Raw genomic sequence first — 132985 nt, forward strand, 5'->3', positions numbered from 1 at the left:
ACACAAAATGTTTTAAACTAAATGAGGTCACAACTGAAGTACTCAAAAATCTTAAGTCTCCAGAACTTGTATTGGCAAAGTTAAGCTACATTTTCAAAACTTAAAAAACATTCAGAACTCGAAGTTAAATTTTGAAAAATAATTCACATTTCAAAACTCAAGACGATTTTATATACTGACGTTTAAGTCAACCTGAAAGGCGAATCACCCCCCAGCCGGAGTCGCACCCGGGTCCCCTGGGTAAAATGCTGTTTTCATCTCCCAACTCCCCAAAGCTTTCCCACACTTCCAGAAGAGCCCGCCTCCCGCGTTTTTCCATCTCGCCGAGGCGTTCTCTAGGGCACGTCCACTTGCGGACCTACCCGCTCGGCTCCGGCCTCTCCAGCCCCGAGCCCCGCCAGTTCGGCCCTCCCCCCGCCCGAGCCTCAGGTCCCGCCTCCCCGCTTCGAATCCCGCGGCTGACCCGGCCCCCACTTCCGCTCTCTCCACCCAATCTGGTCCTGCCATTCGTCTCCGCCCCGTCGGCCCCACCCCCTCCCGCCGGCCGTCGCACGCGCTGTGCGGCAGACGGCGCGGCGCTTTACGGCTGCCGTGCTTGTCGTCTCCGGCGGCATGGACGCGGAGGAGCTGGAGAGGGAAGCTTCGGAGCCGGAGCCCCTGGAAGGGACAGATCAGAAACCAGAGGCGGCGGAGGGGCAGGAGGAATCCGAAGAGGCGGCTTGTGGCGCCAAGAAGCGGGTGGTGCCGGGTATTGTGTACTTGGGCCACCTCCCGCCCCGCTTTCGGCCTCTGCATGTACGGAACCTTCTCAGCGCGTACGGCGAGGTCGGGCGCGTTTTTTTCCAGCCCGAGGGTAAGAGCGCAGGCCCTGGCTGTGCGGGGAGGGGGGTGGCGCTCGCCGGCGGTGGGCTCGCCTGCGCGGGTCCGAGGCGCTGTGGGGGCGCGGGACTCGCGGCCGGCGCCCGGCTCCTTTGGGGGGGCCGGGATTGGGTGTGGGGAGCTCGGTGAGCGCCGAGTAGTTCTCGGATAGTTACCTTTGGCTTGTAGTGTCTGCTCCGCACACCCCCCGCTCCTGAGCCCAATCTCCCGGCTTGTGAAATGAGCACGCCCTGGATAAAAGCCTCAGAGGCTCCTTCACAGAACTGAACCCATCCCCTTTGTCATCGTGACCCAGGTCTAGAGGCAGTGTATGATCAGCTGACCCCAGCTTTCCTAGAGGCACTAATTGAATTGGGATTCGGGGCGTGTGCATGTGCAGAGCCGATCTGGTGCAGGAGTTGACGGCTGAGGAAAAGACTGAGTTAGACGTAGGGAAAGGGTGTACGGGGCGCGGGTGGACCTTGCAGCCCTCTTCCCCGCAGAGGCCTTGAGGTGGGATCCTGGCCCGCGGGCGAGTGGGGGGTGAAGTTAGTTGGGTGCCACGTCGGCCTCCTAAACCACTGCTATGTCTTTGGCTCAGACGGGTTCGTGAGGCGCAAGAAGAAGGCAGCAGCAGCCTCGGCCGCGGGAGGCAAAAAGCGGTCCAGGTACAGCAAGGACTACACCGAGGGCTGGGTGGAGTTCCGGGACAAGCGAGTAGCCAAGCGCGTGGCGGCCAGTCTTCACAACACGCCCATGGGAGCCCGCAGGCGCAGCCCCTTCCGTTACGACCTGTGGAACCTCAAGGTGAGGGGTAGGCTTGCCCGCCTCGTCTCGTCCTCTGCCTTCCCAGCCCAGGCGCCTCGTTCCCTTTTGTTGGCCCCACTCTCTCATCTCCTCTCCATTCCTGACGTACCCTACCCAGATCTTTTCTTGTTTTCCTGTCCACAGTACTTGCACCGTTTCACGTGGTCCCACCTCAGCGAACATCTTGCCTTTGAGCGTCAGGTGCGCAGGCAGCGCCTGAGGGCCGAGGTTGCCCAGGCCAAGCGTGAGACTGACTTCTATCTTCGAAGCGTGGAACGGGGACAGCGCTTCCTTGCCGCTGAGGGGGACTCTGCTCGCCCGAATGGCAGCTGGAGCTTTGCCCAGCGTCCTACTGAGCAAGAGCTGAGAGCCCGGAAGGCGGCTCGGCCAGGGGGACGTGAACGGGCTCGCCTGGCAAATGCCCAGGACCAGGCTCGCTCCAGCCGAGGACTGCTTGCCAAGATCTTTGGAGCGCCACCACCTTCAGCGAGCGTGGAGGAACCCTAACCAGTCAGGGACTCCTGAAGGGTGGACAGACCCCTTCCATTTCTTGGCCCTGCTTCCTGTCTACCTGATAATGACTGCTGATAAGGATTATATTATCTTTCTAAGACCAGGAGTCTGGCGGGTGCTTAGACATTGATGTCTTGTGTTCCTCTGGTCCCCCTCCAACTCCTCCTGCCTGGCTGAGGCACCTAATTCATACTAGCAAGAGTGTGACTACTGCGAGATGCCAATTTTGTTTGATTTTTGGCTGTCCGCCTCCTCCCCAGTGAGATCCTCTAAAAGTCCCACTTTCTGGACCCAGGAAGAGCCTTTACTTCAAGCTAGAGTGATAATGTCAAGTCCAGGCAGCTCTTCTACCAACTGTAGTTGAAGGGCAGCAGCAACATCGGTTTTGTTTAGCAAAGATTAACAGGGCCAGGGGTTAGTGGGATGGGACTGGGTGGGGAGCCACCTTCCAAATGCATGTAAAGAAAAAAAGTGTGTGTTTATATGCCTTTGTAGTTTATTGGGGGTGGGGGGCATTTTATAAGCTCTAACTTCTATCTTCTCATGTCCTGTTCATTCCCCTTAACTTCATCTCCTGGTCTCAGAGCCACCATTCCTCTCCCACGCCCCCAGTTCAGCTTGGACCCTTTTCTAGCTATCAGATTAATTTCTTAGCCCATTTTGTCAATTATCTAGTTCAGCATTTATTAAGTCACTATATGAGGACATAGGGATAGTAGGTAATGACACATGGCCCTTGGTGTTAAGAGTTACCACTAGAAAGAGACATTTAAGAAATTTATTTCTTAGAGGTATTGCAGGCATCATGGTACATGTATATAAGGGGTAGAGTAGGGGCCATGGGAGGGCATGGTTGACTCTGTCTGGGAAGGGAAGCAGTGCTTAATATGGAGCTGATTCCAGATAACACGCTTCAGAGATGGGGCAGTTTTCACCAGGTTTTCCAGATCAGTCCTGAAAAGTGAACAGAAGTCTGACTGAGCCTGGTGTAGTCCTGTTTTTGGAAACAAAGGTCTGTGGATGTAGTGTTGGGTTCAAACCATCGTAAAAGTAGGCAAAGCCTGGGAGGTAGTCAGGCACAAATGATGCCCCACAGGTGCACTTCTGTGAAGTAGGCCTTAGATGAGGGAGGGTTCATAAGCAACATGCAGAGCAGCCCTGGAGGCCACAAAGAATCTATGTAAGCCCCTAAGAGAAACTGAAAACTGGTGTCAGAGTAAACTAAACTAAATTACAAAATAAATAAAATATATAAATTAAAGCTGGTCGGGCACGGGGCTGGCTCAGTTGGAACATACAACTCTTGATCTTGGGGTTGTGAGCTCGAGCCCCATGCTGGGTGTAGAGATGACTTAAAAAAATGTTAGAAAAGGGACACGGGTGGCTCAGTTGGATAACCTCTGCCTTTGAGCCCCACGTCGGGTTCCTTGCTCAGGGGGAGTCTGCTTCTCTATCTGCCTCTCCCCCTGCTCATGTTCTCTCTCAAAATCTTAAAAAGAACTGGTCAATATCTAGTTCATTAAACTTACAGGAAGTAGTAGAGTGATTATAATAATTTGGGTTTTGCTTGTACTTTTTTTTTTTATTTTTTTAACCCACTGTCCTCAATATAATTACTCATTTGTTCTTTGGGTGAAGTGGACTAATCCACTTCTTTGCTTCTAAAATAAAATCTTAGTCATGTTAAGATTTTATTTGGTAGGTGTGCTTTATTTGGGAGAATAAAGACAACCATACAGTAAAAAATAATGGTTACTTGGTGTAACATTTCCCACAATGCCTATACCTCTCATACCCATCAACAGAGACGTGTGTAATGTTACACCCTCAGTCTTAGGAACTTGTACCCTGGTTTCTGTGAGTTGTGAGTTTGTTTCATGTGGATTGTTTCCTCAGGTCATGGTGTCTTCCAAGTGAGCCAGAAAAATCCAGTGTCAGAATTTGATAACCTATTCATTTAATCAGAATTCTCAGTGCCCATTGCCCCCTTTGCTAGATAAAGAGAATATCAAGATTAAGAAACTTCTTCCCCTTAGATCGCTAACAACTTAAAAAATAAAACACATTAGGGCTTAATTTTTTGAATGAAATAAAGGTATCAGTATATTCAAGGTCAGCATAGTTCTGCACAAAGAGCTCACACCCAGTGCCTGGTGAACTGGGTAAATCAGGTGGAGTGAGAGATGAAAATAAGAATGGGTGGAAGAAAATGAATTACCCAGAACTGTCAGTTTGATTCCCTGGAGCCTAAGCCCTTCGAGGGCAGGAGAACATCTTTTTTACACTTAAATTTTCTCTTTTTTAAATGTGGCCATGAATGACTCTGACATGGGTCAATTTTAGTTGTACAAATATAGTAATCGTATACATTTCCAGAAGTGAACTCGCAGAGTAATTTTGGTAGATAATGTCAAAATGCCTTTTATGAATAAAGTGTAAGCGACCATTTTTGTGATTTATAAGCGAGGAAACATGATTTAGAAAAATACCAGTCACTGGAAACTAGATATCCCAGACAGAAGCCTCCAGCATTCTTCGTTCGCAGTGTCTTGGGGATGTCCAAGGCCCCCTACCCGAGGATCTGACTCAGGGTATTGAACGCATTTGCTAAGTTTTTAATCACTGAACAAGAGAATGTTACCCCTATCCCAAAGACGATCTGGCTAAGTATGCTAGCTAGATTTTCATTTAATCTGTGAGAATGGTCAGAAACAATATTGTCATATAAAGTTTTGGAAGGAAAAGGCAAGCTCTAAGCGCTGTCCTTAAATGGGAGGGGCCGTCCCTGGGTGGGCTCGAACCACCAACCTTTCGGTTAACAGCCGAACGCGCTAACCGATTGCGCCACAGAGACGGGGGTGAGAACGGCTGTCTTATGAGACCTGATCATTTCATTTTTCCAGTCTACACTGTGCGATACACTTTACGAATGAAGTTTTCGTTGGGTATATATATTGAAGAACTGTCCCCGCACGATTTTTGTTGTTCCTATGCTTGTTTTCAAAACAAGTTTTGATAATATGGATATTATTCTTAGAGAGGAATTTCGGAATGTTGATTGGGTGGGGAGAAGGGCGCCGGACTGCTGTTTACCCGAGTTAGTGTGAATATAATCCAAAAAAGGACATCCGGACAGAATTTATTTTCAGTTCAAAAAGGGAGTTTTTGCTGACCCTTAACAGGCCCTAAAAGGATTCTGTATAGATGAAGACATTAAATGGGAAAGATACCAGGAAGAACAACTAAGAAGGGAAAACCTAGAGGCTCATCAACGCAACCTCAAATTATCGGGTAAAAGTGTCCTTCCTGGGAAATTGGATATTCTCATGTACCAAAGTAGGAGAGCAGAGCTATCTTGCTAATTGCAAAGAGAAAATCAAATCTTTACAAAGAAGAGACTCATGTCTCCACTGAAACTAGGGATCAAATTTAACATCATTAACAACGGGACAAATGAACATTATGTGCTTCCTGATGAAGTCACAGCAAGTACACAGCACATGATATTCTACCTAAAAGGATTAACTTGGATGTAATTAGGTCTGTTAGACAACTTCTAGCCTTGTCGCTACATTTAGCTATTGCTGTGTAACAAGACACTAAAAAATGTCAGTGGTTGTTTGAGTCATGGTTCTTCCAGAGAAGCAGAACATTTATGATACATCTCCTTCTCTCTCATCTCTCTACCTCAGTCCCTCTCTATAGAGATCTCCCCATTTCTGTATTTATCTATCATCTATCTATCTATCTATCTATCTATCTATCTATCTATCTATCATCTAATCACTTACCTATCTAATTGGCTTATGTGTAGAGTGGGCCAGCAAGCTGGAAACGCAGGCAGGATTTCTATGTCACAGTCTTGAGAGAGAATTTCTTCTTCAGGAGGAAAAGGAGTGAAACATTAAGATTTAAAATGTTGGTTGAGTAAAATAAGATCTTGGAGACTTCAAAGTCAAAAAATCCACTTAGGGTCTTCGACATAAACTTGAGTATTTTGGAATAGACGGTACATGGAAAGGTCTGGATGGTAGTGCAAAGTGACATTAATATGTCCCTAGACAGAGATCGCACTAGCTGGGAGCAAGGGTAGAGACAGGTGATCAGAAATATTATGATGTAATGTATTTTTTCTTTGCTAGGAGAATAAGAAGTAGCCAAATAATGTGCTATTTTGTCTTAGATAAAACTTGGCCTTGGAAAGGTTGAGTGACATGCCCAGGGTAACACACTGGTGGGTTTCATAATGAATGAACTCCCAAACCTAAGCTCTGAACCATTAAGCTCTAGTATGTTTCCTACTATATGTCGACAGTGAGGAGTACTTCAAAGGGAGTTTCTGGTCTATAGTAAAGAGGATAGTGTCCTGTAAGTCAACATACTGGCTAGTTTCTAGCCGTACTTCAAACTAACACATCTGGGTAATGGAAAGCTGAAGCACCTAGTCTCTTAGCTTAAAATGTGCTTTAGAAATATCTGATTATTCTGACCCCGCATCAGAGAGAAGTCAATTAAATTCTTGTGATATGTCAGCACTATTAACAGTCAAAAAGAGGCAAAGACATTTCAAAGGGGAAAGGAATTTTTGACCAATGAGATCAGATTTCTATAACTCTCCATCATCATATCCCAGTGTAAACCCTCCTGTTCAGAATCCAGTTGAATCTTGGTAAATTCTATAGCCACATCCTTGAATGTCACTGCTTCCTGAGAAACCAAACAAATCCAGAATCGCCTAACTGAAGGGCTACAGCCCAGGAAGTGAATGGAATGTAGAACAAAACAAAACAAAGCAAAGCAAGATACGGTTATGACAGAATAAAATATTCTGAGTCAAGACAAGCCAAGTCTATTCATTCTTACTTTATATCTAGTACTGTGTTTGAGTCTATGTGAAATACAAAAACAAATAAACAAAGAATACCAGTCCACAAGGGACTGGAAATTTTACATGTGAAATAATTTCAAAACTATATAGCAAATAAAGAAATCGTGAAATTCTTTGGTACAGACAAAAGGTACTGAAGGCATTCCAGGAAGGACACCAGGGTATGCAAAAATAGCAAGGGAAGGAGTTCACTTCACGTTCTCAACTCCGGATGAACAATGCAAGTAGCTGGAGAGTTTCTAAAGCATAGGGATGTCAAGGCCCAACTCGCTGAAATTCTGATTTAAATTGTCGAACAGAGGGCCAAAACATCAGTGTTTGTTTGGTTATTTCTGGAAGTATGCTAGGTAATGCCAATGGCAGGACTTGAGTTGTACTAGATTCACTGGTGAACTCGTTTACCCAAATTAAATCATAGACCACAGTAGCATAGTGAGAAAAACATCAACCACAGACTCAGATACCAACGCTGATTCTTTGTTCTGTCATTTACTGGCTGTGTGAATTCTCTTTGCAACTCTTTTTTTTTTTAACTTTATTTATTTATTGGAGAGAGAGCGAAAGCAATCACAGAAGGAGAGGGATCACAGAGGGAGAGGGAGAAGCAGACTCCCCACTGAGCAGGGAGCCCGACACGGGGCTTGATCCCAGGACCCTGAGATCAGGACCCCAGCCAAAGACAGAAGACAGACGCCTGAGCCACCCAGGGGCCCCTGTAACCCTTATGAACAACTCTTTCTGAATGTTCTGCCCTGGGCCTTTGCTTACTTCTCTGTTTTGACTGATGGTATATGGATGAGAACAAATTCTTTACATCCATCCCGAATCAAATCTGCCTCAGGGGTACAGCTATCTTTCAGTTTCCCTAAACAAACGATCTTGGCACTTTCCAGGAACTTCCTTCCTCCTCTATATATCCACTTCTTTCATCAAGTCAAACTTCTTTCTCGGAACCCCTGTTAGGGGACAGGGAATGGGCTTGTTGACGGTCCTCCGCCCTCTGGCCTCACCCTATGTTTTTATCAGTAGCTTCAGTCTCTTTTCTGGCTTTCTCACGTGATACACTCATTCCTATCATCATAGCGCTGATCACATTTCCCACTCTGCCTGTAACACCCTGATTTGTACACATGATTCAAGACCTATTGCAAATCCCACATGTTATATGAAGCTTTCCCTGCCTTCTGCAGCCTGCAAGACCCTCTCCCTTCTCAAAATTCCTTTAACTCTTACCTTGCCCATTTAACCAGACACTTAAGTGTACATATAAATATGTATGTATAAATGCATGTGGATGTGTGTGTATACACAGAAACGCTAACGGTTCTGTAATGATTGTGCAAGGGGACAAGGGCCTGATCCAGTGCACACTTTCTATTACCAGCAGGGCCAAGAACGGAGCTGTGCTTATGACTAGTCCAGAAGATGGACAGCCGCATGCACGAAAGACAGTTAGATGTAGAGAAGGACAGTGAGGGGAAGACACCAGAAGAGTGGTTAACGTTCCTTTCAGATACTGCTTCTACCACAAAGTATTATATCTAGGTATCTACCAAAAAATAGAGCTCAAGTTCCAGTGCAGGAACTTGACTAGTCATTGGTTAATTGGTTAGTTATTGGTTAGTCCGTAGAGTACCAGAATCAAGGAAGAATACCAGTGTTCAGGAATTGAAATAATAAATAAACCAAGGAACAGATAAATCTACTTATCGCAACTTACCTGGGTCCTGGCTGTCATAACAGTATACATTGCTTCTTCGAAAGTTAGAGCAATTCTGAGACATTAGTGTCCTGCTAAGACAGGGCTAAGGAAGAAGAAAGGCATGAAATAGCCTTGTTCTGATAAAACTTCCAGCCTTCAAGTCAGAAACGCACTCACTTGCTTAATACATATTGATTGAGTGTCTTCACGTGTCCCAGGCTCAGGAGACACCACGACGCATGGGCACTTTTCCAGACTTCACGGAGCCTATGGTCTGGTAGAAAAACTACAAGAGCCGAATAAGTACACAGATGTATACACATCTGTGCTCTGTGATAAATGTTATAAAGAGTAAAAGGTTGGATTAGCACATACCCAGCCTCTAAGAGTAGAAGGCACATCGGAGCTGAGAGTGAAGGAAATGAACTTACAGATAAAAAAGGAGAAGAAAAGAAGTCTGGGCAGAGGGACGGGGGTGTGGAAGGGCCCTGAGGCAGGAGGCGACGTAAAACCTACCAGGACAGGAAGGGTGAGTGTGGCTAACACTGAAAGAGACATCTCTTGCGACAAGGCAAGCCTGGAGAAGCGAGGAACGAACAGATGACGTGCGCCTCGTAGCTAATATTACGAGTTTGTATCTTTACCCAAAGAGCAATGGGAACCGCCAAGGGGTTTTAAACAGTGACAAGGCGCGCGTAGATCTGTATTTTTAAGACATCTATCTGCCTGTAGTATAAAGAGAAGCCTAAAGAGAGGTAAAAATGGGTGTGGGAGACCAGCTAGGAGGTTATTATGATCCAGGCAAGAGATGCCAGGGCTTTAGCCTAGAGTGAGAGTGTCAGAGACAGAAAGAATGAGGCAGATACAAGAAATACTCACGGGGTCAAATCATCAGGTTTTTCTCCATATGCCCAACGGGAAAGATCGATCAAAAGGTAGAGTTTTTAAAAGAATAAAAAGACTGGGAGGAAAATTTACCAAAAAACCCATACGTGATAAATGACTGGTATCCAAAACATACAGATTCTCTTAAAATACAACCGTAAGAAAATCAATTAATTTAAAAACGGGCAAAAGATCTGAATAGACACCTCATCAGAAAAGATCTACAATGGCAAATAAGTACATGACAAGATGCTCCCCAGCCTATGTCATTAGGGAATAACGAGTTAAAATAACAATGAGATATCACGCCAAACCTATTAAAATTCAGAACACTGGGGCGCCTGGGGGGCTCAGTCGTTGAGTGTCTGCCTTCGGCTCAGGTCATGATCCCAGGGTCCTGGGGTCGAGCCCCACATCGGGCTCCCTGCTCCGCGGGAGGCCTGCTTCTCCCTCTCCCACTCCCCCTGCTTGTGTTCCCTCTCTCGCTGCATCTCTCTCTGTCAAAAAAAAAAAATTAAAAAAATTAAAATTAAAAAAATAAAAAAAAAATTCAGAACACTGATAACACCATGCTGGTGAGAATATGGGCCAACAGGGGTTCATGTTCCTTTTTGGTGGGAATGCACAATGGTACAGCCGCTTTGGAAGAATGTTCGACAGTTTCTTACAAAGCTGAACATCGCCTGCCCATGCAATCTAGCAATTGGACTTCTTGATATTTCCCCAGGTAAGTTGCTATATCAACACAAAAACCTGCACACAATGTTTCTTACAGCTTTATTCATATTTGCCAAAACTTGGAAGCCACCAAGATGTCCCTCGACAGGTGAGCGGATGAACGGTGGTACACCTGGACAGTGGAATATTGTTCAGCACTAAAAAGAAAGGAGCTGTCAAGTCGTGAAAAAACATGGAAGAATCTTAAATGCATAAGGCTACATACTGTAGGATTCCAACTATATGCCATTTGCAAAAGGTAGAAATATGGAGACTGTAAAAAGATCAGTGGTTGCTAGAGGTTCAGAGTGGGAGTGAGGGATGAAAAGGTGGGGTGCAGGAGATTTTTAGGGCAAAGTGTTCTGTCTGACACAGTCAGGGCGGACACATATCACCATGCGTCATCAAAACTCAAAGAATGTTGTAATGTAAACTATGGACTTAGGTTAATAATAATGAATTAATATTTGCTTACCAATTGTAATAAATGTACTACTGATACAAGGTGTAAATCACAGGAGGAGTTGTGTGCAGAGGGAGATTCAGTAGGTGAGAACTCTCTGTATTTCTTTTTCTTTTTTTGACCTGTCTGTATTTCTTTTTATTTTTTAAAGATTTTATTTATTTATTTGAGAGAGAGAGCACAAGCAGGTAGAGCCGCAGACAGAGGCAGAGGGAGAAGCAGGGTCCCCACTGAGCAGGGAGCCCGATGCGGGACTCGATCCCAGGACCCTGGGATCATGACCTGAGCTGAAGGCAGACGCTTAACGACTGAGCCACCCAGGTGCCCTTGAACTGTCTGTATTTCTGGTTAATTTTTCTATAAACCTACAAGTGCTCTAAACAGGTCTTTTAATTTAAATCAATCAAATCAATTAATCCTATAAAAAAGGAGAGGGGTTGCTGAGCAGCCTCAAAACAGGATCAAAGAGAAAGTTCATGAGCACCATTGCCTGTCCCTGTACTCAAATTAGGATCCAGGAAACAGAGCTCCCCAAATTCTCCCAAAATGCCTTTTGCTTTGCAAAGTAGAATTCAATCTGACCCTAGTTTTAGTCTACCTTTTCATTCAGTGACACATTCTTAATATTCCCCTACTGCTTTAGAGGGTTATAGAAATCCATCCATTCAGTTCCATAGAAGGACATGATGACCTCAAACAGGCATGTTTCCTGTTTCTTTATTCCCTGCAGAATTCACGTCTGAGTCAATACATTTATTGGACTGTTCAGTTTCCTCAGGGATTTAATGGGAATATGACACCTGCCCAATTTCTAGAGTCCGTGTAAAATGAACACCTAGCAATCAGTGTTTCACCAAATTCTCATGGGTACTGATTTATTTTACAGATTAAGAAAAAAAAGGCAGGTGGGTAGGAAGGATGTCCAAGAGCAAAGGGTCTTTTTGCCTCCAGATTTGGAGCCAATAATGGTGAATATTTCCTCCTCCTTGGTTTTTGACCCAAAGATTTGCCACATCGTAGGGCGAGGAGAGAGCTGGGGTTGATGTAATACGTGAGATTCACATACACATAATGGGAGTGGGGACTGATTTTTTTTTTTTTTTAACTAAGCCATATACAGGATTGGTAAAGTTTGGTGAGTATGGAATTGGCTCAAGGCTGCTGATCCTACCCTACACCTCATCATTTTCCCTCTCCCACAGCTCACGCCTTTCTCCTGAGGTCTTTGGAGGCTGTCTTCTCATGGTCCTTTGTGCAGTATTGCTTCTGCTTTTTTCCCAAAAGGATGGATCCCAAAGTTCTCTAACTCGGGCAGCTCCAGGATCTGTTTCTGCTTGTGCATTTCTGGTTTCTTTCCTGAATCCATATCCATCTGGGGCAAACAGCTAAAGTCTGTCCAGGACCATAGCAATAGCATTAAACTAACCGATGGATGTGGTAACTGTGAGACGTTCTGTTTCAGAATATTCCCGCAAGACGGAAGGTCTGCAGAGTGGTAGGCAGTGGGTGTGGGGGCTGAGCTGATGCTGTAAACTTCGGTAGAATTAGAAGTGAAGAAATCACAGGATGTCAGGGGTAATGTATGTTAGTGACCAACTGATTTAATGCCATTAATTTTACTGAAGAAGATAGGGACCAAAAACGTCTTCCTTTGAGGCTTCTAAGTAGAAGAGCAGATATTACCTACCTGACTTCCTGATTCGATTTCAGTATTCTTTTCACAACCCACCACGTTTTTCACAGAGTTGTCCCCTGAAATCAGGCTATGTGAATATCAGGACTGTTTGCTTTTGTGTTTACCCCAACCTCCCATCATAATGCAACTTTTGTAAGTGCATGAACTGTTCACTGATATTTCTGCAGCATCTAGAATAATGTCTGGCACTCAGTAAATGTTTGTGAAATGGAAGACAAAGTTCTAGAACTGTGATAGGCCACATTCAATCTGGTTAAAGCCTGCACTTCAGGCAGTCCCCTGATAAGATACTTGTAGGCAGGCCAAACCATCGCATGCTCCTTTTTTCAAATGGGTTGTTGAGTCATTTCAGATGGTACTCTACTACCAGATTTTAACGCTCTTTGAAAGAAATAATCGTACTTCATAATAATAAGCGCTTAGCAAATGTCACTTCCTTTCCATCTGTCTTCTCTCTAGGGGAGGCTTCTTTCCCCGTAGCTGTTTAATTTCTCATTAACTTTACTAATACCTTATTTATTTTTAAAGATTTTATTTATTTATTTGAGAGAGCGAGAATGAGAGAGAGAGCACATGAGAGGGGGTAGGGTCAGAGGGTGAAGCAGCCTCCCCGCCGAGCAGGGAGCCCGACGCGGGACTCGATCCCAGTTCACCAGGATCATGACCTGAGCCGAAGGCAGGCGCTTAACCAACGGAGCCACCCAGGCGCCCATTATCTTTACTAATACTTTAATATGTTACTTTAATACTTTAACTCCTAAATACTTTACTCCTAATACTTTAACTCTTAAAGTATCTAGTAGGATAATGGATGACCTATTAAGAAAATTTCCACATAAAAACATCACAAGAGATTATAAGAGAAACTATCCACTTCAAGCTGTAAGTTCAACTGCTTGGAGCAGAGAGGCCGAGAGGCTCTGGCCCTCCGGTGGGAACTCCGACCAGCTAGAATCTCTTGTCTTCCAGGATGGATTTTCCTAACCAGGGGTTCAGTTGGGTGATGCCTCCCTCCTCTGAGTTCTGCCTGGACAAAGTCTGCATCACAATTAAGTTCTTTATTGGTATCTTATTTTAAAAGCATTTCATGTATAAGTTTTATCTCACCAATAAAAGTAAACTGTATAAATCTTGAGCATTGAGGAAAAATAAGAGAGAAAAATATAAGAAGAACTTGAGAGACAGAGCACCAAAGAATCCTCTCAGGAACGTTTACTAACATAAGAGGCCTTTTTTTTTTTTCTGTAAAAGGACAATCTAGGGACGCCTGGCTGGCTCAGCCGGTACAGCGTGCTTGGGATTGTGAGTTTGAGCCCCATGGTGGGTGTAGAGATCACTGAAAATAAAGTGTTAAAAAAATAAGAAAAAATAAAAAAGGAGAATCTAGTTATCAGCTTAATTTTGTAGGCAAAAACATAAGAACTTCACAAGGCCCTAGAAGCTACATGAAGAACTGTTTTTAAAATAATGGATTAAAAGGTGAAAACAACACAAATATCTATCAACAGATGAGTGGATAAACAAAATGTTGTATATTCATACAACAGAATATTATTCATCCTTAGAACAAAATTCTGATACGTGCTGCACAGGGATGAACCTTGAAGACATTATGCTGAGTGAAATAAGCCAGACACAAAAGGACAAATATTGTATGATTCTACTTATATGAGGTACCCACTCTAGGCAAACTCATAGAGACAGAAAGGAAGATAAAGGTTTCCAGGGACTGGGGGAAGCGGGAATGAGAAATTACCGTTTAATGGGTTCAGAGTTTCTGTTTGGGATGATGAAAAAGTTCTGGAAATTTATAGTGGTGATGGTTGTACAACACGGGGAATGTACTTAATGCTATTGGTATACTTACAAATAGTTAAAATGGTAAATTTTGTTATATTTTACCACAATTTAAAAAAATGGATCTTGCATTTTCAATTTCAAAAATATGTTCACTATTAGATATTTGGGAAACAAACCTATAAACCAACAGAGATAATTGCTGTTATCATTTTAATATATATATTCCCAGTGTTTTTCCTATAGATGTCAGTCAGTATATACTAAAATGGAGTCCTACAGTATACATCCTATGACCTGCCCTTCAGTTTTCACAATGTATCATGTAGACCCCTTAGTGTTAGACACGTACATTTTATGTGTAACTATGACAAGCACCCTTGTCTGTGTATTTTGTCACACTGTTGATTGCTTCCTAATGGTAAATTTCTTAAAATGAGTTAAGATCAAATCAAGAGGACTTGAGGGTAAAGGAAAACTAAGGGAGAAATTTCTTGGACACCCAAAGTAGACAAAACTCTAGACTAGACAGAGAGAAGAAAAATGATGAAAAACTAAGAAAAGACATTGGGTTTTTTTTTTTTTTTAAGACATTGGGTTTTTTTTTTTTTTTAAAGATTTTATTTATTTATTTGAGAGAGGGAGAGAATGAGAGATAGAAAGCACAAGAGGGAAGAGCGTCGGAGGGAGAAGCAGACTCCCCGCTGAGCAGGGAGCCCGATGCGGGACTCGATCCCGGGACTCCAGGATCATGACCTGAGCCGAAGGCAGTCGCTTAACCAACTGAGCCACCCAGGCGCCCAAGACATTGGGTTTTAATAAATACCACCATCTACCATGTAAACAATTTCCCATGGTTTATGGTATAGCTAGTTGCCCAACTCCGGTAAAATAGTTGTATTCTTAATGTTCTGTTCAGACCGTTTTTTTTCTGAATTTTAACATTTAAATAATGAAATGATACGAAATACATAAATCAGAAAATGCAAATGTTCTCTATTTGTAACATTCGTAAAAATACTACTACAGAATACAATACAGCATCATTTTTCTTTGCATTTACAAACACACCATTTTTTACAATAATGTACATACTACTTTGTTACTCTTTACACAAATATATTTTGGGCATTTCATCAAATGGATTCACATTAATTTATTTAAATAGTTTATTTAACTTAGGATTTAAATTATTTCCAATTTTTTTTGCTATATCATAAGCTGGCTACAATAAATATCCATATAGAGACACAGATTTTTTAAAAATTTTATTCTATTATGTTATGTTAGTCACCACACAGCAGAGACACAGATTTTTATCAGTATATTTATGGAAACAACATTACTGGGTTAAAGAATATATACATTAAATATGAAAGCTACTGTTCTCCTAGTTTCCAACCATTTCAGGCATAAAGTTCATTACTCCAATAAGATTATATATAAGTACAAAAATATTTCATATTTATACTCATACTAATAATGTATAAGAGTGTCAGTCTCTTCATAGACTGGGCAGTTTATAAACAGCAGAGATTTATTTCTTACAATCTGGAGTCTTGGAAGTCCAAGGTCAGGGTGCCAAAATGGTAAAATTCTGGTGAAGGCATTCTTCCTGGTTCTGTTCCAGATGGCAGTCTTCTTGCTGTGTTCTCACATGGCCGAAGGGGCGAGAAGGATCTCTAGGGTCTCTTATATAAGGACACTAATCCCATTCGTGAGGGTTTCACCCTCATGACCTTAATCACCTCCCAAAGGCCCAACCTCCAAATGCCATCACACTGGGGATTGGGTTTGAAACCAGAAGAATTTTGGGGAGGTGCAAACATTCAACCTACAGCAGAGTGTATTTTTCTTAACTGCCACCAACGTGGCTATTACGGTTTTTTAAGTCTTTGCTAATATGAAACATTACCAAAAGAGTTGGAGAATTCAAAATAATCAAGGTATTTTATATTACTTTGACTATTAATGTGACCCTCTTTTCAAGTGTATATTGGCCAGTTATATTCCCTCGGTGAACTCCCTGTTCACATCTTTTCCCGTTTTCTTTTAGTTGTTGATTTGTAGATGCTCTTTTATAGCATGAGTAGGAACACTTGTCTATGACATATGGTAAGTATACTTCCTTATCTGACTGATGGTGTAATTAGGTAATGTAAGTTTTTAGTTTTTATAACATCAAGCCTGATAACTCTTTCATAATTTCTGACACTGACAAGTCTATGAAGAAAGGCCTTCACAACAAAGGATTATTATTTTTTAAATTACCTTAAACTTTATTTTGGCACAACCATGATCTTATATTTTACATTAAGAAAATATTTAATTTTTCCAATTAAACCTCTCCAGACTGTTTTTAGATTTGGTGTGGTAGGAATTCAGTGCTATTTTCCCCAACCCTTAATGTTCAAAGAACATTTTTAAATAAATTCTATCCTTTCTTTATGATTTAAATACCAATTTGAAGATAAATCACTTCCTATATAAATCGCTGATCTGTTTCTGGACTTGCTAGTCTGTAGCTCTTGGAGGAAAAATAACCCTTGCTTTCTTATAAGTATGGCAGTAAAATTTTCTGAGTAGACAGAGAAGCAAGTTAGGAAACCTATAAGGAGCAGTTCTGGATGCTTGTTTCTTTAGCCACATAGGTCTCTTTCAAGATTTGTTTTTGTTGCTCTGGGATTTTTGCTTCTTTATGTCTTCTCTTTAGTTTCTGTAGAAGCTGGAGTTTCAGACCTAAAGAAGCAAGCTCCCTTCAGCTTTATCTCTAACTGAGACTTACCTGTACCTCCCAGATGGGAGAAAAACAACAGGTCAAAAGAAGGGACCTCCTTCCCCAAGTCAGACACACCCCCACTAGCACCCAGACACACTCCTGGTGTGATCTCTGAAGATCACAGCTACTCAAATAAACTCTAATAGAAATATCACGTTCCATATATGCCTCAGATATAAAATGAAACACATGTGAGAATCCAACCTTGGAGCACAGCAGAGGAGGGACTTGCTCTAGTCCTGATTCCATCATATGAACCTTGGAACTGTCTTTAATAAGGCTTAGTTTCCTTGCCATCTGTGAAATGGCGATAATCATTGTGATCCTGCCTTAAGTCACAGAGTTCCTGAGAGTTAAATGAGACAATATACCATAAAATAGCTGTAGAAGATGTAATTTACTATACAAATACAAGGAATCACTGTAAAATACTCACAATAGGCTTTTAAAGCTTGAGATGGCCTTAAATATTATACAGCAGTACCGTTCCATAGCGATACAATGCAAGCCTCTGAGGCACCTGGCTGGCTCAGTTAGCTGAGTGTCCCACTCTTGATTTCTGTTCAGGTCTTGATCTCACGCTCCTGAGTTCAGGCCCCATGCGCAATTTTAAATTTTTCAGTAGCCACATGAAAAGAAAAATGAGGGGAAATTTGAGTAATATATTTTATTTAACACAATATATCCAAAATATCATTTAACATGCAATTGATATCAATTATTAAGGAGAGACTTTACATTCTTTTTTTTGTACTAAGTCTTCCAAACCCAGTGTCTATCTTACAGGCATATCTCAATTTAGACTAAAATTTTAAGTATTCAACAGCCACGTGTGGCTACCTTAATAGACAGTGCAAATATATGGTTTAAGTGCTTATTTTATAGAGTGGAAAACTGAGGTTCAGAGGTATTAAGGGCTTGTCTTCAAGGTCATCTGATTTTATCATGGTAGGGTTTGGCTTAGAACTCCAATCTTTTAGCCTACCTGTACTTTTTGCACTTAGGGTGGTAGGGATGTAATTTTTTTCTCCCAAGCTTTTATCTGACTAATCTAATACCCTTCCCTGAGCGAATGAATCATCCTTTCTGCACTAATTTAAAACAACACTTTTTTAAATATAGTAAATTCCTATACAAAGTGCAGATCTGTTTTTGGACTTTGCATTTTGTTCTATCTACCATCTCTGGAAGAAAAGGAACTCGATCTCTTGGGTGTACGTACGTAGGGAGAATCTGCCAGTGGTTTTCCATTTAATTTACAACAACGACAAAACACCGCACAACATTTTAAAGTGTATGTGTGAACCTAGAACTCTGGAAAAGCGCACTTCATACATGAGGCTGTCAGTACAGAGCCCGCGGCCAGGGCCAGCTCGGGGGCCTCCATTCACGGGGACACGGGTGCAGACACACACAGGAACCCACGCACACATAACTCAGCCCGACACACAGATTCAGGGAATAGGCGTGGAGGCGGCGGAGTGAGGCGAGCGCCAAAGGAGGAGAAAGAAATCCCAACCGCAAGTCCTGGACTGCGGCGACGACCGGGAACCTCCGCCCCAGCCGCCGCAGAACCAACGGCGGGGGCGGGGCGTAGAGGGCGCACGGCACGCGTGAGGGCGTAGGGCGGGGCTGGAGGGCGTGGGGCGGGGCTGGAGGGCGTGGGGCGGGGCCAGGGCGCAGACCGGGGCTGAGGGGCGCGGGGCGTGGCTGGAGGGCGCGGGGGCGTGACTTGAGAGAGGGGGCGGGGGACGGGGAGCGAGGAAAACAAACGTCCGGAAGAGGGTGAGAAAGCCGACCGTGCTGGGTGGCCGAAGAGGACGCGAGAGGCGGCAGCTGGGCCGCACAGCGCACATCTTCTTACTTTGATCGTTGAGAGTAGAAAACAGAGAAGGCTGACGGTAGCATGATGGGAAATGAACACTTAGAAGTGGAGGCAGTATGGATTTTAAGCCGGTAAATTCTGGAAGGGGAAAAAGAAGAGAAAAACTAGCAAACGACAGGGTATCTATACATATTTGAACACATGAGGAAAAATCTCAGTGAAGGAAATGAACTGAACGTTTTCCAGAAAAGACAAATGTTAGAAGTTTCCGTGAGTTGTTGTAGAATGTGCTTGGCATGTTAAAGGCATCAGGACATGTATTTCTCCGGGAGAAGAAAGGCAGGATAGATAAAAAGATTTGTTTGGGAGTGGTCAGGAGGGCTCTGCCTGCCAGAGATTTTTTTCGGGTAGGTGATCCTGCGGGGGCGCTGAGGGCTGAAGAATGAGAGCTGAGAGTGTGGTTTTAGGACGTCAGTAGAAATGACAAGCAGCGGCTGTTTCCTCCGACTCCCTTATCAGTCCCCTGCCCGGTCAGAAACAACTAGTCTGGTTTAGACCACGAGGCTCTGCTGCCCCTCCGCTGACTGCCCTCACGTCTCCCGAAGCAGCTCCAACTTCCTCCGCCTGTGAGACTGAGGCTCCCCGTTTAGAAGAGGAGCTGGATTCAGTGAGAAAGGTCCACTTAGAATTTCACACAAAAGGCTTCTCCTGGTTTTCAAATATATTAACGCAACGGAGTCAGGCATTAAGGTATAGGAGGGTTGCAGAGATTTTGAAAATGCGCACAAAAGATAACCGACAGGAGCTACTCGCAGAGTCCTCCCTTCTCCGCAAGAGACTCTAAGCGATTCGTTCGTGTTACCGGTCACTACGGATGAGCGGAGCCCCTCCGGCTGTTTGCTCTGCCAGATGGAAGGATTTCCTCTGCAAGGGTTGACTGCCTTCAGCTTCTCTCACCCCTTTCTAAAGTACAGATTTCTGCTTGGGTAAAGTGATGACACAAGCTAATGTTTGGGGGATGAAACAATCAAGCTTCGATTTCATTACAAGCTTTGTTTTCTGTTTTGCTCAAGGAGCAACGTGAAGAACTCTTTCAGGAAACACTAGTGGCGTATGTGTGCTGGGATGCACTTTTGCTTTTCTACTTCCCCGGAGACACCACTTCTCTTCCAATACGTGTAAGGGCTGTGGCTGTTTTCCCCAGAAATGTCTCACCACAGCCCACCTCAACGTGGGGGTGGAGCCTCAGCGTCAGTGGGGGTAGAGAGCATGACGGTTGCAGGCCCCGTCCCAGGCACACCACTCTACACGAAGGTCAGGAGGAAAACAAAACCCAGTTGTGCCATTTTTCCTTCCCCTTTTCATCCACCCGGCGGTCATTCCTCCTCCTCTGATTCTTTTCTCACAATAAAAATAAACCACTTAAAACCCGGAGACCTATTCTGGTTGGCCGAACAAACATGAGCGGAAGTAAACTTGATGATGGGAGGAACACCGGCACCACCATTCTGACCCCACCTCCCGGGCCCCGACTCCAGCAGATAAGGTGGGAAGCGGCAGAACCGCTGCCCTATGTGGCTTCCACTGAGAACTGCAAATTCAAAATTTTTCTTGATTTTGAGGATGAAGGTTACTCAAACAATGAATTTTAACCCCAAATATGGGCAGTTTAGGCTTTTACTCTCTCCTGTGCTATTTAGGCGATGCAGTGGGGAGGCTCCAAAAAGATCCAATATCCACAGCAGAACACACACAATATTCCTTCCAGGTTTCCGTTCACTTCTCTGCATTAGCATCAGAAACTCCTGGAATTCTAGAGACCTTCTAATGGCTATCACCTCTACTAGGCCTAAGTAGGAATATCCATGAATAGCCACTTTATTCTTTCGCTTTGTCTCACTGAGGTGTAACTGACAAGACTGGAAGGCAGAGTGTACAGCATAAACGATTTAGGTGTGTACTGGGAAAGGGTCCTGAACATCTGCTTTATTCTCTCACCAGTGTAGGGGAAATGCTTGTTCTTAGTAGACTGGAGACAAAAAATGGAGCTTTTCAGAATAAATGTTTATTTAAGAATTAAGGGAAAACAAAAACATTAAAGCATAGGAATACATTGACTGAATACAAGTGTCTCGTTTGGTCTGAAATCTTGAAAAAGTTACTCTAACTACTTACCTGAGGTAGATTTAGGTTGGCACTGTCTCAAGAGAACCTCCATCCATCCCAGAAGTTACCTTCTAGTTTTGGTTACAGGCTCCCAAGTGGTCCTCTCCAACCTCAGGTTATGCTCTATGAATAACACCAACACCTTTTTTCCCCACGGTTAAAAGCCCTCACACTCAGACCTGTCTCATACCCCAACTGTTCTCCATTTGAAGGATGGTCCATCCTTAATTTACTTAAAGACTAGAGAGAATTACCAGTAAGATTAGTTGAAAGAAGGGGCAAGTCATTGCCCTGCCAACGATATAAACTGTCCCCTTCTCCAAGTTCTAATGACTAATAAGTAGCCATAAGGACTAACTTTCATCACCACCATGCCATACACCCAATACTATTTTAAGTATTACAACCGTCAAACATATACTAGTGATAGGCATGATCTGCACCAAAGAGAAACAAATACATCTTGCGTGTTTTATCACACTGGGCAACTTTTCATGGTATAAGAGCTATTTATGAAAATTACTAAAACACAACAGATCAAATAAACTTCCAGCATTTGTTTTCTAAAAAAAAAAAAAAAAAAAACCAAGAAAACCCCACCCTAGAACCAGATTCCTTATTATCACTATAAGCTATATCCACTGGGACCCTAAGATTATCAGGCTCATCAACCAGCCATTAGGATCAAAGCTGAGAGCTGCACACAAGGTCGCAGCTGGCCACCTCCCTTAAGTCTGAATGCCAGCACTCTCCGGAGTTCAGGGATTTGTTAAATAAACCAGAGAACCCAGAGTAGCAACAAAATATTTACTCACCAGTCTATAGTCCCAAATGCTGTAGGAATCTTAAGTACTTATATTAAATGTAATATTTTAATCTGAGGGAAGAAAAAAACCCTCAGAATTGTCCATTTATAATCCCTGGATTAATTATAGTATTTCTAGAGAACGTTAGAGATGATCGTGAATTATCCTGTTAAGTTGGAGATAAGTGCTTATCCTTAAATCTCTGATGAATCTGCCAACTACTTTTCCCTTCTAGCATTCAGAATCCTACATTCCAAGCCACACAGGTACCTTATGTTGTGGTGACTGCAATCCTTTCCCTGGGAATAAAAAGTATTCTCTTTCCTTGGCAGAACTGAAATAAATGAAAGGCATATCATTATGGGGCTTGATTTGCTATAAACAGCAGGATAATGGAGTGAAAAGAACACCAGCTTTGGAGTCTGGGATACTCAAAATCACAAAGTTTTAGCTCCTTCATTATTGATTCATCAAATAAGTGTTTTACTCTGTGCCTACTCAGACTTAAACCTTTCTTTTGGTTTCCCTTTAATCATTTTGCAAGGAGCTGAAGAGCATTTTATCAATGAAAGAGGCGAGTTAAAGTCATAAAAATACAGATGCTAGAGACATCATGACATGACTATTATACTGAAATTTGCATTTCAGTTTAAAAGAAGTAAGTCTCTAAAGCTGAAATTTCAAAAACCAGTGATCATCTCCCAAAGATGTTTGAGGGAAAGGAAACTTTTGAGGGGAATGCCTTAACTCATGCTAAGTAAAAAAGCTGAGTATTCTGCCTCTTTATGAGGCTGGCCCTCCAAAGGGAGAACTTTTGGGAGAGTTTTGATCCAGGGGAACTACTCCCTAGCTGCTCCGTTCTTTTCACGATCAGCAAAAGGTTCCCAGGCTACTGTCAACACACTAGTCCCACAGAGGCCAAGTCAACATAATCCTTTCCCCCACAGGGAACACATGCCACGCCTTCTATCACAAGGTTACAGTCCTTTCCTTTATTGGATTTCCAAATTTTAAAAAGCGAAAAGTAAAGCAATCATTAAGTGGTTCAGATAAAAGAAAAGCATCTTTACCTGAGTTACCCATCAGGCCTACTGTGACCTGCTCTAGCTCCTCCCAGAACAAGCTTCCGGGTATCTAAACAACTGTTTACATATTGACTCCATTAAAAGTCATCTCTACCGTATGGGTCAACTATTACCTATTATATGTACACAGTCCACAATTAGATCTCTCACTGGCCAAAATTCTCCAGACAGTACGTTCTTTGGGACCCAATAAGGTAGGAGTTTCTAGCAAGGCTTTTTTCAGACTCAAGGGGGGTTTTCCACTAATGCGAGTTCCCTGGTGTACCATGAGAGCTGATCATTGACAGAAGTTTTTCTCACTCAGAGACTTAGTAAGGTCTTTCCTCAGATTGGGTTTCTTTGGTGCAAACCCAAGAAGGCTCTTCCAACTCATGTTTTTGCCACATTCAAGACAAATATACATATTTTCACCAGTATGGCTTCTCTGAAGAGTAAGAAAGTCATAGTTCTGTTAGAAGCTTTTTACACACTTGCTGGGGTTTCTCCCCATTGTGGGCTTTCTGACGTCCAATGTGACGTGCATACTGTCTGAAGCTCTGTTGACACTGAGGGCATTTAAAAAGTCCTCTGGTGTGAATTCTCTTGGGATGAGGAGGGGTGAGCACTGCTAGAAAGCTCTCTCACACTCACTGCATTTGTAAGGTTCCTACCTGTAGGAATCCCCTTGTGGATGATCAGATATGAGCGTGGACTAAAGGTTTTCCCCAAACTCAGGGCATTTGTAAGGTTTCTCATTGGAGTGACTGATAAAGTGTTCTGTTAGGGTAGCTCTCTGGGCAAACCATTTCTCAACTTCCCACAGCTGCATTCTCTGGTCCCCACTGAAGTCTGAGCTCTGAGGAAAGTCTGAGATTTGCCTAGAGTTCTTTACTGCGTTCTCTGACATGTAAATACATTTTTTTATGGTATTATAACTCCTTGTCGGATCAAGACATTTGCGAGGCTTCTGACGCTTGGGGAGGACTGAGCTCCAGACCTTTCTCGCCCATATTACAGATACACGGTTTCTCACCGATGTGGATTGTCTGATGTTGGAGTAGGGCTGAGCTCTGCTGGAAGCTTTTATCACATACACTGTATTTATAATGCAGCTCCTCGGTCTGCGTTCTCATTTTCTGTTGGGCAACAAAGTCCATGCCCAGGAGGAAGCCGCTCTCACATGTAGACCACTGATGTGGTTTCTCTTCCATATGAATTCTTTGATGCACAATGAGGTCTGAGCTACAGCTGAAAGTTTTCTCATATTCAAGGCATTTAAAAGTGTGAGTGTGAGTTGCCTGATGCCTGATTAGGTTGGCACTCCGAGTAAAACTTCTCATGCATTCCAAGCACTTATACGGCTTCTCACCTGTATGGACTCTCTGGTGTACAATAAGGTCAGATTTCTGGCCAAAGCATTTCTCACAGGCACCACATTTATAGGGCTTCTCCCCAGTATGAACTCTTTTATGAACAATGAAGGCTGAACGGTGTCGGTAACTTTTCTCACACTTATTACATTTGTAGGGCCTTTCACCAGTATGAGTTCTCTGGTGGCTAATAAGATCTGATTTCCCACTAAAAGCTTTTTCACACTCCAGACACTTAAACGGTTTCTCACCTGTGTGAGTTCTTCGGTGCCTTATGAGGTTTGTGCTTCGACTGAAGCATTTATCACACTCACTACACAGATATGGTTTCTCGCCTGTATGGCTTCGCTGGTGGACAAGCAGATCAGAGCTCTGACCGAAATTCTTGCCACAAATATCGCATGTATAGAATTTTTTACCTGCATGTGTCCTCTGGTGTCCCGAAAGGGCCAGGTGGTGCCAAAAGCTCTTCTCACATTTGCTACATTTATAAGGTTTCTCATAATTGTGGATCCTCTGGTGTGAAATAAGATCTGAGCTTTGGACGAAGGTTTTCTCACACATATCACATCTATAAGGTTTCTCCCCAGGATGGGCTCTCTCACACATAATAAGAGCTAAGTTTTCACAGAAGTTTTGCTCACATTCAAGGCACTGGTATATCTGATCATCTATTTGAGTAATCTCATGCACATGAATAAAAATCTTTTTACCCTTCTGAGGGCATACATGATAGATTTTCCTTTTCTGAGTTCTCTGATTGTATCTCTCTTCTGAAGTGTACATTTTCTATGGCTCTCTCCTAGGGAGTTTTCCACTGGTCTTCTTGACCCATCATGTTCTTCATAGTCATTTTCTTGGTAAGGACTTGAAAGATACATCTGTCGTAGGCCTTTCAGTCATGAGCAGCTCGTCTCTACACGTTTCCAGCATCATATAGACTAATTCCTTACTTGGTATTTCCAACCCTGTAAGACAAAGAAGAAGTATTATTTATATTCCTGTAACTAAGAAAAGAATGCTCAAAGTTAAAATTACTGCAGGAAAGACAGAAATTCTCCATCAGAGTCCGTAAGTGCTCTAGTTTTTACAGGGGTTGAAGCCAGTTAGTTTTCCTCTTTTCTAATACAAAACTAGTCAGCAGGAAAAGACCTGGAAAAGTTATTTCTTTTATGAGCCTGGGTGATCTCAAAACCAGGGTTCTTCCCCTTTCCCTGGCTTCAACTGAGTAATCAGGACAGGCCTCGTAGTTAGTACGCTTGCTCAAGAGAAAACAACCCCAAAAGGACTGTGAACATCTATGCAGTCCTCTCCATCGGAAGGTTTGGAAAGAAATGGTAACGATCATTAGAATTCCCAAGGCACTGGGAGAGAGAAGGGTTTCTGTGGCTCCATCATCCCAGCTGTGTGATGTTGGGCAAGGTATTTAACAACTCTTCCCCACCTAGTTTGTTCCTCTGTAAAATGGGACTTATAACTAAAATTATTTCACATTGTGGAACTGAACAGTAAGTTAATCCCCTCTTCATCTCACGGTAATAAGCATTCTGTGTTAGCTCTTATGCTATTATTATGATAAAGATTCTTTGTTATGACCACATGAGCACAAACCCTCCTCAAATAGGAAAATCCTGACTGGGGTGCCTGGGTGGCTCCGCTGGTTAAGCGACTGCCTTCGGCTCAGGTCATGATCCTGGAGTCCCGGGATCGAGTCCCGGGATCGAGTCCCTGGATCGAGTCCCGCATCGGGCTCCCTGCCAGGCAGGGAGTCTGCTTCTCCCTCTGACCCTGCCCCCCTCATATGCTTTCTCTCTCTCAAATAAATAAAATCTTAAAAAAAAAAAAAAAAAAAAAGGAAAAGAAAAGTCCTGACTACAGATGAAAGCTTGGCTTCAAACCTGCTTTAATACCAGGCTTTTCTTTATACAGTGAAGAGATGTGGAAGAGTTTCTCTCCTGTTAGAGGCATGTGCAAGTATTAAAGCACCTGGAGTTGAGCATCTTAAGGAAATAAGTCCTTCTACAAAGGAAGATCACAATGACATAGTTCTCCTTTCTAATGTAACCGAAAACGGCCCTCTGTTCAGGCTGCCAATGCTCCACTCCTCCCGGGTAAGAGATGCAGATCACCTTCAAATGAGTAAGAGATTAAAAAGGAGAGGGAGAGGAGAGAGATACGGAGGTCTTTCAACTGGGGACCTATTTTCCATGAAGCTACACTGGTAGGTGAATTAAAGGTGTCACAGCCAACAGGAATACAGAAAGACAGACTAATGCTATACACTGGGTTGATTCAGGAGAGCAGCACAGGGGGTAGTGAATTGGTCATTTCATTTATCAACCGCTCACAATATAGCAAAGAAGAAACACATGAGAAACAAAAGGGGAAAAACCACCATTTTCTTTGTCCTTCACACTTACTCTTTTCAAGGATCGTTTCCATGTTTGACCCTTGTCATACCTTCAAAGCCCTTCGCAGCATCTAAGGAGTAAAAGCTGATGACTGTGCTTCCTATTTTACTGAGAAAATTTAAGCAAACCAAAAAAACAACACAACACACATACTCAAAAACATAAAAAACCACTTCTCCGTGCTCCCACCCCATCAACCAGCTTCTTGCCAGTGTGGTCATGCACTCCACCTTTCCTTCCATCACTGTGGATGAGGCTGCCTCCGTTCAGTCTAAGGACAACCCTTCCGTCCGTGTACTGGGTCCCATCCCTTTCCTCCACAAGGACATCTCTCCAGCAATTCTAACCTCCCCGTCCTGCACCTGTTCTTTTCTTCTGGATCACACTAATCAGTAAACTGGCTGTTTCTGCTCTCCTAAAACAGAAGCACAACCAACATGAAAATTTTTCTTTACCACCTCACCCTCAAGCTATTATCCCACCTCTCTGTTCCTTGTTACAGGGGCGCCTGGGTGGCTCGGTCGGTTGGGCATCTGCCTTCGGCTCAGGTCATGACCTCAGGGTCCTGGGATCGAACTCCATATCCGGCGCCCGCTCCGCGGGAAGCCTGCTTCTCCCTCTTCCACTCCCCCTGCTTGTGTTCCTGCTCTCACAATCCTTCTCTGTCAAATAAATAAAACCTTAAAAAAAAAAAAATCTCTTCTCTGTTCCTTTTTACAGCAAAATTCCTCAAAAGAAATAAATCTGCTTATTGTCTCCAACTCTTGTCTCCCAAAGTTTCTGGAACATCCTCCAACCTAATATTCGTCCTCATAACTCTGCCAAAACTGCTCCTGTTGGAAACCCACAAGCCCCTAAGCCATCTGCCTCCTGGTTTCCGCCGACTCCTCTCCTGGCTCTCCTACTGAGCACATACCAGTCATCTTGGCCTCGAGGCTGCTCTGCAAACCAGCCAGGTCACCCCCACTTCAGGATCTTTGTACTTGCAGTCTCTCCTGGCTAAAGTGCTATCCCCTCTAGATTTTCAAGGCTCCCTCCCTCATCTTCCTCAAATCTTTGGCCACCTTGCTTTACACTGTCACACACCTGCATCCCAGCTGACCCGCACCTACAACACTCCTGTCCTCTCCTGTTTTATTTTTCTCCACAGAATGTCAGCCCCTAAAGGACCAGGATTTTTGTTTATTTCATTTGCTGCTTCCCTAGTACCTGGCACACAGTAGGTGCTCAAAGCTAGAACGGATGTCCTTATTTGGAATCTATGGACTCCTAAATAACCTATGAAAACTGTGAAATTTGACTTCAAATGTTATTTGGTATGTGTACATTCTTCTAGGGACAGAGTCCACCGTTCACCAACTATGATGTGCGGGCCCAGAGTCTGTGTATTGGTGTGAGAGGAAACAATATGAGAGCAGACTGAACATCACCCTAGTAAACGTGATGGACCAGAACGCAACGCAAAGCAAAGCAGCTATACAAGCAGAATAAGCAACAGTCACCTGAATTCAGAGGAAACAATGAGGTGAGGCGAAAGGATCCAGAAGATGGATGACTTTGTTTCATCAATTTTCTGATTGGTTTTCCAATTTCCATTCAGCAATTTGTAAACTCTCCATGTGTAAGGCACAGAGACAGTTGTTATAATAAAAAAAAAAGTTATTTATAAATATAAAAAGAAATACCAAGGCTCCAGATGTCAACTCAAACATGTTCTCATGTTTAGTTCTAGGGGATGAGAGAAAACTGAATGGGATGGGAGTAGTTTCTTAAGTCAAGGAATAGACTGCCCACAGGAAATGTAATGTTAAAACCACTAAAGAGGGACAGAATGAGAGAAAAGTGGGATGTACGGCCGAAAGAGTAAAGTTCACAGCTCTGGGAAGGGGAAGAAGCAGGTGAGCAAAAAAACACACGTTTATGTTAAATACAGTAACTCTACATCCGTCTGTGCGATGCTGGGCCAGTTATTTAACAACCATAAAGACTGGCGTCTTTGTAAGAAGAGATCAGGACACAGAGATATCAGGGACGCGCATGCAGGGGGAAGGCCATATGAGCACAGAGAAGACGGCCATCTGCAAGCCAAGGGGAGATCTCAGAAGAAACCAGACCGGGCACTTTGATCTTGGACTTCTAGCCTCCAGAACCGTGAGGAAATAAATTCGCTGTTTGGAGCACTCAGTCTGTGGCATTGCGTCATGGCAGTGCCGGCACCTCCTGTCACCCTCCAATCCCCACCCTCCTTACACTCAAAGCCTCAACCCCCAGCCAGTGAACTCCTGTTATAACAAGAGGTTCTTCTCTGCCCCTTCAGTGGCTTCCCCTCCCCCGCTCCTCCCCTTCAGTCCCCACGATGGCCCAAAAGGCCTCACAAGGGCTGCTGTCACCCCGACCACTGCTGTTCCAATCTGCTCTTCCCTGTTCTCTCCACACGGTGCGACCCGCAGTGGCCTCCGGGCTGTCCTCACCCACACCCCCTTTAGGGCCTCTGCCCTTCCTTTCTTGGGTCTCCAGCCTTCTCCCCCCAGGGGTGTGTACAGCTCTCTCTTCAAAGGTCACTTCTCAAGGGCGCCTCTTCCCGACTGTGAACTGCCCCCCACGCCCCAGCGTTCCCTACCCGCTTTTCTGCTTGGCTTTTCCCCACGGCATTTACCACCTTCTGATACATGGTGTAATTGGTTTGTTTATGGTCTGAAACATGGCAGGGATATTTACCTGTCTTGCGTGCTGCTCCTTCTCTAGTACACAGAGCAGTGCCAGGCAGAGTCAGGGCTTACTCAGCATCTGCCGAGCGCATGAGTAAATCCTTACCGTAATTCTACTTGCGTCCCTATGGTGAAGGAAAAGGGCCGAATGCCAGAAGACACAGGAGCTACTCTGATGGGGCACGGTCTAGGAGAGAGAAGGCACGCTTCTAGAGAAACTGTAGCTTACCTAGAAGCTAACTGGAAGGAAAGCGGCGTTTACTTCCTGCTCCCGAGAATCTGATTTCTCAAGGAAGAGAGTGTTCTGTAAAACACAAGGATAAGAAAAGGCTAAGTAGTTATAAATAAGCAGACTTAGCACTGGAGCATTTCACTCGAAGAACCTGAAAATGGGTAAACTAGGTTCCTTAAAAGAGCAGTTGGGTTTTCTTATACAATCCCTTAAATTCAGTTCTGAGGAGGTTAACACAGTCCTAAACCATCCCATATAACTCTACAGAAAGGGGCCAACAAAGAATCTGAAAACCATCTGCACAATCTACAGCCTCCGAGGGACTGTAACAACATCGAAGGCAGAGCCCCAGCCCTAACTCTCAGCGGAAGATGGTGCACGCTCCGGGTCACTCTCCCTGCGGGAGCTCAGGGGGCTTTCACCTACAGGGCAGTCGGGACCACAAAAGCCTCTTGTGCTCTAACAAAACCAAGACTTGACCATCAGCACCCTTCCTTCCCTGGTGGGCAGGCAATCATCACATTTCTGGTTATTCAAAACTTACCACGGCCTAAGGGGATTTCTATTTCAGCCAGAAACAACTCGGGAGGGGTCAATTAGGGGCATAGAAGAAGTTTGAGAGCTCAGACTTGACCACCAATGCCTTCCCTCAGCAGCTTTAACCTGCCTATTCCAGGTGGCTGAGGCTTCAGTTCCCTCAAGAACCTTCCTGTTCCTGAGGATCAGAAGCAAAAAAGGAACTGCTCAGCCCCAGACAACACATGGGGACATTTAGCTGAGGCTCTCTATGACAGTCCCTCACAGCTGCCAGTAGAAAGATGACATGTTTCACGGTTCTGGTTCCAGGTTAAGACGGAGTAAACACAGGCCATTCTTATTCTCCCTCACAATGCACTTATGACATCTGGACAGAATGTATGGGCCAGCTACTTGAGGACTCTGAAAAGTAAATAGCACGCAGGTCAAGGAAGACCAAAATTTAAAGCCCAACCTAACCAGCAGCGAGGGGACTCTGCGTTGCTGTCCTTCCCTTGAGTAACCCCTGGCCTGAACGCAATACAGCCTGAAACAAAGAAGTCAGGGAAACTAAATCGTAATTCAACTAGGATTTTTCAGAGAACCTATGAGCTTCTATGAAAATGATTCAAAACTGACTTCAATGGATAGAAAACGGACTTAAATATGGAGGAAGAAAGAACAAAATACCTCTGGAAGAACTACACAGGACACGGTAAGAAAACAGTTAGGAAGGGGGTAATGGTGTCTGCAGAAATCCAAATCTCCCAGCACATCCTTTAACAGCTGTAAGAACAAGAGAAATGCACAACCCAAACCCACACCTGTGCTAAACCCTAGCTTTCATATGCAAGCTCTGCAGACCACCAATGAGAGCAAGAGCAATCTGAAAATGTGGAGTAGAGAGGAGGGCTCGTGGTGCACAAAATCAACTGAGCTTCCTGCCAGAAAGAGAAAACCCATTCTAAGTACAAGAAAAAAAAATTTAAAGTTCTGATCAGAACGGGATATTAGGAAAGGACTTTTAGCTCACACACCAGACTTAGAGGCAGTCCTGGAGTGGCAATTCTTTAGGAAAAGAGAGTAAAAAGGAAGGGAGAGGAACCCTTTGGACTGCACAGTGAAGGAGAAAAGGAGCAGAGAGAAATTCAAGATGAAGGGAAATTTTTTTTAGAAAAGAGTAAAATAAAAAAGGCACAAGTCATGCCCTCACTATTTTCAAAGATATGCCTTCTAGTTAAAAAAATAAAAAAGATAAAAAATCCACAAAACCTGACCAAGTGTCACTGAATTAGCAGTCTTGTTAAACACATCATGTTCTAATAAAATAGACATAATCCAACTAAACACTGGAAGGAGAAGAGAGAACAAACTGAAATAACCTCACTGGTCATTGCTTTAACTGCAGACAGGGGTTAAGGGATACTACCAAAAACTGAAAAACCAGACAATTAAAGGCTAAATCAGAACATGGGACTAAGGCATTACAAAAGATCTATGTTCAAAGGTAGTCATGATAACAAAAATCAAACATTCTAAAAAAGTTAATGAAAGAGCAATGCAAACACAAGTAACTGAAAAAACGGGACAAATATAAATAACATGATTGTGCTGAGACGAAACATGTCAATCGTATCAATATATGAGAATGAGTTTGGCTCACCTATTCAAATTTTTTTTACCATGGCTCACAAAACAAGACCCAACTATATGCTAAATACAAGAGACACTTAAAACAAAGATTCAGAAAGGCTCAAACTAAAGGGACAGAAAAAGTAATACAGGCAAATAGAAACAATAAAAGAAAGCCTTATATTCAAGATATCATGAAGAGGAAAATTCAGGCTGAAAAACATTAAACATGATAAAGGACACTTTTTAATGTTGAAAGCCCTAATCATAATACAGCTTGTAATAGTTATGATTTTGAACCAAATCACACAGCAGTCACCCTTACAAAGCAAAAACTACAATAGATAACAAGAAATATAGCAAAAACATTAATAATAAGACAACATACCACTATCAGTAGAAAGACATACAAAGTAGAACAAAAAAAGTAATGATGCAGAAAACCTAGAGAATCTAATTAGTAAGCCTTATGATAGCTACTGAAACTTAACCCTAATAATAGGAAGTAAACTTTGTTCTCAAGCACACATGAATCAGTCACAGAATTCTGTCTTATATTAGGTCATAGAGACAGCATCAGTAAGTCCATAAAAAGACATGAATCTAAAAATTTATTGAAATACCAAATTTAAAAAACCCCACCTAAATGGGGAAAATAAAACAACTCTTCAGCAAATGGGGAGATGAAACAAAATTTCTAAATATTGATAATTAAAATTATTACAGATTACAATCTATGGAATAAATTTAAAGCAGTGATCAAAGAATATTCATAATCTTAAGTACTTTTATGTCAATATAACGAATTAAATGAAATCAGTGAACTAAAGAGAAAACCAACCTAATTATAAATCAAAATCCTACTTATTTGGAAAAACTTAAAGAAATGATACACTACTAGCTAACTTAGTGAAGAAAAAGAGAAAGTACGTATTTATAAAAAAGGAAAAGATAAGGAATAAATAAGTAAAACAAAAAGCCCCACATACACATAACAGATCACTTTGCAGACTTCTACACAAATAAATGTGATAACCTATGAGGCAGACTGTGTTTTTTACCAAAATCACCCCATCCAAGACAGAACGTTTTAAAACACCAATATGCACAGAATAAACACAAAGTTGTTAAGGAATCAGCCCACAAAAAAGCACTGGATCCAGATCATTTCATAAGGGTATTCTAACAAACTTACAAAGACCAAATAAACTCAATGCTTCAAAAATGTTTTCCAGAGCACTAAAAATGAAGAAAAACTTCCAGTCTTTTGTGAAAATAGTTTAACATTGACAACTGAACCTGATGAAGAATATAAAAATGTTTATAGCCCAATATTAGTGTGAAAAATACTAATAAAAATCTAAAACCACATTAAGAAAAGTAAAGTACCATGAGAAAGTAGGAGTTATTCAGGGAACACAAGATTTATTCAGTATTAGGAAACCCATTAACATAATGTCTCATATTAACAGGTCTATGGAGAAGAATCATGATTATCTTCAAAGATGCTGAAGGAACTCACAACAGAATCAACATCCAGTCCTGATGAAAATACTCAAGAAAGTAGGAATTAATGAATACTTCCTTTTAAATGATAAAATATACATTCTTTAGTCTAACAGCCAGTACCTAAGTGAGAAAAACTAGTCATTTCCGATAAGATCAGCAACAAGTTAAGAATGACCCCTATCGGGCGCCTGGGTGGCTCAGTTGGTTAAGCGACTGCCTTCGGCTCAGGTCATGATCCTGGAGTCCCGGGATCGAGTCCCATGTCGGGCTCCTTGCTCAGCAGGGAGTCTGCTTCTCTCTCTGACCCTCTTCCCTCTCGTGCTCTCTATCTCTCATTCTCTCTCTCAAATAAATAAATAAAATCTTTAAAAAAAAAAAAAAAAGAATGACCCCTATCTCTTCTGTTATTAAACTCGGAACTGGAAGTATTAGCCAGTGCAATTAGAAAATAAAAATCAATTAGCGGTATACAAATAGAAAAGAAATAAAATTATATGTTTGGAGATAGAAGGGCATAATTAGAAAACCCTAGAGAAAATCAACATTAAAAGTGACTCAAAGGAATTCAGTAAGGCAGCAGGATATAAAACTCACACATAGAAATGAACAGCCCTTTTTTGTACAAAAATAACAACCAACTAGTGTATAGATAGAGAATACTCCTTGTACAACCACAAAATATGAAATACTTAAAGATAAATAACAATAATTATGTAAATCACATACGTAATTATGTAAAATGAAGAACAGGAAAACTTTCAGACACTACTGAAAGACCCCAAAGCAGACCTGAACAAATGCAAAGACATCTTTTGTTCTGGGACAGAATGATTCAATATAATGAAGATGTTAGTTCCTCCTAAAAAGATTTATGGATTAATACAATTGCAACAAAAATAATAAACTTCTTCATGGAGCTAGACCAAAGGCGGACAAATTATGGCCCACAGGTCAATTCTGGCCTGCAGTCTGTTTTTATAAAGTTTTACTGAAACAAGGTAATACTTATTCATGAATGTATTGCTCATGGCTTCTTTCTCATATGGCAGAGTTAAATAGTTGAACAGAGACCATCTGTCCCCCAAAGCCTAAAGTATATACTTTCTGACCCTTTACAGAAAAATCACAATGCTTGAGCTACAGTTATTACTCAAATTCACTTGGAAAAACCAACATGCAAGAAAAGGCAGGAAACAATGAAAAGAAAGATTGAGGGGTGACTTATAACCCTGTAAGACATTAAAATATGCTATAAAGCCTCTAATATTAAAAAAATATGGTTCTGGGGGTGCCTGGGTGGCTCAGTCGTTAAGCGTCTGCCTTCGGCTCAGGTCATGATCCCAGGGTCCTGGGGTCGAGCCCCGCATCAGGCTCCCTGCTCCGCGGGAGGCCTGCTTCTCCCTCTCCCACTCCCCCTACTTGTGTTCCCTCTCTCCCCCCTGCTTGTGTTCCCTCTCTCGCTGTGTCTCTCTGTCAAATAAATAAATAAAATCTTAAAAAAAAAAATATGGTTCTGGTACGTGAATACATAAAAAGATAAGTGAAATAGAAATCCAGAAACAGATACAAACATATTCAGAAATTTAGTATACAATAAGAGTGATGTCTCAAATCACCAGGGAAAAAAATGAACTTTTTAATAAATGATGTTAGAACATCAGGATAGTCACATGAAAATTGATACAATTTGATCCGTACTGCACACCATATACTAAAATCAATTCCACATCGATCAAAGAGCTGAATTTACAAATTGAAACCATATGGTACTGAATATACAGGTAATATCAGTGTACAGAAAGGTTTTTTGGCTTGGGACACAAAATTGGCCATTTGACTAAAATAAAAACATTTTGTGTGTAAAAAGAAAAGAACAAAGTCAAAAGTCAATGGGCAAACTGAGAGAAAAATTTGTAACATATATTTGACATATATGTTATATAAACATAATCTATTAAAGATCTCTTAAAATTGAGAGAAAACACCAAAAACCTGAGAAAAATAGGCAAAAGACAATACATAAAAAGATAAAAAAATGTTCCTTAAACATATGAAACGATGTTCAATCTCACCCATATTTAGAGAAATTCAAATTAAAAGTACATGAAATAACTAGGAAGAGAGGAACTTCATCAACTTGATAAAGAATACAAGAAAACTACAGCAAATATTATACTTAATGGTGAGAAACTAGAAGCTTTCTAGCTAAGATGAGGAACAAGGTAAGGAGTTCCTTCCTACCACTCCTTCTCAACATTATACTGGAAGTCTTAGATAATACCATAAGAGGAGGAAATAAAAATTACACAGAATGGGGGGAAAAATAAACTGTCTTTGCTTACAGATCACATGACTGTCAGTGTAGAAAATATAAAAGTATCAACAACAACAAAAAAATGGAACTAATCAAGCAGTTATAGCAAGCATGCAGCAGGATACAAGGTTAATATATAAAAGGCAATCACTTTCTTCCATACCAGCAATAAAGGATTGGAATTTCAAGTTAAAAACACAATTACCATTAGCACGTCTGCAAAATGAAAATGAAATACTTATATACAAATCTAGCAAGATCTACATGAAGAAAACAAAAAAACTGATGAAAAAATAAAAAAGAATTAAATAAATGAACAGAGTCCATGTTCATGGATAGGAAGACTCTATATTGTCAAGATGACAATTCTTCCTACCTTGGATCTACTGACTGAACTCAATTCCGATCAAAACCCCAGTAGGTTATTTTATTGATATTAACACACTGACTCTAAAGTTTATGTAAGGAGAGCAAAGAACCCAGAATAGCCAGCACAATATTGAAAGAGAACAAAACTGGGAGCACTGACACTACTCAACTTCAAGACCTCCTACCATGCCACTGTAACCCAGTGTGGTGCTGGTAAAAGAATAAACAGATCGGTGGAACAGAGTCCAGAAATAGACTCACATAAATACAGCCACCTGAGCTTTGACAAAGGGGCGAAGGGGCAAAGGCAATACCATGCAGAAAGACAGTCTTTTCAACAAATGGTACTGGAACAACTGGATATCCACATGCAAAAATATGAAATAGACAAAGACTTTATACCTTCCACAAAAATTAACTCAATATAGATCATAGACTTAAATATAAAACACAAAACTATAAAACTCCTAGAAGATAACATGGGGGAAAATAAAGACAATGATGACTTCTTAGATTTAATACCAAAGAAAGGCATGAGCTATAAAAGAAGTAACAATCTGGGTTTTATTAAAATTAAAAACTTCTATTTTGCAAAGGACACAAGACTGGGAGAAAATATTTGCAAAAGACATCTGATAAAGGACCGTTACCCAAAATATACAATATATTTATATACTCTTAAAACACAAGGAACAACCTGATTAAAAAATGGGTAAAAGATCTAAACAGACATCTCACCAAAGAAGATATACAGATGGCAAATGAGCATAGGAAAAGATGCTCAACACTATATGTCATTAAGGAATTGATAGTTAAAACAATGAGCTACTACTATAAATTACAATGACCAAAATCCTACAAGCCCTGAGTTGGGCTCCCAGCTCAGCAGGGAGTCTGCTTTTTCCTCTCCCTCTGCCCACCCCCCCATTTGTGTGCAAGCTCTCTCTCAAAACAAAACAAAAAACATAATGACAAAATCCAATACACTGACAATACTAAATTCTAATAAGGACATGAAGCAATGGGGATGCTTATCCATTGCTGGTGGGAATGCAAAATGGTACAGCCACATTGGAAAGCAGTCTGGTGGTTTCTCCCAAAACCATATAATCCAGCAATTGTGCTCCTTGGTACTTACCCAAAGGAGCTGAAAATGTGTATCCACACAAAAACCTGCACAAGGATGTTTATAGCAGCTCTATTCATAATTGCCAAAACTTCAAGGCAACTAACATGTCCTTCAGTCAATGAAAGGATAAATAAACTGGGCTACATCCAGGCAGCGGAATCTTGCTCAGTGCTGCTAAAATGGAAATGTGCTATCTAGTCATGGAAAGACATGGAGAAACTTTATATGCATATTGCTAAGTCAAAGAAACCGGTATGAAAAGGCCACAAACTGTCCAATTCCAAGTACATGACATTCTAGAAGAGGCAACTACGTAATCAGTGAAAAAGATCAGTGGTTGTCAGGGGTCGGTGGGGGAGAGGATGAATAAATGAAGCACAGAGGATTTTCAGGGCAGTGAAACTCCCCTGTATGACACTATAAATGGTGATAGATGTCATACATTTGTCAAAACCCACAGAATGTACAACACAAAGAATGAACACTAAAGTAAACCACGGCCTTTGGCTGGCAATGATATCTCAATGCAGATTCACCAACTGTAATAAATGTACCACTCTGGGCCAAGATGTTGATAGCTGGGGAGGCTGGGGTGGACGGGTGGGGGGTGGCAGAGGACAGATAGCAACAACATGTACTCTCTACTCAATTTTGCTGTGAACCTAAAAGTACTCTAAAAAAAGTCTATGATAAAAAAATGAAATAACTGAAAAGTGCATGTGAAATACTGTTTATCACCAATCGAGTTGGCATACATTGAAAAGTACGACAACACATTTTGTTGTCAAAACTGTGGGGGAAACAAACACTCTTATATGTTGCTAGGGGGAAAGCCAATTGGTAAAACTCTCTGGAGGGGCATTTGACAACATCTAGTAAAACTAGATACGCATTTATATCTAACTCAGAATCCCATTTCTAGAAATTGATTCTGAAGATACACCTCCAACGACATAAAAATATACAAGTATAAAGTTATTCACTGTAGCAATGTTTATAATTTGAAAATATTTAAAACTTAAGTGCCCATATATAAGAAGGTGGTTGAACAAATCTGGTATATGCACATATAATGGAGTACTACGAAGCTGTAAAAGAATGAAGAAAACCTTTATGCGTTGGTGTGGAGTGATTTTCAGAACATACTGTAAAATTTTAAAAACAATGGTATAAAAAAGTATGCTACATTTTGTGCAAGAATGAGGTAGAAATAAAAAACCACACATGTATCTGTGGGAGCCTGGGTGGCATGACTCTTGGTTTTGGCTCAGGTCATGACCTCAGGGTCATGGGACTGAGCCTCGTATCGGGCTTCGTGCTGAGTGTGGAGCCTGCTTGGGGTTCTCTCTCTCCTTCTGCCCCCCCCCCCCCCGCTAGTGCTCTCTCTCTCTCTCTCTAAAATGTATCAACAGATAAAATCTTTAAAAAACACACACACATCTATACATGTATCTATTCATTTGGCCAAAAAGAAATTTGGAAAAGGTAAAAGAAACTAATGAATGTGGTTATCATCACAAGGTACGTAAAATGGAATTAAAAGGGACAGGAAAATGGAACTGGTGTAAAGAGGTGGGGGGTCACCGTCTGGGACTATACATTTTTGTAACACACACAACACTTTTACTTTTAGAACTGTTACATTTCACATATTCAGTAAATAAATAGACAAGACACTAGAGAGAAATGTCAAAATGTAATACAAACAAAAACAAATGAGTCAGTTTCAAATGAGTAACACAACACCCAGAAGGGAAAGAAATAACTCAAACAGTACTTTAATACAGTATTAGGACTATACAAACTCAAGCTAAAGATAAAAAGAACTACAAACAATTACTGAATTCTCATTAGTAGGGTTTTTTCCCTCCCCATGATGGTAAAGATATACTACTTAATGCATACCCTAGGACTGAACAAATAAGTAAATATACTATGGGTAAAATGGCACACAGATTCCTCACTGCCAGAGAAGGGAGTTATAAATATAGACAACGGAAGGGCAAGAATGAACTCTGTAACCGGAATTAGAAGTATCAGTATAAGGCCAAGGTTTTACAGTATATACAGAAAAAATAGAAATGCATGTATGTGTCAAAGTGTGTGTTTATTCTACTTTATTTTTCTAGTAACGTCTGCTGAAAGGTCATAAAAAGAATGAAATCCTAGTAGTAATGAGCATAACACACACTCAGGTCTTGGTTTCTAAACGCCATTCTCCACTGAAAGCTATCAGGGCTCCTAGGAGAAATGGCTGATTCCGGGGTTTAGAAAGTACAAGATGAACCCAGAACATCTTGTACCAGAGGATAAGGAAGTGCTCAAAAAGTGCTGATAATGTGCCATAAGGACCCAGAAGCCAGGCCGAAGGGGCTGCTATGGTAAAATCTGGAACAAACAGAACATCAAGATAAACAGTAACTGTAATAAGTAACACAATAAGAATCCATGAATCTATACAGATAAAAAAAAAGTGAATAAAGATGGAGAAGGGAGTTTTTCTTTTCTAAAGATTTTATTTATTTGACAGAGAGAGACACAGCGCAAGAGGGAACACAAGCAGGGGGAGCGGGAGAGGGAGAATTAGGCTTCCCGCGGAGCAGGGAGCCTGATATGGGGGCTCAATCCCAGGACCCTGGGACCATGGCCTGAGTCGAAGGCAGACGCTTAATGACTGAGCCACCCAGGCGCCCTGGAAGTTTTTCTCATATTAAAAAAGCCAAAGGGCGTCTGGGTGGCTCAGTCCTTGAGCGTCTGCCTGCCTTCGGCTCAGGTCATGATCTCAGGGTCCTGGGATTGAGCCCCACATCCCTCGGCAGGAAGCCTGCTTCTCCCTCTCGCACGCCCCCTGCTGGTGATCCCTCTCTCGCTGTGTCTCTCTCTGTCAAATAAAATAATAAAATCTTAAAAAAAAAAAAGCCAACAATTAAATGTGGAAGAACTGATGGAATTTTAAAAATCACCATGTCCAGTCAAAAGAAGAGTGTTTAATTGTTTCAGGTAAAAATCCAGTGGGTGAAAAGTTTATGAGATCAGGATTTTACAGTCTGAAAATATCTCCCTACTAGATATTTAATAATTATAGAAACAAGAAGAGTAACTTCACAGTACAGAAACCTGAAAGTCACCACCTTAACCAAGTGATCAAAGTCACCATTACTAGTAACATGATGTCCAATGTGCCAAATAGAATGTAAAGAACAGAACAGAATATCACCTCTGGGCTATCTTGCCAAAAATGTAAAACCTGAACCTAATTATGAGGAAACATCAGGCAAACCCAAATTGAGGGAAATTCTACTAAATACATGGCCTAACCTCTTAAAGAAAAAAAAAAAAAGTCAGTGGAGCGCCTGAGTGGCTTAGTCAGTTAAATGTCTGTCTTCAGCTCAGGTGGTGGTCCCACGTGGGCCCCCTGCTCAGTGGGGAGTCTGCTTCTCTTTCCCTCTGCCCCTCCCCGCTTGTGCCCTCTAACAAATACAATCTTAAAAAAAAAAAAAAAAAGTCAAGGTTATGAAAGACAAAGCCTGAGGATATATATTCCATAACACAGAAGACAAGACATTTAAATGAAATGGGGAATGATGGATTGATCTTGGCCGACAAAAACCAGTTTTTTCCTTTTCCTGAAAAGGACACTAGTGGAAGAACTGGCTCAATTTGAGTAAGATAACAGTATTATGTGAGTGTTAATTTCCGGACTGTGATAGCTGTAATGGTAAGAGAAGAGCCTTGTTTTTAGGAAATAAACGATTTGTATTTTAAGGCAGACATTCTTAACTGGGTTTCTAGGAAAGAATGAAGCCCTACAGAAAATGATTGGAGTAACTATTTTTTCAATTCTTCCAAGAATGGTATGTAGCTAGGAGCACCGTACATGCATAGGAGAGAAGTTAATTCATTACATACCTTAGGACTTTGGCGCTTAATCTCTTAAGACTTCAGGGCTTAGCATGTCATAAGACTTTTAGGGCTTAATGTTCTCATAGTTTGAGAAGAATCATTATGTCTATAACCTATTCTCAGAAGGTTCAGAGAAAAATGTGTATATGTATGTGTATACAGAGACACACAGAATCATAAAGTGAATATAGTAAAATGTTAACATTTAGGATCACAGGCAAAGGGTATATGAACATTCTTTGTACTATTTCGTACTTTTTCATAAGTCTAAAATTATTTCAAAATTAAAAGATATTTTAGTTTGTTTTTTAAAGAACATGGTAGCTAAGAGTCGAAATATTACACTAGTTAAAACTGAATGTTCAAGTTCTAGAATCAGATTTCGGTTCAAATTCCTACTGCTCCTCTGTAACTGCAAGAACTTGGGTATATTACTTAACTTCCTTCAGCTTCAATTTCTCCTTTGATAAAACAGCTAAGATACTCTTACATGCCTCATGGAACTGCCATGAGAACCTAAGATGTCGCCACCAAAGGACTCAGTGCTCAGTGCCTGGGTCTCAACAGATAATAAGTGACAGGTTCTATTATTTTCTGAATTCCATCTTCACACACACAAAAACCCTATTTATCAAGTCCATCCTCTGCACCTGCCTCTTCTGTAAAGCCTTGTTCAAAATCCATATAAAATAATTAACTAAATCATAAACAATAAAATAACTCAGCCAGTTAATGATGAGTATGGAGATTATGCAAAAACTAGAAACAGATTTATGGAGAAATATTAGGATGAAAAGGAAAAATTCAGAATCACAACTAAGGAAAGATATGCAGGCATATAGAGAAATAGCTAATATAAAATGGTAGGTTTATGGAAGCTCTGTCTTTTAAAATGTGTATTACTGCTCAGGTCAAAAGGAGAGCAGAGTGGAAATAAAGGATTCGGAGCTTGGTCATAGCCTGGCAAATGAAATCAGAGTATTCCCTAAAGTTATCAGCCCAGGGTATCATATTTGCCCTAAGGAGCCAATAAACTGTGGGGCACCAAGAAGAAAAAAAAAAAATTAAAAAAAATAAGGAAATCATTTTCTCATTCTTATCTAAGTCTTTTAGATGTCAGCACCTAGAAAATAAAATAGTCTGGTTGTCAAACCTAAAGTAGACCATGACACTTCCCTAGTTCAAGATACTACAACCGTTCCCTATCAGACTCAGAATAAAACCCAGTTCTCACTGTTCCTTATAATGTGGCACCTCCACCTATCTTTAGCCTCACGAGCCACCTCAGAACTTTCGCACTTGTTCCTTCTGCCTGGAATGTTCTTCCTGCCAGGTAGCTTGCTTCTTTATGTGATCCAAGTCTCTCCCTGAAAATTAATTCCTCAAAAGGAGGCACACCCTGACTACTTTATATAAAACAGCTCTGTTCTCTTATCCTGTTTTATTTCTCTTCATAGCACTTCTCATCCTCCAACCTTGGGGTATATATTTTATATCCGTTAATTTGTTTCTCCCTCCTACTAGAATATAACTTCCATTAGGGTTGGGACTTAGTCTTGTTCACTGCAACACCCCTAGACTCTGGCATATGTTTGTTGCATGAATGAAAAATATGAATAAATACCACAGCAAAATAAAGGACCACCATAATCCTCAGAACCCCCATAGCAATGCAACTAGCTAGGCGAGCAGCCCTGGCTGGTCCACCAGGGACCCTTCTCCAAGAGGTTTCTCTTACCTCACCCTAGGAAGAGACTGGTTCTCTCTTCCACGGCTAGGGTCAGAGTGTGCAGAATAAGCAGGCACGCAATAAAAGTCCAAGCAGAGAAGCTGAGTATAGAATTTCAAAGCTCAAGGTTATTCTTACAGTTAAAGGGTGTATGGGACAAGCAGAGTCGATAAAGCATTAATCTAATGCTTACTGTTATCAAGCCCGAGGCGAAGGATTACCTCATTTATCTTTCACTGATTGCATGGACTGCCTCATTTAATCTTCCCAAGAACTGTGTAAGATAGGTATTAATACCAATATTTGCACTAACAGAAAACCTGATGCTTAGGGCAATTAAATATTACTACCCAAGAACTCACAGCTAGTAGGTAGCGCAGCCACGATTTAAATTTCAATTTTCTAACTACAGAGCCTAAGCAACGGGCATACTGCCTTTTTGGGGGCCGCAAATCGATCAAGAAGCAATTATTATAAGCCTATTGTGAATATGTATGTTGGAAAGGAGTAGAAAATACACTCAAGTTAGTAGAACAGGATCCAGTTTTATCACTCTGCTATCTCAAGAGCTAAGAAAGTATCAATCCCTTTTTCATATTATCTTCCCCAATCCTTCTTGTCCTCCCCAAGTACTGCCCCACCCCATCCGCTCCAAAATCCATTTATATAGAAACATACAGCCTGGCATGCTACTTACCATAACAATGAAGACTCAAGACTGTCTTCCTTTTGGCTTCAAAAGGTCTCTAGTCCGTAAGTACGCATAGCACTCAATTCTTCCCTCTCCTAGAGAAAAATGAATAATGTTGAAATTTATAATTTTTTCTGAAATTTTTATTTTTTCTGGAGCTGGACATCTAAATACCGGTCCCATTTACTCCCCAGTCTGGTCGTCAGCCTTCAACCACATCTTACCTCTTCCCGCATTTGCTTACTTTCTGTTTCTCCTGCAAGAAGTAGCTGCCACTGGGAGCCATCACTTCCTTCCCAACCAGCACTAGCCGAAACATTAAGAGTCCTTCTGGATAATGACTTTTACTTCTTAAGAAAGCCCTGAGTCCTGTTTTACTTGTTTAGATTTTTCTTTCTGCTGACTGTTTTTTGTTTGCCTTATCTCAACTTCTAAGGTCAAGGACCCATTCTTCTACCATATACACCCCAAGACGTAGTTGGTAAGTGCATACAGTACAATGTTACATATAACGCAGTTTTCTAAACCATAGTTACGACATGGTTAAATAATCTTGTGTATAGATTTGAGTACAACATAACTAATCTCTGTCTTAAAGATGGTGGTGGTTGCGGTGGGGGGGGGGACTTCATTCAACGTCCTTGGGATTTTCCCCAATATGAGAGATACAGATCGCTTAGAAAAGTGCCTGGTAACGTTTACTATTATCCTCTCCAAGAACGGCCGTACTGAGCTGCTCTTCTTTCAACTTTTCATTGACCGCCTCTCGGTCCGCCGTCAGGGGGGGTCCCGGGCCCCGCTCGGCGGCGGCGGCCGGGGCAGCCGTGACCCTGCGCAGGCCGGAGGGCCGGGGAGGGCATGTGGGGGGGCTGGCTCTGGTCCCGCCGCACCCCTCCCCCTCCCCCGGGCCCCGCGGCCGCGCCCCTCCCAGGCCCCGCGGGCCCGCTTACCCGGGCGGCCGCCGGCACCGCCCCTCCGCCTGGGACCGCACTTCCGGTTAGTCTCCGGACACTGGGGTTTGGGTTTCCCGGCGGCCGCAGGCTTCGCGGCGGTGGACCTCAGGGCCCACCTTCGGGAAAAGAAGGAAAGCAAACCTGGGGGGCCGACGAGAGCCAGGAGCAGCTCCCTTTGCGCGACTCGGGAGGGGAGTTGGGGCCAGGCCACCCAGGGAGCGCTTCAGGGGCCGACAAGGCCGGCTACGCGAGCCCTTTCAGCCAGGCTGGGAAGCGGCCGGCGCAGCCCCGCCCCCGCGAGTCACATGACCACCCCTGCTTCGGAGGCTGGGGCGCCCCGCCCCCGGCCTCTGGGCCAATGGGGGCTGAACCCCTGTGACGGGGCGGGGCCCCGGGGCGCCTGCGCTCCGGGCCCGCGGCGGCTCGGGGCGGAGCGGGCCGGGAACCCGGGAGTGTGCGGGGCGCTGCGGGGTCCTGGGCTGAGGCCCGGACTGCACTGCCGCTTTGTCTAAGAGGAAGCAACGTTGTGTATATTACAGTGTCTGACTCCTGGGCCCCTTCCTCAAAGCAGCTAAAAGAGAACCCGAGCCAGAAGTAGCGTAACGGAGACGAATGCCGACCCTGAGAAAAACACCCCGAAGGATCTGGGAGAAATGGAGGCTCCCGAAGCGCAGCGGAAGCGCCCAGTCACCGAAGATGTGGCCGGCGAGACGGCTGAGATGCTTGGGGTGGTGGTGGCCTTGTGTAGGTGGAGGCAGCTGCCGCCGAGGCTGGGACCGCTCACACCAGGACGGTCCCCCGTCCCGTTTCTGGGCTGGAATCAACGAAGAGTAGTCCCGTCTGCTTGGGTTGGAGCAGAAATGGGATTCCCTTCAGAGCGAAGTATCTATGGAGATCTGTTTTCCCTGCTCAACTGTTCTGTGAACAAAAGTTTTTTAAAAGAGCCCTCAGACAGCAAAGAGGAAGGCTGAACACTAAGAAAATAAAGGACTAAAGCCTGGGTAACGCAGCCAGGGACTTCGATTGTGAGCAAAGTACTGGGGATGGGGAGCCGTGAGAACATCATCAGGGTTTTACCAGTCACGCCTTCAGGGTTAACCAGTCATGTTTCTAATTCTGGAATTCTCCAGGGGGAGCTGCAGTTTATTTTAGATTCATATATTTTTTTAGATTTTTATTTATTTATTTATTTATTTGGCGCGCAAGTAGGGGAAGGGGCAGAGGGAGACAATCTCGGGCAGACTCGCACTGAGAGGGAGCCCAACGCGGGGGGGTGGGGGTGTTGTTCTAAGGACCCTGAGATCATGACCCGAGAGGCAATCAGTAGTGGTTCTCTTAACGAACTGAGCCACCCATGCGCCCCATAGTTTAGTATTTGTTTTTAATTGAGCGAAGTAAGGCCAAAATATACAAAGTCGTCTTAATATTTGAAATAATTTTTAAAAAAGATTTTACTTATTTATTAGAGAGACACAGCGAGGTAGGGAACACAGGCAGGGGGAGTGGGAGAGGGAGAAGCAGGCTTCCCGCCGAGTAGGGAGCCCGATGCGGGGCTCGATGTGGGGCTCGATCCCAGGGCCCCGGGATCATGACCTGAGCCGAGGGCAGACGCTTAACGACTGAGCCACCCAGGCGCCCATGAAATAATAATTTTAAGTTCTATGTATGGTATGTTCCAGACCCTGTTCTAGTCACTTCACATGTGTTATCTCATTACCTTGTAAGAAAAATTCTGATATGTAGTAAGTTTATCTGAGGAGGGAACTGGTGTACGTAGAGATTAAATGACTTGCCCAAGATAACACATTTAGTAACTGGTGAAGCTGGAAGATGAAGAGTCCGGTACCAGAGCCTGTGCTTGCAACCACTATATTTGTATGACTACCTCAATAGTGGTGAGTGTATTGTGGGAAAGTACTGGAATAAAAATAAAGCAAATGGTTCTGATCCCTGCACTGCATGTAAGAAGGTCTCAGTACTTGGTGAACTCTTCAGCCTTTTCTTTCAAGAGACATTGGCCCAATCAAAGTGCTCATTTTATTTATTGGTTCATTCACTCAACAAATGTTTCTGGAGCACTACCAATTCATATGACTCTATATTGGATTTTAGGAATATAAAGACAGGTGAGATTCAGTCCCATTCCTCTAGCGGTTCACACTCTAGCGTGGAGACAGCAGGTGCTGTAAGTGGTGTCATAGAGGTAGAAGTTACATGTTACAGTCTGGGAGCACAGAGAAGGAGTACTTAATTAAGAATTCGAGAAAAGTCTAGAAAAGACTCTGGAGGGGATGAAATATGAGGTGAAGCTTCATAGATGCAATGAGTTGAAGATGGACTGGAATGGAAGATGGGAGAAAAGAGATACTTGAATGTGAGTTCGATTAATGGACCTCGCAGGAAACGGAAGCCATTCATAGGATGGCTGAATTATCTCCAAACTTAAAATTCTTTGGAGAGTTTTTATTTTTATTATGTATTTATTTAGGAAGATGACTTTATTTTAAAATATAGAGAGAAGCAAAACAGGAAACCTGGAGACAAGGGTAAAGAATAAGAAGGAGCAGCCAGCAAATTATGAGGAAAATGAACAAACAAAAATGGGTCAGGGCAAGGGAGGAGAGTTTCAAATAAAAGGTTGATGACAGCAGTGTCATACAGAGATCAGTTGGGAATTTCTATGTTCTAGGCGTGTTACAGGCTCCTTATATGTACTAACTCAGTCATTCAAGAACCCTTTGCTGTTTAATCCTCACAACAACCCCATCTTATGGATGAGGGAAATGAAGTACAAGGAAGTTAAGTGTTTCGTGCAAGATCATGCTGCTGGTAAGTGGCAGAATGGGGATTTAAACCCTGGCAGTCTGACTTCCTGAGTCTGTGCTTGTTACCACTATCTTATACTCCTTCTCTGAAGAAGATCTAGGGAGTTTAGGAATCAAGAGTTTTTCATCTTTAATAGGGGCAGTTTCTGTGGAGTGTGGTGGAAAGGGAAGAACGGGACACAAGCTGTATCATTTCTTTCCAGAATTTTGGCTATAAAAATGAAAAATCAAAGGCCATCTCTACTGTAGAACATAGGACTTCCAGAGGGAGTAGGGCCTACAGCTTCAGGGTGCAAGAGATTTGAATATGTCGCTAAAGGAAAAATGCCAATAGAGAGGATGAAGATTCAGGAAAGGGGTATCAGAGGCCACTCAGGAGATAGGGGAGGCTGGGTTCTAAAATACTAAGGAGAATTGATCCTTTAACCAGAGAAGGAACCTGAGATCAGAGGAAGGAAAATACATCTGCATTGCTTGGGTCTTGTTCAGAGACCGTTTTAGGATTTGGAGGGAGGAATTCCAACTAGCCACAGGTACCATATTCATCAGGCGTCCAATTTGTTCTATTAGTCACTCACCAAAACCCTGATTCAGCGGAGTTAAGAGTCTCCCAAAAGTATTTTCTCTTTGATCTATGCCAAGGAAAACAACCAACAGCATATTTTTAAAAATCACCGAGTTGATGGTCCAACAACTCCAAGAGGATAGCATCTTCATCTCTTGATTTCCTAGAGCGGCTCAGATTTTCTCACTGAAATACACCCAAGCAAGAGGAAAACGAACAAGCGCCTCAAAGTGACTTGTCACGGGTGTCAAATTCGAGGGTCTCATTTTATCTCTGTGGTGGTGGTAAGCCACAGTAATTGCTTCACTGTTCAAAATATTTATTTTCCTAATAGGTCACGCAAAAGTTGGGAAGAGAAAGATGGATGTCAACTAGCCTATGTCCCAGTCTGGGCTGAGGAGGAGCAAAGAGCTGCCTAAAGAAACGAGTAGCTGGGACAAACCGCAGAGGTCAAGATGGCCACTGGCCAATGGAACCGGCTGCCTGGGTCCACACCCACCAGCCACCCTCACGAGCACCACCGAGGTGCCGTGAGGACAGCAGAGCTGCCGGCCCCAAGCATTACAACTTCTGGAATGGAGACGCAGGAGCTCACTCTTCAGACATGGTCTCGATGATGCCTCTGTGCTCCTTTGTGGCCTCCCAGTTCCTGCCGTTGAATCCCTCAGCGACCACACTCCACCCAGTGCCCTCCTCCGGGCAGTGTGGGGCCATTCCAGAGCCTCCAGGGTATGAGCGGGGCGTGCAGAGGCGCTGGATGCCCCCGCTCTTACAGAAGGTGATGAGAGAAAAACTCTTTGAAGACCTCATACACAGGGGAAGCCGTTTGAAATTTCTTTCTAAGATAGCATGACCATACATAAACTTTGCTCAAACCAAAAGCCTAGTGTATGGCGCACCACGAATACACTGTACGTCCGCTTTGTAAATGAGTAGTCTAAAGGAAAGCCAGCCTGTCCTTGAGCCATCGGTGGATGTTCCTACTCCCAACATTCCTTTGCGAAAAAGCTCATTCCTGCCTGTATGCCAATCTGTAGTCTTTTGAGCTCTTACAAGGTATAAAAAAGTATATGACCCTGTAAAAACCGCTCCTTCTCCAGAACACTTTCTTCCCTGTGAAGAGCGCGTTTCCTGGCAGCCGGCCTAAGTTGGGCTCAAATAAAACTCTTTTTTTCTTACTTCTAGAGATTCTGACAGGTCTGTTCATTTGGCTGGACAGGTGTGCTAGGCTCAGTGTGCTTTGCATGAGTGTGTGCTTACGCTCTTGGCTCCCTTCAGGCTTCAAAAGCCTGAGCAAGGAAGTGTCTGTTCTGTGGCTTCTTTCAGATACTGCAGTTGCAACCAGAGAGGTGCAAGTCGGCCGAGGCTCAAACGTCCGTGTCCTACCCCGCAGCGGGCACCTCCTGCGTAGCTTCCCCGGCCCTGGTACTCCATGGTGTTCAGCAGCTCAGTGGCACCCTGACCCCTCCTGCAAAGTCTCCCACTGGTCTCCCGGGGAAGGGAGCAGCTGTGCGGGGCCACCTCCTGGGTCCAGTGACCGCTGCCTCTGCAGCTGCTTGTTCCTTGTTCCCAGCCCCCCCCCCCCCCCACCTGCCCCCGGCTGGCCCGTGGAGTCCTTTGTTTGTGGCCAGTGTGCAGGCCCCGGAGGCTCCAGCTGCTTCTGCCCGTGTGACTTGGCGGCCCTGCTGCTCCTCGCTGGCAGCATTAAATTAGGAGTCTCATTTTATCTTTAAAAGTCATGCAATTTGCATTCTACCCTATAATCTAGTTGGGCACTGGAAATGGAAAGTAAGAAAAGATTGGTTCCTCACCCTTTAGAAATCATAGTTAAAAATGAAATAGGGCGCCTGGGTGGCTCAGTAGGTTAAATGTCTGCCTTTGGCTCAGGTCATGATCCCAGGGTGCTGGGATCGAGCCCCACATGGGGCTCCCTGTCTGCCTGCCACTCCCCCTGCTTGTATGCTCTCTCCCCCTCTCTCTGTCAAATAAATAAATAAAATCTTTAAAAAAAAATGAAATCGAAATACGCCGAGTTCAGAGGTAGCAACTCTATGGGGCAAATTACCAGTCTCCTTGCCAAATTCAAGGCAGGTAACACCAATCACTTGTGACTTTCTTTTCCACTCAACAAAAAGTTAGGCTCGGCTTCCTCCTCAAAACGATATCCACTGCCTGTCAATCAGAATGGGCTTTGATTTGGTAAATCCCTGTGCACAAGAGACAAGTTTAATTCGATAAGATACGTATTAGAGGAAAGATCTGTGTGAAGCGCAATAAGAACATTGGAGGAAGTGGGTGTTTCTGCTTGGGAGGATCGGAAGAAACTTTACAAAAGGAGGTAGGCAGGCAGTCCGTGGTTGTGGTGATGGCTTTGTTCCACAAAGTCTTCAGGGACCCAGCTTCCTTCCCGTTCATAGTCCATCATCCCTTATCTGGTGGGTAGATTTCTAACCATCATATTCAGGTTTCAGACAGAAGGATGGAGGAGGAGTCAAGAAAAGGCAAAGGCTGTGTGCCAGCTCTTATTAGAGGAAGTCTCCAAGAGGTCGCAGGCCTGCAGGCCACCTGCATCTCATTGGCCAGACCTTAGTCACATGGCCACACCTATCCGCAAGTTCTGTCCCCGCAGAAGAAGATGGGTATGGGTATCACATGGGGACGGGGGTAGGAAAGGGGAGGGGGTCAAATAAATGGTTGTTTTGTCAAGTAAATGTAGGACATACTGGATTAAATCAAGTCAAGTGGTCTCTTTTTATTTTTAGCATGACTCTTGTTTGTAGAATGCCCAACCCCTGACATGTAATATATGTTATTTGTCTTCTTGCGTAGGGATAGAACCCCAAGTAATTAAGTAAATGGACAGCGGAATAAGAATTAATTACCTTGCAGCAAGGGAGGATGAAGAAACAGTGATATCGCCTGAGGAAGAGGGTAAGAGGTTAAAACAAAACAAAGAGGGAATCAGTTTAAGGAAGTAACAAGAAATAAAGTTGGTAGTATGCAGGGTCCAGTACACCGGGAGGGAGTGGATTATATGCGAGGGCAGAACTTCCTTTGGGCAATCTGACGGAAAGCAACCTGAGATTTGGCCATATCCAAAGTCTCCTTTCAAAAGAGCTCAAGTGGAGGAGCCAGCTCAAGTCTGGAGGGGAGAAAGGGCATATCTCCTCCTATGCCATAAGCGGCTCCATTCCATCTTTACCAGAACATGCATCTCTCCCAAGAAGAACGCAAGGAAGCAGGTCAAGTTTCTGTCTTGGCCTTCAACTTCATGGCCACCCTCTTGCTGAAACAGACGTGCATCTCCTTAGACTGGGTACCTGTCATGTTCCTTGACAAGCTGACATTCAGCACTGTCTGGGACATCTGTTTTGAAGGTGATCTTTGACTTTCTCCTGGTGCAAAGGGTAAGCAGGACCCTGTGACCACTGTAGGGAGTGGTTACTTTATTGTAGGCTAGGTCTCCCATGAGGTGGGTGTTCCTGACCCAGTCCTTATACTGTGGTAGTGGAGGCTAAAAGAATTGACCCCTGTCCCAAGTTGTAATTCCCACTTCCTCCTCAGAATATGTGTGGCTGATGTTTTATTGTCTTTGCCATTGAACTCTCCTTCTTATGCCTCATTTTGGAATAGCATCCTTCCAGACTTTTCCTCTTTTTCCCTCGGAGTCACCTGTTTTTGCCATCTGGGAATTCACTTTGGGTAAGGGATCCCCTTCTGGTTGCTTTGGTTTTGAAGAGCATCTGGGCATGGGGATTGAAATGAAGGGTAAGGGACAACCATTGTGAGTAGGGTTGAATGGTTAGAAATTTGACCTGCAACCCTGGACAGGCACATTTTATCAGTCTGAGACCTTTTCCTGAGATGAGGCATTAGAAAATGAGATGCCATATTGGTCCCAAGGAGAGTGTGTGGTATCTAGGGTTGCCAGATTTAGAAAGAAAAAAAAATACAGGGGGCCCCATTATATTTGAATTTTAGATAAATAATGTATTTTTAAGCTTTTTTACATGGGGCTACCTATACTAAAAAATGATTCATTGTTTATCAGAAATTCAAATTGAACTGGGCATCCTGTAGAAGTAGCCTTTGTGTGGAAGGGGAGATGGATTGTGTGAGAGGAATTCATTTGCAAGTAGCAGGATTCATGATAAGATGAGGCGGAAAATTCCACACCTTCCTAGGATGCCTCTATTTGGAAAGGTGAAGAGGTATCACATGAGAGAATTAGATCCTGTGAGTATTTTAAGATAATGAGATCTGATTATAGAAGAGAGTGATTTATCTCTGTAGCTGGGGTCAAATACTTGGGAAGAAGAAGGGTGTGGTGATTTGGGAAAGGAGAAATGTGAGTTTGGGCTAATGGTAGGTAGGAGGATAAGGCATTGGACATGTGGGGGAGGGGGCGGGATTGGGGTCGGCGGAGGTTTAGTGTGTGGGCCACATTTAGGTGGAAGGGTGAATTTGGATGGGAAGTGACTTCAAATAGATAGATGATAGATTTTCATTGGATGGACAAGCATGATTAAGCAAGGAAGTCAGCAGGACGGAGGGTATGAGTTGCGCTTGGCAATTTAAAGTGTGGAGAATTGATGAGTTGTAAAGTGATCAATGAGATTTTTTGAAGGATACGTTTTATAGACACATTGGAATTCCATTTGGAAGGGTTTTGAATCCTCCTTAGACACTATGCAGTCTTTCTTTCTTTCTTTCTTTTTTTTTTTAAATCGTTCCTCAAAGCAACTTACATACTAAAGAAGCGGGCCTATTTTACCCTTAGGACATGCACTAACACGGATAATCTTAGGGACAGGACATATTCAAGACCGAAGTCAAACTATGTAGGACATTTAAAGGAAATAGTTGGGATCAGGGGAGAGCTAAGGGGTGAGATTTTTTCCTGCTCACATCTAAGCTCTCACCAAGGGTTGAATCCAGAGAGATGTACTCTTCTTACGTCCACATGGAGGATACACTGTGATTCTTGGGATCCTGAAGCACACACTGCTGGTGAAGACTCGCATGGAGTCAGAGCTCAAGTCACCTGAGAGCGTCCTCACTTTATACTTCATCTTGTTCCTGAGTTCTGGTGACTGTCCTCGCACCTGTGAACCCAGCCAGATTTGATCTTAGTCAAGGGAAGGCTTTTATGCCATGTCACTTCTTAATTTACCTTTTCTCTCATTGGTGGAGTCTATCTGGCCACCCATATGGAGACATCAATTATCGTTCTCCTGCATACCACCTGACTGTCCTTCTGTGTTTTCTCTCCAGCTCTCTGTATTTTCTGTTTTGCAACTCTCCATTTTGTCTTTCCATCTTGATGTTACAAGTTCATAACACAACACCTCCCTCCCTGGGAAGGAGGCAATGTGGTAATTTGGGCAGAGACCAGCACAGTGGCTAGGTACGAAATAGGTACTCATTAAAACGATAGTTCTCTAAGGAGCATGAACCATGCCTTCGGTTTCTTTTGGCTCCAAACTGTTCTGAACCCAGTAAACACCAAACAAAGACTGACAATTTGAGACTGCTTGTTGAAATCCGTTTCTCTTTTTGTCTCCACTTCATGATGTCTTCATATCTCGGTGGCTTTTTGATTTTTCTCTTTCTCCTTCTGTTTCCCAGGATTCCTTTCTTTCAGCTCAACCTCAACCAGGTATACCTGGAGGACTAGCCTTGAGGGAATGAACACAACCTGAGGAGGGTAAACCCTAGGAAGTCTGAGCCTAAAGCATATTCCTGGAACAGACTGAACCCTTACGAGATTCCACCACTGTGTAGTGAGAGCACCTGAGTCTTTGAGTTGCATCTGCCAGCCTCCCTTGTGCTTTACCTTCTGTGCCCTAGGAGTCTGTCTCCTAGTTCGTGCGTCATTTTGTCAAAATCCTGTCTGTTCCTCCTGTGGAGTTAGGTTCAGATTTAGACAAGAAGGTGGTTTAAAGAGATTCGTTCTCAGCTCAGATGAGCAAGTGGGACCTTTTGCACAATGCCGTGTACACCTACATGACGTTTCTAAGCCTAGGGACCCCCGTGATTTTGCCACTCCTGGCTGATTGCTTATACAACGCAGTGATTTCAGAAGGCAGACTGTAAAGGAGACATGAGCCCAAGTTTAGGATACAGCTGGATCAGTGGGGTTGGGAGAAAAACAGCTCAGCCCACCACCCTGTCCTTCCTTCCCCTTATTCCAAGTGGATTTTGTACAAGCAGCTGGTTTTAAGTAATTTCCAGGCAATGATTTGGAGTCTGCCATTTGCCACTTCAGAATTCCTGTTTTTCCAATGTTGACTGATTTTGGTTTGTTGGGGGATGTTATTAAAAAATCAAATTTCTTGGGGCGCCTGGGTGGCTCAGTTGGTTGGGCGACTGCCTTCGGCTCAGGTCATGATCCTGGAGTCCCGGGATCGAGTCCCACATCGAGCTCCCTGCTCGGCAGGGAGTCTGCTTCTCCCTCTGATCCTAACCCCTCTCATGCTCTCTATCTCATTCTCTCTCTCAAATAAATAAATAAATAAATAAATTAAAAAAAATCAAATTTCTTTTTCTTTTTAAAAAATTGTATTGTGGTAAAATGTATAGAATGTAAGGCATGCCATTTGTAACCACTTTTGAGTTTACAATTTAAAAACATTAATTACATTTACAATGTTCTCCAACCATCACTACTATTTCCGAGTCTTTTAACTACCACCCAAATAGAAACTCAACCAATTCATACCTGTTTTCCCCCAACTCCTCATATCCTCAAATCCACATTGTCTCTATGAATTTGCCTCTTCTAGATATTTCACGTAAGTGGATTCATATAATATTTATACTTTGGTGTCTGGCTTATTTCACTTAGTATAATGTTTTCAAGGTTCATCCATGTTCTAGCGTGTGTGAAAACTTCCGTTTTATGACTGAATACTATGCCATTGTGCACACACACATTTGGTTTATCCATTCATCTGTTGATGGACATTTGCATCATTTCTGCCTTTTGGCTATTGTGAACAATGCTACGGTGAACACTGGTGTGCAAGTACCTGTGTAGATCTCTGTTTTCAGTTACCTTGGGTATATACCTAGGGTAGAATTGCTAGCTGATATGGTAATTCTGTTTAGCTTTTTGAGGAAGTCACCTGTTTTACACAGCCATTTACATTTTACATTCCCATCGGCATTGTACGAGGGTCACAATTTCTCCACATCCTTGCCAACATTTACTTTCCTTTTCTTTTTAATTATAGCCATCCTAGGCGGTAAGAAGTGATATCTCATTGCAGTTTTGGTTTGCATTTCCCTGATGACTAATGATGAACATCTTTCCATGTACTTATTGGCCATTTGTACATCTTCTTTAGAGAAATTTCTATTTGAATCCTTTGCTTATTTTCATGGTTAATTAATTAAAAAATTTCAATTGAAGTATAGTTGACACGAAATATTACATTAGCTTTAGGTGTACCACATAGTGATGAAGTAACTCTATATGTTAGGCTATGTTCACCCAAGTGTAGGTACCATCTATCACCATATAATGCCATTACAATACTATTGACTAGATTCCCTATGTTGTCTGTACCTTTCGTCCTGTGACTTATTCATTCCATGACTGGAAGCCTGTACCTCCCACTTCCTTTCACCCATTTTGCTCATCCCTCTAACCTTCTCCTCTCTGTCAACCACAAGTTAGTTTTTTGTATTTATGGATCTGTTTCTTCTTTTGTGTTTGTTCCTTTGTTTTTTAGTTTCCACATATAAGTGAAATCATATGGTATTTGTCTTTTTCTATCTGACATATTTCACTTAACATACTACCATCTCGGTCCATTCATGTTGTCACACATGGCAAGGTCTCATTTTTTTCAAGACTCAGTAATGTTCCTATATCTATTACCACATCTTTATCCATTCATCTCTTGATGGACACTGGGGTTGTTTCCATATCTTTGCTATTGTAAATATTGCAGTAAACATAAGGGAGCATATATCTTCTCAAATCAGTGTTTTTGTTTTCTTTGGGTAGATACCCAGTAGTGGAATTACTGGATCATATGGTACTTCTATTTTTAGTTTTTTGAGACCCTCCATACTCTGTTTTCCACAGTGGCTACACCAGTTTACATTCCTACCAACAGTGCACAATTGTTCCTTTTTCTCCAATCCTCCCTAACACTCCTTATTTCTTGTCTTTTTGAGTCTGGCCATTGGGACAAGTGTGAAGTGATATTTCACTGTGGTTTTGATTTCTATTTCCCTGATGATTAGTAATGTTGAGCATCTTTTCATGTGCCTGTTGGCCATCTGAATGTCTTCTTTGGACAACTGTCTTTTCAGTTCCTCCGCCCATTTTTAAATTGGATTATCATTATTATTATTTTTTTTTTTTTTGGTGTTGAGTTATATAAGTTCTTTATATATTTTTGGATATTGACCCGTTATTGGATATATCATTTACAAATATCTTCTCTCATTTAGTAGGTTGCCTTTTCATTTTGTTGATGGGTTCCTTCACTGTGCAAATGCTTTTTGCCTTGGTGCATTCCCAATAGTTTAATTTTGCTTCTGTTTTCCTTGCCCGAGGAGACATATCTAGAAAAATGTTGCTCAGTCCAATGTCAAAGAAATTACTGTGTGTGTTTTCTTCTAGGATTTTTATAGTTTTATGTCTCACATTTAGGGCTTTAATTCAACTGGAATTTGTTTTTGTCTATGGTTCAGTTTCATTCTTTTGCATATAGCTGCCCAGTTCTCCTAACATCACTTATTGAAGGGATTCTCTTTTCCCCATTGTATATCCTTGCCTCCTTTGTCATAGGTTAACTGACCATATTAGTTTGGGTTTATTTCTTCGCTCTCTCTTCTGTTCCATTGATCTGTGTCTATTTTTGTGCCAGTACCATGCTGTTTTGATTACTACAGCTTTGTAGTGTATCTTGAAATCTGGGAATGTGATGCCTTCAGCTTTGTTCTTCTCTCTCAAGATTGCTTTGGATAATCGGGGTCTTTTGTGGTTCCACACATATTTTAGGATTATTTGTTCTAGTTTTGCAGGAAATACTGTTGGTTTTTTTTGACAGGGATTGCCCTGAATCTATACATTGCTTTGGATAGTACAGACATTTTAACCATATTAATTCTTCCAATCCATGAGCATAGAATATCTTTCCATTTGTTTGTGTTGTCCTCAATTTGTCTCATCAATGTTTTGTAGTTTTCAGAGTACAGGTCTTTCTCCTTTTCAGTTAAGTTTATTCCTAGGTATTTTATTCTTTTGAGTGCAATTATAAATAGAATTGTTTTCTTAATTTCTCTTTCTGCTACTTCTTATTAAGTGTATAGAAATGCAACTGATTTCCGTTTATTAATTTTGATTCCGGCAACTTTCCTGAATTCATTTATTACTTATAATAGTTTTCTGGTAGAGTCTTTAGGTTTTCTATGTATAGTATGTCATCTGCAAATAGTGACAGCTTAACTTCCTCCTTACCAGTTTGGATGCTTTTTTTTTTTTTTTTCCCTTGTTTGATTGCTATGGCTAGGACTTCCAGGACTATGTTAAGTAAAAGTGGTGAGAGTGAACATCCTTGTCTTATTTCTGGTCTTTGGGGATATCTCCCAATTTTTTCACCATTGTGTATGATGTTAGCTATAGGTTTTTCACAGATGGTCTTTATTATGTTGAGGCATGTTCCCTCTAAACCCTTCTTTATTGAGTTTTTATCATGAACAGAACTTGAATTTTGTCAACTGCTTTTTCTGCATCTATTAAGATGATCATATGATTTTTATCCTTTGTTTTGTTAACGTGTTATATCATGTTGCTTGATTTGTGAGTACTGAACCATCCTTGCCTCCCCAGAATAAATCCCGCCTGATCGTGTTAAATGAGCCTTTTAATGTTTGGGTGTTTTTTAAAGATTTTATGTATCTATTTGAGAGAGATAGCAAGAGGGAGCATTAGGGGTTGGAAGGGGCACAGGGAAAGGGAGAAGGGAGTCTGCCACGGGGTTCAATCCCAGGACTCTGGGATCATGAGCTGAGCTGAAGGCAGACACTGACTGAGCCACCCAGGTGCCCCCCTTTTAATGTATTGTTAAGTGCAGTTTGCTAATGTTTTCTTGAAGATTTTTGCATCTATGTCCATCAGAGATATTGGCTTGCAGGGTTTTTTTAGTGTCTTTGTCTGATTTGGGGATCATCTGATGTTGTCTGGCCTCATAGAATGTATTTGGAAGCATTCCTTTGTGTATTTTTTGGAGTACTTTGAGAACAATCGGTATTAACTCTCCTTTAAATGTTTGGTGGAATTCATCTGTGAAACCCTCTAGTCCTGGACTTTTGTTTCTTGGGAGTTTTTTTATTACTGATTTAATTTCATTACTAGTAATTAGTCTGGTTAGATTTTCTATCTCTTCCTCATTTGGTTTTGAAAGACTCTATGTTCTTAGGAACTATACATTTCTTCTAGGTTGTGTCCAATTTGCTGGTGTATAATTTTTCATAGTAGTCTCTTGTAATCCTTTGTGATATTGTGGTATCAGCTGTTACTTCTCTTTCAGATAAAAAGATAAAGTAACAAAATATTAAAACAAAAATACAAGGGGGAAGGGCAACAATGCCAAAAGAAAAGATCAGTGAAGTAGACAAACATTTGGCAAGATTAAACAGGAATAATGAACAGTGAAAAATATACTTAAAAAGAGACACAACCACAGATGTTCCCATGACGAAACAGCTAGGACAAGATGAGGAAAATCTAGTGCTAATAAACCTCAAAACTTACATTTCTTGAAAAATGTGATTTACTAAATGTTTTTAGTAGAAAATGTAATTCTTTCCATAGGCATTGACAAAAGAACCCATGATTTGAAATCTTCCACCAAAAAATACCTGACCCAGAAGATCTGAGATATGAATTTATCAAATATTTATAAAGATATTTCTGATCTTATAAAAACTTCCAGAAAAACGAATGGGAAAAAAAAATCTCAACTAATTTTGTGACACTAGCAGTAATTTTGATACCCCAAACCTAACAAAGACTATGTGAGAAGGAAAATAAGATTCCACTCTCACACATGAATTTGAATGCAAATATTAAATGAAACTTAAGAAAATATAAAAGTCCAGTAATAAAATACATCCTTATTGTTAAGTTGGATTTTTTTTCTAGATTTTTAAGGTTAGTTTTATATTGTGCTCTAAAACTATGGTTTTATACTATAAAACTAATTAATATAACCTCCTTAATAAGAGAAAAAATATATGACCATACTAAGAGATACAGATACAGATAAGCTGTTAAAATACAATATCATTCTTTAAAAAATGCGTAGCAAGTGAAGAGTAGAAGAAAACTTTATCAGTAAAGGTCATGCGCAAAAATGCCATAGCGAGAATGTCTATTTAATTTTGGTAGATGGTAACTACACCTGTCGTGGTGAGCATTTCATAACGGATAGAATTGTCAAATCACTACGTTGTTTACCTAAAACTAATAGTATGTCAACTATGCTTCAGTTAAAAAAAATTTCCTCATCCTGTTGTTCTCCCTCTTCTTTTTCCTTCCTTTTCTCTCCCATTCGGTTTCACCTTTCTTTTCCTTCCTGAGGACTATAGTAGTCCCATCATTTAGGCGTGTCAGACCACATTAGGTCTGGGGAGCTTGGTGCCCTGGAGTCTCCCAGGTGCAGAGCATACCCCCGTTGGGAGGGGGCATGGAGTGCAGGAACCCGGGCAGGACGAGGAGGGGACAAGCACAAAGACTAACGGCCTGTGGCTGGTTGTGTCACCTAAGCACAATGCAGAAGGATGACGAGAGCATCTCTGTAGTGCAGAGCAAAGGCGATTGAAAGAGAATTTATGAAAAGGATTTTGGAGTGAGCTGTTGGGGGGTTATTATCTCTGTACCTTCCCCACACACAAGAATTCAGATCGGGGTGTCTCTTCCCTTTCACTAAATCTTCACAAAAAGAGATGTCAATAAGGCACAAAATATGGGGGACACAGTAGAGAGGGCCGTGGGTAATATTAAGGCAACAGATGGGCAGCTTGACTGCCTGAAGTTGATTCTTTATCAAGATTAGCCTGTAGTTCAGAGCTCTTCAGGGAAACCAGGCATGAACATTTCCCACAACTCATGTGGGGAACAGGAGAGAGGGAGCATTGGTATGGGATCAGCTTAAAGCCGGCTTAAACGGGCCAAGTGGAGAAACGAAGGTAACTCAGGGAAAAAGAAGCAGAGGAAAGAGAGAGGAAACATTTTCCCTGGCAGCTATCCAAGTGGCCTTCGCTCAGCAGCTCCAATGGGTGAGGGGAGAAGTTTGATCTTTATGTCAGGTATGAATTTTATTTTTTATTTTTATTTTTTTTAAAGATTTTATTTATTTATTTGACAGAGACGGACACAGCGAGAGAGGGAACACAAGCAGGGGGAGCGAGAGAGGGAGAAGCAGGCTTCCCGCGGAGCAGGGAGCCCGATGCGGGGCTCGACCCCAGGACCCCGGGACCACGACCTGGGCTGAAGGAGCTGCTTAACGACTGAGCCACCCAGGCGCTCTCAAGTATGAATTTTAGAGTGTCCCAGGGAGTGGAAATAAAATGATAATGGAAGACCTCAGTATATGGTCTATATTATTATATCCCAGCACATCCCAGCGGATGGTCACATTTATATCACAGAGTTTGGAGAGGGCTAGTTGATACAGTTATATGACTGTCCCTTAATTAGTTTTATTATTATTATGACTTTATCCCACTAAGAAAGGACATCTCGCGGATCTGAGAGACAGTGTCCTTGTGGGTAATCCAAACGCATACGGTAGCTGCAACAATGTTCATAACACAAAGAAACCACTTGACATTTTCAATTTCTGAGTATGGGTGTAAACATTATATCATTTTTATTTAGAAATGGCAAAAAACCTAAAAGCATTCTTTAATGGGGGTGAGGGTAGGCAAAATGGGTGAAGGGGGTCCAGTTATGAGATAAATAAATCATGGGGAGGTAATGTACACCATGGTGACCACAGTTAATAATACTGTATTTTATATTTGAAAGTTGCTAAGAGAGGAGATCTTAAAAGTCCTCATCATAGAAAATAAAGTTCTCATCATAAGAAAAAAATGTACCTATGTATGGATACAGATGTTAATTATATTTATTGTGATCATTTGGCAACATATACAAATATCAAATCATTATGTTGTATTATGTATGAAGCTAATATAATGCTATATGTCAACTCCACCTCAATAAAAAAAAGAAAACCTCTTTTTTTACATCTCCTTTCACCCCATAAGGCAAGGAAAACAAATTTTTTTCTAAAGATTTTTTATTTATTTATTTTTGAGAGAGAGAATGAGAGAGAGTGAAAGCACATGGGGGGGAGGGTCAGAGGGAGAAGCAGACTCCCCGCCGAGCAGGGAGCCCGATGAGGGACTCGATCCCAGGACTCCAGGATCATGACCTGAGCCGAAGGCAGTCGCTTAACCAACTGAGCCACCCAGGCGCCCACAAATTTTTTTCTAGATTGAGACATTTTAATATACATAATGTATAGCACTTCATATAATTTATTAATGTCCTTTTCTATAGACAAAAGAGTTACCCTGCAAAAGAAAACAAATATTGATAATCACTTATTTTCCATGGCCTAATCATAAGCCAAAACAAATAGCCTTTAACCAAATATGTACTTCACCAAATGTGTACCTTACGTTCTATTTCTAAGTACTAATTGTGGCAATGTAAGGTTTTAGCCTCTCATAAATATGTTTTTTGGTGTTAAGAAATGTGTGGGAAGATGTTTTTAAGATCAAAGACCACTGGAATTGCAAGTTTAATGCAAGGTAGGTCTGAAGGTATTGTTGACATGGAGACTAGGGCGGTGTTGTTGGGAAGGCAAAAGTCTCCTTGTGCATTCTTAAGGAGAAGAAGCAAGTCACAGGGTCAACCAAGTCTTTTCCTATTATCTAGACTTCCTCTGGATTGGGGAAATGCCTCAGGCAGAGTTCTGCTATAGATGATTGAAACCAGCCTAGCAATTTTAAGAAATGGTTTAAAAAATAGAGGGGCATGCACAATTAGGAAATAGTTGGAGGGGCTGGAGGACCAGGCTCCAGGCCGTCCACCATAGCCTCTGTGTAAAACAGGCCCTCCAGGGAGGCTGCCAGGTGTCACCATCAGAAAGGGAGGCAATCGGAAAATGGCTTCTTTCTGTCAGTCTTTGCCGAGATTCAGAGATCAGGAAACTGCCCTGCCGTCTGTTAGAACTATGTCAGCTGAAAATGGATGTGTCAAAGCTACCTCCCTCCACTACAACAACAAGAGCATTCTAGGTATAAGCCACAAGTTGCCATGTGTCCCGACTTCTTGCACCTTTGGAATAATATCTTGTTCTGGCCAATATCTTGTTCTCCCACTTGTCTGTTTTTAACACGCTACAAGGTAAAAACTGTTTTAAACCAGAGCAGAAAGCAGATAATTCCTGGCCTATTGTCTGCAGTTCCCTATTTGCATTTGTGCTATGTATTTTGAGATACCAATAAGTGGGTTTTCCCCCCCTCATCTTAGGTAACTAACAAGCTCCAGTGGAAGTGCGCAGCAATGTAGAGAGTGGTTTTGGCCAAGGTTTCCCTGCTTCCTTTCACTGTGCCCCCCAAGGTCTAAGACAAGAACTGGAAAGGGTCTGCAGAGGATGTAGCATGGAGAGGTTTTGTAAGAGAAGCCTATTGGACTAGACTTTGAGAAAGGAATGAAAGGACTTCCCTAAATTAAGAGAAAAAAAAAGATTCGCTCAAATATGGAGAAAGAGAAAAACATCTCAGAACCCATATGGGCATGGATACTACAGAGTTTCCCCCAAGCAACCAGGCAGGTAGAAACAGGAGCAGGCTTAGTGTTACCCTCCTCCCTCCCTTTCCTGGGGTCTGCATTAGATCCCGTAGACTTGGCATGAACCTGAGTGAGCAAAAAGATAACAAATTGAGGTTTATAACTACCTTCGGAACCAGGACTCAGAGTCAGTCTTTTCTCTAGACCATATAAATCATGAATCTACGCATACGTGAGGTATTGGATTGTTGCACAGAGTGGTGGCTGAATTTCCTTCTAGGTATGGTGACTACTGGAGGGTAGTAATGAAAGATACTGCGTGTCCATACTGAACATTATAATAACAAAATCCACAAGACGGTTACTGACAAAGAGTCTCAGCGTTCGGAGGAAAAAAGACAAGATCATATAAGAATGAAAATATCAAGAATGGGTCTTGAAGAATGAAGATGAGGAATCGTGGCTGTATGGACCAGGCATGAAGTTGGAATTCCTCTATGAGGAAGGGTGCATGACTTTTTTAATTGAGGGGGCTTTAAAATACTCATGAAGGGAAGTAGAGACAGCAAAGGCTGAAAATCTACGGGTAAAAATTTTGTAAAACATTTGAGCATCTTATGGGCTGAATTGTGTTCCTCCAAAACTCATGTTGAAAGCCCAACCCTTGGTACCTCAGAATGTGGCTGTATGTAGAGATAGGGCCTTTAAAGAGGGAATTAAATTAAAATGAGGTCGTTAGAGTGGACCCTAATCCTATCTGACTGGTGTCCTTATAAGAAGAGGAGATTAGGAGAATTAGAGAGATTAGAGAGAAACCAGACATGTGCACACCCAAAGGAAAAACCATGTGAGGACGCAGAAGGTGGCCGTCCACAAGTCCAGGAGAGAGGCCTGAGGAGAAACCAAACCTGCTGACACCTTGATTCGAACTTGGATTTGATCCAGCCTCCAGGGCAGTGAGAAAAATTTCTGTTGTTTAAGCCACCTGGTCTGTGGTATTTTGTTATGGCAGCCCTAGCTGACTAATACAGAGCGGAAGGGTTATGTTATCAAAATGAAGTATTTCAGAGGATATATTTAATTGTGAGAATGAGGAAGTTCGAGAGCATGGGAACTGGGCCTTTGTTTACCCTGTCAGCTCCTGAGGTCAAGGATTGCTCTATTCTCTGTGAATCCCCAACCTCAGGACAACGCTTGGCACAGAGCGTGTTCTCAATAATGATGAGTAGACTGAATGATGGAATGAAAAGGAAGAGAGATTTAAGAGAGGTTGTGTAGAAGTAATCTACTGTAGTGATCCTCAAGCTTTCTGGTGTCAGGACTCTTATTATTATTATTTTTTTTTAAAGTGATTTCCGCCCCCTTACAACCCAGAGACCAAGAGTTGCATGCTCTACCGACTAAGCCAGCCAGGCACCCCAGGACTCTTTGCACTCTTAAATTATTATTGTGAAACCCAAAGGTCTTTGTGGAAATAACCATCAATATTTACTATGTTAAGATTTAAAACTGCAAATTTAAAAGTATTTACTAGTTGGGGTTCCTGGTTAGCTCAGTTGGTAGAGCGTGTGACTCTTGATCTTGGGGTTGTGAGTTCAAGCCTCATGTTGGGTGTAGAGAGTACTTAAAAGAAATAATTTAAAAAGTCTTTAAAAGAAAGTATTTGTTAATTTGTTAATCAACCTATTAGGTGTTATCATAAGTAACATTTTATGAAAAAATAACTATTTATATTTTTTCTTTTTTTTAAATATTTATTTTATTTTTTCCTTCCTGGCTTATTTTTTTTTTTTAATTTTATTTATTTATTTGAGCCAGAGAATGAGAGCACATGAGAGGGGGGAAGGTCAGAGGGAGAAGCAGACTCCCTGATCCCGACATGGGACTTGATCCCAGGACTCCAGGATCATGACCTGAGCCAAAAGCAGTTGCTTAACTGACTGAGCCACCCAGGTGCCCTATGTATGTTTTTTCTTTAACTCTCCTTAATGACTGCTTAGGAGAAGACAAATTTTTAGATCTGCTTCTTCGTTCAAAATGTCATAAGCATATGAAGAAAGTTTGGCTTCATACAGATATGTTGTTAGAAAAGGAAAGAGTATTTTAATAGCTTTTTCAGGTGATTGTGGACATTCTTCTCTGATTTTATGCCAAACTTCACAGGTGGCACCTTCTTCAGGATTGGTTGTAATGTGAAATCTGAAGCCTTATCACTAACTTTGAATGGATCTTTTACCCATGTGTGATTTGGTAATAAGTTGGTCATATTGGTCTGTGGAGGTATTCAGCTTTTGCAAATGTTGAAACATTTCAGTACATAATATCAAACAAACAGAAAAGAACATGCATTAATACCATCACCAATCTCATCAGAAAGGTCTCCGAGTATTAGGAAGCTGCAAGTTCATGAAGTTTCCTAACTGCTAATTTTCACCTCAAAGTTAATAACTCATCATTGCAAACAAATCCTCTCCATTATTTTTCTTTGAATTATTATTTTTTACAGACTGATTTCTTTGATTTTTGAGAAAATGTCAGAATATATCATAGTTTTGTCTACTATTTATTCTTTCAAATAAAAATGGTGTTCCATGAAAACAAAACAAAACATCTAGATCAGTTTGCAAGTCAAAAGTCACCCAAACACTTTTCTTAGACAATCATCTTATTCGTATACACAGCTGAAGTGCTTTTTCTGCACTTACCATTTATTCACATGGATTATTAAAAAGACATGTACTTAAGGATAAGAGCTAATAAAGTAATTTTTTTTTTTTTTTTTTACTGCTTCATCAAGGATATTAAGTAAACCAGTCCCCACCCCCAAACGTGACTGCTATGGACACAATGAGGGCGGGGCCTTCTTGATAAACTGCCTTGATCCATAGGAAGCACCAGCAATTTTATTTACTGTTTTTGCACCACCAGCTTTTTTCATAACAAATAAAGCCTTGATATTATTATGAAAATATTGTTGGCCTCATATACCTTGAAAGTGTCTCAGGACCTCCATGGATCTGTTCACCCCACTTTGAGAACTGATGATCTAAAGTATCTGCGGGGGCTTGAGGGACATAGGGCCAAGCTTGCCTTGGAAGTTTTGAACCCAGTTGCCAAGCATATGGCAGGTTGTGAATGAAAGTTTGTTGAATGGACTGGAGAATCCATAATTGTATAAATATTTGCTTTCTTGAATGAATGTGGTGATGTGGAGAAGAATGGTGGAGAGAATATGATCTGGAGCCGAGAAAGCATGCTTTCTGGAATCAGAATGCTTCCAAGGTCTGGCTTTGCCACTGGGTAGCTGTGGGTTTAATTCTGTGGAGCCTCAGTTTTATCAGTAAAATGGGGATAATAATATATAGATTTATGGCAAAAAATTAAATTGGACTAAATGAAACTATGTGTATAAGTTTTTTAGTAGGTATAACCTGTCCCCCAACATGGGGCTTGGACTCACAAACTCAAGATCAGGAACCACACACCCTACCCACTGAACCAGCCAGCCTCTCTCACCCAACTGAAGTCTTTAATAGTATATTTGATCGTATAGAAGTGCAGAAAGTATGGAGAGTTATAAAAATCAGTTTGTGATATTTCAAGGGGACTATGTCAGGAAACATAGGTGGAAATACAGATTTAAACTGACTGGTCGGTATAGGCTATGGACATGTTCGGGAGATAGTCATTCAACTACTATTTACTGAGTCTATTACTCCAACAGAGGAGACTGCGGACAGTAAAAAAAAAAAAAAAAAAAAAAAAAATCGGTATCTCTGAGGGAAAGACGATCAAGATCAATAGGGAATAAGAAGGAAAATACCGGCCAAAGGTCAGGCACAATTATTCAGCGGGTACATCCTGGTTTCCAGAAATTAGATGATTCCTTTAAAGTCTAAGCAGAGGTGCGTTTCCATCGCCTTCTTAGCGCAGTGGGCAGCGCGTCAGTCTCATAATCTGAAGGTCCTGAGTTCGAGCCTCAGAGAAGGCAAGCGTTTTTGTCAGGTGACAACCACAACTCCTTTTAGACTGAGGAGCGTCCTGGGAGAGATGCGCCGACGGGCGGCAGGGAGGCAGTTCCCTCCGGTCCTAAGTCAAGAAGCTGACGGCACGAGAGATGCAGAGCTCTCCCACCACAGGCGGCGGGGTCCCCATCGCGCAGCCGGGGAAGCCGGGCGGGGCCCGCGGCAGCCGGGGCGAGACAACCCTGTGCGGGGGGCGCGCGGCGGGGGCGCGCGGCGGGGGCGCGCGGCGGGGGCGCGCGGGCGCTGGGGGCGCGCGGGCGCTGGGGGCGCGCGGGCGCTGCGCTCGCGCGCGGGGGCAGGGGCGGGAGGGGCATCTCCGCGCACAGGTGCCCCGCCTGAGCCTGCTTTTCATTTTACGCGCACATAGAAGACAGGGAAATATTGGACATCTTGGAAGCGTAGTAAATTGGCTCTTTATGCCCTTTTTTCCCGTTTGGCTCCACGCGTGGCAGGGCTGGCGATGTCCTGACCCACATTCCAACCGACTGCGTGTGGACGGTGAGGGGACACAGGGGAGGAGATGTGGGGTCCCCACGCGGGCGGAGGTGCTCGGAGAGGAAGGAGGTCGGTGTCAGGCGGTCACCCACACCCCCCGTTACAAGCAGCCTTGAGAAGTGAATTGTAGTGGGGACAGCCCCTCTCCGCTAACCGGATCTGGGATTTGCGCGGGGGTTGACCCTGGGGAAAAAGGAAGGCCGACGACGGGGACCGTGAGAAGCTAGACTGTTTATTTATAACCTGCGGGGGCCGGGTCTCCAGACAGACCCTGGCTTGCGGAGGGGATTGCCGAGTGCCGGAGGCAGCCAAGGAAGGTTACGACCCCCAGTGGACTTTGTAGAAACTGAATTCACGCAGGAAGGAAGGAAGTGCTGGGAAGTCTGTCGTTAACGGAGTGTTGCCCCACTGCCTGGGACCCCATCACCACCGGCCCGGCCTCCCCTGTTTCAACTGTAATGCCAGTCCCGAGCAATAGCTTCAGAAACCCTTCAGAATCAGGGAAGGAAGCAAAGGGGCCGTTGTCTGTGCCATACCCAGAACCCAGATCGTTTCCCCCTTGTGTTTTAGAGGCTCTGGGAGATGGAAACAAATACGCAAAAGCTTCCCAGCAGAAAAGCAATTCCACCCCCTCCTTTCTCAGAGGTCCAGTCGGGGGAAGGGACTCACTCAGAGTGGGCAGTGGGACAGTCCCTGCCTTCGGGCTCTTTCTCACAACCTTTTCAGGTTTTCAACATGAGCCCAAGCCCCAAGATTTCTGAGGGTGATGCTGAGGGCCTGAGGAGGTCCTGAGAAAGGGATCGCGGTGGATAAGAAGAAATGATCATGACTTTCAGATCCACAGATGCCGTGCCCCCTTGACTTTTAAGGTCACCCAGGTAGAGTGAGGACGGAATGACCACCCAACAGCCCAGACAGTGCCCTGGGCGAGAGCATGAGCTCTGTTGTCCCCACCACGGGGCACAGTTGCCAGGTTCGTGGAAGGGAGTATGACCCATCTGGGGAAGACCACGTCGGGAACTGCCTGGTGAGTTAATACAGGGATTCCAGAATCTCCTTTCTCATTTTTCAAAGTTATGATGAGCAACTGAGTGTTGTGGCTGACACTGTGGCTGTCTGGGAGGTGCTTTGGGGTAGGCCATTCCAGGCTCTGTGTTTGCACAACTGTTCCCAGTGTGTCTAGTCCACGTGTAAGTGGAAAGACCAGGAATACAGGGAAAAAATGATCATTTATATGCGACTCAAGATAAGCCCCCCCTTTTTAGTTTAAAATGGCAGTTAAACATTCTGTCCTTTAGACATGAAGAGCGTGGTGGGTTTTTTGGTTGTTGGTTTCTTTTTTTAAGTTGCTAAACAAAATAACTGGTAGAAAGAAATCAAGGTTCAGCTTTAATTTTTGATGCTACAGGAGCCATCTGGAAACAGATGGGGACCATGCAGAGTCTGGAGACGGTCATGTAGGCTCCTGCTTCTCACTCTGACCCCCCCTCCCCCACTGTTGGTCCCCAGTGCTTCACACTGTCCCTGGTCCGTCTCCTCCATGGCCAGGTGGTCAGCTCCCATAGAGCAGCAGCGGGCTCGTTCTTGAGATCTGGGGGGGCTGCACACCCCTCCTTTGGCTCAGTTCTCTCAGTCACGGGGACAAATTCCAATTCTGACTTTCACTTCATATTCCTGACAACTACAGAGACCTAATCCCACAAATTCCATACTGAATGAATAAATACGTTATTTAGGTGACTCAAATACAAGTGGTTAACTGGGCTTTGGTGACTGGGACAGCCTGACGGAGACTCGATCTAGGGCCTGGTGGATCTGCAGGCCGTCCCTGTCCGGGGGCTGAGACCGGGAGGAGAGGCGAGCGCAGTAGCCCTGGAGTGACTGGCCGCTGTCAGATGACCTGCTGGTCTTTTTTTGCAGGAGCAGGCAGACCGGCAGGGCTAAAGCCCCACCTGGTGGCAGTCCAGGGTCTGCAGGGCGACGCCACGCGGGCTGCACTCTGTTAACCTCCCTCCATCCCTCCCCCCCAGCAGGCCCTGTTTGATCTTTCCACACAGAGCGCCTGAGCAGTAGGGGAAATAAATGCTAGGGTTGAGGTCTGCCTCCTGAACTTCTCTACTCCTGTGGGCATTTGGCGGAGTGGCCGAGGTTCCGCTGTCCGGCCCTCAGGTCACTGAGGGAGCCAATGAGGCTGCCTGCCTCAAATTTCCCCCTGCCCTCCCCTCCTCCCAACCCCAGCCCTGCCTGATCCCTGCTCTCAGCCTTGGGCAGGCAAAAGTGAGAAGGGCCATCAGTGAGATTAGGGGGAAAGAATTCAAGGAGCCCAGGGTGCCTGGGTGGCTGCGTTAGGTAGTTCCTGATTCTTGATCTCAGGGTTGTGAGTTCAAACCCTGTGTTGGGCTCCATGCTGCTTAGAAAAAAGAATACGATGAGCTCATTTTTGCTTTTCTTTTTTTCCTTTTGAAAAACAGACTCACATAGAGACAACTTGGGGCAGTTACCTTACTTTTAAATTTTATATATTTTTTGAATAGGTAACAAATTAACACGGTTCAGTATTCGAGAGGTTTTCCAGAGTGACGGGGTTCCCAGTGTTCAGTTCCCTCCCCCAAATGCAATCAAAGTTAGCAAATGCTTATGTGTATTTCCACAGACACTTAAAGAATGTACAAGAAACTATCTATGCAGGGCGCCTGGGTGGCTCAGTCGTTAAGCGTCTGCCTTTGGCTCAGGTCATGATCCCAGGGTCCTGGGATCGAGCCCCGCATCGAGCCCCGCATCGGGCTCCCTGCTCCGAGGGAAGCCTGCTTCTCCCTCTCCCACTCCCCCTGCTTGTGTTCCCTCTCTCTCTGTCAAATAAATAAAATCTTAAAAAAAAAAAAGAAACTATCTATGTAGCTAAGTGTATTCTTATGTATCTGGTTCCTCGCTATATGTTCTGTGAAAAGCCGCTTGTAACAATAGACCTTGGATCTTTTAGGTTTTCACCTTGTGCTCCTCTTTCAAGCCCACTGAGGATTCTATTTTATGCATTTACCATATTTTTATGTAAGTGTTCTCCTGTCGATGGGCCTTCAGGGAGTTTCCAGTCCCTCGACGTTACAAATGATGCTACAGTTGCTATCTTAGGTACATTTTTTGGCATATGTAAGGCCATCTGCAGCATGAATTCCTCGAAGTGCAGTGGCTGGGTTAATTTTGATAGATTTGGGCCAATTTGCGCTCCATTAAGTGTTGTACAAGGTTTGGAGGGAAGTGAACTGACGCTTTGTGGTCAGGGAGGAAAATATATCGGGTGTCCCAGAGACTGCCGTTTACTTACAGGAAAGACAATTCTCAGAGGAAGTGTCACCTGTTCAAATGGCCCAGCATTTTTATGGGCACATTTTGGAGCAGGGAAGACATACAGCTCCTTGTTGGTGGGTAGAAGAAAGCCAAGTCTCAGAAACCTGTAGGTCTCCTGGGGTCACAGTAAGAAAAATAAAAGATACTCTGCCCGCCCCCCCACCCCCCACAGACCCTCCCCTCCCAGCGTTCTTGTACCTGGAAGGGGCCTGCGCCTTTCCCTCTTCCTCCCAGGACTTACCCACGTTTCCCCTTCACAGCCTTCGCGGGGTCTTCCTGTCCACAGAAGCCTGGTAAGGCCGGGGACTTGCAATGCCTCTTGCATCCCTTGGGCTGTCCAGTTCCAGATAGCATCTCCGGCTGGACCCAGTGTCAAGGCCCAGTGGGTGAGCCAAGCTCCATCTGAGGTGAGCCCAGATCTGCCTGCGGAGAGTGTGGGGCCTGGGCTGGAGACTGTGTGAGGAGAGGAGGTTCTCCTGGATACTGACTGAATGAAATATTTCCAGACACTTACACCTCAAAATGAAAGAGAGAGAAAAATAGACCTGAATACACACGAATAAAATAAAACTGACTTGCCGTGTCCTTGGTGGCATGCTGTGAACGCATGCTGCCTGGTGGCCTTGGCGACAAGTCCCCTGAGCCTGAGCCACGCAGGTGGAGGCCTCTGGCTTTCTTTTCTGTCCCCTTTCCCTTCGAAGCTGAACTTTTGGCAGTAATAATGGGAAGTTGCACTTTGTTCTAATCAGAACATTAAAAAAGAACATTTGCGAGGTGCCTGGGCGGCTCAGTCAGTTAAGCGTCTGCCTTTGGCTCAGGTCATGATCCAGGGGTCCTGGGATCGAGCCCCGCATCGGGGAGCCTGCTTCTCCCTCTGCCTCTGCTTGTCACTCCCCCCTGCTTGTGCTCTCTCTCCCTCTCTTTCTGTCAAATAAATAAATAAAATCTTAAAAAAAAAAAGAATTAAAAAAAAGAACAATTTGCTCCTGTTCTTCCCCTTTCTTTCCTCTTCTTCTCAAGACCACACTTGTAATTACATTTTATTGGCTAGAGAGCCAAACAACTAACTTAGGAATGGGCATTTTAGGCACAGGCAAGGTCCCAGAGGGATGAAATCGTCCGGAGTGGAGGGGAGCTAGCGAGTGGTTCACTTGCAGAGGAGGGAGAGTAGGAGGGCGTTCCAGGATGAGGGGCTCTGAGCACTTTCTTGTCGGCAAACGGTCATCATTTTACCATTTTACACTGGACTGCCACATGGCCGAATCTGCGTTTCTCAAATGACAGCTGTTGGTGCAAAAGATGCCTTGGGAAGAGATGACAGTTAAGTTCAAGTCAGGAGAAGCGTTAGGACACCCGCCTGGTGGAGCTGCCGGAGCCACGGAACGGCTCTCCAGAGCACTGGCAGTCAGGTCAGACTCATTTACCCCTTCAGTGGGCATGGCACGGGGGCCTCCCCCAGCCGTCGGCCTCGGGGCTCCACGTCGTGGACGAGTCAAGACAGACACACGCCTCGCGTGCTCGTAGGGGGAGATAAAAGTGAAAACAAAAAAACCTAGGGAGTTTCACATATGATGGAAGTAACCACTTGATGATTCAGGGAAAAGTGCTCCGAGGAGATGATTTTGAGGTGAGCCTAAATAATGTGGAAAGTCAAGTATGTAAAGACTCCTGAGCCTTGAAGCAGAAGGAATAGTAATGCGAGGGCCTCAAGACAAAATTCACTTGGGTTAACGAAAGGGAAAAATGCAAAGAAGCTAGTGTTTCTACTTTAGACAGAAGGGTAGAATTGACAGAAGGTAGTGAAAGACTGAATGCAGACGATGATAAGGGATAGAGAAGTCTTGAGGTCTCTGGCTTGGGCCATTGCCTGGATGGTGGTGGTTTTAAATTTTTTTTTTTTTAAGATTTTATTTATTTATTTGACAGAGAGAGAGAGAGAGACAAGCAGGGGGAGGGGGAGAGGGAGAAGCAGGCTCCCCGCTGAGCAGGGAGCCCCGTGCGGGGCTCTTGGGATCACAACCTGAGCCAAAGGCAGCTGCTTAACTGACTGAGCCTCCCAGGCGCCCCAGTGGTGGTACTTTTCTCCAAGACTGATATTCTTCACTAAAGCAGGTCTGGGGAAAGAAATTATTAGGTTCTTCCATGTCCTATTAGTTCTGAAATATTCATGGGATGTGCAAGTGGAGATATCAGTGAGGGATTATGGCTAAAGGTTGGAACTCAGGAGAGATGGCCCTCCAGATTATCGATAGTGCTTGTAATGAAGCAAAGAGAAATAAATTGTATCGGGCTGGACTACTCAAGACAGTAGCCACCAGTGACAGGTGGCTATAAAGTATTTGAAATATGCTATGAAATGGGATGTGCTATAAGTGTAAAATAGAACCCATATTTCAAAAACTTAGCATGAGAAAAAGAATGTAAACTATCTCAATAATTTTTATATTGATTACTTGTTGCACTGGTAACATTTTGGATATAGCGTTAAATAAAATACAGTTGTATTAAAATTAATTTCACTTGTTCCTGTTTGCTTTTTTTGATGTGACTACTAGAATATTTAAAATTATATGTATGAGGCATATCTCTATTGGATGGCACAGGTATAAGGTAATCGTTCTGAACGTCCTGATGAAAAGGGGATCACATTTATAGAACCATTTACATACAATATAAGAATGGTTACAGATCCCCCCACAATTAGCTTGAGAGAAGAAGTGGCCCAAGGACAGAACCTCAGAGAACGTTCATTGAGAAAGATGGAGAAAAAGTGGGGACACAAAGCACCCTGAAGAGTTCAGGGAGAACTGACTGCACTATTGAAATCCAAGGAAGAGATCACTCACGCAGGAAGGGGAGGGGTGGAGAGTATTTCAAAAACTGTAACCCTAAGTAAGAAAAAATATGGAGGTTCCCATTGGATTTTACAATTCTAAGGAGATCCTAGTGACCTGAGTTATATCAGTTGTTTTTTTTTTTTACAACCAACACATCTTTTATTTACTTGATTGAAAGTCTAATGGTACATACGAGGTTTAATCGAGTTGCCCTCCATTTTATTCACACTGACTCCACGGAGTTGTATTGTAGCATGATTCCGCTCAACTGCTGCTCTTGCGGGGGCTTTGTTTCCTTTCAGGGTCAAGGTGGGTACTTTCGTACAAAATCTTATTTTTAATTCCATCTCTGGCAGTTCTTTCCTGGATTCTTAGCTTCGCATAATTATACCTACAATGGAACCAGCATCCTAAAGTCACCAGGATAAATCCTCCTACTCCAATGTCACGTGATCTTCTAATCCTACCTGTTAGTTAACAAAAAATGTCCAAGGCCAGCCACAACAGATCCTAATGAACCATACAATATCGAATCCCGTGCACAGGGAATGTTTTCAACTTCTAAAATCCCTAGGAGCTTAAAGGGCTTCCCCTTGGCAGGCTCACCGGGCTCTGGCGCAGAGGCCATGGGATCTGGTGGGTCGAGTTATATCAGTTTTAATGAAATGCCACACCCAGGTGTCCTGCAGTAGGTTGTGGACTGAAGGAAGTTTGGACATTCACTTACATTGCTTTTTCTGGAACTTGGCAATAGAGATAAGGCTGAAAATGTGCCAGTTTCTTGAAAGTGAAATTAGGGAATTAGGTCAAGGAGAACATTATGTCTGTGCATGTATAGTGGCTGCTGCTAATTAATGAACGATCATGAATATGATCTAATATCCACATTTTTTCCAGACTTCTGATTGTCACAGACACAATCTCCCTTAACAGGTGTCCAAGAAACCAAATAAGACCCACGCTTTCTTTAATGTTTTAAGTCTCCTTTCATCCATAGAAGGTCTCTTGCTTTTCTTTTTAAATTGTTATTTGTTAACTAATGTACTTTATTTTTTAGGGCACTTTCAGATTTGAAGAAAAATCGAGTGGAAAGTACCTAGTTCCCAGTAAACAATATCACCCTTCCTCCTGCATAGTTTCCTTTATTATTAACATTGTGCATTAGTGTGGGACATTTGTTATAACAGGTGAATCAGTATTGATACATTATTATTATTGCCTGAGGTCCATAGTTAACCTTAGGATTCACTCTTTGTGTGATACATTCTGTGGGTTTTGACAAAAGTGTAATAACATGTATCCACTATTCTGGTATCTTACAGAATAGTAGTTTATGATAACAGACTTGTTGAAGAGGCTGCATCTTTTATCCTACATAATTTCCCACACTGTGGATTTATTCAATTGCATCTTCTTGGTGTCCCTTGACATATTTCTTGATTTGCTCTATTTCTTGTAAACTGGTAGTTAAAGGTAGAGGCTCACTTAGCTTCAGGTTCAAAGATTTCAACAGTAAAATTTGAGAGGTATTGTGTGCATCACTTTATGAGGTGTATAATGTCCGAATTTCTCCTTGTTAGTCATCAATATTAACATTCATACAGGGGCTCAAATGTCACATACATAACATATATCTTGTGCATATAATCATATATTGATACATAAAATTGATTCACAAAATAAATTTAGACAATATCATTAAAAGAATAAACATAAAAGCAAACAAAATATTAATTTTCAAATGAGCACCTTAGAGAAAAGTCAAAAGCATACCTTAACAGTCATAAAAATGGGAATTTCAAAGTTCATAAAAATGGGAATTTCAAATGACCTATTTCTTAGGTTCTGCAGAAACTGCCCTCTTGTTTAAAACTCTACCCTTAAATACTCTTTAGTTATAGAGCACTACAATAAATAATCTGTGCATTTAACATAAGGAGTAAGAAAAAGAAAGAGACTCTAAAGAAAGCAAGAAAACAGAATGGTAAACGGAAACTTGGGGATTAGCTGGAATACAGCAAATCTAGTTTGTCCTTTGAAAACAACCTAAAATTGCCAATCATCAGTCAAATGTAAGAAAAAAAAGAAGATGAAGAAAGCACAAGGAAGAAGCAAAATGAATTAGTGGATGTTATTTTAAGATTTTGGAGATGTGGTGGGATAATTTTTTGAAGAATTGATTGGTGTTTGATTTTCCCATGCTACCCACTCCATCCGGTCAAGGCCGTAGCCATAGGTTATAGAACCTTCGCTGGGGGTGCAGTAAGATTCAGCATTCTGTACAGACTGTGCCTGAGCACTCAGGAAGCTCCCATTCTAGGAAAGAGAAGAACAAGCCAATAACTTGAAAACATAGTTTCTGGGGGACTTAACATTTGTGCAGAAGATACAACAGGGAGTGAGACCGGGCAGGCAACATTTTAGCTATGCTTGTCTGAAGAAGGAAAATTTGAGTTGAGGCCTGAGTACTTAGAAGTGCCAAGCGTGGGCAGGAATGGGAAGGAAGGGATGCTGGAAGGTGGACCACGGGTCTCCATGAGGAACAGTGACAAGGGTACAACAGAGGTGCCAAAGTTTCTTGGATCTTTTCACAGGTAAGAAGCCCCAGGTTTGTAAATAGAACAAGCAATATACAAACCAAGGAAGGTGGGTTGGAGAGGACATCTCGAATGCTAAGCGGGTGCTCTACCACCCCAGCTAGCTCCCTGTTGCCAACCCATGGGCAGACAGACCACACCCCGCTCACTCTCCTGGTTACGGCGGTGGGGGGGTGGGGGGGCTGCCGGGAACTTTGGGCCTTCAGGCGCCAGCCAGGATCAGATGGAGGGCAGAGATGATCAGACATTGGAGTGTGAGGAATGGAGACTTCCTTGGAAAGCCTTGTCCCCACTTCCCAATTTCACTTTCTTGATCTCCTGGAAGTAAAGAGAAAACATTCCGGATGTGGAGACGCCACGTCTATTCCAACCTGCTCCAGAGTTGTGATCATTACTGGTCGTTGCAGGCATGGCTGCCCAAAACAAGCAATGGAGCAGCTTCTCGAAGGCAGGGCCTCAAGCCATCCATGTCACATCCCCGGGCCAGGCCACTGGAAAACCCTATTCCCATTTCCTAGAGAAGCCCCAGAAGACCCAAGACCTAATTCTGTTCACCTTCCCCAAGGTGAAAACTGTAGCCCACGACAGGGACAAAAGGAGCCGCTGGGAGAGAATTTGTTTCTTAAGATTTTTTATTTATTTGTTTGACACAGAGAAAGAGAGAGAGGGGTGCCTGGGTGGCTCAGTCGGTTAAGCGTCTGCCTTCGGCTCAGGTCATGATCCCAGGGTCCTGGGATCGAGTCCCACATTGGGCTCCCTGCTCAGCGGGGAGCCTGCTTCTCCCTCTGCCTCTGCCTGCCTGCCTGCCTACTTGTGCTCTCTCTCTCTCTCTCTCTCTCTGTCAAATAAATAAATAAATAAAAATTAAAAAAAAAAAAAAGAAAGAGAGAGAGAGAGAGAGCATGAGCAGAGAGAGGGGCAGGCCCCCTGCTGAGCAGGGAGTCTCCAGACTCGATCCCCAGACTCCGGGATCATGACTCCTGATTAACCGACAGAGCCACCCAGGCATCCCTGGGAGAGAATTTTGAGGCCAGTAGGTCTAAGTGAAAACACAAGCTTTGCTCAGTTTGATGGAATGATAGTTTTAAGGAAAGACAGAGAAGACAAATGCCAGTGTCAGTCCCTTCCCGGTACTGAGTGTCTGTGGGGTTAGTGAGTCTGATATAACAGTTTGTTGTTAGCCTGAAAGAATGGCCTAGTTTCCCCCTCTCCTCCTTTCTAAGTGCAGTAGAGACCATTCTGCTTTCCTCTCCAGCTCTGGATGTAGCATCCACACACTTGACCTTAGTATTTTGTCTTTCGCAGGCCATCTGCTGCAACGTCTCCCTTTCAACATTGATCCGAGCCTCACCGTGGTCCCCAGTTATGCTAGTCAGTCTGTGGTGGAGATTTCTTAGATTTCTCAGACAACACCATTCCTGAGGCTGCACACAGTGCTTTTCTCCTGTAGGGGTAGGGAGTGATGAAGAACCTTGCAGGGGAGACACTACTGTGTCTTGAGAGTTTTAATCATATCCTGTAGATTCATTCCTGAAGCACTTGCTTAGCACCAGGCCCAGGGGATGAGGCCAGTGACCTACACAGACACTGCAGCCCCCAATATTACCTTACTGAGCAATTACTGTGCTCTAGACCCTGTTCTTGATGCTCTACACGTACTATTGCAGGGAACATACCTAGAGATAGCCTACAGTCTCCATTTCCTTACGAAAAATCTTATGAAAATTTCTTGCCGCAGACCTCAAGACTCTCATGGCCAAAAGGGAAAACAAATGGAGGCTAAACATTGCTCTTTGAATTCGTCCTCCTCCATCCCACCCCCTTTTCTCTCGGTCCACTTGGCAACCACATCTTCCTTACATTGTCTAGACCTTCAGTCCGGCGGGGCCAACAGAAGAGCGCCTTTTCCCTTAGCATCTCAGTGAAGGCTAAGTTGGCTCCATTGTCCCAGAGTGGTAGTGGATTCCAAGTGTGTTTCCCACCAAGCAGGATTCTTGTTTAAGATATGAACATAATTATTTCCTCTAAGTACAACTAACAAGTAGGGATTTTGCTTAATTAGTATTTGGTGAATGGAGAAATGGTATACAAATAATTAGAAGCCTTGCAGGAGGAAGTAATTGGAGATCAGTAAAGACTGGATAGTGAATAAGAAGGCTAAGCCCAAGGCATGTCTGGGTGGCTCAGTTGGGTGAGTGTCCAAGTCTTGATTTTGGCTCAGGTGCTGATCTCAGGATCATGAGATCAAGCCCCGCATGGGACGACTCCTTTCAGCAAGGAGGCTGCTTGAGATTCTCTCCCTCTGCCTCTCTCTCCCCCCCCCACTCTCTCTGTCTGTCTTTCTAAAATAAATAATTTTTTTTTTTTTAAAAGCTTGAGCCTGACAAATCCACAGGAATCTCTATGTGAGAGAAGGAGCTGTGGTTGGGGAAGAGGAGGAGGGCGTGATCCACAGAGTGACTGGTGGGTACAGGCCTTGGCCTCTGGGCTTCTGGAACTGCAGGTGGTTTGGGGTAGCTTCAGGTCAGGGTCTCCTTCATGGTCCCAGTTCATGAGGAGTGCACACCCTAAGAATGCGGTTCTCATAGGAGAAACAAATCCAACAATGTGCATTGTTATTTTATAACATTTATTGGGTTCATTTACAAATAAGGACATAGAAAAACACATTTAATCAATAAAAATGCTTTTCTACTATGATCAATATAGGACAATGCTGAGAGGGATCAAGTGGTGTCAAAGAGAGAGATTTGGGAGGTGGAGAGGAGAAAAAAAGTTTGAAAAGAGGGACAAACCCTGGCAGCAGCCCTAAGGACCCACAGGATCTCCCAGAATCCAGTGCAAAGATCAATGCCCCCTTCAGCATGGCTCTGCTAGGGCCAACTGAGCTAAATGTCACGTGACTTGTAGTTCATACAGAACCTCATCCTGTTTCTTAGTAAAATGGGATAATGTTGCCATTTCAAAAATACATTTTTAAAATGTGGTTCCTCTTGGGAGTTAGAGGAACACCTGGTTCCCAATACATTTTGAGCACATTTTCAGAAAATTCAGGGAGATGAGCAAAGCACTGGACCTCTGCCTCTTAGTGAGGGTGTATCTGACAGCAGAGTTAAGATGCTAGCCCACACCTTTCCCATCGTCCTTCTAAATCTCTCTTTCCTTCTTTGTCTTTCTTCTTAATACTTAACCAACTCTCAGAGAATCTGATAGAAGACAAACTGACATCTGCTACCTGACCATGGGTTGCCACTGTGAATAAAATACTAAAACAATATCATGATAAAAATAAATAATAAAATTTAGTAGTTATAAAATATAAAATATATCTTTATTTAAAGAAGAATAAACATTAAAACATCATAAAATCCAGACTCTCCTGGGTGTGCCTCCTGACACAATTCTCAGGCTGTTCCTCCCGCTTTGCACCCCAAAGGAGAAGGTTTGGTTTTCCCAGACACACAACATTTTTTAATAACTTTGAGCTGAGGCCCCAAAACCTGTGTTTCTAAAAGACATTTTGACCCATTTGTTCCTTTTTTTGTTTTTGCGTGTCACATTTCGTTTTTTTTTTTCTTTTTTCTTTTTTCTTTTTAAGCCCCAGGGAAGCACACAGAGGAGGCGCTGAGCTAGAGAGGCCGGCCTGGTGCGAGCCGCGGGGAGCCCGGCCAGGCTGCAAAAGCTGGAGAATGCGGGCGTCGATCCCGCTACCTCTCGCATGCTAAGCGAGCGCTCTACCGCTTGAGCTAATTCCCCCTGGGATCTCTGCTTTTCAGCCTATTTTTATTACCTTGACGCAAATTTCATTCCAGTGCCACTTCCGTTTCCCAGGTGGTTCCCACCGTCAGGCAACCTGGCTCTATCAAGGCAGAGCCGGGACCGGAGCTTGTCAGAGGCAGCCTGGGCCCCGGGAGGCACCCAGCACCCCTGCGTGGGGAAGGGAGGGGGCAAACCATGCGGGAGAGCTAGCTCTGCTTCAGCCTCTCTGTGGGCAGTAGATGCGGGAGGGCAGACACCGGTACTCTGAGTGCTCTGTTGAGTGCATCACACGTTACTACCACCTTCTGCGCCCCATCCCACAAATCCGGGAATACAAGTATCTTTCCACTTACTGTTCCTTCGGATAAGTCACCTTTTCTCTGGTGTCTATGAATTGTTTAATTGCTTCTCCACGAGTTAGGAGCTTCTCTATTGACTTGTGGGCTTATCTATTGAATTATAGATCACTGAATCTAGCAATGCTTTCTTAAAGAAGGGACTGGACTGGGGACCTCTTTTATGGCGATTTATTTTACGGTGGTCCAGACTGCGGTGCCTATTTTAAAAAAATATCAACATGACCGAAGCATAATCTATCCCCAGCAAAACGCACACATTTCGATGAATTTTGACAAATGTATACACGCAGGTAACCACCACCACAATTATGATACAGGACCGAAGTTTCATGCTGTAAGGTTCCTGCGGCCGCCGTCGCCAAGTACCATAAGCCGGGCGGCTCGAAACGCGCGCTTACGGCCGTCGTTCCGGAGGCGGGCCGCCGGGGCCGCGGTTGCTGTCCGGCCACGCGGTCTCACGGCTCCCGAGCGCGAGCCTTCCTTGACTCCGGTCGCCTTTCTCCCGCGGCGCGTTTTGGACATTGCGCCCAGCGCGGCGGCATGCCTCAGTTGGCCACTCTGTTTACGGCTGGCGGCTCGGCGACAGCGCCACCAGCTTGCCCGGGGGGCTCGCCTGGGAGCCGGGGGTCTGACGGGCCCGCGCCCGGACAACCCGCGCTGAGGGCGAGCCGTCCGGCCCGGCGGGTAGGGTCGTCCGTGCCGCGAGCCCCAGGGCGTTCGCCAACGCCCGCTGTGTTGGTCGCTCCGCCTGTCCCCCTTCCCCCCGGCGAGGGCCACCGGGCCAGGTTGCGGTGCCGCCGCGGGGCCTGGGCGGCGAACCGAGCAAACGGTCTCCGTTTACGAACGAGGAAGCCGAGGAGGGAGAGGACTCCTCCCACGTCCCACAAGCTACAGACAGACGGGACCGGACTCCCGAGTTTGCTCTGTCGGTGGCAGAGCCCGCGCGGGTGCGACCCTCTTTCCAACCGCAGCGATCTGGGGTCGGGAGACGCGCGGGGCCCGGCTGCCCCGGGGCTGCGTTCCCTGTGCGGCCGGCGCCTGGCCCCGCGCGCGCATCATCGGGGGCGGGGGGGAGCGGCCGCCTGCACCCCCGGGCCCCGCGCGCGGGTACGGAGCTCTCGGGCCGGGGGAGGGAGGGCCGAGGGGCCCCCGGGGATGCGGGCGAGAGCAGGGACGCCGCGGCGCCGAGAGGCCTGCATCCCCGCGGCCGGTCGGCTTCCCAGGCTCGGTTCCCGCTGGAAATAGCAAGGGTCCGGGTAAAGCCCGCAGAGGGCTCGGGGTCCCCGACTGCGTCTCTCTCAAGCCCCCACCGATCTGTGGGGGTGCTCGGACTGCCCAGGAATTTCGGCGGGCGCCCCAGGCTGGAGGTCTACCTCCCTCCTCCCCCCTTCCCCCTCCTCCTCCCCTTCCCCCTCCCTCCTCCCCCTTTCCCCCTCCTCCTCCCTCCTTTCCCCCTCCTCTCCCCTCCCTCCCTCCCTCCTCCCCCTCTTCCCCCCTCCCTCCTCCCTCCCTTCCCCTCCCCTCCTCCCCTCCCTCCCCTCCTTCCCTCCCTCCTCCCTTCCCTCCCTCCTCCCTCCTTCCTCCCTTCCCCCTCCCTCCCTCCCCTCCTCCTTCCGCCCTCCTCCTTCCCCCTTCCCCTCCTCCTCCTTCCTCCTTCCCCTCCCTCCCTCCTTCCTTCCCCCTCCCTCCCTCCCTCCTTCCTTCCCCCTCCCTCCCTCCTTCCTCCCTTCCCCTCCCTCCCTCCTTCCTTCCCCCTCCCTCCCTCCCTCCTCCCTTCCCCCTCCCTCCCTCTTTCCTTCCTTCTTTCTCAGCACTATTATTGCTGTTATTATTGAACTATAGTTGACATACTGTGCTATATTAGTTTCCGGTGTACGGCATAGCGATTGGACAATTCTATATACGTTACTCAGTGCTCAACATGATGAGTGCAGTTACCACACAACGTTATTACGATATTAGTGACCATATTCCCTATGCTGTACTTTTTTTTATCTCTGTGACTTATTTTATAACCAGAAGTTTGTACCTCTTAACCCCCTTTATCTATTTCATCACCCCCACCCCTCTGTCAACCACTAGTTTATTCTCTGTATTTATGAGTGTTTCTTGTTTTGTTTTTTGTTGTCCTTTTTTTTAACGATTCCACATGGAAATGAACTCATACGGTATTTGTCTTTCTCTGACTTATTTCACTTAACACAATACCCTCTAGGTCCATCCATGCTGTTACAGATGGTAAGGTCTCGTTCTTTTATGGCTAATATTCCATCACATATATATATATACACCACGTCTTCTTTATCTATTCCTCTGTTGATGGACGCTTAGATTGCTTCCATACCTTGGCCACTGTAAATAACGCTGCAAGAAACAGAGGGTGCATATATCTTTTCAATTAATGTTTTCATTTTCTCTGGGTCATGGAATTACTGGATCATACAGTATCCCTATTTTTAATTTTGGGGGGGGGAGCCTCCAGCCTGTCTGTCCCGGAGGCTGCACAGTTTACATTCCCACCAACCGCGCCCCAGGGTCCCCTTTTCTCCACATCCTGGTCGCCGCGTCTCGTGTTTGTTTTTGTTTTGTTTTTTTTTTTCTGACAAGTTAAAAATATTTGTTTCAGTTTTTTTTTTTCAGGTTCCAAGGGGTTTGACCCGTGGGTGGGGCGGGGGCGGGGTGATCGCTGGGGTTGTTCACCAAGTTCAAAATTTGGAGGCAAGGAGGGGAAGAGCTTTTCTCTGCGTCCTGTTCTTTCATGGGGGAAATTCGCAGGCACACAGATGCTGATAAGGAAACGCCGCAAAATGCCGGGCTCTCCGGAGAGTCTGGAACAGTCGAGCGACCCCGGCATACGCGAAAACAGACCTCACTCCCCCCACCGCGCTGTGCGGAGTTTGCAAACGCTCCTCCTCCGCACTGAGGAGTAGAGTAACGCCGGCCCCTGCGCTTGGAGGGCGGTTGGGCTCTGCCGGAAGGCGCCACGAGCCGCTGATCGCGACTGTTCCTCTTTTCTGTCTTTTCCCTCCCTTTCTGGCCGTCGGCCGGCAGCCCAGGCGCAGGGCCCAGAGAGGATGTGCGTGTCCTCTACTCACTTTCTCGCAGCTTGCTTTCCTGCTCTCTCCCCGCCTGTGCGCGGGGCCGGGCCGGCGGCGGTCTGGGAAGAGGAGGGGGCCGCGGGGGGGCCGCGCGGGAGGAAGAGCCGCGGGGTTTGCCCCGAGGTTGGTGCCTGGGCCCCGGGCCGCCGCCGCGCCACGACCGGCAGCCCGTGAAAAGTGCGTTGGAGAGAGTGGCAGTCGAGCCCAGAAGTCACTAGAGGAAACAGGACAGCAGCAAAATGGGCCAGGCCGAGGGGCTGCGCGGCGGTCCTGGCGGCCGGGCCTCGGGCTGAGCGCCTTCATTTACTCCGTGATTCGGTGCGCGGCCGCCTCGCCACGCGGGCCCGGGTCCTGCCGCTGGGCCGGGGCGTCGCCCGGCCGGTTACCCGCGGCCCGCACGCTCCCCGAAGGAATCGCACGGAACCCCAGGGCGGGAGAAGCGGCCAGGCCGGCGGAGACGCGGCAGGCGGCGGGGGCGTGAGGCCTTCTCTCTCGGGCAGGGGGAGCCCCCTCTTCCCCCCGCGAGATCCGCGGAGCGCCCTGCGCGTGTGCCCCTCACTCTAACGGCCGTGAGCCCCAGCTTACAGGCGGGGTCTTTCTGGGCTCAAGGAGTCAATGGCCTTACCTTGTTTCACGAAGAAATACAGACACAATGACTTGCAGTGGGACGCGTTTGTCTAAAGTGACTTTTGCAAATAGAAATATGGGCGTGCTTTCCCGTTTAGGTAAAAAGGGGGTAGAGATAAAATTCTGCTTCTAAGGGAAAATGGGTGGAGAACCCGGTGGGAACTGTGCAAGAGGCCACGTGTAGAGGAACGGGTGGAGGGCAAGGGGCGGTCACTTCGACTTCCGCCAGCCCCTCGGCGGCAGTGAGCTCCGGAAGCAAAGCAGAGAGGAGGGAAAGGAACGGGTCAGAGGAAGGACGAAGGGTGGTGAGGCTGTCTCCTAAATAATGTGCTCATGAAAACCCAGGGTCATGGAACACCTAAGCAGATGATGTTTGAACTTCCCTTGGGTAGCACTGTATTTTAACTGAAGTTTCGGCTCTAGAATGAACCGGGGATCGTAACTTCTTCCAAGCTCCAAGATGAATTCGAAGAGAAAACTCCCTTTCAAAGTGTTTAGACTAATATTGATCTTTGATATGTAGCTAAGGATGGGAAGCCCAGGCATCCAGCGGGCCGGTTAGCTCAGTTGGTTAGAGCGTGGTGCTAATAACGCCAAGGTCGCGGGTTCGATCCCCGTACGGGCCACGTGCGCTTTTTGTCCCCACTTCATGGAAAAATGCTGTGTTCTAAAAATCTGAAGAAATAAAGAAAGTCGAATAATGCATGCTCGTTGATCTTGACAGGGTGCAGAGCGGCCAGCTGTGGTTTTGTGCTTCCGATCTCTTGGCCTGGGAGATGCAGATGAGAAGGGGATTTAAAAGACGTGAGACTCCAGAAGGGACTGACATCGGGAGCCATGTGAAAAACAGAACCGGTGGGCTTTCCCAGCTTCTTACATTTCCCAAGATGTCCAGAGATACCTCAAGCATAACTAGCTCCTCAGGTGAATTTTTCTAGTTATGCGGCTGCTTACTTGCAGAGGGCTGTCCTTGGCCTGAGCAGGGCAAGTAAAGCGGTTCAGGGCAACTCAGGCCCCAGCCTCCGCCCCCCGCCGCCGCGCCCCCCCCCCCCCACCCCCCCCCCCCCCCCGCTTCGTTCGTCACTCCTACTTCCTCCTTTTTCTCACACTTGACTCCAGCGGGGCGGGACTTAAGGAGATGTTTCCTACAGATCGCCCAAACTTTCACTGCTCTTTGGCCAGCTACCTGTTAGACCCAAAACCATTTTCTGGGAGGCATCTTGTCCCTGATGCCTCTCCCAGTTTTCTGAGGTTGGGTTGTGTTCTTTCCACAACTCCCAGAGATCCAGGAAAACATCCATTTTGTGGCATTTACCAAGTTGTGAGTGCCTGTTGCTCAGCCACCTTCCCCATGAGATTGTAAGAGCCTTGGGGGCAGGATGCTTATTGCCTCGTGCTAAGTACTTTTAAATGTCTGCATTAATGATAGAAGAACAGAAAAAATGTGTGCAGGCCTGAAGGGAAGAGTGTGACTGGTGCCTCAAACGGACCTCACAGGCCTGTGGGATCACGCCGTCTGAAAACAGTGCATCGAGGTCCAGGGAGGGGTAGACGAGGGTACACGGTGATTGGTCCCATTTCTCTGCATGTATCCCCGAGACTCACTGAGAATGGCTCTACGTGTCCCCAGGATCAAGGTGGTGGTACGAGGATCAGGACAGAGCATGTCCACTAGATCCAAAGTCAGGGAAAGTCTAGAAGGTTGAACTAGGTTGAGGCCGGGAGATGGGAGAGAGCCATCTGACTGCTTCAGACCTCAGGAGATGGAAGAATAAATATGGACAAGAAGTGACCCCTTTTGGTTCTACCATTTGCAGTCTCCCTGACATTTACAGGTAAATAACTCTTTCTAAAATCTCAGTTTCATTACCATCACTCTTCCACACTTTGACCACTCTTGTTTCTTAGTTTTGATATCTTGCATTCCTCTCAACACTTTGGCCCTTCTATCTGTTAGTTAGGCAGTTAGGGAGGCCCTGACGGGATGCCCGGAGGCCCGCAAGGAGGCGGCCGCGGCCCGCTGTGGGGAAGGCCAGGGGCCTGTGCTGGCAGCACCCACGAGAGGCCGGACCCCACCGGACAGGCCCACGGTGGCGGCGCCACGACGGGAAAGCCCTGAGCAAGTGAGGAAACCCCGCTTCCAGCCCCAAGTAATAAATATTCTGCCCCCTAGTTAACAACTGTCAATAATATAGAAACCCCAACCCCCAGTGCACACAGCTCACTCCCTCGCTCCCTTCCCCTCTCTCCCCACTCCAGCTCTCCTATCACCAGAGTGTACTTTTCACTTTAATAAACTTTCCCACTTGTGTTGTTTATCCGATGTGCTGTGTGTCTGTCCTTGAATTCCTTCTCGTGACAGGACCAAGAACCTTTGGCAAGTCCTTGAGGTTTGGCAACTCCTTCAAGTCTGGCTGGGTCAAGGCCCCAGGGCCCAGGGTCCCGGCAACGTATCTATCTTGTGATTTTGCTTTATAAAGTCAATTAGATCCATTGGTGGAAGGTGTTCTGTTCTTCAGTATGTCGTTGATCTGTTCTCTACTAGATCTATCAATTAATGAGAAGTGTTGAGTCTGCAACTGTAACTGGGGACTTTTTATTTTTCTTTTCAGATTTATTAGCTTTTGCTTATGAGTTTTGAAGCTCTGTGGTCAGGGCATACACATTTAGGGAATACAGTTATTTCTTTGGTGAGCTGTCACCTTATAATTATGTAACATTTCTCTTTATACTTGGAAACTTTCTTTGCTTTGAAATCTGCTTTGTCTGATGTTAATATATCCATTTCAGCTTTTTTGGATTGATGCTTGCATGGTGTATCTCTTCCTGTTCTTTACTTTCAATCTTATACATAACTTTTAATCTCACATGCAAGTGTATTTGAAGTTTCTTATAATAAGAGCATCTATTTTTTATTCTGACAATCTCTGATTTTTAATTATTATGTTTAGATTATTTACATGTAATTTTATTATATTTTGATAGTTTTGCCTATCAATTCACTGCCTAATAATTTATTAGTGGTTTGTTCCCTTTGTTTTTCATTCTTTTTTGTTCCTCTGCCTATTTTTGGCTTATTTAAATGTTGTCAGTGATTTGTCACAGTCACAGTTCTCTAGTGATACGCGTACTGAACATTTCACAGTATACTTAGAATCATTAAGTTATCATTCCAGTTAAAGAAAGAAATGTCACCACCCTTTTTTTTTTTTAAAGATTCTATTTATTTATTCGAGAGAGACACACAAAGAGCACAAGCCAGGGGAGGGGCAAGCAGACTCCCTGCTGAGCACAGAGGCTGACCAGTGGAGGATGGGCCTGATCCCAGAACCCTGAGATGGGGACCTGAGCCAAAGTCAGGCCCTTGACCGACTGAGCCACCCAGGCGCCCCACCTCACCACCCTTTAATCCTTCTGCCCTAACCTCTTTATGTGTGTAGTACATGTAGCTACAATGAGAAAACGATCAGACAATGTTGTAATTTTCACTTTCAATCATCAACCATACTTTAAAGAACTCCAGAGAGAATAACGGTGTATCATATTTACCCAGATATTTCCTATCTCTACCTTGCTCATTCATTCTTAGAATCTAAGTTTCCTTAGGGTATCATTTTTGTTGTCTCACAATTTGACTTTTTTACTACTTCTGCTAACAATGGATCCTCTGTTTTACCTTCAGATGAGGATGCATTTCTTTCACCTTTATGTCCGAAGGATGGTGTTGCTCTATTTAGCCTTCTGGGGTTTAACGGGTCTTTTCTTTCAGCATTTAGTAAATGACGTGTCATTTCTTTATGGCCCTTATGGTTTCTGATGAGAAATGCATAATCATTCAGATTATAGTTTCCCTTTTGTTTCTGTCTTGACGCTTTCAAGGATTTTTTTTCCCCCTGTCGTTTCCAGGAGCATAATTGTGATATGTCTGGGTGCGGATTTATTCAGGTAAATCCCGCTTGAGGTTTGTTGGACTTCTTGAATCTTTTGCCAAATTTGGGAATTTTTCAGCCATTAAGAATTCAATTTTCTTTTTTTCAAGAACCTCCTTCTCCTCTTCTGGATCTCCAGTGATGTAAATAATATTTCTTTGTTATTTTCCTATTTTGTCCCCGGAGGCTCTGTCCATCTTTTAAAAAACACTTTTTCTCTCTGTCGTTTAGATCGGGTCGTTACTATTGTTCTATCTTCGTATTCGCTGAACTTTTCTCAGTCACCTCCTGCTACTGAGACAATCCAGTACTTTGGTTCATATTTTTGGTTAATACACTTTCTAGTTCTGAAATTTAAATTTGGATTTACAACTTCAGATGATTTGCTAAGATTTTCTAACAATTTATTTCAAAGAATTCTTGCCCTGAATTCTTGGAGCATTTAATCATCACAGCTTTAAAGTGTTTGCCAGATGTTTCCAACATCTGTGCCATCCCAGAATTGGTATCTGTCGATTCTCGCCTCCCAGTGATTTAGGCCTTTCTTGGTTCTTCATATGCCAAATGGTTTCAGACCATAACCTGGCCATTTGTATGATTTCACTCAAATCTTATGGAGAATGCCGCCAGTTTTGTTTTTGTAGGCGCTTTGCCTTGTTTTCATGTCCCCAGTACCAAGTAGCCTTCTAAGTTGTGGTTTCAAGGTCCATTCCATTTTCAAAGTCTTTACAACACGATTCGGAGATCTCTGGAGTGTGTGCAGCCCCGCGGCCAGTGTGGACCTAGGCAGTGGGCTACCACTGCAGTTCTCAAAGTCTGTGCTGTGTTGTTTAGGGTTAGAGACACTTGCTCACAGCTCGAGAGTGTGTTCAAGAGCTCATAAATAACTTTACGTGTTTGCTTTCCATGTGTCTTCCCCAATATTTTCTCGTCACCTGAGGCTCACCGACTCAGTTCCCTGACAAGAAAGTTGGCCCCGTACTTCCCCGCTCTGCCCAGCGCTTCTCAGGACTGAGCCGCATGGAAGGCCAAGCTGCAGGAGAAATGGAGAAAGAGAGCAACTGGGTATTTCCCTTGGGATCACAGCTCCTCTGAAGAAACAGAAAACAAATGGTAAATTGATGGTAGATCTGTTTACGCGGTGCAGGTAGAGTGGGCGTAGGCCTGCCTTTGAACTTGCCCAGAGGTCATATGAGAAAGAAACATCCAAATGACTGTGTTCAAAGTGTCTACTATTTTCTCAATTCGTTCAATAGGCTGGAAGATGCAGGGCTGTGAGTTGGAGATTTGGGTGGAAATGGTAAAATCTGGAGAATGTGGGCGTCGATCCCACTACCTCTCACATGCTAAGCGAGCGCTCTACCACCTGAGCTAATTCCCCTGTCCTCTCTGGTTCCTTCTCCGGGTTTTCGCCTTCCTGTCCTCTCTGGTTCCTTCTCCAGGTTTTCGCCTTTCTCATCTCCACTTCATTGTTCACTATTCTGAGCAGCCCCAAATATGGGGAAAGTCAAAGCCTTTAATATGAAATCAGGGCGTAGCTTCTCCAACATGACCAGGGCCAGAGAGCGATGAGTACCTACCTATTCCTATTCCAGAGAAAGGAGGAGAAAGCAGCCCTTGGAAAACTCTAGCATCCCCCAAATTGCATGATTCAGACTCGGCGGGACTAGAAGAGGACACATCCCAGGGTGGGAGGGAGGACTCACCCAGAACATTCCGGCCAAGGTGGCATAGTTAGCTGAGGATGGTTATCTGTTTCTTAAAGACAAAAACAAAAACACAGCAACAACAAATGGGGGATTATGACTCTTTCCAGCTGGAGCTGCCCGGAACAGAAGGGGGTGGTGATTTCTCCCAGAAGGCAAAAGAAGCCAACTGTTTCCGCCCGGTTTCGAACCGGGGACCTCTCGCGTGTTAGGCGAGCGTGATAGCCACTACACTACGGAAACTCATTGTTTGAAGGGAATCTATCTGTGTTCAATTCTTGCTAAGGCCTGTCATGGAGCAGTTCCATATCCATACCATGAGAGAGAGCAGAAAAACCATTACAAACAAAACCAAGCCAAACAATCCCCCAAAAACAAATAGTCAGAGCTACAGGAAATAAGAGGAGAAATCACATCAGAGTGAAGAAATACAGAATGGACATGGAGGGGTGCAGATGAGGAGTGAACGTAGGGTGTATGTAGGGTTTCTTGTGTTAAGAAATATACCTGTTCAGTTGGAGCAGTGTGTGTGTGTGTGTGTGTGTGTGTGTGTGTGTGTGTAATAGACACGGAGAGATATGTTGAGGAGAAGGGGTTGTGGAGACTTAAGAACCTTTGAAAAATTCCAGGCAGGTGGTTTATACAATCAAAGTAACAATTTTGGGAAAGGTTTTTAATTTGGAATGCCAAAGAGGTTGGAAATGGGGAAATTAGAATTGAAGAGAAGGGAAAGAAGTTATAGAGCTATGAAAGGGTTGGGGTTTATCCTATTAACTCTTTTTTTTTTTTTTAAAGATTTTATTTATTTGAGGGAGAGAGAATGAGAGATAGAGAGCACAAGAGGGAAGAGGGTCAGAGGGAGAAGCAGATTCGCTGCCGCGCAGGGAGCCCGAGGTGGGACTCGATCCCGGGACTCCAGGACCATGACCTGAGCCGAAGGCAGTCGCTTAACTGACTGAGCCACCCAGGCACCCTATCCTATTAACTCTTGAGATTATCAGTATTGTGAGTCTTTCTGTATCGTCAGTGCCCGGTGCACTGCCTGGCATAGCATACACCCTCCACAAACACCATAGAATGGGTGAAGGGACACATGAATGAGAAGAAAGAGAGAGATTCTGGAGAGGTTGTGTAGGAAGGATTTACAGTATTTGTCAAGACACTGGGTGTAGAGATCTGAGGGAGAAGGAGTCAAAGGCACTTAGAAGTTTTGAAACAGAAGGGATTTTGAATTAATGTCTGATGAATGGAAGAATAAATCCACTCATTTACAAGTATCTGTTATATGAATAAAATAATGAATGGGTCCCGGCAGATGGGTAAGGAATCTCCTTAAAGAAGAACTACCCAAAGATCTTACTTCTATTCTTCTTTCATGGCTTTTCTCTAAGAATTCCCCTAGTTTCACAATCTTTTTTTTTTTTTTTTTCCCTGACAGTCTGGGGTCTGGGTCTGTGTGATCCCTCCAGACCCATGCTACTCAGAGACCTCGGACTGACAAATTCTCTTTTGCATCCTGTCTCTCTAGGTGACCCTCACCGGCCTTCTTTGTGTCCCCATAAATCTCGTTTACAAAGTCATGGGGAGGCCTTCTCCTCACCAGGATCTCTCTGTCCAGAAAACAGGAGTAGGAGGTCCACCTTCCCACTAGCCAAAAATTGTGAATCTCGAGTTGAAAATGCCCAGCACGGCCCAGTGCAGATGATGATCACTCTCCTCACAGCTCTTTTCAGGTTTTCCTTCTTTGTCTATAGCCCAGTGACAGAGAGTGCTGGTCAAAGACTAAGCCTGAGCTGCCTTGTGTGTGAAATAAGATAAGAACCAGAAATGTATAACTTGCCATTTTTAAAAAAGGTCCAATATTTCCTGGAGTTGAGTTCAGGAGAAAAGCTTTGGGGATCACAGTTGCCTATGAAGGAGGAATGAAGGGTCATAACCGGAGAAAACAGGTGTCTTTCCCACCAGCTCTGAGTGCGAAGAAAGCATTCTAACATCTGACCCAATTCCCATGCTTTAACCCTCTTCTTGACTTATGGTCATTATAGGCATGTGCCCCAACTAGTTGTATGGGTCTCACCTGGTACCGTAGGGTTACTTCACTGCCATCGAAGAGGACCCGACTAAGGGCAGATCATCTCAAAGGTGACTCCGGCAAAAGCAGAGTGAAAAACTAGGAATTCTGTCAGGGAGGGTTGGGGGGAAAGGGAGACCTACGGTATATCACCATGAGAATGATCTAGTTCTGAAACAATTTCACTATCTTGAATGACAGAAGGCAAAATGAAAGGTCCCAACTTGGTGGGGGACCCAGTTGAAATGACAGGGCTTTCCCAGAGGTTCTCACTATAAAAACAGGGTTGTGATTGTTACCTGATTTAGAAATATGGCCATCTAGGAGGAGAATGTGGGGCAGCCTCTCTGGGCCTCACGTCTGCACCATCATCCCCTCCCAATGTGGCCCAGGTCACTGGGGAGGGCTTGACCTCTCTCCCTAACTTCCAGAGAAAGGGAGGTTTGGCACAGGGAGACCCTAGGAGCCTGGGACAAGGAGGGGGAGGGGGAGGGGGAGGGGGAGGGGGAAGAATTTTTAAGAGAACATTGAAACTGGCTTTTACTCAGCATTTAATTTTAAAGAAATTTAAAAGTGATCAGGAAAGACCAGCCACAAAAGTGCTGATGCTCTGGGGGTCAGAATCTCTTCTCATTCTAATTATCTGTCAGAAATTCTGAGATTTTGAGTCAGAAATGATGGGGAAAGTCTTTTCTCCATCATGAAAGAAAACCTTGACATTTCTTTTCTTCCTTTCTTGCCTGAGCTCAAGAGAGAACAACTCCGGTGCATTTACCTTTCAAACCGCGGAATGAAATCAGGATCGTTTCTCTCCACCATGGACATTCCGGTCAGATCCGCTGCCTAACCATCCTGAGCTCCAGGCCTCATGTGTGTACCGAGACCCTGCTAAATGCTCAGATTATGTCCTTCCACAGCTGGGCTTCCTGCTTTCCCCAAGAACAATCGATTTTTCCAGCCCACTGGGGGCTCTTTCCTTACCCGGGAACTTTGGGAAAACTTAGAGGGGAAGCCTGTTCTGTCCAAGAAGAGAACCCTGGTGGAGTCTAACCTCAATCTGCAAATCCGTTCCTCAAGCCTCTAATGAGCATCGATTCCACAGGAAAAAGACAACCAGAGCAGTAGCTGATGTCTGCTGATCAGTCCCTGACCCTGCTCCAGGTGCGCCCATCTACCGAGAGAGGCGCTCATTTCTCCTTTTCCGTAGGAAGAAACATGTTAAGGATTTATCAGGTAGCACTGTTTATCCAACTAAGCCCACTCAGCCTATGTGCAAATAGCTCTCATGCCCTCCTGTTGCCTTGGTAGGTAAAAATTACTCTAGTGACGGTGTTAGAAAAGCTTTGGGCACAAGGATCTCAGCAAGCAAGAAGGAAGGAAAAGTATCTTCAGGGTGACAACTCTCCTGACTCTTTCCAGAAAGCTGACGGAGCCGCCTCCACCCTCCTGAGCCCTTCGACTGGCTAATGATTACCCCACAGTAAAAATTATCACTAGTTCATTATGCATTTTTCGTATTTGCTTCTTGTCCGTTTCCCTGACACCTCCCAACTAGGATGTAGCTCCAGGAGGGAGGGAATTTTTGCCTTGTTTTCACTCTTTAATGACTGCACCCAGAACCTTCCATTAATATGTGCTCAAGAAAAAAAAAAAAACAAACGTTGAATGATTAAAAGAATAAACGATTCTCTACTTCTTTCACCTCTTAACTGTGGTTGGGCGATCTTCAGAGCAGGAAGTGGGAAGAGAGATTTCCCCTGCTTCTTCCATAAGACAGAGAGGAAGACCAAAAATACAGCATAGCTTGTGGTTTCCGGCACAACCTAAATTTCTTCACCTTCCCTTTTCTGAGAGTACCGGGAAGCCCAGCGAACTACAAAACTCTCCTGTGCAAATACTGCATCAGTCTTCAAACATCCTTATCAGGCAGTATTTGGTAATTTTACTTTCTGTTACTGTCTTTTAACCGAAGTAACCTTAGGCCCGGCCGACTGTGAAAAAAAAATGCAGCCTGCCCTCTCTGAGGCTCAGGCTCAGGACCTTCAGATTATGAGACTGACGCGCGGCCTACTGCGCTAAGAGGGCGGTTTGCTGTGGGTTTTCCCATTTAAAGTAAAATATCAAATATTATTTTCCCCAGCACCGCTGTTTTGTTAGTTTCCAGCGTTTAAGGAATACAATCGGTGCTACTTGAAAATCACTCCATATAAGCCAGTGGTGCACCCAAAGGATTTCACACCCACGAGCAGTGAAATCCAAGCCTTTCCGGGATTCACCCGAGGGTAGGCCCGTCTGGGCTGCGGGACTGGGGGACAGGTGCGCCTGGCTTTTGCTGCTCTGGTGTCCTAATGATGTGGTTTTCCTGCCCTCAGAGATCTCAGGTGGTCTTACACCTTCCGTGGTCTCCTTTGTTGAAAATAAACATGGGAGATGCTTAGTTAAGAGCTCACTGATTGGCGGACTGAATGAGCGAATAAATAATCCTCACATCTGTCTATAGCCCAAACGTCTCTGCCTTGGTCTGTTTTGTCCCCACTTATATCTACGTGACTGGAGACAGTCTCCCTACAAAACATACAAGCTGAACTTAGTAGAAATCTCGCCGTTGGCTTTGTCTTGTCATGTACCATCAATTATACTGAGAGATTTATGGACATTATCCCATATGGTCCAAATGGATTTTGACAACAAAACTATTTATCAAAACCTCCCTTCCCAGATATAATGGAGGTTCGGATACTAAGTATTGCTCCTATGGTCCCCAGAGCTGCTGGGTGGCAAAACCTGACCGGAGAAGCAGATTTTTAGGTTCCAGAACGTAAGCTCTTTGTCTGCTCCAACTCAAGGCGTCTCTGTTCTCCGCAGTAAGCTCATTCGTTGATACAGAAATATCTAACTTTCAGCCTCCCGTGTGCTGGCCTTTTGGGCTTAGACTTCCAAGTCAATATGGACTCATTGTCTTCCTTCAGATCCCACATCCAGTGACTTGATAATCACTGAACATTGTTCTTGTGCAATTCTTTTGAATCTATTACTTCGTTTCCATTCATGTTCTTTGCCAGGCGCTGTGCTGGGTTCAGGTGACTCAGAAGGAATCTGATGACTGCAGACCTCAAGAGATGGGAGGGTAAATATGGACAAGAAACGATCCACTCCCAGGTTCACCGCCTTGTTTCCCTGTGGCCTTTACAGATAGATAACTCATTCTAAAACATCATTTTTAATAACCTCACTCTCTCTTGCACCCTGGCATTCTTGGTTTTTTAGTTTCGATATGATCTTGCTTTTCTCTCAATCTTTGGTCGTTCTTTCTTCCCTACATTGTGATTTTGTTCTGTAAGGTCAGTTGGTGGACGGTGGTGTTTAGTTCTTCAGTATAGTTGCTGATTTGTTGTCTACTAAATTTATCAATTAATAGAGAGAAGTGGGGGCGCCTGGGTGGCTCAGTTGGTTAAGCGACTGCCTTCAGCTCAGGTCATGATCCTGGAGTCCCGGGATCGAGTCCCGCATCGGGCTCCCTGCTCAGCAGGGAGTCTGCTTCTCTCTCTGACCCTCTTCTCTCTCGTGCTCTCTATCTCTCATTCTCTCTCAAATAAATAAATAAAATCTTTAAAAAAAATCATTAATAGAGAGAAGTGGGTTTTTTTGTTTTTTGGGTTTTTTTAGGATTTTATTTATTTGAGAGAGAGCATGAGGACGGGGAGGGGCAAATGGAGGAGAGGTCTGGCCGCTGAGCAGGGCGCCCGTTGCAGGGGCTGGGTGCCAGGTGGAGGGCAGATGCTTAACCGACTGAGCCACCCAGGCGCCCCAACAGAGAGAAGTGTTAACATCTGCAACTATAATTGTGGGTTTTTGACTTTACTTTTTTTTTTTTAGGTTTATTAACTTTTGTTTGAATTTTGGAGCTCTGTGGCCAGATGTGTGCACATTTAAGACAGTTCCATCTATCTGGTGAATAGACACCAAATAATAACATCTCTCTGGAAAATTGCTTTGAAATCTACTTTGTCTGATACATTCACTTTTTTTTTTCCTTCATGGTTTAATTTCCCCCTTTCTTTTACTTTTACTCTACCTAAGCCATTATATTCGAGGTGAGTTTCTTATAGTCAGCACATATTTGGGCCATGTTTTATTTTTAATATAGTCTGACTATCTCTAGTATGTAGCTGATGATAAATCTAAAACTAGATTTATACTAGTTAACATTTAACATTATCATGGGTATGTTTGTATATAAATCTATTAATTTTACCTTGTTTATGGTCTGTTCCCTCTGTTTTTCATTCTTCTATTTCTGTCTTTCTACTTCCTTTTGGCTTTTTAAAACATATTTAATATTCTATATTAATTTATCTTTTTTTCTACTATATCTCTTTGTATAGTTATTTAGCAATTAGTCTAGGTTACTAATAGTGATTGGTATATGTATTACCATATACACAATTAACATTTTACAGTCTATTTTAGAATGAGTGTTATACCATTCAAGTCAAATATAGAAACCTTATCACCATTTAGGTCCCTTTATTCTAACCCCTTTGTGTTGTGTATATAGTATATTTAGATGATGTGTTATAATTTTTGCTGTTAGTCATCAAGAGCTGACTTTAAAAAATTTTAAAGAACTCCAGAGAATAACAGTCTATTGTATCTACCCAGATATTTCCTACTCTGCTGTTGTTCCTTCGTTTCTGATGTTCCAAATTTCCTATCAATTCTCTGCTGTCTAAAATCTTTTTTTTTTTTAAAGTTGTTCTGCTACAAATGAATTTTCTCAGTGTGCTTTCAAGCGAGAATGTATTATTTCACCTTTATGTCTGAAGGATATTTTCGCTACAGATAAAAATTTCAGATTGACGATTATTTTCTTTCAGCATTTAAAAAAATATTCCTCCATTTCTTTCTAGCTTCTGTGGTTTCTGATAAATCCACAAACACGCAACACCTTTTCATGTCCTCTGGCAGCTTTCAATTTCTTTTCTTTAATTTTTAGCAGTTTGATTGTGATGTGTCCAGACGTGATTTTTCTTTGGGTTTATCCTTCTTGAGCTTTACTGAACTCTTGAATCTGATTTATGTGTTTTGCACTTTCCGGGACTGTGTTGAATTTAGGGCCAGGCTGCAGGGGGACACGTGGAGAAAAACAGCAAGTGGGTATGCCTCATCCTTTGGGATCCCATCTTCTCCAAAGAAACTAGACTTTATTTACTATAAACTGGCAGTCTACATACCTACGTTTTGTAGGGCCGTCACTAGCCCTGTCTTGTCCATTCCCATAGGTCAAAATTCAAAGCAACGGCCAAAACGCTACTGTGTTGAAAACGCCCGCCCCTTTCTCACGTTCCTGAGGGGGTTAGAAAGCCGAGGGCGGACAGAATCTGGAGAACGTGGGCACCGATCCCACCACCTCTCGCATAGCTAAGCGAGCGCTCTACCAGCTGAGCTAATTCCCTGACCGGAGCCTGGGCCTTTGCCAGTTTTCCCTCCGGGAGCAGATGAGCGGGTCTCCGCTTCATTAGTCACTGTTTCTGGTGGCCAAGAACACAGAGCCCCAAGTCAAGGCCATTAACGCAGAACAGGATTCAGCGCAAAGCGCCTCTTCTCCAGACGGCCCCGGGCAAGGGCGCGGCGGTCACCGGGTCCTCTGCGGGAGGGAAGGGGGAGAAAGTCGCCGACAGAAAGATCTGGTGCCGCCAAAACTTTCCGTCGCACGTTTTCCGGGAGAGGAGCGCGCACTTTCCCGCGGGGCTGCGGTCTCGGGAGGCCGGGCGCTCGCGGGGTGGGGACCGCGGGCTCCGCGCGGCTGCGGCCTCCGGGAGCAGGCGGTGGGGACCGTGCTGGGCTGTGGAGGCAAAAGAAACCGCCTGTTTCCGCCCGGTTTCGAACCGGGGACCTCTCGCGTGTTAGGCGAGCGTGATAACCACTACACTACGGAAACTCGCTGGGCGAGGAGCCTTTTCTTGCGTCCGAGGTACGCGTTCACCGTCGGGAAAGTGGGCCGAGCGGGTGTCGCGGCAAGACCCACGACGCGCTCTCGCAGAAGGGCGCCGGGAGGCACGGCTGCGTCCGAGTGCAGGCTGCTGAACCGTGCGGGATGGAGAAGAGGAGGGAAGCCCGCGAGAAGCGAGCCCGCACGGCTGTGGCAAGTGCTTGGGGTGGGGGGGCGCGAGGCCTGTTGAGTATTTGAATTAAAACCGAAGGGCCTCGGAGCGCGCGGGGCGGCTGGAGCGGGGCCGCAGAGCGCGCGCACTTGGCCGGGAGAGGCCCCGCGCGCCGGCCCGCCCTGTGCCCGCTTCCGCGCGCTCCTGTCCCCGGCTGGCGGCGCGGTCTCCACGACCCGATGGCAGCCGCGGGGCTTTCCCGCGGGACCGCAGGTTTAAATCTGGATAATAACGGACCTTGGATCTGTTGGTTGTTTTTTTTTTTTTTTTTCTTTATGGGCGCACACAGGACGGGGAGGCAGTGACTTGGATCCCACCGCGAGGGGTGGGCTGTAAGAGGTGGAGGAAGGCGGGGAAGAGCCGAGGGGACGAAAGCCGGGTAGGACGGGGAGCCCGGGGACAGAGGAGGCGCTCCCAGCCGCGCCGGGAGGGGCATTGCTGTCTGGGGGGCTGCGCGCCGCCAGTTCCGGGGGGTCGGCGCGGACGCCCATTCCCGGTTCTCCCGACCGAGAGGAGCCGGTTTCAGTGGTGGCAGGAGCGGCTCTCGGCTCCTGGAGACTGAGATTTATGCGAAGGTTTAGCCTGGGAAATAAGAAAGGGGAAAGCCTGACTCCTGGGGACTTGAGGTCCAGGTGAGAATGTGTGGACCCGAGGCCTCTGCACGGGGCGGCACGGAGAGATTACATAAAACCCGAGAGCGACGGAACCGAGGGTTCTGACACCTACCAGGGTTCCGAGAGAAAACCCCGCAGGCAGATCAGGGACGGGGTGGGGGTGGCAGGCGGTTACAGGTGGTCATCACCCCCCGCCTGGGCCCATTGCTGTAGCGCGCCCGCTTTTTAATGACACCCGGAACAAATGGCTCCGGATGGCCTACTACGTTTTAAACAGAAGCGATGAGGACCTTTTCCAAGGCCATACCTGTGCCCCAAGACAGATTTTTCTCTAGGGCCCCAGCGAGCTGCAGATTGACTGGATCACACTGTAAATGCCCAGCCGGAAGGGCTGTAAGGCAGTGCCTTCGCCGCCAGCTGAAGGATCTAGTGAGAGTCTGAGCCAGGGCGCGAGGGCGGGAAGGTCCTGAGCCACCGTGGGCTGAGCTCATCCCACACTGAGCTTTTCCTCTTCTTCGCCTGGAGGCCTAAGCCTTAGGGACACCAGGAGCCCGACATGCGGTCCTGGCAAGGGCCTTCTGGGAGCGGAGTGGATCCTCGGAGCCCCAAGACGGCTTTGGGACTGTGAAGTCCCGTCTGGAGAACTGAGGAAAAGGAAGACCCCGTGCTTGGTTGTGCCGAGGAGCTGTCTTCCTGCTGCCCACGGAGGCGCGTGTCGCCTTTCGAGTCTGCCTTCCCGCTCTTGCTCCAGACTGGACACGGCTGACTCTTTCATCCCTGAGGCCATTACTCCAATGTCACTGCTGTAGAGAGCCCTTCCCGGACCTCTCCAGCGGAATCAAGGCCCTCCCTATCTCTCTCCCTCCATCTTCTTTATAAAATTCTGTCCTTGGGAAGGATATTAAATTTTTATTTCCCCTATTTCCTCTAGAGGATAAGCTTCTGGACAGGTTGCCGGTCTCAACCCTCTCAGTGTCTAGAGTTAGGATGATGCTATTCTCAGCTGTCGCCTCTTCAGACCTTAGTGACACGGAGGGGAAAAGCTTTCCTCTGGGTCGTTCTTTCATAGGGTAAATTCCAGGAGGAACCTTTCTTAAACCAAGGCAACACGGCAGCTGTGAGACCCTCTGGTTTTCTGGAATGGACAAGGTAAATGGGCACAGCCTGGAAGGAAGCAAGGTAACTCCACCCGTGACATTTTTGAATACTCGTTTCTGCCTTGCAATCCTCCGGTACGCCTTTCGGAGCTCTTACTGATTCAGTGAGAAAGCAATTGCCATGATGAACTTCTAAGAAATAGAAGTCATCGGCTTTTCTTAGTGGCCTGCATGATCATACAGGGTTCTGGCTGTGACTGCATCCCATCAGTGGGAATCTGAGTATGGTAGTCTGGAATCTTCTGCTTTCACTCCCTCTGCCCCGAAACGGAATCTGAGGCTTTGACTGGAAGCTGGGTTTTGTTCCATTCAGAATAAATATATAGAGAAAAACTTCTGTGCTTCTTTCTGGGCACTGGCTGTCAAATCAGATAAGAAGGGGAAAGAAAATCTGAGTCTTCTCAATTTATTGTTCTCTTTCTCTTTCCACCTTCACTCAAGGCAGTGCTCACAACTTTTTTTTTTTGCGAGAGAGAGAGAGAGAGAGAATGAGAGACAGAGAGCATGAGAGGGAGGAGGGTCAGAGGGAGAAGCAGACGCCCCACCGAGCAGGGAGCCCGATGTGGGACTCGATCCTGGGACTCGATCCTGGGACTCGATCCTGGGACTCCAGGACCATGACCTGAGCCGAAGGCAGTTGCTTAACCAACTGAGCCACCCAGGTGCCCCACAACTATTTTTTTTTTTTTAAGATTTATTTATTCAAGAGAGAGGGCGTGAGTAGGGGGGAAGAGGGAGAAGGAGAGAGAATCTCAAGCAGATTCCACGCTGAGCCGGGAGGCTGATACTGACATGGGGCTCAATGTCACGACCGAGACCACAACCATGAGATCACAACCTGAGCCTAAACCAAGAGGCAGTCACTTAACCGACTGCACCACCCAGGCGCCCCCACACTTAACGTTTTAAGGATGAGATTCCCTTTACTCAAGGGATTTTGCGAAGTCTCAGAAAAATGAAAGAACAGGTTTTGAAGGTAAATTAAGAATGACTTATTTTTCTAGAGTCCACATGGGATAAAATTCCAGGAGTGAAGCTGTTGGACAGGCCAGCCATCTTCATGAATGGCTTTGGGTGCCAGAATAAAGTATTTGGACAGTCTCTTTAGCTAAGTTTGCTGGTAAATGAATTTAGTGTGGACTGTAACTGAATTTGCATCTCAGCACCACTCCAACAGGGGGCCGGAACTAAGAGCTGAGTGCAAAGGCCAGGAGGAGGGTCAGAGCATATCAGAATGGTCAGGGCAGAGAATCTGAACAGTCACTCTGTGAGTTAGACACCTTCATTCACTACACAGATCCTCATTTGAGGGCCTACTGTGTGCTCCTAGGCTCGGGGGTGGGGGGTCAGCGTGCCTCCTGGGACCCAGGGATAGCTGCTAGGGCGCACTGACCCGTGGCCCTTGGGTGAGAAACCCTTTCAAAATCTGATCTCATATTGAATTATATGGGGAGGTACTGATGCGGAGAAACGGCATTCCCTAAGGCGGCGTGGCACCCGGGAGGAGGAATTAGGGCTCAGTTTTGATGCAACAACTCAGTCCGGCAGGGTGATGGGTGGAACTTTCCTCTTCCCGTCTGAAGATACCAATGTGGGGGTTCAAAGTGAGTTTATTTTCCTGTGTACAAAACATCAATCAACTTACTGTTTCAAGAACAAAATGACTCCAATCAACAGAGACGTTAAGAAAACATAGACTCCCACAGTCCCTTTTACAAACAGCAGGTTTGGGACTGCGGTCCAAAGTTGATGCACGTTTCAGGAGAATGAAAATTTGCCCCTTTTGGAAAAACAGGTGGAGTGCAGACTGGGAACTGGGCAAGAATCCGGGAGCAAAGGGGCGGAAGGTGCATGTTTGTTGGCGGTGGTCAACCTGACAGTCTGGGAGAGGGGAAAAAGAAGAAAGTTTATTGTCAGTCAGCCTCCGAGGGTCATCCAGGTACTGTGGAGACAAAGCAGGAAGTAGGTCAGGCTATAGGGTGGCAGGGTGCGTTGCAATGTAACTGGGGCCATCACGCTAAGCAGATGACATTTGAACTTTCCTACCGCGGTTTCATGGTGACTGACGTTTTAGGCTAAAAATAAAAAGGTAAAGTCTTCTAGGCTTCTAAATGAATTTGAAGGGGAAGGTGGAGTCACTCTAGAATGTGGATTATTATTCACCATTCAGGGAACCACTTGAGAGATCTGAGAGATCTGATTAAGGTGCTGGTTTTCTTAAAGTTCCATTGGTTACAGTGCACTGCTAACATCCATGACCTTCTAGTGATCTGGGACCTGGAGATAGCCATGACCTTGCTAGGAACTTCCAAAGCAGAGCGCAGGTGAGTACCCCGGGAGGTCTGGTACCAATGAGTTTGGTAGGATTGGTAGGAAGGCAGTGCCAGTGCAGATTCCTAAATACTTTCCTTCTGCAGGGGACACACCAGTGCTATTAACAGCGGTCGTCACTGGCGGGGCTCCCCGGGGGCTCCCTGGGCAGTGGGGTGGTGGCGTCTGAGTTTTGCCTCCAGGAATGTATCTCCTCTTCCAAACTTTATTTTTTTTTAAAGATTTTATTTATTTATTCATGAGAGACAGAGGGAGAGAGAGAGGGAGAGAGAGAGAGAGAGAGAAGCAGAGGGAGAAGCAGAGCAGGGAGCCCGACGCGGGACTCGATCCCAGGACCCCGGGATCATGACCTGAGCCGAAGGCAGTCGCTTAACCAACTGAGCCACCCAGTTAACCAACTGAGCCAGCCAGGCGCCCATCCTCTTCCAAACTTTAAAAGGCAAAGTTTGGGCAACATTATCCTACAAGGCCACAGCACAGCCAGGATAAGGAGCCGCTGACCCCAGACCCTTTTCTCTTTCCTGAGGCTGCATTCTCTCGGCCTCCTCCCGCACTCTTCCACCGTCGGTCTCACACTAGGAGAGAAAAATTCGTCCTTGAACCGGCCAGGATCTGGTCTCTGCCCTTCTTCTGTCAGCTGGCCCGCTCGCGTGTGCGTCCGTGACCCCCGGTCGGGACGAGCGCTCGCGGCGGGAGCCACCGGGACCTGTCACTTTGGAGGCGCAGAGCCGGAGCGGTGCACGGCGCCGCGTGGGGTGGCTGCCCTGCGGACACCTGCGGGGGGATCCCCGTTGCACTTTGGGCCGCCACCTCCTCCCAGCCGAGCCCAGCCCCGTACCCTGGTGCCTTGGTACACACGAGATCCAGGTCGTCCCTGTCGCTGTGTGAAGGGCTCATCGCCTACCGGCCGCTTCTCCCTCCGGGAGGTTTGTTCTCCTGATCCGTGATTGCCGCGTGGCCCGCATCCTTCCGCAGCTTCCCTCTGTCGGTTACTGCATCGCTGTCGATTGTTTGGGCGTGGACTTGGACCGCTGAACCCTGGAGGAAATGAAGCAGGGTTCTCTGAGGCTTCTGTTAATTCGCAAGAGAGCATTAACAAAGAGGCAAGCGTTCTCGAACGGGAGACTTTTTCATGCAAAATGGGCTGGTGTAGAAGATATTGTTAGTCAATTTGTGCCAGATTCTGGTTTTACTCCTTTGTATGTCTTTCCCAACCACGCCTCATCTTCCCTCAATCTTTCTCAGGGGTGTGGTGATGGAACAACAGTTATAATGCAACTTTTAGGAGGCCCTCCTCATAATAAAACAGCTTCAGATTTTGATATTTGATCATATTTGATCCACGTTGGTTATAAATAACACAGCATACCACCCCCTTTTCCCCCCAAAATAAGTGGAGGGCCTGAGCCAGCCAGGAGTCGAACCTGGAATCTTCTGATCCGTAGCCAGACGCGTTATCCATTGCACCACTGGCCCTGTGGAAGACAATGCCTTCTAAAGCATCATTAATTAGTCTTTATGAGGAGTGTGCATTTTTATACCACCCAATTCCTGGATGTGGCTCATGTGCACTCGGCCCCCTTCTGGTTTTTCTGCTCTCCAGTTTCCCAGCTGAGAGAATGTAAAGATTTGTGGTCGATCTTGAAGACTCATGAGTTCAATATCCTGCCAACCTCAGGTCATTGACCTCGTGGTGAAGGACCCGCCAAGCCCCAGATGATGGCGTTTTTACGGCTTAGCTGTTGGAGAACTGAAGGAAACCGGGAATCAGAGACCAGCAGGAACAGATGGAGTAAGGAAACGCTCTTGCAAACCTAATGGGACTAATCCTTACCCAGTCTGGGTTTTCTTTCCTACATTCCTAGGTGCACAGCACACCCATCAACTGTGGCATTGTGTTGTAAACTGCTGTTGGCTCAGCGGCCTTCCTCGCTGAACTGTATTTTCCTTGAGGGCAGCACCTTCAGTGTCTACAAGAACTAATTTTCCACTAAAAGTCTGCGTGCATGAAGAATTGAGACAAGTGCCTGGGAGCATCAGGAAAAAGGCCTAGCTTGCGGTGTGGGTAGGCATCCCAGGTCTGTGACTCCATGCCACTTTAACCCTGATGTTTAAATGGGAGAGCAGCGGAGGACTGTCCGGCAGGGGCCTTCTAGACCCCTGAGCACAGCTTGGAGGTGCACGGCGGCGGCTTCTGTGCTCAGGAGCTGGGGCTGGGCTAGTGACGGACAGTAGGGCTGGGCCCGAGCTAGTGGCTGAGAAGTAGGCCTCCTCCGAAGTGAAGAGACTGCCTAGTCTGATGAGATGAAAGAGAAAGCTTGGTGAACCAGATGCACAACAGATTGACATTTTTCACACCATTTATGTGGCTGGTTTTGAGATTTCCTGATGCCAGTGATCAGGAGGATCTAGAACATAATGCTTATACAAGGCTTATTACAAAACCTATACGAGATCTACCTCTGAAGATCCGTCCCCGGTAACGGGAAATTCAGCAATAGATCACAACATCTGAAACTGTAACATTCACTGGCTTCAACGAAATGGTTGTATTATCGCGCATAATAAGTCCAGAGGGTAGGGAAGCTACATGCCTGGTTCATTCAGCGGATCCATCAGGACCCACATTCTAAACAATTCTTTGCACTCTGTCCTTCTCAACTTACGGATCTTATACTGCAGCTGGTTTCCCTGCAGTTCCTCAAACTCTCACAATCTTAAAGTCCCGGAGAAAAGAAAAAGCAGACAGGCCTCTTTTTGGTGTCTTTTGTTGAGGGCAACTTCTCCTATACGCTCCCAGTGGATCTCCCCCACACTGGCTGGATTTGCATCACACACTCACCTAATCCAATTATTTCCCAGAGTAGGACCACTGTGACTGATTTGGTCAATCATAATTCTTTATTTGGACCTGAGAATGGGGTCCATCTCCTCCAAAGCCAAGGAAGTATATAGAAGGTTATGTGAATACAAATATGTTTCTGTTGGAAAGGAGGCCTGGGGGCCGTGGTACTGGGGACAGCGAGTGCCTTAGCCAAGCAGTATTAGCTGCTGTACTCTGCTCCAGCCCCATATTTGAAATCAAATGAAATAAGTATTTTTTAAGCATGTTCAAGAGCTGAGAGCTTACATTAACCTACATTAGACCTTAGCTAGATTTCCAGATCCTTCCAGAGCCTCAAAGAAGGGATTTGACCTATAGTTTGTGTTCAGTACTGTATTCAGTGCAAGCACATGAATTGCATATGACATTAATTATACATGATTACATATGGAATCTGACATTGAAATTGTAGAATTGTGGCTGTTAATAATGCCATACATCACAGATCTTTGTAACTGCACCGTAAAATGACCCCACGCTTTCTAGACCTGAAGTGTCAGAGGCTATTGTAGGCAACACAGAGCCCAGCGCTGGTGCTCAACCCGAAACCATGGCCTCCATGTGCTTCTCCGGGGTGGAGCAGGAGTCTGAAATTATTAGTTCCAGAAATCAGTAATTTATGCCATCTACATTGGTCTATAACATATGTGTCTCTCAGTGGTTCCCACACTTATTTTTGCAGTGTCTTTATAGCTGTCGATATTTTAAATTTGTTTCATTATCACGGTCGGCTCATCTCCGGCATAATCGCGGTTTAACATTTCCTGTCTTAATTTTACTCTCTATTCTTATCATTGTTCATGAGAAGAAACTTGATGTGGAAAGAAAGAGCAGGTGGAGCGAGAGACCCAGGTTAAAATCTTGACTCTGCCTTTTTTTTTTTTTTTTTTAGCTCTGTGAAATCTGGACAAATTAAGTTTTCAGTCACCGCATTCCCTTGTCTGCAATATGAGGACGATCGTCACGTTGCAGGTTCGCTGTGAGATTAAATAACAGAACACAGGTCACGGCCTGGCCGATATTTCAGCTGCCACTAAAACGTGGCAATGTTTTATTCCATATACAAAAGCAATGTCCAATTCCATCCCTGCTTTCTAAAATCTCATCTCAATAACTCAAAAGGCATTTATTGTTTATTCATTTGCCACGCAAAATGTGAACCCCTAAGGATTCCCAGATAAACCTTTATCCTCATTTCTCAAGGAACTAATATCTAGTCAGAGAGACCAATCTAAACTCGTAATTACAATAAAACAGGAGAAGTGCTACCCCAGAAATTAAGAAGAAAATGTGTGAGCAGTGTGGAAGCCAAGCAATGAACTCTGGAGGGGAAGTTGGGGGAGGCTCTCCCTGACCAGATCACAGCGGAGCTTAGTCTCGAAGGAGAAACAAATTGGACCTTGTGAAGAAGGCAATACAGGGCCAAGGTCTCAGGCTGTGCAAGATTAAAAGTTGCAGAAGGTGCCTGGCATCCTTGATGGAAGCAGTCTCATGCGGGAGACCCAGTTTGGATCGGCCCGGAGAAAGGAACTGGGGCGGCTGGAAAAGAGGCTGGAAAGGTACCCATGTCCTGTACATTTTAATACTTTCTTTGCATGTATGATGTGCACATAATAAAAAATTAAAACATTTTGAAAGATAGGTTGGTGCCAACTTGTAAATAACTTTATTTATCAAGATAAGGAATTTATCCTGAGGGCAAGAAGAAGGCAAAATATGTACTTTCAAATTTTATTTATTTAGTATTATTTATTTTTAATTTTACTTATTTGTTTGTCAGGGAGAGAGCACAAGCGGAGGGAGAGGCAGGCTCCCCTCGGAGCAGGGAGCCCGTCGCGGGACTTGATCCTAGGACTCTGGCTGGGATCAGGACCTGAGCCAAGAGCAGATGCTTAACCTGCCGGGACACCCAGAGGTCTGTAAAATGGAACCATTTAAGGAGAACATCGTCAGTTCTGTGCCTTAGGAAGACCGAACCAGGCACCACTAGCGGAAGACTGCCGTGGGGGAGAAGCCACGTTTGGAGACCCCACAGTCTGGGCAGAAATGACAAGGACTGCTCCGGCCACTGAGCGTGAGGAGGGCTCCGAAAGGGGAGCAGAGGTCTGGTTGAGGTGGAAAGGATAGGCCTTGGTGATTCATCAAAAGTGATGAGCAAGGAGAATTTAGGATAATGTTTGTATTTATGGAACAGGAAATTCCACTGACCTTCACTGAATACTAAAAAAAAGTATCGTGAAGGAAATGAGCCCCAGGTTCTAGTCCCCAAAGTCCCTTGGGTGGCCCTGATTCTACCAGGACCTCCTTTGAGTCTATGAGCTACCCCTGCATCTTTCCAACAAATTCAGCCTTTTGTCATCACTGAAGGTAGTTTGGATAAGATTTTGTTCCCTGCAACGAAGAGTCCTGAATAATAAAATAGTGAAAAGATTCCATTCACGAAATTTCCAGAGGGCTGAGGATTTTTATCAAAGCTCAGGATTCACAGGTGGAGAAAGAGCTGTGGTTACTTCTAGGGAACTACCTCCAGGAGACCAGGAACATCGGCGGCGGGGGGGGGGGGGGGGGGGGGGGGGGGGGGGTTGCGCTAGGGAATCCTCAAGATGAGGAAGGTTTTCATTCCAAGTCCCCAAGAGCCAAAGCACACTCATCCGTCCCCACACCCCAAGTGTGTCTTCTCTCTTAGGAAAACCTAAACTCCTGGAGTCTGAACCCATATCTGAACAAGGATTAGCAACGGGCAACTCCTTCTAGTCTTACACAGGGATTAAACAGGAGTGTGTGAGCAGCTGTGAAGTCTTGAATCACAGGCTGGACACGATGTTTCTGTTAAAAGTTAGCCTTCTCACTATCCCTGAGGTCGGGCTAGCCGTCTTTTCCCAGGCTTCTCCACCATTGTGACTGGGTTCCCACTGGCCGCTCGTATTTGCCTGGGTCCACTCGGATTGGTTGCTGTAAAACTCACCGAAGCCAACAGTGATGGGAGCTGACGAAGCAGAAAATTCCTGATGAGAGAATGATCCTACTGAAGATGAAGTGACTATGGTACTTGACATATGTTAAGAAATTTAACAATTCGGGCGCCTGGGTGGCTCAGTCGGTTAAGCGACTGCCTTCGGCTCAGGTCATGATCCTGGAGTCCCGGGATCGAGTCCCACATCGGGCTCCCTGCTCGGCAGGGAGTCTGCTTCTCCCTCTGACCCTCTTCCCTCTCGTGCTCTCTATCTCTCATTCTCTCTCTCTCAAATAAATAAATAAAATCTTTAAAAAAAAAAAGAAATTTAACAATTCTAAATTTTTAAAAACAGGCTTCACCAATGGGAGTGTGGTGTAGGAACCCAAAGGGCAGACTCCTCGGTCCCTCCCATTTCCTTCGTCCACCCGCCCCAGGCCTTACTATAATCTATTTTACAAATTCCCTCTCGCCTCCAAGACATGGTTCTTACAGAATGTTCGGAAGAAATGGATTCTAGGTCCTCTATGAAGGCAAAACTCTAACATTATAGAGTAGGGGCAGGTGCAGTGAACAAAGGAGTTGTCATTGCACTGAATCTGTGCCCGGAACTAACAGCACTCAAGGGAAAGCGTGGAAACCCACAGATACGGTTCTGGACTCAGGACCTACCCCCAAGAACTCCCAAAGCCCCAAGGAGCACTCACCAGATAAGAAAACCAGCGTGGTGCTGAGCGAAGGGGATTAAAGATGAGTAGAGAAACATGATTTTCTCTTCCTTGTGTGAGCTAGTTTCTTTCAAAATATACAGACTTCGTAGCAGCCATGCCAAGAACACACAGACACCTGTCAGGAAAAAGTGCCACAACGTGCCTGGTCCAGCTTAGTCTATAGCCTTAGGGCGAAGTCCCAAGACCTTACTTACATTAGCTCCCCCATTTTGTTTCTCTCCTTTCATTTGCACTGGATTACCTTTTTCCTTAGTCGTCCCCGACCGGTTTCTAAGAGGCTCTGCCCAGCACACCACCACCCCAGCCCAGAGCCAGGATGGTCAAGGGGATCTTCTTCCTCCCGTCCCTTACCTAGGATGAAGAAGGTGATTGTGAAGACAAAATACTGTTTCCCCCAGGTATCAAGAAGGGATTGAGGGAAGGCCAGGAGTATAAAAGCTCAGGAAAAAGGAGAGAAGAATTGGATCAGGAAAATTCGACCAAAGGTGAAGTAGGCTGAATTCGGGAGGGAGAGGGGAGAAAGGCCAGTGGCTCCCTCTAGGCCCCCTTCCTTCCTGGGTCTGAATCCCCAGAATACTAAAGAAGCAGCGCAGAGACTTTACAGTGGGAACTAATGGGGGCTGGTGGGAAGCAGAGGGATGGAGGGAGAGGAAGCTGCAAAAAGATCTAGAAGGTGGTTCTAGAATAGAGATTCTAGCTGGGCTGGTGTCCCTAAAATCCTGACCCTGCCCCCCACCCCCATTCTGAAACAAGCCACTGTTCCTGCTGAGAGCGATGGGGCGGAAAGAGAGGCTGACCATTCTTGGGAAGAAGAGAACCAACTTGATTTTGATGAAGGACTCCCCCCCCCTGCCCCCCCCGTGACCTCACCAGTCCAGATGGAGAAGAGAGCACAGCATAGGGGGCTGGGAGCTGCCTGGCATCTCTCCTCACGCAGGTGGAGAGGCTCCAAGCCCCCCACAGCAGGGCCGAGCCGGTGACCGTGCCCACAGGGATGAGAACGCAGTATGGTCTGATGATCCCACACTTCACACAAAAGGGCGCTGATTGGAAAACATGTGAGGGGAAGGTAAACGCGTTCGATTTTCTCAGTTCCTTTGGGATTTCTCCCCATTCTTAAAGACCCCCATGAGTCCTGGGTGTCTGGGTGCCCTGTCTCACCACCTGGCCTGGAAGTCCCTGGAGGACAGTAGCCCTGACGTAACCTCCCTGATATCACACTTAGCCCCGTGCTTCAAATGCGGGAGGATCTCTGCGAATAATTCATTGTTAATAGAAAGGGGGAAAAAATGGCATATGCCAAATGCATGCCTCGGTGATGGCAAGAGAAGTAAGGTTGTTTCTGATGCTCAGCATTCCCTGCCACGGTCACTTCCCAGAAATCATAGCCCCTTCTCCCCCTTCTCCTGTGCTAATGATGCCAGTTTACATTTCCTCTTATTCTTTTAATCTTTCTGTTTCAGCGTTCATCTTTTGATTGCGCTCTGTTCTCTACAGCACCTTTTTACATTGAGGTCATCCTAAGCTTCTCTTCCAGAGTAGAACCTTGTGGTCCTCTCCTGTGTCCCTATTGGTAGGAACATTCAGTGACATCATAAGGGTGAACTCTGCCTTCCGATGAAAAGGTGAAATCCTACCCTGCTGCCCCTGTTTTTAAAAAAGCACATCATTTCCCAGGAGCACCTGGCTGACTCAGTCACACTCATGTGACTCTTGATCTTGGGGTCTTGAGTTCGAGCCTCATGTTGGGTGTAGAGATGACTTAAAAAAATGAGGGGTTCCTGGGTGACTCAGTCAGGTAAGTGTCTGACTCAGGTCATGATCTGAGCTGTGAGGTTAAGCCCCGCATTGGGCTCCACACTCAGCACAGAGTCTGCTTGAGTTTCTCTCTCCCTCTGCTCCTCCTGCTTATGCTCTCTCTCTTTCTCAAATAAATCAATCTTAAAAAAAAGAATAAAAAAACGTATCATTTGCCATACATCTCCACCCGGCAGTGTCTGTTTTCCTTGGCACACATGTGCCTCAAAAGCCATGGCTTATGCCCTTAGTTCTAACTTCTCATACTGAGTAGGCAGGAGGATTGTATTCCTGTACAAGACCAAAGGGCACTCGAGAGAGAATACAGGGTAATCAGGGAAAACTATCTGGGAAGACGTTAAGTGGAAAACAGTTTTGTGTTAAGGGTGCAGTGGGTCATACTGCATACCATACATACTTCCCTGCACTGAAAGTGCCAAGTAACTTCCCTTCCCTTCCTTCATCAGAATGATACTTAAGACATGGAATGCCTCTGACCCCACACTTACTGGCTAGCACCCTGCTTGGCCCATGGTAGACACTCTGCATGTTGGTTGAAGAAGGAAAGATGGAGCAAGGCTGAGCCCCTTACACATTTCCCATGTAAGAAAAGCTTAGGATTTTCTCAGGGTCTGTGCATCTATAAAAAATTCAGTACACTTTTCCTCCGGTGCCCAAATCTCCTTTATCCGTATCGTTGAAGGCAGTGGGACATTGTTTAGTGCCCTTTCGTTCGGTGGTAATTTTTTGCTTTGAGTTGGAAGACGATCTACCTTTTAAGAGCAAATACTATATAAAAATGTCGAGAAGACTGCAGGGGCTCTTTTTCCTCCTTGGAACTTTATATACACAGTACCTTTCACACCACTCCATATTTTTCTATCTTACACCACAGTTTTTGTTTTGACAAATCCTAGGCACCTATCCATGAAAAATGGTAACTTTTTTTTTTTTTAAGAGAAGAAAGAAAGTGCTTGGGATAGAAATGCCAGCGAATTCTACCTAATCTCTCTCCCACATGCCCCCCCCCCAAGAAAGACCCCACCCCCTGGGTACACACACACACACACGCACACACACACACACACACACCCGTACGGATAGCTCCTTCCCCCATCCTCTCATCTCAAAACTCTCCTAAGTATGAGGTCTTTTTTTTTTTTTAAACCTAGTTTAAATAGCAGAGAGACAGCGGGGACTCCAGAGACCCCATCCTGGGCCTGTGTCTGTCGCTTGCCCTCGATCGTTCCCGCTCTCCCGTCCCAGGGAGGGATGCCCGCGGGCGAGCCGCTGCGGGCTCCCTACGCACCGGCTGTTGCGCAGATCCCTTCGCGGCAGCAAACAGCCTCTCACATCCTCCGGTTTCCAACCCGTTGGTTGCGGGAGAGCCGGAGCGAGGCGCCGAGCGGCGTCCGTGCGAGCCAGCGCCCCCCCCCCCGCGCCCCCCCCCAGCCCCTCGGAGGCCGCGCGAGGAGCGCTGTCCCGGGGGGCGCCCGCGCGTCCGCACCTGCCTGTCCCGGTCGCCTTGCAAGCGGTCGCCGCCGTCTCCGCGCGCAGAGCGCCCCCCGCGCCGTCACGGGGGTGACCCCGGCGGGGTGGCAGCCGAACCCGACCCGCCCGGTGCGCGAGAGGCGGCGGCGGCGCTCCGGGGGAGCGGGGGGGGGGGGGCCCGGGCCGTGCCCCCAGCCGAGACGCTGGCCCTTGCTGCGTAGGCCGTGTAGCTAGTGACCGGAAGTGGAAAGCAGGTGCTCCAGTGGCGCAATCGGTTAGCGCGCGGTACTTATACAGCAGTATGTGTGCGGGTGATGCCGAGGTTGTGAGTTCGATCCTCACCTGGAGCATCATTTTCCAGCCAGGGGCTGCCTCCCTTGAGAGAGAGAGAGACCCTTTCCTCTCTGCTTTCCCAGGTTCTTCCGGACCGTATTCCACCGTCTTTGATGTGTTTGAATTTGTTCTATAGCGTGTATCCTTGCCGTTCTCCTGGGCGCTTTTGAAATCGAACAATGTCAAAAGCTTTTACAGACTGAATCCTGTTGTACTGCAGTGAGTCAGCTTCTCTCTTTATCCTCACCTGCTCCTGCAAGCGTTCTCCTATGCACATCTCCTGACAGCCCGCCTTCCCACTTTGCTCTAATGGCCATCACCTCGGGGAGCCCCTGGCGCATACTTAGAAAGTGCCAAGTCACTTCCCTGCACTGATAAGCACTGAACTCCATGAGAGGGAACTCAAAAGTGAGAAATTGTACGAGGTCCCAGCCTGATTAAAGTTCCAGCTTGGGGGAGCAATGGAATACTGATTTCTGAAGGCGGCACCACCTCTAGTATCCCCCCCGCCCACTTAAGTATATACCCTGATGACCCAACAACCGGGAACGATATAGTAGCTTTTGTCAACTGAGGAACAGAACCTGGCATCCTCAGCGATCCAGCTCTCTGGGCCTGGAAAAAGATGAGTGATAAAGAGCCCCAAAACCAGAAATCTGTAGAACAACATCACAGGAATAAGCATATTGTTGTGCCTGAGGTAGGAAATAGGTAGTGATTTTGACTTTGACTCCCTTAACCCATTTTGCAACCCCCTCTACCTCTGTTTTTTTTTTTTTAAGATTTTATTTATTTATTTGAGAGAGAGAATGAGAGACGGGGGGCATGGGAGGGGGGAGGGTGAGAGGGAGGGGCAGGCTCCCGGCTGAGCAGGGAGCCCGATGTGGGACTCGATCCCGGGACTCGATCCCAGGACTCCAGGATCATGACCTGAGCCGAGGGCAGTCGCTTAACCAGTGGAGCCACCCGGGCGCCCCCCCCCCACCTCTGTTAACCACCTGTCTGTTCACTGTATGTACGAGGTGGGATTCCCCCTGCCCCGCCCCCCCACCAAAAAAACCTACTTTTCATGAAGACTGAGGCAGATGCAATAAGTTTTCAGAGGCAGGATTCAGCCAAACTTCTATCAGAGTCGGGAAAACCAGCAGCAGGACACAGGAGGACACTTAAGGCTCCAGTCAAGGGCATTGTCCCTCGCATTAAAGACTACAGAGCTCATTTAATTCTTACTGTCTTTGGACAGAATCTCTTAAATATCAAATTCACAGTTCTTGGGCACAACTAATTTACCAGTAAGACCATATTTCCAATATCCTAATTAATTAACAAGGATAAATTTCACTAAAGAAAACCAATTTCTAATATTTCATTATGTTAATTAGCAGAGCCTCTGGTTTTTATCAAAGATAAAGAAAACAGAAGTCTTTTTAGGAGTCACTTCTGCACTGTGGGTTTCTGTTTATGATGCTGACTCACTATCCTCCAGATTGTGATATACCTGCACAACAGCCTGAATCATCTTAAATCATCTTAATACAAACATTTATATTAGGCTGTGCAGTTGATTAAATTATTGGTCCCTCTCTGTATCCATACCCAGATTGTGGGTGGAGAGTATGTCTTCATCCATAGTTGACTGTAGATCTGAAATAGCTCTCGTTCTCTTCTGCGAAGTGACCTTGGAACTGCCTCACCTATCATTGGACTCTGTGTCTCTTCCCCTTGAAGTTGGACTGGATTTCTAACTCCTTGGAACAATGGAATGCTGTGAAAGTAACATTCTGGGGCTTGTGAGCCCAGGCATTAAGAAAATAGGTCAGCTTTCCATTTTGCCTTTAGGGAGAAGCTAGATCCCATGTAAGAAGTCCAAGACTGTGATTTCCTGAGGAGGCTCCGGCTGACCATGGGGAAAGCAAGCGTACACAGAGATTCCTGACCAACCCCCAGCTGTTTCCAGCCATTCCAGCTGAGATATCAAACGTGAAGGAAAAAGCCATCACAGATATTCCAAGCCTAGCGGACACCCCATGGGGCAGAGACAAGCCATCTCTGTCAATCCCTGCCCAAGCTGTAAAATCATAAGCAAGTAAATACTCATTGTTTTAAGTCACTACATTTGGATGTAGTGTTTAACCCACTGCATTTGAGGTGGGTTTTTTTAAAATGGTTTTATAGATAACTGAAAAACATGGTCCCTTGACTTTGGGTTTGGCCACTGAACATGGGGCAGAAGCAACAGTGTGCTTATTCCCAGCCTGGACCTTAAGAGAAGCCTTGCCTATTTCCACTTTCTTTCTTGTACCTCTGCCATTGTCATAAGAACAAGCCCCAGCTCACTCAGTGGTGTGAGGAGGGGGCCAAGAGGCATAAAGAGAAAAGCTCTCCGGCTGTCCCTGTTGCTGGCAGACGGAAGCAGCGTCTCCCAGCTGAACCCGGCCTAGGTCAGATGACTTTTCCAACCAGCCTGTATGAAATCAATAATTATTGGCATGTGCCACTGAGCTTTGAAGGTAGTTCATTAGGCAGTAATGGCTAGCTCTTTCATTCTGTCTTTGTTGAAGTATTACAGACATCTTAAGAGGAGTTCATAATTCAATCCTTGTGGACCAGTAACAAAATCATTAGAAAAAGACAGAATATGTAAAGCATCATCGCTCTGTCCGTATTTTCCCATTTTTATCACATACTCTTACCTGACCTAGAGGATAAAAGGGAAGTAAGGCTAATTCCATGTGCTTTGCAGATGTTTATATGGTCTATAAACTCAGAACCTATGGGCAATATTAGGCCTGATGTCTCCCATCCACCCAGAAGAGTTTTTGCAATTTCCCTCAATTCCCTTTAGCGCCCAACTCCACGATAATGCCTTCATTCTCAGCAAGTGATCATCCCTTCTATTGCACAGAGAAACTAGCTCCTCTGATTCACATCACCTCTCTCCCCCACCCCAACTCAGGGTACCTCTATAATTCATCTGCGTCACTTCCCAGACTCCACGATTTGCCACCTCATCTCTCTAGGGAAAATCTCTCTGTCTCTCTTTTAAACACTAAACTCTTCATACCCACCTCCAAATTCCAACTCCCTACTGACGATTTAACCTTAAGATATGTAGATACACACCAGCCTGCCATCCTTTTACAAATTAATCTTGGCAGCGCCATCTGGAGGTGGAAAAAAGCACATATGTATCGCACAGATGTATGAACCTACAGAGAGAGGCAAACAGAGAGACCTTATTGTTTTCAAGTTTTAAGCCATGAGATGGGCATAATAATGCAAAACTCACTAGTTCATAAGAGAACAGCTGGATGCAGTTTTGTGGCAGATAGAATAAACTGAGGTTCACTGCTCAGATGGCTAAAACTTTTTCTACTGGTATTTGTGGAGAAGACACTGAGGATTTGTATTTGTCCTTGACAAGTAACCTCATGGAAACTGTGGGCTAGATGGGCAGGGGGGCTTCTAAAAGGTCTTCCTCCCCCACCCTTTTTTCTTCAGTCTTAGGAATTGGGGGTGATGTAGATAAGAGTTCTTGAAGAGGTTACAAGCCTTTTGAGACAAATAGGGGAGGTTTTGGGAATCGTGGAAGCAAATGGGTAGAATGTGACCTGCCTCTAGAGGTGCATTTCTCATCTCACAAGTTGTAAGGTAAGAAGAGTAGCTCCCAATTTCTCAAAGAATTGGGCTGTAACTTAAATGACATCATAGATCCATCTCTCCAACTTCATTATCCTCCATTTGTTTCTTTCTTTCTGGGTACCTAGTTCTAATTTTAATGTAGGGGGGAAGACTTTGAAAAATTCCTACCAGGCTCTGAATATCAGCTTCCAATCTGGCCAACTTTTGACCGCAGATCTACTTAAAACAAAATTATCTTAAATGTTGGATACCTGGGTGGCTCAGGTCATGATCCTGGAGTCCGGGGATCAAGTCCCGCATCGGGCTCCCTGCTCAGCGGGGAGTCTGCTTCTCCCTCTGACCCTCCCCCCTCTCATGTACACTCTCTCTCTCTCATTCTCTTAAATAAGTAAATCTTTAAAAAAATTATTTTAAATGTCTTATCATTTTCCAGCGAGAACAAATAGTACATATTTCTGGCCATGTGGAATAACCCCCTTTGGGGGTAAGACAGGACCCCAAAAAGGGTGCATAGAATACTACCTCCCCGAGATCCAGAGCCACTCCCAAAGATAGCCCAAAGAAAAGAGCCAACCGCCTGCGCGTCTCCAGCAGAAAGGCAGAAAGCCAAGCCAAGTTCTTAGGACATAAAATAAGAGCCAGGAGGTAATAGCCATCTCCGGGAGGCAAAGAATCAATAACCAATGGGTCTGGATTTGGAAAGGAAGGGACAATGTGAAATTTTCTTTTCCTCTCTCAACTGGGTGCTACAGACAGAGATTCAGAAAAGCTGTTTGTGGTAAGAATTTTTACCCTTTTCTGGCTTTTGCCAGTTTTTCCAGGATCCCCTCTACAGGCTCTGATATCTACCAGAGATTCAGTTTACCAGAAAGATCCCTCAGTTTTGTCAATTCTGGGAGGGGCCTGAATTGGGACCCTCCTTTGAAAGTGAATAGAAGGGTGTCTGTAAGGTGATTAATTGGGCAGACTTTTGTTGACGGTCCTGTGAGGGCAATTCAGACAGAGGATTACTAAAATGAGTACTCAGGTAAAGGAGGTTACAAGGAAGCAGTAAGAGTTATGCCCGTCTTTTGTATTAGGTACTTCCTGTGTCCTTAATTTTTTATCAGCTTTTTTTGCAATGAAACTTTCCATGAAACTAGTTTTGGAATTTTGAAGCCTTTGCTTGTAAGTGCACTTCCTAAATGATCATCCAGTTGGAATGCTCTTAATAATGGTGACTGTAATTCTAAATTATTCAAAAGTTCACCCATTTTTCCAGAAAGACACAAGAGCCTGGCCCAGGGACCAGGTAGTTAGATGGAACCTATCTTGCCTCTGGATTCCCTAAGATATTTTAGTTATGGGGGCCTTATTTTCCAATAGCTCTTCTAAAACACTGGGAATCAATGTGTTTTTTGAACAGGATGGATGACTTCAGGAAGCTTCAAAAACAGAAACAAAAGAGTACTGGTCAGGAAAAGTGATGCCTTCATAAAAACAGAAAGGACAAGGCTTTTGATCAGACCCCAGATAAAGCCTGCAGAGCTCAAACAATGCAAAATGAGCAGAACTTGAATCCAGGAGGAAGGTTACCCTCAAACTCCAGGGTGGAGGGAGCTCGACGGACCCAGTGGGTCCTGCCCCCCGTTTGCTCGCCGGCCTCGCAGTTGTTGGGGGTCTTCTCTGGATCCCACTTCTCTGACACCAACTGATGTCAATCTCGAAAATAAAATGGCTAGTTGTTTTATTAGCAAAATGCGTTTCTTTGGGAATAGCAGAAGAATGACAATGCAGGACAAGCAAACTATGGAAGCACCACAGACAAGTCCAAAGAGACAAAGGAAAGATCAGCTCTTATTAGGTTTTAGGAGACAATTGGGGAGGGTTGATTCATCAGAGAAGAACAAGAGTTTGAGGTTGTGGTGATTACTCCTTGGCTGCCAGTGTGGTTAGTGCGTTGTTTCTGGGGCAGGGAGGGATCTTCCTTCTTGCTGGTTATGCAGGACATGAGGAGGGCCGTGTGCAGGAGAGCTCCCCCTTCAGACTCCCCCTGCTGCACTTTAAATGAGGTTTCCTTTATTCATTTTCACACTCCCACTGTGCCTGTGGTACCGTACCAGAGGCCAGGGATGGGGCGGGGGGGGGGGGGGGGCGGAACAGTGGGTGTCTCCTGAGTGGTTACTCTCGCCCAGGTCCTGCTCTAGGGGCTGGACGTGCACCAACCTGTGACCCCCAACTCATTACTCTGGCTGGTGGCAATGCCATTACTCCCCATTTCCCATGTGAGGACACTTAGGAGAAATCATAGTCCTGACCGAAAGGGTATTTCAGAAAATATTCCATCTGTATGTCAGAAACAGTCCCTTGAATCATGGGGAAGATAGATCCCCATGAAGAAACCCTACCACACTGGGAAGAACATACGCTGAGAATCTTCCCCCCAGCCACCCCCAGAGGGACATGCAGTCATTTACTATGGTGACTGTGGAGTGGATAAAGGGATAGAATCTGTCTGTTTGGAGATTCATGGTCATTGGGTCTGAACTGAAAATACTTCCTGAGACCCCAAAGTCTCACTGTGGATCACCAGTCGAGAAGGAACTTAATAGGGTTAGATGATCAATAAAGTTTTGTCTCAGGTCCATGGTTTCTTCTAAGAAATCCACTGTCATTTAAGAATTGTGGGTAATATATCGTTTAAGTCTGGCTGCTTTCAAGATATTTCGCTTTCATTTTTACAAACTGGATTACAACTGGTCTGGATGTAAACACTTTTGAGTCTATACTGCTTGGAATTCTCTTAGCTTTTTAAATCTACAAGTTTGCATTTCACCAAATTGGAGGCATTTTCAGTTATCATTACTTGAAAACTTTTTTAAGATTTCACAGGCCAAATCGATGCTGACTTCACCTTCCTACTCTATTTTACTGGTAACAAAACTATAAACGAGAGGCGAGCAATAGTTGATGGGGCCCCCAGCCATGTCAGGGTGTTCTACAACAGCTTCTGCTTCCTACCTCTCACTCCTGTCCATGGGTAACAATTTTGTTATGTGTTTCTCAATTTGAAATTGCTTTCTGCAGAAGAGTCTATATTCAATTTCAATTTCTCAACTCAATTCTAACTCTTCCGAGGAAGCACAGAATAGCCCTTATTTGAGAACCCAAATGCCACGGTCTCTGTGATCACTAATTTTGTGGGTCACCTTGACTGATCCAAGGGATGCCCAGATAGCTGGTAAAACTGAGTTTGTCCATGAGGGTGTGTCTGGAAGAGATCAGCGGACAGAGTGGGGATGTCTTTTCACCCATCTGTTAGGCGCCCTAATGAAACAAAAAGGCAAAGGAAGGGTGAATTCTTTCTCTCTTCATGAGCTAGCAAGTCCGTCTTTTCCAGCCCTCTGACCTGGGAGCTCCTGGTTCTCGGGCCTCAGACTTGGGTACTTAAACAAGGAGCCCCTTTGGACTCATAGTGAGCTACCCCACCGGTTTCCTGGTCTCCAGCTTACACACAGCAGACTGTGGGGCTTCCCTGTCTCCATAAGGGAGTGAACCAAATGCTATCATTTCAGACAGAGATATATAGATATAGATACTTCCTACTGATCCTGTTCGCTCCGGAGGACCCTGACTAACACACGATCCTAACCATTTTTTGTCACCAATCACACATCTCCGTGTTCTTCTGGATACTTTCTATTTTTAGTGCTCAATAACCTCTTCTTCATAATTAATTTTAAAATGCTATTCTTAGTTTCATTTCCGAACTCTTCCATCCCTTCCTTTTGGGTTGATTACCAACGACCAATTCAAAAAAGTGCTTATTTTGTCTTGTTCTCGGTGATAGAAAAAGATGTCATAGGAAAATTACGCAACTAAGATAAATAGCATAGTCCCGGCTTTCAGACACCCACACTTCTATCAGGAAGTTAAGCTCCAACACATATTACAATATAGCATAATAACATAAATACGTTACTTAGAACTGTGTTGACACAAAACCAAAGGGAAGTTTAGGAGAGAAGTAAAAAGCTCAAATGTACACAAGGGTGATAAAACAGATATAATACAGGCATTCTTAACAATGGGGTGGAAAATGTTTATATCAATTCTAAGATTTTGTATTATAAAAGATGTGGAAGCAGTAACAGAGCAGCAGGTATTTTTCAAAACAGCTTGAGGACATATCTTTTGCTGGAATGATGAATTCTACTCAAATACCTATTTGGGTTCCAATTTAAGAAAAATATGAACCAAATTTCTTATTTAAATTACTGTAGAAACGAAATTATTGTGTAGCTCTCTGAAGGCACACGAGTACGGGGCTGGAATGAGAGTGGCAATGTGAGGGCATTAACAAACGTGTCCTCAAACAAGCCACGCGGTATTTTCAAAATGAATTTTTTATTCATCTTTAAAAAGATATATTCAAAGATTTAATGACTCAGAAAACATAGAGAGATATAAAAGGAAATTCTACTTCCTTGTTTCATTTACCCTGTTTCTCTGAAACCAGGAAATGCTGTTTTAAGTTTCTTTTGCACTCTTGCAAAAGAGGGAGGTAAGACTGAGTTAAAGCATTCCATTCCACTTTTGAATGCCATTGCTTTTGAATTCCTACATTTATTAATTATAAACACACCTTGCACATCATTCCATGGCAATGCATGTTGAACTCACCCATTCTTTCATAAGCTCAATAAAATCCCTTTGTATGGCTAGATCCTCTAGGATATTTTCACACAGCCAGCAAAATAACCTATTTGCTGGATATGTAGTTCATGATTTTTAAAAATCACCACAATGGATAATAATTTTTATACTGCAATTCACATATGAGCAATCCTCCTGGAAATGAAACTTACAGGTCAAAGAGAAAATACATTAGCATTTTGAAGGAATTTGCCAATTATTCTCCTTCCTGTAGGAAGCTTGGGGGTAAAAGAGGCATCTTATAATCAGGAAAACTGGAATTAGCTTACCCTTCCCGAGGGGGGCAGGACAGACAGAAGATGGCTAAACCCTCGGAGGTCATTATGACCTCCTTCCTGTGTCAGCTCAGGGCTACCAGTCACCAGCTTTGCTGTATAACATCATACTTTAATTTGTTGAAGCTTCTCTTCATTTTTTCTATTACTCGCAGCCATAGAATGTCTTCTTTCAAACTTGCTACCTGAGGGATCAATGAAACGGTCCTTTTCTCAAGTCTTAATGAGAGTGCCAACATTCAGCCAGATGTCCATCTCTGTGAATCAGGACAAACGGGCTGAGAATTACATAACCAACGCTTAAGACTTCTAGAATGTTTAATATTAGGAACTTATTATCAAAGAAAGAATTTAAATATAAAGAAATAATACAATCTGGCCAATAAAAGAAAAGAAAACAAAGCATCAGCAGGAGAACACTGTGAGCGGCTCTTATCTCAGGGGGGTTGTGGTAGAGAACCTTGGGTTTCTGCAGGTAGCCGGCATGCTTGTGGTGCTTATGGAGAACGCATACCATGGAGACACTGGCCCAGCCCATGAGACCCAGAAACAGGAAATCTCGCAGGGCCATGAGAATGAGAAAAACCCACCTCGTTGTCTGGCTTGCTGGTAGAAAAACACAGTGGCCTTCACTTTCACCAATTTGTGACCCGTTTAGGCTGTTGATGTTTTTCATGTAATAGCATAAGTTCATGCTGAGCAAGGAATTGAGTATCCAAAAGAAGAGGGAAAAGGGAAGGATAGGCCATGTGGATGCTGGCTTGAAGCTGGCGCACACGGAGGCTCTGGGGCTGATGGTGGTGGCCTGGACCACAGTGAGGAAGCTGCTGGTGCAGATCGAGAGGCCCCGGGCCAGCCTCTCGAGGTACGCAAACATTTTACAGCCTGTATCGTCCGGGAAGTGTCTCAAACCGGACGTATGGTATTGTTTTTAGTGTTACCTTGGAAAAAAGTATTATGATATTTGTAAAAGCCAAGTGGATGAGAATTAGATGTATAGATTTCTTTTTGGTGTCCCTAAAGAAAATGCACATGTAATTCACAAAAACAAAGACGTTCCCCATCGTGCCAGGTCCAATTATAGAGAGGAATATTGTTCGTTTAATACTAATCATCAGAAACATCTCTTACTTCATGGGCAGGAAATCTTTGGATCTAGCAAACACCTCTTGAAGAAAGCAACAGTAATGATGATATGTATCTGCAAAGAATAATGCGTATCAGAGGGCTTTTCTGGTGTATCAGGAACACTGAGCCACGGCTCATGATGTATGTAATGGAGCAGAGTTTTGTCCAAAGGACTCTATTACTGTCCTTGTGGGTACTCGCTGTGGGTGATTCTATGAGCCTGAAATTCAGTCTTGGGGATGAGCATACAATAATCTAAATTTGCAACCAAGATTTTTTTCTGTGCTCCATACCAGCAAAACCAACCTGCCCGTTCAGATCTTTATATAGCTAACGTATGTTCAATCTCAGCATGTGCTAACATGAACCCCAAATTCCCCCAACCTGATGTCACCCTGTGTTTTCTACTTCGTCATATGATATTACCATCAGCCAACTCCAAAAAAATCTGGGTTTTCTTAACGTCTCCACCTCCCCACACCCCACAACAAAGACTCAGTTACTCCTCTTGCTTCTGCGTCTTTCATAGCTCACAAATTTAGGCTGTCTCATCTGTCATCATGCCCCTTCTATTTTCAGCATCCGTCACATACCTCAGTTTGATTAGTGTAACAACTTCCTGGTTTGTCTCCTGATTCCGGATAGTTTTTTGGGGTGGGGGAGGGGAAGGGCAGAGGGAGAGAGAGAGAATCAGAAATAGGCTCACACCAAGCACAGAGCCCGAAGCGGTGCTGCATGTCAGGACTCTGAGACCACGACCTGAGCCCAGATCAAGAGTCGGGCACTCAACCCACTGAGCCACCCGGGCGCCCCTCCTGATTCCAAATTTTATCTCTCTGATACATACACCTTAATATTTCCAGAGTTGTCTTTCAAACCCCCAAACATTTTCTGTATGTTCACTGCTTATAGTTTTCAGTGAGTTTTCCTAGTTTTTGAGATCAAGTTAAGCTGCAGAGATTCCAACTTTTAAATGCCCTTCGGCCAAAGACTTCCAGACAGGAGGCTGTGGGCAGCACAAACTCAGATCTACGACTTGCAGCAGCCTGGCCAGGGTCGGGGGGCCCCTGGAATGCTGCCTGCAAGGGTCTTTATAGGAGGTCTGAGCCCCACTGCGGAATCAGAGATCTATGCGGAACCTGGATCCGTTCAGGATGTTTGATGTCTCCCCAGGGGGTTAGCAATGCCAATAACCAGGAATTGGGTGCTGTCAGGGGACAAGGGCAGTTTATAAAGGAGGGATCCCCAAATCTGGGGGCATAATGTAAAGTGAGTTGGGGCGTCCTCGGGAAGAAAAGAGTGGTCACTCAAACACAGGATCATTATGCCATTTCATAGCTGCGGAAGAACGTGCGGAGAAATGACTCAGGCAAGTGGGTCAGTGCGACCTGTGTCTCTTCTCTCAACCTGGTCGATACTAGAAGTGATTTGATCTTTATCAGTCCAGGCTGACTGTCACACTTTCAGGCTGGAATAAGAATTGCTCTTTCAGGGGCGCCTGGGGGGCTCAGTCATTAAGTGTCTGCTTTCAGCTCAGGTCATGATCCCAGGGTCCTGGGTTCGAGCCCCGCATCGGGCTCCCTGCTCCGCGGGAAGTCTGCTTCTCCCTCTCCCACTCCCCCTGCTTGTGTTCCCTCTCTCGCTGTCTCTGTCAATTAAATAAATAAATAAAATCTTTAAAAAAAAAAAAAGAATTTCTCTTTCACTACCAACATTTGAATCTCATTTCTCACGTAGACATTTCTATAAAACTACAGAAACCAGGACATCTAAGAGCCAGGTTGCATAGGTTCCGTGTACTTGGAAAGCTTCCCACAAGCCTTCACCCCGCACCGTGTCCTACCCCCATTAAGGCCTGGCCTTAGATGCACCTTCGCCTTGCAGGTGTCTGTCAGCATGAGCTGTGTGAAGTCAGTCTCGTATCCGGGTTTGGAACCGGGAGGCCTCAGGACATGGGGAACACGGGCGGTTATGGCCATCAGCCTCCACTTCCTCCCCCAACAAAAGTGGCGACTAATGCCTGCACCATGTAGTCAAAGAAAGCGTGACGTGATCCTCAATGCCTAGCACCTCGTGAAATAAACTAGCAGCCTAACAGCAGGAACGTCAGCAATAACCAATGTTCTGGACTGAGAACAGATGAAATATTTAGTCAAGCCTCTGGAATCTACTAGAAATCACTGCACTCAACACACCTCAATGCCCTGATGTGTCCTGATTAAATATGTTCCTGTTTGGTTTTGTTTATCTCTGTCTAGGATTTCCCATTTTTCCGGCCTTCTTTCCATCTTGCCCAAATTTCACAGTTCTGAGTCCGAATTGGGACCACCTTCTGTATCACCTAATAAACCACGTCTCTTTCTTTCTGACTGAATAATAGGAACAATGGCAGAGGGGGGAGGGATGGTACTCTCCCAGATTATGGTTTGGAAATGGTCAGGTAAACAACTGTAAAAGACATGCTTCACACTCAGTAGCTGGGTGAAGCCCATTCTGGATCTGACACCTACCAGCTGAGCCAAGTCAGTGCGTCGCTCTCAGCCTGTTTTCTCCACTAAAAAATGAGATGAGTGCTTCCTGCTATGGAAGACTGGGGTAAAGTGACCGTGGACAGCCTCAGGGTATTCAAACCTGGCAGTTCAAAAGTAGGAATTTGCCAACAGCCCCTGTCACTTTAATCCTAATGGCTGCTAATAGGTGCCCCATCCAGCGGGCGCGTGGTGGGGGAAGGTGACTTACACGGATGGTGTTCTTATTAACACTAGGATCCGGAGGCTGAAGGACGCAGGCAGGACAAAACCTTCCGATTACACCCATGCACTTGGGGGATCTGTCACGCACTGGGGAAGACAGAGCTGGCTCACATGCAAACACAGGAATGCAGCCAATGAGGGCTACGAGGGTCATCACCGCGGGTGATGCTTGCACAGGCCTGGTGCAGGGGCCACGGAGGCTGAAGGAACAGCTGCTCCCGGGACCTGGAACAGCTCTGGCCCGTCTCGATTTCCGGATAAAGAAAGTGGGCCCCCTCGGTGGGAGCCCACCCCAGAGCTCTCCCGTGGGACCACACCCTGAACTCGGCACCGGGCCCACACGTGTCCGGAGGCACATTTGCTGGAACTGGCCCCCATCATCTTTCTGGCCCCGGGGACATACCTTTGCAGGGTCAGGAGGCCAGGTGCTCAGGCTCCCAGACCCTCCCAGGAACGGCCTTCCTTAGTCAAAGACAGAGGCCCCGTCCCCGCGTCTGAGGGAAAGGTTCTCTGGCACAGGGGGGGAGACAAGCATCCATCAGGTCTGCTCCCGGCTACCTGCTGTGCAGCCAGGCTCTTTGCTGCTCCTTCTGGCAGGTGAACCCTCCCCTCCCCAAGCCATATCTGTACCCTCTGGATTTGAGGAGCTGTTGACTAACACAACCTGGAACCAAGACTTCACTTTTCAAAGTCGTCAGGCTGTCAGGGAGGAGAGAACCCCCGGCGGAATCTCAGTCCCCGAAGTAGAGCTTTCCCTGTCCCTCCACAATTACAGCAAGTGTTGGGTTCAGAAATGGTCTCCGTCTTAATTAGGCTTAATTATTTTAATAGGAGGGATGTGCGGTGGGAAAATGAACAACTAGCGAGGCTTCTGGATCCAGCCTTTCCCATCTTTCGGGCCCCCCTCACCTTCCCTAAGTTCCAAGGCTGTGAATCAGAATGGGGACCAGCTCCCAGACACATCAAAGTCACTTTCCTTTTTTTCTCGAGGTTCTTTTTGCACGGGGAAGCGACAAAGGATGGCTGGAGAGTCTGTCTCCTGAGCACGTCACCAGCGCGGGTGTGGGGAGGACAGGACTCCCCACGCTCCTCCTGTGCCCGCGGGGTTTTGGTGGGGGGCTGATTCTCCTCCTGCCCTCCGCGTTCCAAGCTGGGGCCTCTGTAATAAAAGACAGGCCGACAAGAGAAGAGCAAGCAGGCATTTATTATCACGTGTACCTCACGTACACATGGAGATACCCAGAGAAAAATGACTACCGCCTTGAGGTGGCTTGGGACTTGGGCTAAACACCATTTTAGTAGAGAAAGGGTATGGGGGGGGGGGTCTAGGCCGTTTAGGAGGAGGTAAATGATTTTTAAGAAAGGTGAATGGGCCCCTAGAAGCACAGTTGGGAGGTATGATACGTGTGACAAAGTTTGTTGGGTATGGTGTCCACTCCTCATCTACTCTCCTGTGATGCGAACCAATCTTCCCTGATTAATGAAACTCCCAGGGAGGTGATTTATGACAACTGAGTTCCTTTGGGAGAATGTGTCTTTAAGCAGATTACGGGAGTTTTGAGGACGCCTCTCCTTGCTTTCCTCGTTTCCAAGTGCTCAGAGCTCAACATCATCAATACACCAACGTGGCATCTACTGAGGTAGCATATTCTGCTGCCCTCAGCGGGTCAGAGATCTTTTCTGCAAGCGGTTCATCGTTTGTTTGTTTTTGTTTCTTAAAAGATGTTATCTATTTATTTGAGGGACAGAGACAGAGAGAGCACAAGTGGGGGGAAGGGAAGAGAGAGAGAGGCAGAGGGAGAAGCAGGCTCCCCGCTGAGCAAGGAGCCCGATGCGGGGCTCGATCCCAGGACCCTGGGATCATAACCTGAGCCGAGGGCAGTTGCTTAACCAACTGAGCAACATCCGGAGATGTATGTAATTTTTTAGAAAACCTTATTAAAGCTCTCACCAGTTTTGCAACCCAAGAGTATTTTTTTCCAGGACCCGTGAGCCACTTTTTGCAACATAATTCTGAAAGAAGATAGGGTCCCTGTTTCCCAGTTTCTGTGGGAGATTAGGAGCCCAAGTTCCAGGAGGACCTGATTCCAAACGGCAAAGCTATATCCTGTCATCTGGATCGAGAAACATCTTATGTCTTTGGATAAAGCCAACTCATTTACACAGTGTCACCCAAACCAGAAGAATTTAGGATGCACTATGTGGGACAAATGGTGCTGTCAAGACTTCTGACTTGAGGGCAAACTCTCATTATCTGGAGAACATGTATGCAATGCTTTGTGTCTGTTTGGTATATAAAGAATGAGCTCCCCCCGCCCCTCGTTCTTGCAGTCTCTTTAGTGGATTGGCTGTGATGTGCATCACGTTAAGGTTGAATGCTTTTTCAATATTAAAAGTGGTTTTCCTTCTCCTTTACTTTTATAGAGAAGTCTAGTGGGTTGGCAAGAGATTTTGTTTCTAATTCTCTTTCTCCAACACCCATAGGTAATAAATGGCTGAATGGAGGATGAATCCAGAGACTCTGACCAAGAGCCTAAGCTCCTCACTACCGACCCTGGCTCCCTTCCCCGGTTTGATGTGTCCTTCTGGTCAGTCTCTCTTCCCCCTCAGCACGCCTCCCGTGTCCCCTAGACTCTGCCCACACCTTTCTCTCTGCATCTAGATGTGTGTGCCTGCACCTCTCCTACTGGGAGTCACGCCATCGGTGGCGGTTCTGGGGTTTCACGTGGATTCCACGGATTCCTGGGGTTGGGGAGGGAAAGAATTTCCTCCTACCCTTCAAATTCTTCCAGAGGATGTAAGAATGAAATCGACAGGAGACAGATTAGCAGGAGAAAAAAAAAACCCATAGTTTTATTGCATGCACCTAGAGGTCCAGTAATGAAATTGAGACCCAAAGAAATGACCAGGCAGGTGGTTCTTGTACTTTTCACACAAAGAGACAATAAACCTGGGAGGATTTGACAGGACCAAAGAAAACTTAACTTTGGGAGCTTTGATCGATAAGGAATTCTAAACAGAATTTAGGCTGGGGTGGTAATGAGTAGAAAGTGATAAGGGGTGTTTATACAGCTTCTCAGCTCAGAATTTCCTGTCTCTGGTGGATAAGGATGTGTCTTTACCTCCTGGTACAGGGAAGGTACCTTTGTGGGAGACTGATTTCCCTGCTTTCAGGGGGATGGAGAAAGGTCGGAGTGTCCTGGTTACACGGGCTGTCTCTTAAGTAACTTTTATTTACAATCATTAGTATACCAAAGTTGCACACCGTGGGGCAACCTGCCCTGCCCCCCCGCCCCACCGGCTAAGTCCCAACTGATGGGAGACATTTGATGAGTCACTTGGCCTCTCTCTGTTCCTATGCTTTCTCTTCTGTAAAATGACAATGAAAATAAGACCTGTCTCAGAGAGTATTTGTGGACATTTAAGAAGAGATTCCAGAAAGACAGTCAAGAAATCGTTGCTATGTATGTTCAGTGTGAGAAAAAGAAGAATCTTTCCCAGCCTTGAGGAAAAACCAGGACAGAGAGGCTTATGCGAATGGACCACATGTGCATTTCTTGGCATGGAACCGTGTGAGTCAGAATCTCCAGCTCATCCCTAGGGCAGCTCTGGGTCATCACGATCTGGGGGGTGGAATTGGTAAAGGCACCTGAGAACTTTGGGCTTCCCTGACATTCACCAGTTCTGCAAGTAATTGACAAGTCGAATGTCTCCAAGGAACACCTCCTCTTTTTGATGCTCTTTGTACTTTGAAGAGGAAATACTATTTAAAAAACTGAGGCATTTGCTTACAATGTATCTGTTAAGCTTTGTTTAAAACATCAAATGAGGAAGTTTTTGTTCAAATTCCTGCCTCCTCTCTCTCCACCCTGCCCCCTGCCCTGTGTGCACTGTGGGATTGCTGTAACCCCAGGGAGAGCTTGTGGTCAGCACAGAACTCAAGAGTTGTATTCTCTCTCTACCGGCTCATCTACAATACATCTTAATTAGGTATCACTTGTTGGTGATGGATAAGCCTCGTCTTCGTTCCTTTTATCACTAGTTTTCCTTTCTCCCTAGGTCCAAATTCCATGTATTAAGGGAAGGAGCTATCAGTTCCCACATTAGAAGCCTTGGGTTTGCTTTATAAATATGGGCAGATGAACAGTTAGGTGAGGGAATGAATATTTCTGAAATTGGCAAAAATTATTCTAAAAGTCCAATCTGAAGCATCTGTAAGTTTTCTTTTTTTAATATGGAAAAGCAGTTTCCCTGAGGAGAACGCTGGGGCGCTGCTGAGTAATATCACCAATGACTTGTCCCAAATTTTGTGTAGCCGTGGTTCGATTTCTTGTCAAATCAAAATGTTTAAACAAATGAACAGTGTTATAACACGGGGCAGTTCTGAGCCCTTATATTATAAATGGTTTTTAAAACTAAAAGGGTCTGTTTAAAACTGCCTTAAATTGGGAAATAGATCATAAATAACACTATTGAGAAGATCTTTCCCAGTACTGTGGACATTCAGCGGCTTGTCTCTCATCGTTCAGAATTCTCTGACCCTGGGTGAGTCTCACCGGATTGGGAAATGTACACCTACTGAAAGCCACTCTTTGTCCTTACTTCCACTTTCGCTAATTCCTTTTTATGGGTCCCAGGGTGTCAGAGAAGAAACCACAGATGTTGATAATTTCTTTTCAATCCAAAGTCAAGAAAACCTTAGAGCCCGGTAGTATCTGAGAAAATGTACCGTTTTCAAGGAAATGCTATGTCTGTTTATATTCCTCTTTTTTTCTAAGATTTAATTTATTTATTTGACAGAGAGAGACACAGCGAGAGAGGGAACACAAGCAGGGCGAGTTGGAGAAGGAGAACCAGGCTTCCCGCTGAGCGGGGAGCCCGATGCGGGGCTCCATCCCAGGACCCTGGTGTTTATATTCCTCTTTAGCAAAGTGGCGGAAATACCATTTCCATCCTCTTAACAATCACATAGGAACAACCACCACAGTTTAATTTTGTTTACAATGCGCCAGGCGCTATTCCAAGCATGCTGCATTTATTGAACTCATCTGATTCTCTCTCTCTCTCTTTTTTTAAGGTCCAGTGTGGAGCCCAAAGCAGGACTTGAACTCACCACCCTGAGCTCAAGAGGGATGCTTAACCACCCGAGCCACCCAGGCACCCCTGAGCTCACCTGATTCTTACAACCATCCTACCAATGCCGCTACTTACTATTACTCTGTGTGTATACGAAGAAACTAAGCCTGGACCTACATCTCATAAGGTCTCCAAAAATAACGCCAGCTGGATCATAGATTTGAAAGTATGAGATTATGACTTATAATAAGAAATATATATTTGGTCTTTCCCCCTTTTCCGGGCACAGGGCTCCAAGGACCATTGAAATTTCCTAAGTGATGAGAGGGATGAAGGTGTCTTACTATTCCCAATAAGTCTTTCTCAACCACACCTGAGCTCACGTTACTGAAGTGATTTCTGGAATGATCCCAAGGACGGGGGCTGGTTGCCAGGGGAACCACCAAGGGATCAAAGTGTCAGGCTCCTCCATCCCTACCCCCTGACATCTGGGGAGGGGAAAGGGGCAGAAGATTGAATTAAATCACTAGTGTCCAAGGATTTAACCAATCTTGGTAAAGTAATGAAGCCTCCATGAAAACCCGGCACGGGGTGGGGTGGGGTGGGAGAGCATCTGGGTTGGTGAACCTGTGGTAGTGTAGGGAGAGCGGCCCACTCCCTGAGGACAAGGAACTTACGTTCTCGTACGGAAGGTTTGCTGAGTCCCGTGAGCCACTTTAGCAGACGAGTCAGACCTGAGGAGGGGGTCGTGGTACCTCCAGTGGACAGCTGGCAGGTCAGAAGTCCAGGTGACCAGCTGGACTTGCAATCGGCTGGCATGTGAAGTTGGGCAGAAGAGGGGAGGGCAGTCCTGGGGGGCTGGGCCCTTCCCCTGGGGGATCTGACACGATCTCCATGGAGACTGTCTGAATTGCATCACACTGTAGGCCACTCAGCAGGTGTTGCAAGACCATCTGGAGTTCAGAAGTATTGTGAATGTGAGTGTCCCGTGAGCATGAGCCAGCACAGGGACTGGAAGCAAGAGGGACTTCAGTCTGTCAAGACACTGCTCTGAGGCCAGGGTTCAAGGTTTCCACAGGCTTGGAGACAATCCGAGCTGGGAAAGAGAACGGTTGGGACATCATAGCCATTAGGCAGCAGTGGTTGTCTGAGCAAAATTAGACGTAATAATTTCAAGCCTGATCGCACAAGTATTTCTATTTTCCAGGAGCCCGAGAGAATGTCCACCATGAAGAAAGGCATCCTGTGATTGTCCCGTGTCCACGAAAATGGAATGCCCACAGAGAGTTCTGGTTCAAGATGGCGGGGAAGGAACCCACCACTCACACTTATGAATGGACCGATTCCTCCTGAAGAAGAGCTGAGGGCTGACTGAGCAGCTTCCGAAGGACCAGAGACAGAAGAATGGCCAAGAGAGACAGAGACATAGTAGCCAAGGGAACCCCTACGCCCAATTCTGAGAATGGCTCGGAGGCGGGACAGGACCCAGGGACCAGGAACAGATCGCTTTGTCTTTGGGCACAGGGAAAAAAAAACAAACCAACCCTATGGTTTAAAAGAACATATAAAAGAGACCACACTAGAATCTTGCCAAGAGACAAAGGAGCTGCAGGAAAGCGCTCCAGGTCAAGGACCACAGAACTACAGGGTTTATAGTCCCACCCCACCTTGGAAGTCTGGACCTGAGCAGGGCCTGGACAGCAAAACGGGTGGGTGCAGTCGTCCCGGTGCGCTTGGGACCTCAGGGAGCCCAGGGTCCACAAGCCCAGATCAGCCCCAGCCTGCACGGGGACGTGGGGAAAAACGAAGCCAGGGCTTAAAAGGGCCCAGGAGCGGGAACAGCCTCTCCCACTCCACCTTATTAGCCCAGGCCAGAGCAGGGTCTGGATGCCACAGGGGTGGGTCCAGTTGCCACAGGGAGCTTCTGACCCCCCTTTCCCAGGGCCCACACGCCCCCAGCAGCCACTCTGTGGTGTTGGGCCTCAGAAAACAAGCCCTCGTTTGGGGGCTTTGGTTTTTGTTCTAATTTTGACAGTTTTATTTTATTTTTACTTTTAAAATGTGTCTTGTTTTGTTTTGTTTTGGTTCGTTTTTGTCCTTTTGGTTTTGTTCTTTCTTGGTCTAGCTCTTTTTATGTTCTTTTTTCTGCTTTTATTTTATTATTTTCTTTTTTCTGTTCCTATTGCTTTCTCCTTTTTTAATTTTTTTCTCTTTACTCTCTCTGTAAAAAGCCAGGGTTTAAAAGAGGAACTAGGAGCACCTGGGTGGCTCAGTGGGTTAAGCATCTGCCACCAGCTCAGGTCATGATCCCAGGGTCCTGGGATGGAGCCCAGAGTCCTGGCTCTCTGCTCAGTGGGGAATCTGCCTCTCCCTCTCCCTCTGTCCCTCCCCCACTCGCACACGGGCACGCTCTCTCTCTTTCTCTCTCTCAAATAAATAAGTGAAATCCTAAAAACAAAAAAAGAAACAAACAATGGAGTAACGCAGCACATGGGGCCACAGCTCCAGGCAGCCAGCAGCAGTCAGCAAGCACACACCATCTGCACGGGGGGCACCATACACAAGACCCCTGCTTCACTCCAGGAGAAGTAGCCATTTCACCTAATCCATAGAAACAAACACTGAAAGTCAAGCAAAATGGGGAGACAGAGGAATATGCTCCAACAGAAAGAACAGTCGGAGAAGCACTGATACCACAGAACTGCAAAAGATTCCAAGAAAATACTGTGATGAGTGACAAAATTGAAAATGGTCCATCTGTACTCACTTCCTTACTTGTAGTAGGTCTATTCAGAGTTTCTATCTCTTCCTGCTTCAGTTTTGGAAGATTGGATGTTGTCTAGGGATCGATCATTTCTTCTAGGTTGTCCTGTTTGTTGGCGCATAATTTCTCCTCATTTGAGACAACATGGATGGACCTAGAGGGTATTATGCTCAGTGAAGGAAGTGAGACTGGGAAACACACATGTTGTATGAAACGGAATCTTAAAGTATGAATAAACAAAAAGCAGAATCAGAACTATAAACAGAGAAAACAAACTGCTGTTTGCCAGAGGGGAGGGCTGAGGGGCTGGGCAAAATGGGAGAGGGGGAGAGGGAAATAGAGGCCTCCAGTAATGGAGGGAGTAAGTCACGGGAATATAAAGCAGAGCCTAAGCAGTACAGTCAACGATACTCTAATGACCGGGTACTGGGACAGATGGTAGCTACATTATGGGGAACACAGCTCGGTGTACAAACTTGCCAAATTGCTAAGTTGTACGCCTGCAACTATGTAACATTGTGTGTCAACTCCACTAAAAAAAGAAAAAGAAAAAGAAAATAACTTAGTGGAAGAGGCTATTCAAGCCTTTGCCCACTTTTATTGGGTGAATTTTCTTATTGATGTGGAAGGGTCTGCATACATTCTAGACATGAGCCTTTCGTCAGTTATGTGTGTTGTGCACATCCTCTCGCGCTCTGGG

At 45.0% G+C, this 132985-nt stretch overlaps 5 protein-coding genes, 1 long non-coding RNA gene, 8 other non-coding genes and 1 pseudogene across 22 annotated transcripts; 6 read left to right on the forward strand and 9 right to left on the reverse strand.

The window, feature by feature from the left end:
- Positions 1 to 579: 579 nt before the first annotated feature.
- On the forward strand, positions 580 to 3523 carry ABT1 (activator of basal transcription 1). Its single transcript, XM_027602219.1, has 3 exons — positions 580 to 853; positions 1460 to 1665; positions 1810 to 3523. The coding sequence occupies exons 1-3, from the start codon at positions 613 to 615 to the stop codon at positions 2170 to 2172; spliced, it is 810 nt and encodes a 269-aa protein (XP_027458020.1). The 5' UTR covers positions 580 to 612; the 3' UTR covers positions 2173 to 3523.
- Positions 3524 to 4958: 1435 nt separating this feature from the next.
- On the reverse strand, positions 4959 to 5032 carry TRNAN-GUU. Its single transcript has one exon. It is a non-coding gene; the product is annotated as a tRNA-Asn (tRNA).
- Positions 5033 to 20975: 15943 nt separating this feature from the next.
- On the reverse strand, positions 20976 to 44713 carry ZNF322 (zinc finger protein 322). 8 transcript variants are annotated; one of them, XM_027602207.1, is made up of 5 exons: positions 44574 to 44713; positions 43486 to 43574; positions 29685 to 29759; positions 28250 to 28360; positions 20976 to 25304 (listed from the first exon to the last, which is right to left on the reverse strand). In XM_027602207.1, the coding sequence occupies exon 5, from the start codon at positions 25120 to 25122 to the stop codon at positions 23914 to 23916; it is 1209 nt and encodes a 402-aa protein (XP_027458008.1). In that variant the 5' UTR covers positions 25123 to 25304; positions 28250 to 28360; positions 29685 to 29759; positions 43486 to 43574; positions 44574 to 44713; the 3' UTR covers positions 20976 to 23913. The 8 variants fall into 8 exon arrangements, with proteins under 8 accessions (XP_027458008.1, XP_027458004.1, XP_027458005.1 ...); XM_027602203.1 differs by lacking the exon at positions 28250 to 28360; XM_027602204.1 differs by lacking the exon at positions 28250 to 28360 and having other exon boundaries at positions 44430 to 44713.
- Positions 44714 to 66567: 21854 nt separating this feature from the next.
- TRNAM-CAU lies at positions 66568 to 66640 on the forward strand. The gene has a single exon. It is a non-coding gene; the product is annotated as a tRNA-Met (tRNA).
- A 356-nt stretch (positions 66641 to 66996) lies between these two features.
- On the forward strand, positions 66997 to 69947 carry LOC113926899. 2 transcript variants are annotated; one of them, XR_003521439.1, is made up of 3 exons: positions 66997 to 67238; positions 67896 to 68196; positions 69823 to 69947. It is a non-coding gene; the product is annotated as an uncharacterized LOC113926899 (long non-coding RNA). The 2 variants fall into 2 exon arrangements; XR_003521438.1 differs by having other exon boundaries at positions 66997 to 67172.
- A 3668-nt stretch (positions 69948 to 73615) lies between these two features.
- Positions 73616 to 73979, reverse strand: LOC113926874 (annotated as a pseudogene).
- A 5652-nt stretch (positions 73980 to 79631) lies between these two features.
- TRNAA-AGC lies at positions 79632 to 79704 on the reverse strand. The gene has a single exon. It is a non-coding gene; the product is annotated as a tRNA-Ala (tRNA).
- A 678-nt stretch (positions 79705 to 80382) lies between these two features.
- On the forward strand, positions 80383 to 93939 carry LOC113926876. The gene is made up of 4 exons (XM_027602254.2): positions 80383 to 81013; positions 84516 to 84715; positions 85609 to 85626; positions 88661 to 93939. The coding sequence occupies exons 1-4, from the start codon at positions 80607 to 80609 to the stop codon at positions 88813 to 88815; spliced, it is 780 nt and encodes a 259-aa protein (XP_027458055.2). The 5' UTR covers positions 80383 to 80606; the 3' UTR covers positions 88816 to 93939.
- On the forward strand, positions 84344 to 84417 carry TRNAI-AAU. Its single transcript has one exon. It is a non-coding gene; the product is annotated as a tRNA-Ile (tRNA).
- On the reverse strand, positions 89597 to 89669 carry TRNAV-AAC. The gene has a single exon. It is a non-coding gene; the product is annotated as a tRNA-Val (tRNA).
- A 3426-nt stretch (positions 93940 to 97365) lies between the features above and the next one.
- On the reverse strand, positions 97366 to 97438 carry TRNAV-AAC. The gene has a single exon. It is a non-coding gene; the product is annotated as a tRNA-Val (tRNA).
- Positions 97439 to 99554: 2116 nt separating this feature from the next.
- On the reverse strand, positions 99555 to 111973 carry LOC113926901 (translation initiation factor IF-2-like). The gene is made up of 4 exons (XM_035728353.1): positions 111438 to 111973; positions 109202 to 109374; positions 108308 to 108446; positions 99555 to 99791 (listed from the first exon to the last, which is right to left on the reverse strand). The coding sequence occupies exons 1-4, from the start codon at positions 111971 to 111973 to the stop codon at positions 99608 to 99610; spliced, it is 1032 nt and encodes a 343-aa protein (XP_035584246.1). The 3' UTR covers positions 99555 to 99607.
- On the reverse strand, positions 103167 to 103239 carry TRNAR-ACG. The gene has a single exon. It is a non-coding gene; the product is annotated as a tRNA-Arg (tRNA).
- TRNAI-UAU lies at positions 111876 to 111969 on the forward strand. Its single transcript has 2 exons — positions 111876 to 111913; positions 111934 to 111969. It is a non-coding gene; the product is annotated as a tRNA-Ile (tRNA).
- An 8811-nt stretch (positions 111974 to 120784) lies between the features above and the next one.
- LOC113926844 (putative vomeronasal receptor-like protein 4) lies at positions 120785 to 121688 on the reverse strand. The gene is given in 2 exon segments (XM_035728411.1): positions 120785 to 121486; positions 121488 to 121688. Coding segments are annotated over 2 exon segments (903 nt in total).
- Between the last annotated feature and the right edge of the window lie 11297 nt (positions 121689 to 132985).

Source organism: Zalophus californianus, chromosome 7 (genome assembly GCF_009762305.2).
Source record: "Zalophus californianus isolate mZalCal1 chromosome 7, mZalCal1.pri.v2, whole genome shotgun sequence".
Lineage (NCBI taxonomy): Eukaryota > Metazoa > Chordata > Mammalia > Carnivora > Otariidae > Zalophus > Zalophus californianus.

Excerpts from the sequence above, each read along its gene's own strand:
- ABT1 (XM_027602219.1), top strand. The coding sequence starts at position 613 with ATGGACGCGGAGGAGCTGGAGAGGGAAGCTTCGGAGCCGGAGCCCCTG. Across the intron at positions 854-1,459 it reads CGTTTTTTTCCAGCCCGAGG|ACGGGTTCGTGAGGCGCAAG; the intron begins GTAAGAGCGCAG and ends TCTTTGGCTCAG. Across the intron at positions 1,666-1,809 it reads ACGACCTGTGGAACCTCAAG|TACTTGCACCGTTTCACGTG; the intron begins GTGAGGGGTAGG and ends TCCTGTCCACAG.
- ZNF322 (XM_027602209.1), bottom strand. The coding sequence starts at position 25,122 with ATGTACACTTCAGAAGAGAGATACAATCAGAGAACTCAGAAAAGGAAA.
- LOC113926876 (XM_027602254.2), top strand. The coding sequence starts at position 80,607 with ATGCCTCAGTTGGCCACTCTGTTTACGGCTGGCGGCTCGGCGACAGCG. Across the intron at positions 81,014-84,515 it reads CGGTGGCAGAGCCCGCGCGG|GGTGCAGAGCGGCCAGCTGT; the intron begins GTGCGACCCTCT and ends TGATCTTGACAG.
- LOC113926901 (XM_035728353.1), bottom strand. The coding sequence starts at position 111,973 with ATGATGCTCCAGGTGAGGATCGAACTCACAACCTCGGCATCACCCGCA. Across the intron at positions 109,375-111,437 it reads AGGGATCTGCGCAACAGCCG|CGCCCTTTTGTGTGAAGTGT; the intron begins GTGCGTAGGGAG and ends TTTTCCAATCAG. Across the intron at positions 99,792-108,307 it reads CACGCTGGTTTTCTTATCTG|CCAGTGCCCAGAAAGAAGCA; the intron begins GTGAGTGCTCCT and ends CTGATTTGACAG.